Below are 144,179 nucleotides of genomic sequence, written 5' to 3' on the forward strand. Positions count from 1 at the left end.
GCAAGAAGACAAAGTGATGGCTTCTTCCAGTTTGGCTCACTGCCCAGATGGCCACCTCCAACCTGCTGTGACTGCCCCACCATGCCCTCATCCCTAATGCCAATCTGGGAGCCTCTGAGTTCCCAATAGACTGGGAGAGGCCGACTGCAGGGAGCTAAGTCCCCTCCGGGCCGAGTCTTCAGAAGCCTCCCAGGATTCCTCAGGGAGACCAAGTGCCACGTGGGCTCTGGGGCTCCACAGGGATCACCTGCCGGTGCATCCCTTGGGCACAGCTGGATGTGCCTGCCAGGCGTGAGCATGGCATGTCTTCAGGCGGCCATGGGCAGCCGAGGGCCGCCTGGACTGCGCTGGGTGGGCTCGCGTCATGGTCTTGGCACCCGCACAGGACGCGGCATGTGCGTTCACTACAAACTCACTGAACAAATAAAGCCTTAAACTCCCTGCAGAGAGCCCGCCAGAGCTGGGTGCCACCCTGCACACGTTCCTGGCCCCACGCACCGCGCCAGGCATAGCAGAGCTCGGTTGGCAGAAGCAGAGTCCCTGCTTCACTGTCAACTGAGAAGCCCCCACCAAGTCCTCGTGGGAACTGCTTGCCTGGAGGGCGCCCCTCTCCTTCTCTGTACATGTTCTATCCCTGGGGCACAGCGGGACCGCAGCTCCAAGCCAGGCCCTGAGAAAGAGGAAGCTCTACCTCCTGCGCCCGGCTCTCAGGAAGCCACGTGGAGGGGCTCTGGCCCAGGGTGCCAGCTGAGGTCTTGGCTGACAGCCACACCACCCCCAGGTGTGAGTGAGGGTGCCTCTGAGACCATCTGCCCATCACCATCTGACTGCTGTCGCTCGGGGACCCCTCAGGCACCACCTCATGGAGCCCACGTCTCCCTAAAGGAGCAGGAGGAAGTGGGGAGGCAATAACGTAAATAAATATAATGATAAAATAACTAAAGAAAAAAATGAAGTTTGGGATGACTAGATATTCAGCAACAGTGATGGGAACAAATGGAAGACTAACGGGGGCTGTCAGCCCTCCATGGGAGTTCAACACCTGGCCGTCTTCTGATTAGCCTGCTCAGAATTCTCCCTGAAACCACCCACTCCTTGTTACTAAATCATTTTGAACGCCTTTTGAGAGATAACACCTGACATCCCGACAGCGACATCGTGTGCTAGAGCAGAAAGAAGGGAGGTCATTTAAAGGATCATTAAATTTTAAAATGTCCATTTGCAAAGCATGCCCTAAGGGCCACTCACTAATACCTGAGCAAGTCTATCCAGTTCGTTCATTAATATCGTGTTTTCTGTCAGGTTCTTTCTTTGTTCACTGTAAAACTGTTTGCTCAAAGACCCAATATTTGAACTTGAACAGGGTTGTTTTAATAATTGATCATTAAATAACTTCCACATAGAATATAAGTCAGAGTGAAACACTAGATAATGGATGAATAAAAATCAACTGGGTTAATAGTATCATTGAAAAAGATCTTCTGATGTCAATCAAGCAGGCTAATGTTTGCATGACAAGAAAAGTCAGTCACCTCAGAGCTCTTTAAAGGGTGTCGACTGTCAGCCACCAGCAGGGAACAGGTGGGGGCAATGGTAGTTTTAAGGGAAGGAAGTTCTTGGCAGGGCAGCAGGGAAATCCTCAAACCAGGTGTTTGCAAAGCATGGACTCTGGGCCTCAGCTGTACCAGTCCCTTGGGGTTGCGAGGTTCCTGCATGCTCTCAGAAGGACAGAAAAAAATCAAAACCGTTTCACAGAAGTTTTTGACAGTTGCAAGATGGTTCCATCCAGACTCTGTCTCTAAATTCAAGACTAGCATGGGAAAAAAAAGGTACACCACTTTTGTGGGAATAATCAAGATTGTTGGAAAGACTTCATTGCACTATATTTCAAGACCTTTAAATTTTTTCACAGTATGCCCTAGAATCAAGAGTGGCTGTCAATAACCGTCCACCATTCAACCCGAGCACATACCAGGGGACTCTCCCTCCAGCTCTCAGTCTCTGCTCCCAGAGGCATCTCCCATCTGGAATTCGGGACTCATTGTGCCTTTGCTTCTTTTTTAAGTATTAGGACGTACATAACTGTGTTTAAACATATTTTGTTTAACCATGTGGTTTAAACGACTTACATCCTAGCCAGAACACTGAAGCGAGACAAAGAAAGAAAAGACATCAAAAGCAGAAAAGGAGAAGCAGAATTCTCTCTTTTTGCAAATGACATTATCTCATTTGTAAAAAAAAAAAAAAAAAACCTAAAAACATTTGCACAAAAACACTTCTAGAGTCAAGGTCCTTCCACTACAGCCCACCTCCCAAAGCTTCCACCCCATCCCAGCAGTGCCCAAGCTAGGGACCAAGTCTCCAACTCACAGGCCTTTGGGGACCTTCCAGAGGCATCCTGTAGCATCAGGTCAGAAACAGTCACTGTTGAGCCTAGCTTAAAATGAAAGTTTTATGTTTTATTAGGAATGGGTAATTTAAGCTGCTTCTCTACATTTACTCTTTCAAAATGATGCTTTTTTCTTCTTTTTCTCACATTACATTTGTTGGGTTTCTGGGAATAAATCATCCTTGGCTTCCTAGGCAGTTGTGAAGTATCAGTTATTATCATTTTAACACCATAGGGTACAACTTGCTGATACTTTGTTAGGCTCCTTGAACCCATCTCCCTAAGGGAGATGGGCCTGCAATTTGACTTTCTTATACTGATCGTGTTTAATTTAGGTGTAAAGGTCAGACCTGGTTCATGATACAAGCAAGGGATAGGACCTCAAATAATTTTTTCTGTCTCAGTTTTTTGGTACCATAAATTAACCCTCCATCCCATTGAGAAGATGGGAAAAAATTTAAAACAAGAGAGGCATTTTGCAAATTATCAATATATGAACAAACACCTGCTTCTATATGAGCCCGTGTTCTTCAACTTCAGCTGAAAATCAGAATTGCTTGGGGAATTCTTTTAAAAACACTTATGTGGCTGGGGTGTAGCTCAGTGCTAGGGTGCTCTTGCCTAGCACACAGGAGGCCCTGGATTGGATTTCCAGCACCACAAAATTTGACAAAAATTTTTAAAAGTGTTCATGAGGCCACCTAGACCACTTAAATTCGAATCTCAGGGTTGAGCCCAGCCATTGTAGTTAGCCACCACACCCCACGTAAATCTAATCTGCAATCAGGATTAACAATATGGGTCAGAAAAATCCAAATTTTTCTTCCTTGTAGTGCCCTCACAGATTCCTCATCCTATAATGAACCCTTTCATGGATTTGATGAGCACTTGCAACTCTGGAATATTTCTGGAAATGCTTAAGGCACACAGGGAATAGGGTCTGGGTCTTCTTGTGCAGGCTCACTAGGCGGGAAAGGCTCCTAAGCTCCAGAGAACAAAGAACTGAAAACTCAGATGGTTACAATGATTCTGGTCACAGCACAGACTTCACAATACCCTGGAATAAATTAGGCTGATACAGTCAATGAAATCTGTACAGTCACAGAAAGAAAGTTACACCAAGATGTTCATGATCTGGTGTTCCTGCAGACTCCAGAACTCTGGGAGCCAATAGTCACATAACATTTTGATACAGGAGAAAAAGTAAAAGGAATAAGAAACAAATAGCATGTTAATTGTTTTGTGTTGAAAAAAAAATGATACAGTGTCAGACAGGAAATAGAAATTTTAGTGATCAATTGCACAGCATAGTAACAATAGTTAATAACAATCCCTTGTGTATTTCAAAATTGCTAAAGAAAGGATTTTAAATGTTCTCATCAAGAAGGAATGATAAGTATGCAAGGTGACAGACACATAAATCAGCTTGATTTAATCATTCTACAACGTATGCCCTGTCCTACTATCACATTGCACCACATAAATATATGCAATGATTATTTGTCGATTCAAAACAAAACAAAATAATAAGAACAGTTCTAAATTGTGTTTGTTTTTTCCTCTTTGCAATTGGAATTTGCATTGGAATTTCTTATGCCAGAAGGAAAAAAATAGATGAAAAATATAATAAGAGACAGTAATCTGGTAGTTGATTTTGTTTAAGGTGTTTATTACAAGAAAAAAAATTACCTATTTCAACTCTAGGGTAGAAAGTTGTGGGGAGGGGTGTAGAATTTTTGCAGACATTAGGAACAACTAGAGCCAAGGTGTAGAACCAGGACTCTGAAATTCAGGGAGGCCCCATCTCTGGGCAACTTTCTCCTTCCTCAATCTCTTCCAGAAGTCATTTGCTCAAGGCTGTGCCTTGCCATGAAGTGACAGACTTCAGCCATGACAATGTGACCTTTCGATCCCAGGGCCCACACTTCGGGGCAAGTTGCAAAGTTCTGCAAACCTTCATTTGTCATGTGTAAGTGAAACAGAATAGAATGACCTCAAATGCATGTCATTCAGAGACCAGGGCCCCAAGGGTTTTGTGAGAGGCAGTGGACTTTCAGAGTCCCATCTGGTATGAAGGGCAGGCAGGCCTGGAAGAGTCCAAGACCAAAGGCAGAGGGGGGGTCTAGGCTCCATCCTGGGGCTGAACATCCCCCCGCCTCCCCCCATCTCACACTAGATTAACTCAAAGTGAGTTCCTGAGGAGCCTAGCAGGGGCATGGCCTCCTGTCCCATTCCTGGCTCTGTCTGGGAATCTTGGAGCCATCTCAGAACATGGTGGCCCACACATTAGAGGATTTACCCTGGAACAACCAAGCGAGGACGGCCAGGGGCTGAAGTCCTCAGCTTGGTTTTTAGGGCCTGGGGGAAGAGTTTGCTGTGAGATGCTGAAGGAATAGAAATGCATCCTTTCTGGTGGGCCCAGCCTGTTTTTAAGAACCAGGGAGCCTCGCTGATAAGACACGGGCGATTGGAGGGTCCAGCTCGAGCCCCTCCATCTCCCTGGAAAGGGCCCCTTGTGGTTTTCAATTAGGCTGCGCTGGCTGCTTAGTAGTCAGGCGCCAGCTGCTGCCTGTTCTTGAAAGACATAAAACTGGGTCAAGCACATGATTGCAGCGTGCACAGCAGTGACTCTGTTGGCCAGTCTCTCTGTCTCTGGGCGCCGGCAGTGCTGTGAGGCCGGGGTGGGCACCGTTTCTCGGTGGTCACCTATCAGGACCTCTGGAGATCCCCCACCCAACCCTATCATGAGGATTCTCCAGGTGGGGCCCAGGGTGTTCTCGGACACTCCCGTGATCCGAATGGGCAGCCAGGGTGAGGAACCACTGGGTTGGATACTCAATTGGGGAACAATTTCTCATCAGATAAACATTAGAAGACGAGTTGATTTCAGTGAAGGAGTATTCGGTTTATTAGAGCAAGAAGTGCAGCCCTGCAGGGAGCGGAAACGTTCTGGAAAGGAATGAACTCAGTGCAGCAGGGGCGGGAATGGCCTGTTCCGGACTTCCAGGCTCATCTGACGAGCACTTCCGGGTGCTTCCAAGCACAGGGTGCCTCGTGCACCAGATGGACGGGCCCTGCCTCCCGGAACCTGTGGTCTCCTAGAAATGCGCTCGAAGCGTCCTGAAAGACGCTAGCAGCCCGGGTGTCTTTCTAACTGGCGCCTAACAGGATTCACCCCTCCCGCCTGGCCCTTTGTTTCAGGTGCAAAAATCACATCAAGGTTGCGTTAAGTCGAAACACGTCCTGGTCCCCTTTCTCCTGGAACTTATGAATGGAATGACAGAGGTGTTGGGTGAGCGGGGGAGATCTCCACGGACATGAGGGACATGAGGGGATGGTGCCAAGCCGCTGCTCCTGGGAGCTGGGTCGATACGCCCTTCCCCCCACTTGCCTATGTTTGAAATTTTCCATAAGTAAAAATGTCAATGAAATTAAATTTAATTAATGAGTCAAGAGACAAAAGAAAGTCTTTAAAATGTTAAAGGTAAATTAATAGAAAAAGGCCAAGAATTCAAAATGACGCAGAGGAAGTGGCGCAGAGGCTCTCTGCAGTTGGAGTCCGTGTGCATCACGCCTGGCCCCAGGTGAAGTGAGGAGAGCAGGCTGCCGAGAACGCCCGCTCAGCCGGTGCTGCCAGACCTGCTGGCTCGTGGCACAGAGATGGCCCGTCCCGGTGTGCTTCTCCCTCTTAAACGGGTGCTCCTGGGGCTCAGCATTGGGACCCCACGTGTCCCCAGCACTCAGCACTCAGCAGGCAGCACAGAGAAGTGCTGGGGACATCAGTGGAGATCACAGAACTGAAATTCAGTGACGTGAGCACTCGCTTCTTCTACCAGGTCCTCCAGGCTCTTGTGGAAAACGCTTCTGATTTGGGGAACCACATGTTGGGAGGACGTAAGCATCCTGGAGAGGGTCGAGAGAGAAAGGCCTCAGCCACAGGAGAGCACAGGCCTGCGCAGGGAGGAGTGCAGCGGGCCCCCCATGGAGCAGCACAGAGGCGAGGTGGGTTGTCTTCTGGAAACAGAGCTGAGCCTCTTCAGAGACCGGGCCCTGTGCATGGGGCACACTCCAGGCAGAAAAGGCACCTGTTTCTTTCAGCCTTCCCAGGCGCGCGACAACAGGGTGGGCACAGGGGAGCGGGCTGTGGAAGGAGGGAGGCAGGGAGGGAGGGAAGTCCGAGGACTCCTGAAGAGGACGAAAAGCCTTTCAGGCCAGGTGCAGCTGGCACGCCCTGTAATCCCAGCAGCTCTGGAGGCCAGGGCAGGAGGATGGTAAGTTCAAAGCCAGCCTCAGCAACTTGGTGAGATGCTGTCTCAAAATTAAAAACGAATAAATGTGCTGGGAATGAGGCTCAGTGGTTAAGAAACCCTGGCTTCAATCCCTGGTACCAAAAAAAAAGGCTTTGGGGGTTTGGACCCCTGCGTTACAATACTAAAAACGTAGGACTCCAGTCAGTCCAGGAAGACAGATTCAAGAAGAGACTGAAGAAACACGCAGGACACCTTGATGCAAAAACCACAGGTGGCAGCTCCAGGCACAGGAAGCTGGGGTCGCGACATCAATTGTCACACCTGTCTACAGGGGGACGTCAGAGCCCCAGGTGAGAGCAAGACAGTCCCTGGGGTGGCTTCCTGATGGCGGACTTGGTGGGCTGAACTACATCTCCCCAGCCTCCTTTCCCCATGGCCTTGTGGGGTGGACAGCGAAGGACACTGTCCTCTGAGGCCTGGCGGGGACAGGAGGCAGAGCCTGTTTGTGACTCACCTGCCTTGCCAGTCTGCCAACTCACCTGGTGGCCCAAGCAGCAGCAGGGGTGCCCTGGGTCTACCCTGGGTCTACCCCACGGCCCTGCCTTCTACTTGAGCTCCTTCACCTCCTGAACCAGGCGCGTGTTCACTCTGGGACAGGGGCCCAGGCTCTGCAGCACGGCTGTCCACTGACAGTGTGGTCACTACCGAGGTCCTGGCGGGAAGAGCTCAGGTCCCCGCACCGGCTGTATGACCCCTGCCCTCCCCAGGGTCTACCGTCAGTCAAGCTGCTCCGCGGGCTCTGGGGGCTGCACGGGGCTCTCCTTGGAGAAACCTCGCCGTCCTGTCTTGCTGCCGTGGCTCCTGCTCACAGGCCCTGAGAGGCCGCTCTGACTGACTCCTCACTCTGGCTGGGGCCCCTCGGCAGGCGACTTCTGCTCTCCAAGGCCTCCTCCGCACTGGGCGGCCAGCTCGCGGGGTCAGGGTGACCCACCACGTGGCCACTGCCCAGCCTCACTCGTCTGCACCTCTCACCTCTGCCCCAGAAGGCGCCGGCACCTGTCTTCCCCACCCTCTCCGGCTGAGCGTCCATCTCTGGTGCTGGCCAGCTCCAGGGTAACAGGCGGCTCCCGGGGTCTCGCCCTGGCAGGCTTGTCACACGCCTGTGGCCCTGCTGGCTCGGCTCCAGAAGCCTGGGGACTTGCCTGCTTCGTTCCGTCAGGTCCCCGTCCTGACAGGTGTCCAAGGGCCTGTGTTGAACTAGCGAGGGAACAAATGGGAGGGCGTTTTCCTCCCTGGGCCCGGGTGCTTGTCCGGACCCCTCCCTCAGTAGGAGCAGATAAAACCAAGAGTGAAGCTCGTCCTCGGGTCCCGAGGGAACCCAGTGCTTGTAGGGCGGGTGCCATGAATAGTCCAGTGAATGAATGACTGGTCGGACACAGACTTGGAGGACATGAGAGCTGGACCACAAGACCTTAAACATCCAGTGTGGGCCTGGGGCTCAGGGAGGGACAGGCCTCCACCCTGCTCTCTAGTGAGAGGCCCGAGTTCCTGGGGGCCGGGTTCTCCGGCCACACAAGTCACCAGGAGTGCTGTCCTCATCTCACTGGTGAAGCGGCCCAGAGGTGACATTGGGGAGGTGAACCCATCCCTTTGGGGCAGGAATCTGGAAAGTTCCAAAGCCCTTGGAGCACTGGTTAGGACAGCATGTTTGGAGATGGGCCAGAGATGGAAGCTGGGCTTCCCACTTCCCGGCCCAAGGGGAGGCAGGACGTGGCCTTCCTGCAGATTCCTCGCCCTGAATGCTTCTGTGGGGCATTGAGGGCCCTCTCAGCCTTCACCTCCAGAATACCAGCAGCAGATAGTACAGTGCTTCTGGGTGCAACCACACCCCTGGGGCAAAACCACCCCAGACGTGGCCTAGCAGAGACAGCAGCACTTCACCCTGCAGCCTTGAGGGTCCGTTCATTCTCTCGCGAGACCACAGTGAGGATGCAGAGAAGCCAGAAGGGAGCAGATGGCATTCCTTCCCGGGTGCCCACAGCACAGAGTGGCAGCACAGCGCATCTGCTCGTGCGCCAGGTCCACGCCTCCTCTGCGGACTCTTCCGACCGGCCTGGCTCTGTACCGCCTGCTCTGACCTCATCTGCACCCTGCACCCTGCCAGCCTCGCCTTGACGCCACTGGCCCCTCGGCATCACCTCGGAACTGACTCCTCAGTGGACCCAGAGACATGGAAGTTACACAAAGATCATGCTGGACCCCATACGAGAACCACTGGGGCCTGCCTGCTGCAATAAGCAAGCCCGGGCTCCAGGTGGCTCTCTGCAGGCACCACATCCAGGTTGCTAAACAACTCCTGTGACTCAAGGCCTCAAAGGGCGGGACTCGATGAGTGACTGACAGTTCCTCTGGGTTTTGTTGTTGCTGCTTCAACTCAGGATCAACCAGAGGAAGTCAAATATGGTTCCCTGACCCACCCCATAGGACACCAGGTGGACCGTACGCAGCTCCCACTCTACCCCGCTGCTTCGAGCACACCTGGACCTGTGCCTTCCTCGGCCTCTGTCTGCCTTTGGGTCTGCCAGGCCAGTTGACGGGCTAAATCCCTTCCTGTAGCAACCCCTGGGTAAACAGCCCGGGCTTGTCTCCTGTGATTAATCTTCCCTTCTTCTTACAACCCTTCACCCCAGACTGTTTCTTCCCACTGTGCAACCACGCGTGCCAGCCCTGGCCTCCTGCTCCTCCTTGGCTGCCTCTCGACAGGCTGCACTGTCCTTCGATGGTTTGCCCCACACTGAGCCCTGGAAAGCCTGAACGAAGCACCCCATCCCTTCTTCCCTCCCTCTCTGGTTCTGTTCTTCCTGCTTTTACTGATCCCAAGGTCAGGGGTGCAGAGAGAACACAGGATGAGAGTTAATCCGAACATCAGATAAGCCACAGACACATTGCTAGTGTAAGTATAGCCCAAGTGTTTCATGGCACATACTTGTGCTCAACAGATCCAGCAGCGTAATCTATCTGACAGTCAAACTGAACGGGGGAGCCTCTATTTTCACTCAAGAAACGTGGCAACTGACCCTGGGCTTCCCCGGCTGGGTTTTCCGTCAGATGCCTCGCGCTGGCCCAACGCCAGTGTCTCCACATCTCCATCTCAGCAGAGCCTCCCTCCTGCCTTGGGCCTCTTCAGTGTGCGAGGGGGTTACTTCCTCAACCCAGTGATGACTTGGGACAAGAAGGAATAGCTTCCGACAAGGGGGCCGCCGTTCCAAGAATTCTCGGCTCAGACGGACGTCAGGATGTCAAAGCACATCCTACGTGGCGCAGAGGGAGGTGTCCCTTGGGAAGAGCCAGCCAGACAAGCCGACGGGAGTCATCGGCCCTGTGGGTGCTCTTCGGGAGCCCTGCCCGCCGCGTAAGTCACTGTGCCTCTCAGAAACAGATCCTCCTGTGAGGGCTGGGTGGTCACACTGCCATGTTCAGAAGAGGAAACCAAGGCCACTCTGCAGGTCTTGACCCACTCTCCCTGCATTCTGCTGGCTGCTCCCTTGTCCGAAAGGCTGAGTAGACTGAGGATAGCAAGCTCTCCACTGCCTCCCAATGCACGAGGGCTGTGTTTGAGCAGGCGGTGAAGGCAGCGAGGCTGTCAAGAACAGCTCCCAGCTTGGAAACGCAGCATTCACACGCCCGCCGAGGGCCACCCTTTGTGAGCAGGGGGAGCTGCACTGTGTGATGCCCGCCATCAGCTGAATAAATGCAGATGACGCTGCCTGGCAGAGAAGGCGACCCATGAGGCCACGACACTGTTGCCCGATTTTGCATCCGCACAGCAAGTGCGCCCCAGCACTTCTCCCGTGGGCTGAATGGATCTGTTCCTCAAGTGCTCATGAAGTCAACTGGACCATCCTGCCACTTGGCTCATCGTGGGATAAAATGAATCTTCAAAGTATCACTGACACACACTCACTAGACCCTTCTCTGAGAACGGCATTTTGAAAAATTTCAATGATACTTGGGCCCCATGTGGCATATGTCTTAGTCTGTTTTCTGTTGCTATACCAAAATACCTGAATCTGGATAATTTCACAAAGAAAAGAGGTTTATGTAGCTCACATATGGAGGCTGAAAGTCCCACACTGGGTGGGCTCATTGGTTTGACCTCTGGTGAGAGCCTCACAGATGCATGACAACGTGGCGGACAGCATCAAGGGAACGTGTACAAGAAGGTGTGATCACATGGTGCCAGGAGGCAAGAGATTCAGGGCGTAGGCTGTTCTTTATACAACTCACTCTCAAGGGATCCAACAGAGAACTGTTGACCCCTTCCTTCTGAAGGCACTGCCCCCAAAGGCCATCACCTTCCACCAGGCCCGCCACTCCGCCATGCTGGAGACCTGGCTTCCAGCACATGGACTTTTGGGGCACTCTCAAACCGTATCCAAACCAGAGCAGCATGCCTGCGCTTACCAGGTGTTAAATACACCGAAAATCAAGCTGAGCTTAAAAACCAAAACCAAAACCAAAAATCCCCTACATTCTCAGTACAGGCCTCACATCACGCTTCATCGGTAGTCTGATATTTGTCTCGTCCTCAAATACCCACCTTTTTAAAGGCATAAGCTCACCACGACCTGGAGCAAAAGGCAGCAGAGCTTGCAGCTGCCTCTGATAGGAAGGTTGCCCACGGGATTTGGTGTCACCCCCTAGTGTCACCGCCGGGTTAGTCAGGCCCATGGCTCACACTTCATTCTCTGCTGCTGAGAGCAGACATACCATTTCCACGTCTGCAGAACCCGGAAGCCAGAGCTCTTCCAAGGGGCAATCATTACAAAACGTCTCCCCGGGTAAGCTAATCAGAATGGTAGGGAAGCGGCCACAGGGGTGCCTGCCGCTCAGGAGACCTGGGCCCAGGGGGCTGGGAGCCCTCAGACCCAAGCATGGGGGAGAGTCCATTTCAGAACCTAGAAGCAAAGTTGTGTCATCCCTCGAAACTGTTAGTCAAAGTAAAAAGCCCAACGGCGCTCCAAGGAGCTCTGGTTTGTCACAGGCCTTGGTCGCACACTAAAAGGTGGGTTTCCTCTCAAAGCCTCTCCTTTCTTTCCACCCAGCAGTACCCCAATTATCCCAATTATCCCATGACATGATTCCACTCCTCTCCAGTCACTTCTTCCTCAGACAAATTTTTTATGATTTACAGCAATAAGAAAAATCATTTCCCCTTCCCGTACCTTTCTCCTCCTAGGTGATGCCAAATGTGACACAGAGTGGGCAGACCCGTAAGAAAGAACAGCGTGTGCCTTGAATGACCAGTGACAGCCTAGGCTGCCCGTTTGGGAGCGCTGTCTCCCAGGGCTCCAGCAGGGAAATGGGTGAAACCCAGAAGCTCACACAGCAGGCACATCAGTCTACAACAGCCCCACAGGCCAGGCGGGTCCCACGGGTTATAATGCTCCTATCACCCAGTGACACTGCAGGCGTCACAGTGTCACGGTGCCGGGCGTCAGTCCCTGTGAGCTTGATGCTGGTGGTAACAAACCTCCTGCGTGGCTGGTCACATAAAGCACATAAAGGAGGGCGCCGGGGCTCACGCCTGCCTGTGACCCCAGTGACTCGGGAGGCTACGGCAAGAGGATCGCAAGTTTGAGGCCAGCCTCAGCAACTCAGCAAGACTCTCTCAAAATAAAAAATAAAGAAGGCTAAGGGTGTAGCTCCATGGTAAAGTGCCCCTGGGTTGAATCTCCAGTACCAAAATAAAAAAAAGGAAAAAAATAAAAGTACAGCAGACAGGATCGTGCACTGCTGTGCGTCACCCATGACCATAGCGACTGCGCTGCTGATACCATGCTTCACTTTCATCTGTATTTCAGGACCTTTTCTTGCTACTTACTGGGGGACAGTGGACCGTGAAGCAGTCTGCCATCACGCCAGCGGCAGCCTCCTCCATCTCACGCCCCCTGCTCTCTTGATAGCATCATTTCCCTTGGGCTTGATGTAGTTGGCCTCTTCTTAAGGTCATCATGGCCCCAAAGAAGACAAAGTCCACAGCTGTGTTGCCAGCAGGGGGCCACAGTAAGTGAGTGAGCCAGAGGAGACACGGAAGGTGACAGAGAAGGAGGCTAGTGGGTGGGGGTCACTGTCCACCGTTCCTCCATAGCACTGTCCAGCACCCCCACAGCGAGGCTCTCGAAGGACCAGAACAAGGGTGAAAGGAGTTAAAGGGTGAGCTTCACCACCACCGGTGAGAGTAACGAAGATTCGAGAAGGACTGACATCCAACATGGAGAAGCTGCTTCGGGCTGGCTCCGCAGCGTTTCCCTCTCTGCACCATGACCAGCAGGGCGGGGGGAGTCTGTCGTGCTGAACGGGAAGGTGGCTCCCGACTCTGAAGCTGAACTGACTGCCAGCTCTGGGCCTCGTTCCTCCTCAGGAACGTGACCGCAAGCAGCGTCTGCAAGCGCTGGGGAGGGCGCAGCTGAAGAACCGTGGGACTCTGGACAGCGGGACCGTGGAGGAAATCGGCTCCCACAGCACGACGTCACTGCAGATGAAGCCCGTACCCTGGAAGCGGGGGCCAGAGCGGACGTGCCACGAACAGCCCAGCCGCTCCAGGTTCCAAGGCGTTTAGGACAGGATGACCATCTTGCTGGGGGCAAGGGGGGTGATGTTACAGCCTACAAATGGAAGGTTTGTGACCAGGGACAGCGAGAGCCCAGGTCCTTCAGCATGTCAGTAACGACACACGGCCAGTGTACCGCAGGGACCATTAGAAGTCACAGGTGGCCCAGCTCCTCCAAGGTGCCCTCCTGAAGGGCTAAGCCAGCGCGTGGAGAGGCGCTGTTTGTAGAGTCACACGCCTGTGGAGGCTTCCCGTGGCCAGGGTTGTGTCAGCAGGCCGGGACGGGTGCGCAACAGACACCAAAGACACGCTTCTCGGGATGCATCCTGTCACTAAGGGACACTCGACTGTATGTACGACAGAGAGACGAGAAAGCTCTATTTAAAGGAATTGAACAAAAAGGAGACCCTGGTCTTCCAAACACCACCCAAAGCAAGGGACCACAGGGACAGAACTCAAAACTATTTCCACTTCTTCTCTTCCCTGCCCAACACCTGCCAAATAGCTGAAAACCTGAGGCCTTCGAGGGAGGCCAGGGAGTGCCAGGGACAGAGCCTGTATTAGTTAGGGTTCTCTAGAGGAACAGAATCGACAGGAAGTGTGATTATAAGAGGGGATTTATTAGATGAGCTTACACGACCAGAAGCTGGATAGTCCACAATGGCCGTTTGCAGGCTAGAGAGCTAGAGGGACCGGCAGCTACCAGTCCAAGACGCAGAAACCCCAGAACAAGAGGGATCAGTGGTGCTACCCCAGTCTGAGACTGAAGGCTTCTGGAAACTCTGGAGAATCACTGGCAGAGTCTACTCTGGAAGAGTGAAGGAGCAAGAGTCTGATAGCCTCAGGAGGTTGCAATGGCAACCAAGAACCTATTCAAGAAGAGTCCAGCTTGCATCTGCATCTGCTTCCTGTTCTTCCAACTTTTATTTCATCCAAGCCACCATCCTACTGGACTGTGCTGTCCATTTCAAATCCCTGTCCCACATGCCAATCATTCCTAGACATACCCCCCACTGACACATCCAGAAGCCTCTTAATCATGAGCATCTATTGATCCAATCAAGTGGACAATTCAAATTAACGGTTACAGCCCAGATATCAGGCCCAGGTAACGAAGGCTGTCTGGGAACCCTGGTGAGCCTTTGAGTGCTACAGGTGTCAGCCATCAGTTCCTCTCTGCCCTGAACAAGTCTGAAGGAACAACAGTTATCCAAGAAATTCCCCAACTTCCCTCAGCTCAAAATCCTTCTACAGCCAAAACGTAAGAAAAATCATCAGGTCAGTGTTTTTAGTTTTTATAGAAAGGACACAGATTCCAGACCAGCTGGGACTGCGGTCCTCACGGACGGTCCTTCCACCTTCAGCAGGCACAGGGTGTGCGCCTGGGGCCACTTTCCCTCAGGAACCAGGACCACACAGAAACTTCTGCCTCAAAAGAGGAAGACTTGCATGTGGCCTGGCCAGCAGCCCCTGCTCCGTGGCAGGACAAATGCCCTTCGGGGTCTAAGTGCCACCGCCTCCCCTCTAAGCCAGGAGCATGGAAGCTCTGCTTCCTCCTGATCATAGAAACTCGCCGCTGCAGTTTTGTTTTCGTGACTTGTTTTGGTTTCAGCCATGACTTGGTGCCCCGTCCTTGCAATGGCAGGACCCCCATCATTCTATGCCATCTATTATTCCCCTGGTTCCTTTGGGGAGGGCTGCCTGCTTTCCAAAGCAGCTTACAGAAATGTATTACTGCAAAGCGCCTCCAGAGTTTGTGCCTCATCTGTCTGTCCCTGTCACCTGGTAAGAGCTTTTGCTAAGTCAGGAGGATCCATCTGAGAGCGCTCTGCTGTTCCAGGCTCCCTAAAACAATGGAGGTGCAGAGGAATGGAAGGGTTGGAGGGGAAAAGGCCCCGAGGTTACAGCACCTCAGAGTCACCTCCATGTCATTGGGATGCCACGGTGGAATGTTTGAAAGCACTTCTCAAAACCACGCTTACTTTCAAAGCAGTCAGGTCTTTAGGGGGTTCGCAGTGTCTTGGAAGATGTTGGAATGTCAGCAAGTTGCAGTACAACACCAAGTTATCTTGCACCAAATAGAGGAAAGTCTCTGACCCATGGCACACACTGGACCTGGTGTGGGCAGGACCACATGGGTATGTGGCATTGCTGATTAGGACTGAGCCAGGCTGTGACAGAGGTCAGAAGTCTGGGTTCCGACCACTCCTCAGATGCCCATCATGCTTTCCATTCTGGACTGTTGCCACCCTGCCAGTGTGTGGGAGCCACAGGTGAGTCCTGATGCCTGTGGTTGCCAGGCAACCCTGTCCAGGCCAGGCTCAGGTGGCCCGGACATTGCTCCTCTGGCCAGCTTGGTGAAGCTCAAATGGCATTGGAAACACACAACACAAATATGCCATGTGCATTCATTGTCCCTCTAAAAGCACGAGCACCGGGGGCTGGGGGCTGGGGCTGTGGCTCAGTGGTAGAGCACTCACCTAGTGTGTGAGAGGCACTGGGTTCCATCTTCAGCACCACATAAAAAAATAATAACAATTAATAAATAAAGGTCTCGTGTCCACAAATAACTAAAAAAATATTTTAAAAAAAGCGTGAGAGCCAGCTCACCAAAGCAGGCAATTTCAGTCACCCTGCTGCTGGGAGCGGCACCAGGCAGCACTGGAGCCAGGCAGGAGAGGCTGGGCTGTATTTGTCATGGGCAGTCGTCGCTCCCATCCAGAGCTTGAGACGTGTTTCCTCAACCCCGGGCATGTTCTTCCTCCAGGGCTCAAGTGAAGGAGGGGTCTGTTCAACGCTTGTGCAAAAGCTCCCACGAGACCTTCTTCATTGGGCCACAGGAAATGTTTTGCCATATGAATTATTCCAATTAAATGCTCTGTTATGTTTAAGAATACATGAGCATAGAACAAAATCTGAAAGTAAACAACGCATCCTCTGAATTCCAGGGCACCAGCAGCCGGCCTCCTTCCCAGACCAGCTGCACCCAGATCCTGCACGCACGGGGCAGGGGCCAAGGCCACGGCTCCTTGTGCCAGTGTGCACCTCGCTGTTCTGCACTCGCCCATCCTACCAGAGACACATATCAGTCAACAGCGCTGCCCCGCCTTGCAACCGCACAGTGTGGCTCCATTGTGTGGATGCGGGAGAACAGACTCAACCAACTGCCTCTTAGCATTGCCGTTCTTTGCTCTTTGCACGCAGCGGTGATTAGCTCTGCACATTTGCCCTCTCACACTCACCAGAATGTGTGTTGGGTAAGTCCCTAGAAGGATAATTCCTGACTCAAGGCATGAGCGTGTTAAACTTGACAGGCATTGTCAAGCTGCCGTCCAGAGAGGCTTATCAGCGTGCGCCCCATTGCAAATGCTCCGGGTTACCAGTCAATACAGTGTGACAGGGACAAGAGCTAATTGTTTAAATTTGCATTCTCTAATGAGATTGAGCATAGTTCCACCTGGTTATGGGCTGATAATATTTATACATTTTGCTATTTCTCTGTTTGGTGATCTTTTTCTGTTTGATTGGGAGGCAGTCTTTATTTATTAAAGAAATTAGCCTTTTGATAGAGCATGCTTTTCAATTTGTCTTTTATCTTGACAATTTTATGGGCCATTTTCCAAACAGGAAATTATGATGTAGTTGAATATATTAATCTTTTCTTTCATGTTTCTGGGTTTGGGGTCGTATTTTTAACAATCTTCACCACACCACTTCACTTCACTGACTGTAAAAATCAGTAGACTTTAAATCCCCAGCTCCCCACCCGCATGTATAAAATATAACAACTGCAGTGAAGTTGCCTAGTCCCACCCACAGAGTTGGTGATCTGAACTGGAAAGGGTATATAAGATCAGTAGGTCCCTTCCCCTGACTTAGCAGTTAGAGAAGGAGACCCCATGGGGTGACTGTGGTGGTCCAGGCAGCACAGGCAATGCAGGTCCACCCTGTGCCTTCCCCAAAGTTTGTACAACTTCACAGCCCCTCCTTGATCCTCTGGGAAGCCCAGGAGAACCAAGGAGCAGCTCTGCTTGGTGACATTCACAATACTAGCTGAAATTCAATTGATTTTTAAATGATGCAATGCCTCACATCCTGAGCTTCGGCAGGAATGCCTAGATACTGGTAAAGTTCCTGGAGCACAAGGAAGATAGAGGGTTCCTGTCAATCCTAGAAACGCTCGCCCTGGTTTGGCTCCCAGGGGACTAGTAAGCATGTCCTTGGAAAAGTTTGCCCTGGTTTGGCTCTGCCTGAGAGGGTGCCGCATATAACAAACAGCATGGGGCTAGGAGCTTAGAAAGGAGCAGGGCCACACTGTGCCACTCACACATGGATCCCAGCCCAAGGTGCCTGGGTGCCACACCAGCCATGGGGGATGGCACAGGGGAAGATGACCCTTAAACTCTTTTCCGGACACTGGCAGTTACTTTCTGCTGCAGCTCCGTGGTGGCCGTTCTGCGGATCCCATAACTGGTCCAAGGGAAGCCCCCAGACTGGAGTTGGAAGGTCACTACTTGGCTGGTGGCTTTCCTTTGCTCCTCTGTAAGGCGGAGCCATCCACCCCGGCCCCACCCTTGGGGCGGGGTCTGTGACTTGCCTCTCAGTATGAGGCACTGGGTTGGAGCCACAGCACCACATCAAAATAAAAGTAAATAAAATGTTTAAAAAAAGCAACGTGCTCTAGCCCCTTGGTGCATGATCTGAAAGAGACCACCCCTCTCCTGATTCGGAGCTCCGCGGCCCCCGGACTCCCCGGCGAGCACACAAGGGAGGACAAACCAGCTGCGCGTGGGCGGCTGGGTCAGCGAGTTGGTGCGCAGACCGTGGGGGGCGGTTTGCTCTGTTGGAATCACGAACCCTGTCGGTCTAATCTCGGGGTTCACCGTGTTAAAGCTAAGGTGCCGGGTCTGTGGCGGACTAGACGAAGATCAGGATACCTGTGTGGCCTCTCAGGGTCCAGCTGAGTCCTCGCTACCCCTGCGGAAGCCTCCGCGTCCGGGTCGTCCCCTCGGCGTGCTCCCCAGAGGGAGCCCACCTTCCCGGGGGCTAGAGGCTGCGCACGGGCCCCGCGCAAGCCCGCGAGGGCTGCCCGGAGCGCGCGGGGAAGGGTGGCCGCGGCGGGGACGCGGGGCGCCGCTGGCCGCCGACGGGCGCCCTGGCTGCGGGCGTCCTTTGTGCAGCTCCCGGGACTGGTGCTGTGTGCCCGTCAGGAGCGGTTAGGGTACGGGACGTGAGGGCGAGGCAGGGTCTCGGTGCTGGTGTACTCGCTGCGCAGCCGCACACTTCCCGGAGCGCACTCCCGCCGCACGCCCGACCGCCCGGGGCTCACCTCCCCACGCGTCTTAGGCGGGCTTCGCTGGGATTCCCTCCGACCCGGAGGGCGCGTGGAGATTTCACCGCATGCGGGAAGCGGAGGCTGGCGGCATCTCCTCGGCTCAGCTTGCCCAGGGTCTCAGCGCTCTGGTGACATCTGGTGACCTCTGGTGTTCTCTAACGTCCAGTCCGGCCTAAGCCACTCTGGGGGAGAGCTGCATTTACTGATGCTGCAAATGTTCAGGACAGTCTGCCACAGCCCAGGCTGTGGAGGACAAGAGAGGGAGGCAGAAGGAAAGGAGGAGGGGAGACATTCCAAAACAGTGAATAAACCAGGCTCTGCCCCAGTCACCCTTGATCGTGGGCCCCCAGATATGGCCCCTCATCTCCAGGCCCGGACCAAAGGTACCTCGGTCTCCACGTTGCTGCCAGAACTCAGCGTGCGGCCCAGAGCCTGCCCTGCAGGGAGCAGTGGTGGTGGGAATGATCCTTACGTCATCATGATCAGGGATTTCTGCTCTAGGGTGATGCTTCAAAATGGGAGAAGACTGAGCGACTGGGAGCCAAGCAAAATGATTCTGGGCTGTAGGATGCGGTAAGGGAGGAGCTGGACTAGGCACAGAACCACATGTACAAAGTGTGTGGCTCAGAGGCAGAAGGTCCCCAGTATGGCTGAATTAGGGATGAGACACCAAAGGAGTGGGTGGAGCCAGCCAGTGGTGGGGGCCTTTGTGGCCACAGCAAGGCGTTTTCACATGCTTGGAATGTACTCATTACCACCTCCTTCAACTTTCTTCTAATGGCTTCTTCATTTGGGTAGAAAAATCTGTACCCAAGAATCAGGAGATTATGATTTCCCCTTCGGCTCCTCAAGTCTGCCCACTATAGTGGCTGATTTCCTCCTGGAAGTTGGAAGCATCTCACAGCCCTCTGGAAGCTTCTAGCATCCAAGAAGAGTGGGGCCAAGCCCCACCCCATGTGGTCTCCCTGCATGTGTGGACCCTGAGAAGCCCAGAGGCCCAGAGGCCCTAGTCCAATCCTTCAGCAAACCCTCTGCTTCCTACCCATCCTCTGATGTGCCAGGAAGTGATGCTGCTTGGGTCTGGGTGTTTGTGTCCCTCAAATGCAACATGGAAACCTCCAAGGTGGAACTCTCAGGTGGGGCTTTGAGAGGTTTAGGTCACAAGGTGCAGTGCAGCCGTCGTGGATCAGATTAGTCACATACAAAAGAGACCCAGAACTGCTGTGGTCCTTCCACCACTGAGATCTCAGTGAGAAGTCACCACCGATCACCAAGCAGAATCTACTGGTGCCTTGATCTCACTTCCAGCCTCCAAGAACTGTGAGAAATGATTGTTGTGTATAAGCCACTGGTTTATGGTGTTTTGTTAAAACAACCGAAATGGACTAAGGAATTTGTCAGAGCAAATTTCCACGTTGAAACGAGACATTAAGCAGATGTTCAGGGAAATCCAAGACGGAGCCTCCCCCCAGCTGGAAGGCACAGTTGACAAGCACCATCTGATCAAAGCTGACGACTCTGACTGTCAGTGTTCCTGCTGGTGCTTTTCTCTTCTTTTTGGAGCAAAACTCAGGTTTACCTGGGTATTTTTACTCCCCCCACACCTTCAGATCCACCAGTGTAGAAGCAGATTTAGAATGTTCTTGCAAGCCCCACTGAGAAGTTACCAAAGACTTCATCTTTTTTTTAGTTTTTATTTGTTTGTTTGGTTTTGTTTCTTAGTTGTAGATGGACACAGTATCTTTATTTTCATGTGGTGCTGAGGACCACACCTAGTGCCTCACATGTGCCAGCTAACTCTCTACCACTGAGCTACAACCCAAGCAAAAGTTGATCATTTATCGGTCTTTTCAAAGAATGAGCTTTTGAATTACTGATGACCCCTAAGGGCATGTATTCTATTTCATGAGTTGGTGTTTACTGAAGCTTGCTAATTGGTACCCACATTCCTACATTCTAATTTACTTGTCATTTTCTGATAGACTCTAAGTTTCTTAATATCACTGGATTTGCCATTTTCTTCTTGTATTGTTAGTATCATTTTCAGTATTTCAATATTTCATTTCATTTCATTTTAAGGTTAAAGGCAGGTACATGTTTTTGGTGGGTTATTCCTTTTATAAACATAAAAGGCATAGGGTTTCCCTGTTTTTCCCATTTACTGTGGCTGCCATGAATTCTATTTTATATTAATAGACACACCCAATACCCACCAAAATCTACCACACACTCCCTGTTCATTCCAACCTACACGTGTGTTACTTCTGAAATGAGAGGTACAGCGTTATCCACACAGGCTTTTGGAGAAATAACCTAAGCCTGCAAACAGCCCCAATGTGCACCACAGGGGTCTGGTAAAGTGGGGGATCCTCTGCCACCCCAAGAATGAAGCTCCTCTGTACTGACAGGAAATGATCTGAGATCTCTCACTGAATAATTAAAAAAAAAAATGTCTAGAACAGAACATTCTGTATAAATGTCAACAGTGGTAGGAAAGGGGGAAATCATACCTACCCCTCTATCCACCCAGCCTATCTATGGAAGGACAGGCAGGAAACTGCTGATGGGGGAGGGCGACAGGGCATGGAGCAGAGGCAGTGGCTGACTGGAACCTCTCAGACAGTGAACTGAAAACGTTCAGTCATGCAAAAGTAATTAAAATGCTGTATCTGCACCTGACCTTGCAATACCAAGTTGAAGTTTTGCATTTTGTCTAGTTCTCTTGCATTTCTACCCTTCTCCCCTTGTTCCTTCCTTGGACTGAAGTAATTTGGCTACTTTTCTTCAGTGGTTTGGAATTAAGCTTCCTGTTTCTAATAATTATCATCCCACTCTACAAAGGGACATGCTGAGCAGTGAGTGAGGCGGTGGTGTTGGAGCTCAGAGCTGCCCTCTTCAAGCGGGGGCCCATGGTGGTCACCCCGGGGGTGCTGCCCTAAGCAGAAGGGTCTCCTTGCCCCAGGGCAGCTCCCCGCTCAGGGCTGGCTGCCGGTGAGATAGGAAGGCCCTGCTCCCTCACTCCAGCTCTGCAAAGACATCCAGCTCCAGAGCTCCCCATGGGACCCACTGAGGCTTTGTCAAACTGTGACAGCCCCTCTCTCCCTGAGCCCTTCCACTCCGACCCCAGTCCCAGGTTTGGATCCAAACTTCCTCCGTGCCAATTCCCAGCAGGCAGGTTCCTGGGAGCCTGACTTCTCCAAAGATTAACTTCCCTAACAAATTCTAACACAGGCAAATGGAACAAGGCTGGTCATGAGAGATGCTCCTTCATGAACAGGCACGTCCATCTCTGTGAGTTCTGATATATCCTCAGTAGCACTCAGGGCCTTCATACAGCTTTACAGTTGTCACTACTTAAAACTGGTTGGGATATGTAGAGATCTTGTTATTGGGAAACACTTTGTTATAACCAAAATCTACCCAGAAAAAAGAAAAAAGAAAAAACAAAAACCCACAGGTATTGTTAAAAGTGGTCCTTCTCCTGACACCACCAATTTTATAAATAACCTAAACTGAACATGAATTTGCATGATGGTACTTTCAATGCAGGGTCAATGGTTTCTAGTTTTTGGTAGTTTTTCTTTAACTACTTTAGAATAATTGACAATATGGAGGTTTAGCTTTAAGGATGGAAGAGGTAGGTGGTGGAAATCAGTGTTGAAATTCAGAAATGGCTGTTAGGTAATTTTATAGTCCCTGCTGCACCCAGCTCAGGAAATGTCCCAAAACATCCCCTCCCCAGAAGATAAGAAAAAAATAGATTCTAAGGGCTTTGGTCCAAACACTACCTCAGTCGCTGCTGGGACTGAGAACTTTGTGGTGGGAGAATGTGAGCAAAGATGGCAATCTAAGCTCTGTACAGTTCTCCTAATCAGAAGGTTTTGTTCACTGGCAAAAGAAGCCAGTGATTATGGATGTGCAGCGTCTCAGCAAGTCCTCTCCCTCAAATCAGCTTTGGCTTCGGAACACTTGCTGCCGGGTGCTGGCCTCTGTGCTGCACGCATCTGCTAACCCAGGCTACGTCACGGGGATGAACACGACATCCACTCCACAGTCGAGGAAATGGAGGCCTGCAAACTTGCCCAGGGCCACTTAATCAGGAAGTGGGTAACTGTATCTATTAGCTATGTGCTTTAATGAATTACGTCAGCATCTCCTGGCGTGAAACATGACATTTCTGTGGTCAGGAAAGCCTGCGTGACTTAGATGGTCTTCTGCTTTGAGGTCCCTCGGCAGGGTGTAGCTATCCCAGACTCACCTAGGCCAGGATATGCTTCCAACGGCTTTACAGAGGTGCCAGCAGGACTCAGCACCAAGGGGTGTCCTTGGACTAAGGGCCTCAGGTCCTTTCTTCTCCAACGGGGCACCTTGCTGTCACCTGGGGACTAGGATCTCAGGAGTGCTCCCACAAGCCGTTTAGGGGCCTTATGCTGAACTCCTGCTTTCCTCCTCCTGGTCTGGGATTTCTGATGTGCCATGCAGGAGCCCGTAACTCCAGCAGAAACCCTGGCACTCTACAGAGCCTCCCGAGGAGACATTTGCAGACGTCGTCACCACCCCCCCCCCCCCCCCCCCGAGAGAGGACTTCAGGATGCTCACCCTGGTCTGGGCTTTCGCTGCACCTCAGGTCTTACAGCAGTCAGTCACAACTGCAAGGATGACTAGGCTGAGTCCTGCAGGCCCTCCGGGAGCACAGCCCACAGGGGTGGTCATAGGGACCCCCACAGAGGAAGGAGAGTACTGTAAGGTGGGAACCAGTCTTCTGTGACCATCCCTGCACTAGAAGCCAGTCACTAGGTACAGCCCACACACCAGAAGGCACAGGCGCACGAACCCCTGCCTCTCCACACCAGCTACTTGGCTCACTTACCCAAAGTGAGCAAGAAGAGATGACAGCCCAGAGTTCCATATGCTAATGCGCGATACACTCATACATTCCAGAGGTCGTGGATGCCGCGAGAGTTCTGTCCTCTGGACTCACGTGCACATCACGCATCCATCATTCACTTACCGATTTACTGGACAGGCCGAAGATACCCACAGTTCAGCTTTTAAAACCACTTTCCTCACCTGGGTATCGGCCTAGGCAGACCCCTCACCGGAGACCAACCAGTACCGTCAGCTTCCGTCTTTCAAAGGCCACCATGTGTTCTCAAGACCTCTTCCCCTGCAAGGGCAGCAGAGTGGAGACATGCTCTGCATCCTGCCCTTCTCCGCAGTCACCACTCGAGAACAGTGAGCTGCTTCTCCTCCCTGGGCTGCAGCGCTCCACCCAGTGACCAGGTCAGACTGCGGACACCAAGGGTTTCCCGGTTTTCTGTTGTTATAAAGATGCTGCATCAAACGCCTTTGCTGACAGATCATTTTGCACATTTGCTGGTCTGGTTCAAGTTATGCATATTCGTCATTCTATTATTCATTTTCTCGATGTCTTCCCAAGTTCGATGGGAGAAGAGGTTGCAAGTGAAGTGTGCCTCCCTCAGTGCCCCCCGGAGGATCCTTCAGTGACACCCCTGCCAACCACCCCCCTCCTTCGGCTGGATGTCCTTCCTCCTGCAGCAGGCCCTCTGCGATCAGAAGACTCTCACCAAAACCTTAACTCCTGGGAGAGGAAAAGCCTCCTCTGAGTACATGTTAAGAATATCCTTTTCTTGTTTTATAAGCTGCCCTACACGTGCTGGCAGCCAAGGGAAGCGTGGCCTGAGGATAACCACTGACTCCCTCCCACCTCGGTGGCCCCAGGCCTTCCACCTCACCAACAGATGCATCTTACTAAAAACAGAGGCCTTGACTGCTGAGTTTCAAAGTATTTCAAAGGAGAGATTCAGAAGACATAAGCCAAGCGATACGTGAGGCCTGTGTAACCATCAGTAAGAGACTGGGTTGACGGGCAGATTCGGGAGGTAAGTTCCTGGCCCGGAAGAGCTGGTCCTCTCTTGGTGTGAGGTTACGCGGGAAGACTTGTCCTCTTTGCAAGTGTTCAGAGGGAAGACTGTGAAGTGGGGACAGGGGCAGGTACTGGTAAAGGAAGACTATTGCTACAACTGCTGAGGCCAGGTGACAAGGACAGTCTGCATACCCAGACCTACTTTGGTATTTACCACCTTGATGAGCAGTGTCCTGCGACCATTCCAAACAGGAAGCTAGCTCCCGTTAAACCAGCATCAGCGACAGGTTCCCTGTCTAGGCCTACGGAGGCCTTGCACACGTGTCCCAGCTTCTTGCTGAGCTGTGCAGACAGTGAGCAGCACAGCCATGGCCCGGTGGCTCGGGAGACACCTTCTGACCACCTGCACAGCAGCTTCATGGTGACATTTCCTTCACCAGGTGAGATGAGGGCTTTGAGTCCAACACTGCCATTAGCCAAAAATAAGTTCTGCCACCTCACAAGGGCAAAAAATGAGTCACATGCATATATGCATCATCATTAATAGCTTTTTATTTAAACATCCCAAGGATTCATTTAAAATAAAAAAGACCCCAATCCCATTTAGAAATAAAAACTGAATAAAAGCACATAAAAGGCCCCATAATTAGTATCCCAGTTCACAACAGAGTGCTTACTCTGAAAAGCTAGTCACCTTTGTTACAAAGGCACAGCAGTCACCTGAGGTCCAGATTCCAACCCCACCGCACATCAGCGCCACACTGCTGATGTGCACCTCGACATGCTAGGAGAGTTATGGAAGTTCCCAAGACTTCCTAAGGAGCTATAAATTCTTCCTATAAATAATTTAAAGAGACCAGAACTTAAGACCAATATAGGCTTAACGAAAGGGACCAGAACATTCTGCAGGGGCAACTTTCTTGAGGAAGATGATTTTAAGGTGAAAGTCTGTCACAGTGACAGACAAGCCAACTATGAAATGAGCAACTCCTAGGTGCTAAAAAATACTTTCTCACGAGCTCCACACAGAAGCAGGACCAATCCTCCCAGACCACTCCATCAATCTTCCCATCAGTTTTCAGTTTTTAAAAATATAGACTTTACAGCTCAGAAGACATTCTGTATTTGGTTTGTCACCAAGGGCCAATGGAGACCAGGCCAGTGTGTGGGGTGTCCTCACCGGGGTGTATCAGGTGCTGTGGGGTTGCAGCCTGGGGTGGCTTCAGGAAGGCCAGCTTCCTCTGCCCTCAGCTCCTCACCCAGCCCGTCCTCTGGCAGCTCAGGGGTGGCTGTGCTGTCACTGGTGAGAGCAAGCCCCTCTTTCTTCTTTTCTCCAGACACCTCCAGCCCCATCATCCTGAGATAATGAAGCCGTTCATTCTTGGGCACGAAAGTTCGAATTGAGGCCTTTCCCCGCCAGCCACACAGCACAATGGGGCACTGCAGGGCATCGGGATTCCTACAAGGAAGACGGCTTCATGTAACATCAGCTGTGTTCATAATGCTTCTAAGAGACATTAACACGCAGACTACTAAACCCTCAAGGAGGTGGAAGGGCATTTGTCTGATGCAACTGCAGGTCTTCTTGAAAGAGATCAAGGTCTCCTCCTCCTCCTCCCTTGAAGGAGCTCACCTGGGCAGGCAACGCAATGACCTGTCCCTGCAGACTGCATGCTAATGAGGCTGTGCTGGAAAGCCACTCTCCTCCAGAGCCCTCCTGCCCCCCTCAGGGTGGCGTCAGTGAACAAGCTGCGGTCTTCAGAGCCTGGGTGACTCCTCAGTTAGCATGTGGCAGAACCCAGACAGGGACCAGGGTGCACATTCTTTCCTACTCAAGGTTTCCCATGACACGGCCTCTAGAGAGCCCGTCATGACCTGAGCCTCCTGGACACTGCACACTTCTGCTGTGTCACCACCTCCCTGTCCCACCACACAGCCCCCACTCCCGCCCCCTTCCTCCCTGGCCCAGAGAGGTGCCTCCCAGCCAGGGCTGCAACGTCCTTCTTCCGCTTCTTTTCCACATGACTGCAGAGTCCATGTTTTGGGCTCTGTTTAAACACAGAGGAGGAGGGGATGCAGAGGACTGACCGCATTTTAAAAAACAAACCAGAAAAGGAGAAAAGAAGGACCCAAACAAGAAAAAGAAAAAAAACACTAAAAAGAGTAAGAACCACATCACCCTTCCATTTTTCCAAAAGCACAGACCGTAAAGGTTTATACAAGTTGGAGAAAAATGCAAAAAATTCCCAACCTCCCATCTTCTTAACCACAAAAACACACAAGCAAACAAAAAATATCTAATAATTCCTGAGCTGTCATTACCTGTGTGAACACGTACTTACATGTGGAAAAGTGCATCTGCATCTTAAAACATCCCAATGTTTTCTACTGGGGTCATATGTCACCGCTATTTGTAAAGAGCATTTCTGGGTCCCTATTAAACGTGTTAAGAAAATTGCCTCATTCAGAATACACTGGCCAGCCTGGCTTTGTTCTTCGGGGTGCCACCCGCCTACGAGCACACCTCACAGTTCCCCTTTTAAATCTTCTCCTGACCCCACAAAGCCCTCCCTATTACGCACAGCAGACTACCAGCTGCCCACACCAGCTCTGTACTGCTCTGCCCCTTCCCCAACTGTCCATGTCACTCATCCACCCAGTGCCTTCTGGCTATCACAGACCAGGTGGCTGCTCTGCAGGGACACCCTGAAGTCTGGCTCTACAATGGCCACATGTGGCTCTGTTCCTGCCTCCCTGACATCCCCCCTAAAGACCCAGCTCCTCTCATGTCTAAGTCATTTCACCAAGGGCCAGGACTTGAAAGAGAATTACAAGCTCAGGCCTGGGACCTGAGCAGCCTGCCCTAAGGTCTACCTGCAGTGCACTCCAGCATCTTGAAATGAGTTACTTTCTCCCCTTGCTTCCAGTTCTGGGGATGGTAACTGCTCGGCTGTGACCTCCAAATGCCACTGCCCTGCTCTGCCCACACTCACCCATCTCAATCACACCCGGGCTACCCGCAGTGCTCCCGGCAGCGACCCCAGGCAGCCGCACACCTTCCAGCACTTCAGTTCCTCACCCCCTACACCCTCCCCTTCCGCTCCTCAACTCCCACGTGAACTCCTCTGTGCCCCAACAGTGCACGTGCCAAACAGCAGCCTGAAACCTCGGAACACATGGCACCTCAGCCCGTGCAGGGGGCTCAGGTCTCAGCTGCCCATCGATCCTCTCTCCCCGCCTCCGTCCCCTGTGGCTGGGCCCCAACCACACAGCCCTCCACAATTGTCTGCGCCTGCTTCACAATCCGGGCTTCAGTGGTTTGTCCTTGCCCTGCATAACCCTGGTCCATGCTTACCTCCCACAGAAACCTGCACTGTAGCCCTACAGAGCTACTCCCCCAGATCAACTCAGCTCTGGGTCCCACTGTATTCCTTCTCTTGGAAATGGTCTCCTAATCACAAAGAGGTAGTGCCAGAGGTGAGGTGGGATATTGTCACTTACTCGGAGGCCACCTAACTCTTCATCCCAATTTCCTCATTGGCAACTGCTGCCAAAGAGTCCTGTGAGGCTCCAGGGTGAGTAGGTGCAAGCCAGTTGTCAGTCAACTTCAAGGTGAGCGACAGAAGGGCTCAGCCTCTCTTAACCAGCCTCCTTGGAACAACGTCTGAATGTGACGGGACCCACACACCAGCTGAACCATCAACTCGACCTCTTTGCAACAGCACACTTTTCCACGTAAGTCAGAAATCAACCAATTCCTAAGGCCTGGAGAGTACTGTGCATTTTGTTCTCCATAACTATGCACGTGTCACACCTGCCTCCCAGCAGACTGTCCCATATAGTACCTTCATAATAATCTACAAGGAGAATGCTTTAGTTCTGTGGTGTTCATAGTCCCACTTTGGGTGGAATTCTCTTATAAGGCTTCCAAGGGCCCCGAAGTCCCCACCATCCCTTAACATTTCCCCGCCTGGGAGAACACAGCACAACCAATGGCCCAAGGCACGCTGACTTACGCAGAATCCGGCTCATACTTCAGTACGACACTTCCTTTTGCTGGAAGAGAAAGAGACATACATTTGCCAAGTTCCCAAGTCAGCAGACACAACTGATCATGTGTCTGTGTTGTGTTGTTTTGAGGGAATAACAAATAATCTCTTGATTAAGAATTGGACAGAGGGACTGGGGTTGTGTCTCAGTGGTACAGCACTTGCCTCGCATGCCTGGGGCACTGGGTTCAATCCTTAGCACCACATAAACTAAATAAAATAAAGGTATTGTGTTTTAACTAAAGGTATTTAGTAAAAAACTAAACAAAAGAAAAAAAAGATTCTAGATGGAATCTTATGTGCATATATAATTACAGGACCAATGTAATTCTACACCACATATTACCAGAAAAATGAGATATTATATTCCATATATGTATATGTCAAAATACATTCTATCACGTGTAACCAAAACAAATAAAAATTTATCTTCTGAAATAACAAAAAAAAAAAGAAAGAAAAAGAATCTGGATGGAGAGAAGTCCTTCACACACAGCTGAGCCTGTGAACACAGCAAGGACAAGGGGGCAGAGGCCCAAGACACAACCACTGAGCAAATCCTTCTCAGGAACAGGGAGGATGGGGATTGACTGCTGGTTAATTCTCAAAATTCAAAACTGAAAGAATGGATAAAGAAAACATGGTACATATATACAACAGAGTATTACTCGGTCACAAAGAAGAATGACGTTGACATTTGCTAGTAAATGGATGGATCTGGAGACTATCATGCTAAATGAAATAAGCCAATCCCCCAAAAACCCAAAGGTCATATGTTTTTTGTGATATGTGTAATCTACTGATTCATAATAGGGTGAGGAGAGAATAGAAATTCAGAGGATTAGACAAAGGGGAATGAAGGAGTGGGGTGGGGGACAGGAATAGGAAAGGTAGTGGAAGGAATGTAACTTTCTGGTGTACATTTGCATCCACTACCATTATGAATGTTCACAAGACTAGGGTCTGTCCTAATAAGAATAAGATACATTTCATGCTTCTAAAATTATATCAAAATGAACCCTATGGTCATGTACAACTAAAAAGAACTCATCAAAAAATTATAATTAAAAAAAAGACTGAATCTAAACTGAAGCTTCAGTTGTTACAAAGAGCATGAAATAAGATAGTCAAAAATGGTACTATGGTCATCTAAATATAGGATTAAAAGGAAAAAGGCCAGTATAAACTAATCTCTCCTTTAAACCAAGGCCTGTGGCAACTCCATGTGGGGCTTCCAGCTCTGCAGCCCCAGCTGACACCAAGAGAGGGCTGCGCAGCAACAAGGGCTGACTGCTTAATCAAACGGAGCCGGGCATGCTCAACCGTGAAAACAGGCACACGTGAAACAAAGGAAAAAGGGTTAGAGGAGCTTGGCAAAATTTTTATGCCCAGGGGAAAATGCCACCAGAATGATCTGAAGTGGGAGTTTATGAAATACAAAAGCAACAACATAACCAAAAATCTATCCTGACTGGTTAGCAGAGTAGTGGACTGCTGGACAGATGAAAGTATTTTGCTTTAACAAGGTTGGCAGACACCAGGTGAACCAGACACCCCGTTAGCTGGTCCCGTGTGCCTTACAGCACAGGGGCACCCAAGCACCAGAGCCCGGCCCCTGGCTACCTGCTGACTAGTCCTGGCTGGTGGCATGGCCCAGGACTCGAGCTCAGCAAGCTCCCCTGAGGGCTAGTTCAAGAGGCCAGCCTCCAATGCCTGACAGACTCCCACAGGTTGTGGGCTGCCAGGGCCTTCAGCAGGGATGAGTGAACAGAACAGCACTCCTAAAGATGACGCTGAACGTTTGAAGATGTCAGATTTCTCCAAAGCCCTCTGGAAACTGAGTAGAGAGTAGTCAGTAGACAGTGCCATGATGCACAGTCTCCTATGCATGTGGATGACGGGTTCTAGGACTGCAGCAGACACCAAATGCAGGGACGCAAAGGCCTCCATATAACACGGCTCACAGTCCACATAGAAACCACACACTCCTCCCTCATCCTTTAAGTTGGCTCTAGGCTACTGATGACTACAAAATGCTAAGTGAAGACTTTTGTTTTGGTACCGGGGATTGAACCCAGGGCTGCCTAACCACTGAGCCACATTCCCAGTCTTTCAAAAATGTTTTAGTAGAGACAGGGTCTCAACAAGTTGCCCAGGCTGGCTTTGAACTTGTGATCCTCCTGCCTCAGCCTCCTGAGCAGCTGTTATTACAGGCATACGCCACCACACCTGATAAGTGAAAAGTTTGTGTGTTTATCCATGACTGGATGAATCGGAGGAAGTGAAGCACAGGTATGGAGGAATACCCTGAAATATGTGATTGAGAAATATGACAGAAAAGAAGAAACACCTGGAGTTCTGCATCCTTACAGAGACAACACAAGTTGTGCCTCTATGTGGTCCAAATCTCTTACCCAGGTCCTTGGCTTGACTGTATGTCTCGTTGCTGAGTTTTCTAAAAAAAGGATTTTCCTGGGTCAACAATGTCTTCACATCTTCCATTGATATTGTGATAATTCTTGAATTAATAAATGGATACAATGTATAGATTCCCTGTGGAAAGAGATCACCGTGGTGCCATCTATGAATGACACCATCACCCACTCAGGCCTATTTATGGTGTGCCCTCAATACAGCCTTTGGGGTAGGTGCCCCAAGGCAGGAGCCCAAGCCCTCGAGGAATTCAACTATCCCCAAAGGTAAACAGCAGGCGGTAGGGGCTGGCTGTCCCTGCTGCCTGGCCAGAGTCCTGCCTCACACCCACATGCCTTGTCTATGCAATGGCTTTGGAGTTTGTGTCAGAATTACCTCCTGTGCCAACCGGAAGGCACAATCAAATTCTTCACCACTGTTATTTCGACACCAGACTTTTATCCCTGTGTTAATAACCTGTAAGAAATAAAAAATTAATGAAACAGATAAAATCAGGATAATCAAAACAGTCCCTTCTACTACGAGATGAGCTCTATGTGAACAGCTCCAGGGGAGGGGGAGGGAATGGCCATCAACGCCACAATGGGTTTTCAAGAACCCACCAAGAGTTGCAAATAGCCCGAATCACGGGCTCATGACAAATAATTAGAGATGAAAACTGGACATTCTGAGGATGCCAGAATAGGTCAGCATGTGTTCTGATGACTATTTAAGGCAAGGAGCTGTCACATCATGTGGTCCTTGACAAACCAGCAGAACCCCTGGAAAGAAACGTGAACAAGGCAGATCACGTCTTAACACTGCTATGAAAATGTATGATCTGTCAGACTCAAAAGCAGGAAAGCAAATGACAACAGGTCTACACATGGCAATCAAAGGAAAACATCCGACAGGACAAGGTGAATGGGTACCCCTGTGCATGGCCAGAGCATCCATGCCCTCACCCAGGAGGCCAGCTCCCGGCGGATGTAGCAGGGACCCAGTCTTGGTCCTGCACAGCTCAGAAGCCACAGGCCAGGTGCAGGGCCTCTGCCACTGCTGCCTGTGGGCAAGCTGGTGCCAAGATCCTGCAAGCCCCAAATCAATCACAAGCCTGCGGTTCTCACCTTCATCCTTTCACTGTTGTTCAGAAGCACATTCCTCAGCTCCTTAGAAACCATGTAGAGTTGCCTTTTCTTCCCTTCTGTAGTTCGAGTTAGCAAATTCATTCTTGGGAATGACGGATCCAAGGCATAAAACTTCCTGTTAACAAAATAAAGCTGTTTATGCAAGTTTAGTTCAAAATGCAGTCAGCTGTCTCTAAACATCTTACTTTCCCCAATAGAATTCAGCTTCTACAATTGCAGTAGGTTAAAAGCATCCAAAGAGCATCCAAAGTGGGTTAAGAGCATTGGTTCTGGGCTCCTACCTGCTGAACTTATCTACCTTTGCCTAGAACAGCCAGGCAGTATTTGAGGCACAAGGTCAAGGCCCTGCAGTAATTAGGGCAGCTTCTCTCCTTCAAGTGCTACTCCAGTGACCAGGACCTGAGGCACCTACACTACATGGGAGCTTCTCAAGAGACTTTAACAAATATATGCAAAGGACCAGGATTCCAAAAGACAGTAGGAGTGACCACCTAGCAAATATTGTTCTAGTGAATGTACATGTGAGCAGTGGTGTATCTATCACTTTAGGTATATTTCTTCAAAAGAATTAAACAGGCTGAATCAATCCTTACTCAATAGGTGGAAATAATGGGTCATCCTCGGGAATGAACACAAAAGGGTCTTCTTTAAATCCAAATAACTTCATTTTCTTTGACGGAGGAGGACTAAGAAGGAAATAAGGATGAGATAAATAATGGCACCCTGCACAGTAACCAAAAGCACAGGGTTCCTTTCCCACTCAACGCTCGCCCCGGTTCCATGTGATGGGTGTTTGCACAGGGGCCTGAGCTGGAAGGCACCTAACTGCCTAGTTGAGCACAAGCGCTCACGGTGCACGTCCGCCACGCTCTCACCCGCACCCGTGCAAAGACACCACAGCAAAGGCCCTGGGCCCAGTGACTCCTAGGAGACCGTAAACAGAGTGGATGGTCGGGATCAGTTAACAACTTACCCACACACACCATCTTTCTTATTTTCATTATTCTCTAGATTCTCAGGTGTCTGAGTTATTTCTGAGTCACCAGTTCCCGTGGTCAGCTGGCTTTCTGGCTCCACAGTGTCCACAGGTTTCCCCTCTGCACAAGTTGCAGGGCTCAACTGTGTGGCTTCTCTGGTCTCTGAAGATTTACCCTGTACCTGTGTGGGGGAAAAATCTGTTTAGAAACAGCTGCAAGCTTCTCGCTGCTACAAGAAAACTAAAGCTGCCCAAGTTCACAAAATCAATCAGCTGTAATTTTCCACAGCAACGTAAAAAACAATTTTAAAGAAGTAGTGCTTTCAGCCTGTCTGCTCTCATAAATGGAATGCCCAGGCAACGTGCCCTCAGGGTTTAGGCTGCTTCTCCCATGAATCCTACAGAGCACACAGCCTGACCCTCGGTGAGGCCTGCAGCACCAGCTCTTTCCTCACTTGTAAATGCGCCCTGTGCATCAGCTCCATGCAAGGAACAGCCAAGAACAGGATAGGTCAAACAATTCCTGAACTACTAGGCAGAGGCAAAAAGACACGAAAGAGAGAAGCGAGAGGGCAGAGAGGACAGATCCAGGGCGCCTGGAATGAGAAGGTGGAGCTCAGCTCAGGGACTGGGAGACACCTGATAAGGAGCACACTGCTGATTTAAGGCAACAGGAAAATTTAAATTTGGTTTTGAGCATTGAGAAAATGTTTTACTTATACTAAACTCTTTTAGGGCTGGGGCATAGCTCAGTGGGAGAGCACTTGCCTAACAGGCATGAGGCCCTGGTTCAATCCTCAGCACTCAGGGGAAAAAATTTAAAAAAAAAAAAAAAAAAGCGCACCTTTAGTCTTTGTGAAGTAAGTTTACAAATTAGGATACTTTTAGGCAGACAAATTCCATTTCCCCAGGGTCACAAAGCTATGAAGCAGAGAAGCCAAGACCTGACTTCGGCCTGAGTCCAAGCTTTTAACACTGCTTGCCACGGCCTCTCAAGAGAACCTTCCACTTCAGCATTAAAAAGGCATAAAACAAACCCCAGGCCCTGGACAGCTATCTGTCGAATCTCAAAAAGTGCCTTCTGTCAGCCCATCTGAGAGCCTGTTCTCCACAATGCTTCCTCTGTTCCACAACCTTCCACATTTCTAGAAATACTGACTGCTGGAGTGAATTCCAACAGGTGACTTCAACTAGACTGTAAGACCCTACCTCATCACCAGTGCAGACCACGCCAGCACACGCTATGCTTGCACAGCCAAAACTACTGCCGAACTGAGTAAGAAACAGATGAAACAGCAGAAATGCAAGAAGTGCGTTAACATTTACCCGAGCAAGTACACTGACATGTTCTAAAGAGCAAGACAGCACACACAGCAGAGGCAAAATGAAGGAAAAGTCAAAACCCAAGTACACAGGCTGGAATGTGAAAAGACATCAAGGCAGCCCCCAAAGCAAGTCAATCTAAACCCTGAACACAAGCAGGCTCCAAGCCTCTGGTGGGCACTGTGAAAGTCACTAGCCAGTTGAGGATACTGACCACATAAAATATACTAATGCAAAGTCACATGAACCATTAGGCCTAAAACATGCTGCCTGGGCTGGGCATGCAACTGTGTGGTACATCAGGTGCTCAGCACGTGTGGGTCCTGGGGTCAATCCTATCACCCAAGAAATAAATAATAAAATACGTGTCACTGTTAAAACGGTATGGAAGAAGGAAAAGTCATCTCAATACTAATTTCCTGGGGCTGGGGTTCTAGCTCTGGTGGAGCCCCTGCCTGGCATGTGTGAGACACTGGGTTCAATTCTCAGAACCACACATAAATAAATGAATAAAAATAAAGATCCAGCAACAACTTAAAAAAAAAATCAAAAAATAATAAAATATACTAGAACAAGTAATATACATTAGCAAAATTAACCTGGCTTTTTTTTCATGTGGCTGCTAGAAAACAAGACTACGCACGTGGTTGGTGGACTTCTACTAGAAGTACACACCTCTGAGCACCCAGGGCTCGATTCCTCAAAGGAGGGCGGGGACACCCCAGCATGAAGATCCCATACAAGGCTGAATCAGAAAAGGTGCCCTGGGTCAGCTGTGCCCAGGAATGTGGCTGCCTCTAGGGAAAGAAAGCACTTCCTCTGTTTCTCCAAAGCCTATGTGTTGCCTGCCCTAATTTTTAAGCCTGAGCCTTGAAGAAACAGGCTTCACCCTGATTCCAGGCCACGCTCTATAATCGTGGAAGGCTGACTTGTGAGCTATCCAGTGAACCAATGGCAGCGCTGATGAAGACGGGAACAGACTTGTCAAGTGGCACCTCAGGTGGAGATGAGGGAGGGTGGCATCTAATCTTCCTGCCTCCTGGCCTCCCGGAGGAGGGTACCAGCAGGCAGTGCCGACTCTGAAAAATAGACGAGGCTGTTCCCAGTATGCCAAGAAGCCTCCACAACTCCTCAGTTAGAAGAGCTGCCCTAAGGTCAGCTGGGTGCCACAGATGGGCAGCAGGCTGGGATGAACTACTCACAGGGAGCTGGAGCAGAACCCGGGGGCTTCAGGCTTGGGGCACAGAGCAGCCTTCCTGTTTTGTCCTTTCAATTATTATTAAATACCTCCACTTAGGCTGTAGATGGAATGTGTTCCCCCAGCGGAGCCTTTTCCACTATCTCCAGGGAGAAACATCTGCCTTCTGGAAAACTCAGACTGCAGTGAACTCTCCTCCTGCAGGCCCAGGGCCTCTCAACCCCCAACACCCCTGCCGTCGCTAACCTTCCCTTTGCCTCTGCACTTCTGGCACTGGACTCCTGTTAGATTTTGTCCTAAGTGTACAAAAAGATCAAACGCGCTTACCTTTGGCTGACGTTTATTCCATGGCATGGAAGATTTTTTCACTAATACTGCCACAAAGAACCCTCCAGTATTTTGATGATGTGGTAATATTCTAAGGCTGAAAAACAGAAAATTCATGTTTTATAAACGATCCAAAATACATTCTCTTAGTATGAAAACAAAGATGAATGGCCAAAATGCAGTCTCCAAGAGTGCAGGAGGCTCCAGGGCACTGGTGCTGCAGCTCCAGTCAATCCCACTAAAAAAAAGCTCCAAGCCAACCAGGAGACAACGGGAACACCTTCCTTGCTGTAAACTTCCCACATGAGGACGGCCACACTGCAGCGTCACCCGCTGCCTCCAATTCTCTTAACACAGCCCACAACTCTCCAGGAGAGCATGCCCCCTCTTCTCCAGGCCCTGGGGCCCTCACACCTACCACCGCTCCAAGTGCATCGCCCGTAACTTTTCCGGGTCCTTTGGTGGGAACATGGTAGGTCGAATCTGGGTATGCCTGCTATGGGGAACGTCGGCCCAATCTGCAAACCACTGCCCATCCCTGGTCATAACCTGCAAGAGAGGGCAGCTTTCTTGACTAGAAGCACAAACAATGCGAAGAAAACCTCGGATGCAGGAAAACACCCCTCACACAAAAAGGGCGGCTCAGTCTGTCCAAAGGACATTTTCCATGTACGTTTCTTTTTATTTTTAAAACAAGTCTGATTGTTTCTGACCTAAAACTGTAAAGTGAAATTATTTCATACTGAAAACGGGCTTGAATCCCAGACCATCAAGAAATAAAGGCAAGGAAAGTTTTCCTGCTAAAGAAACATGGAAAATACCATTTGTTGTGTGATTAACTGATGCCAAACCATTCTACCACATGTAGGACTGCTCACATTATCCAAACACAAACACTTTCCAACTGTGAGGGCTCTAAGTCTGAGGAGCTATCCCTGCTGCTCTGAGTTAAGGTCCTTGTCACAGGAGTACCTTCCACTGCGTAACTCCTGGCATCCACTTCAGTCCTGGCAATTCTGCAGATACGTCAGCAAGTTCAAGAGCACCTTCATAGCAAAAAAGAAAAACAAAAGTTTCCAAAAAGGCAAGGCACAATTGTGCCCAGTGAAAGAAGCCAGACACAAAACATCAGACACTGTATGACTCCACTTATAGGTAATCCAAAGCAAGTTCACTGGCAAAGTAGTGTTCAGTTAAATGATCTGTAGTAAGCTTACCAAGCTAAGGACCCCTCACAGTTTTAGATCATTTTTGCCACCCACAAGGTTTCTTTTGCTGATTAGTGTGTATTTCCTGACCCACCTCTGCCCCTACCTACTTTGTCAGCCAGCAGGAAGGTTAAGAGCTGCCCACACTGGCCCAGTGGGTAGTCTACACTGTACTGGCTGCTTTCCTCCAGATGAAGTCTCAAGCAGTGTCGGTTGGAGGCCAGTGACCACTGAGATGGAAGCTCTGCTCTCTCAGAGGAAGTCCCCACTGTGCACAATGCCTCCGGTGGAGGATCAAGACAGAGTACCAGGGTGTGAACTGAACCACACAAAACAACAGTGGTGACACCACACTGCACCAGGCACATGTGAGAAACTCACCTTCCTAACAAGAAAACACCTAAGGAACAGGAGGCTCAAGTGACCAACAAGGAAGAACTCTGTTCCGACCTTTGCTAACTGGAAGAAAAACTAGGACTACATACCAGGGAAGTGAAAAAGCACGGCATAAAATTAAATATACATAATCTAAACTTCAACACAGTAAAGATTAGAAGAAAATGTTGCAAAAATCAACCAAGTTACTCTAAGAACACACACACACCCACACACACATTTTCCACCCTCTAAATCAGAAAGCCCTCAAACATACAATCAGCTGGGTCACCAGCAATGCCTGATCTCAGAAAAGTCCTCCCAGGAGGAGGGGGTTTTCAAAAGAAGGATGCTTCCCCACTGCGCTTTAGAGAGAAACCTGTGGGAAGAACCAGAACTGAAACTCTACTTTCAGAGAACACCTTCTCACCTAGGCTGGTCCTGCAAAGGCTGGTGCACTGGGAAACAATGATGGCAGGGCACGTGGAGCTCAAGGTAAGAACCTGTCCCTATAAAACAGGCAGCTATGGAGCAAGTAGGTCTGTTCAGAGAGGGGACAATTTTATAAGACATGTAAACAGCAAATGTCTGAACTGTGTGGACAGGAGTAGAACAGCAAGTACTGCATGTGAAGAATGCCACCCACTGGGAGTGAAGGCAGATTTGATGCTACAAGAGCTTTTTCCTCCTGTAACCGGGACCCGGCTTTTGATCTCAGCCATGAGCTTAAAACAGAAAAAGGAATAACCGTAATGACATGAAGTACTCAGGCAACAAAAGACTTAGCAGAAAACATCAAATACTGAAGAAGAATCTACAAAAAATTACATTAAGCACAGGATGGGGACATGACCACCCATTCCAAGTCAAGAAAATGCTCACAAAGAAGCCAGAGAAAGTCGTTTTTACACAAAGACACCAAGCAAAGGAAGCAATCTGAGCCCTCGCACACTGGAACTAGCCCTCAGGTTTAAACGGCGAACCGCAGCTAAGCAAGCAATCAGTGAGTGCAGCCCATCTTTTAGTTCTCAGATCTGGGACCAGACTATGGCAAAGGACTTGTGAGGAGTTTGTGTTATTCAAGCAAACTAGACCCACATTTTTCCAAAAGTCCTGGCTAAAGCAGACATAAATCCAAGCAGGTTCAAGACTTCTGACACCTCACCCACAATGCTTCTAAGTGTGATTTTACAATAGTGAAACTACTACATTATATTCCCCATAGTCCTTTTCATACACCTTTTGAAGTAAAGTACTACCCAAAACATGGTGTGACCATGCAAAAATCACTGTTCAGAAATCTTTTCCAAAAACAATATGTAAGCACACAAAATGGACACAGCATATTAAATCCCAGCCTAAAGAACACAGCAGAGGACTGACTGCACAGTCAAACCAGCCAGAAGAGAAAACTCAACCAAATGTGTGACAACTGGTGGATGCTGCTTCAGGAAACACACACGTAAGAGTTCACCTTGCTTCACACCTGTGACTGTAGGAAACTGCTAGCATTCTATTCTGGAAACAGGACAAGTTGGAAATTTCTTATAATTTGCTCTTCAGAAAATATGACAGGGAAAGTGAATGTAAAAAGATGTCACTGCTACAGAAAACAATATGGAGGGTCCAGGGAAAAAATTACCATCCAAGTGCACACCTAAAAGAACTGAAACCATGGTCTCTAAGAGGTACTTATAAACCATGTTCACACAGCATGTTTCACAACAACCAAAAGGTGGAAGAAACCCAAATGTCCATCCACAGATAACCGGGTAAACAAAATGTGGTCTGTACATAAATTACTACTCAGCTTTAAAGAGGAGTGGGGTTCTGACACAGACGAACATTGGATACTGGGTTAGTAAGTAAAGAAGTCAGTTACAGAAAGACAAACATGATTCTACTTCTAGGAGGTGGGCACAGTAGAAAAACTACCACAGACAGAAATCAGAACGATGGCTACTGCGGTGTGAGAGGGGCTTGTTTAATGGGCCCAGAGTTCATTTTGCAAGATAAAGAATTCCATAGATAATGTGGAGATGGCTGCACAACAAAATGCACCTAGCTAACACTACTCAACACTTACAACACTGAAGAGTGAAGACGATAAACTCTCTTCTGTGCCTATTACCACAATAAAAATTAAAATATATACCAGTGTGATAAGGATCTAACGATTTTTACAATTTACACAAAAACAAGAAAAGCTTGTTTTCAAGCCCCATATTTCATAACATATGACAAATTCATTAAGGAAGTGCTTCAACTATGGACAAATCGTTTTAGGAGTAATAGCTGTAGGTTAAACATATAAGCGAAGGCCCAAGAAAAGACCTGTAGGACATAAAACATAGCAAAAAAATCCAGTGCACCTACCTTCGCTTTTCTCCAGAAGAGATGCTATGACAGCTTCGTCCTCTATGGGGTTCAGGGAGCACGTGGAATACACCATCCTGCCACCCTCGGCCAGTTGCTCAGCTCCTCGTGTGGCGATTCGCAGCTGTAAGCTAAAGGTTGACACTAGGTCACCGTGAAACTGAACATGCCCACAGGGCAAGGCGTTACAAGCACACATTTACGACAGCAGCTACAGGTTTTTACAACATCATTAGTGATTTTAAAAAGGGGTTGGGGGTGAAGCTCAATTGTATAGCACTTACCTAGCATGCATGAGGCCCTGGGATCTATCTGCACCATGAAAAAATAAAAAGAAACCAAAAGCAAAAACCAAAAAAACCCCCAAATAAAAAACTCCCCAAGGTTATTAGTTAGCATAAACTTACACATGCTGCTTGTTAGTTAAAAAAAAAAAAAAAAAAAAAAGTACAAAACACCTATTTATATGTTTTTCTGTTCTATTAACCTTTCCCACCATGTCAATAAGCAAAGAATAAAGGTGATTAATACTGGAATTCAGCACTTCAGATGAATTCCACTGTTTTTTAAAAAAGCTTCCACATTTGAAGAAATATGTGGTTTTTTAAGTGTAAAAATTGTATTCCTTCATTGAGTTTAATCCAAACACTTGCTTCCATTACACACACACACACACACACACACAGAGTAATAAGTATTTGATAGAGAAACAAAATCACCTATTAAAGTCATTTGTGGTGAATTTTCATTAGTACACTTTAGATCACACAGTTCTGCTTAAAAATGTGTAATTTTTCATGTTAAATGAAAAAAGAATATAAAGCTCTACAGATAACAGCTGTTCTAAACAGTAGCTATTCTAAACAGGTATTTTGAAAATCCCTATGCAGAGAAACCAAGTTATCATTTCAGTATGACATCTCCTTTTTACTTAAGAATTTTTCAAGTTTGAGTATTTTCTATTTCTAAAAAGTCACAATATTAAGCAAACTAATAATTCAACATGAAAAAAGAAAGTGAAGAGAAAAAGGATAGTAAAACCATGAAGATAGAAAATGTCGTTTCACGAAAAAAACACATATGTTTGAAATGTTCTGGGAAAATGTTACAAAAATCACACACAACTTTCACCTACTCTTGAAAGGTTTTAGACAAGCACAATTTCTAACATATAAGCAAAATCGCAAGAGGCAGCCATCAAATCTCACTCGCCAATGCTGAGCTCTGTACTAAAGATCTGGGTGCTCAGTCACATCATTTAAACAATCTGTCACTGAGTGCAACTAGTTAGTCTCACTTACCCATGCAGCTGCAAGCTGTTTAAGGTGGTCCACTTCTTCCAAACATCAATGTTTTTTCTCATAGTGCCATCTCCACTGGAAAGAAGACATTTAAGAACTTGACACTGCACAAGTAAATGAAGTGTAATGGCATGCATACTCAAGATGGTTAACAAACAGGCATTACTATGAATACCAATTAGAAAATAATCTGAGTTCTCACCAGGACAACCAACTTTCCACGTCTGTTTTAGGGATACTCTAAAAGCATCATACTTTCTCATTAAACTTCAATTTTTAATCCAAAAAGGAAGTAACAGACTAGAACAAGAAACCTCTTTCAACTCCTAGAGCAATTCATTTTCTTTCATCTGGGAGAAATACAGGTTAGGTTACCCTTCAATGAACTGCTTAGAACCAGAAGGGTTTGGGATTTCTTTGGACTTTTAAATATGGGTTTTCTGGCCTCTTAATAACTTTACTACCTGCAAGGGACATCACACAGAACTCGGTCATAGAAGAGAACCTCTTTCCTTCCGTCCACATCTATGGTGAGTCTAGGTATGCTGGATGCATCGTGGTTGACCACCATGATACAGGGACTGCTCAACCTTTTGGCTTGATGAACAAGCAGATAGCAACGCTTGTTGTCCACATCATTAGCGATCACAAATCCCTCTGGGAACACAAAATTGCAGTTGTCAAGTTAGATGCAACAGAAGTTGAAAACTTCCTTGAAACACATCATCGGCAGGTAAGAGGCAGGGATCCATCAACCTAAGATCCAAACTCAAGACTTTCTAGCAACATTTAAGGGGTCCCAAAAAGGAAGCCAAGTGGTTGTGCATGGATTTTATGGACCCATGAAATTTCAAAATCTCAAGATTAATTTGTTAAAAAAATTATTTGCTTTGTACCAATTATTATGCCAACAATGTCTTTTCTGTGATAGGCAATTATTAATTATAAAAGAAGAAGAAAGAGTATATAGGAACCACATAACAAGTGTTAAAATACTGCACACATGCCAGGGCTTTGCTAGACTGACAAACAGGCTCCTGGGTGGGGTATAAATTTCTGAATGCATAAACTGTTCCTGGGGCACTCGACTGGTCATCAGGGTAAGAGCCACTGCTTGGAAGCTTACTAGGTGCAGCCACTGCTCATATCTGATTCCTCTCAAACCCCCAGCAAAAAGGCAAACAGGACTAATAACATTTATCATCAGGATCATTCTTTAAAACAACATGAGGCCAGTTGCAGTGGTGCATGCCTATAATCCCAGCAGCTCGTGAGGCTGAGGCAGGAGGATCTGGAATTCAAAGCCAGCCTCAGCAAAAGTGAAGTGCTAAGCAACTCAGGGAGACTCTGTCTCTTAATTAAATACAATATAGGGCTAGGGATGTGGCTCAGTGGCCAAATGTCCCTAAGTTCAATCCCTCATACCAAAAAAGAAAAAAAAAAAAATGAAATGCAAAACATCAATAATACAAAGAAGAGAGACTGCTCCTGCTAGCACCATCAAGGCTCTTTATGACTGATTAGGAGAAAACAAAATCAGGGAGGTAAATAAGACTTAGCGAAAACATTACTTTGAGCGATGTAAGAAAAGGGGACATAAGAAAAAAACCACGTATATGCAACTAGGTATGCTCACTGAAACTGAAATGGGACAGCTGGCTTAAAGAGATGGAGCAGGAGACAAAGGTGGCTGACAAGCACTATGGACAGCGTTTTGTTCTGGGCGTCTATAAAGAACTCTGGTAAAGGGGCACCAGCGACACTACCAGCTGCCGCTTCCCGAGTATTCTGCAGTCTTAAAACACCCCTGCAAGGTGAACACTGACTTTCCACTGCAAATGTGACATCTACACCGCCAAACTTGCCAGTGGGAAGTGAAGAATCTGCACCTAGAGAGCCTGGCAGCAGCTCTGACCACATCCCACAGTCGCTCACACACGAGTCAACAGGCAAGGAGGGGATGTTACCACTGAAATTTCAAACCATGCAGGCCTGACCAAAAAGACATCATTTGCTTTAAAGAAAACACACAGAATCCTAAAAGAAAGCCCTACCCACCCCGCCCCACAAGGCATAAATGTGTGGGACTGAGAACTCTTGACACAGTGCAAAAATGTCCAGCTCTACCACACCAACTAGAAAACTTACCTTTTTGTCAGAAGAATTCAAGGCCCACTAAGCAGGCAATGCTACCTCTCTTCCTCAGCTACAAACCAAGGGAGCTTTCCTACCCCGTCTAAACTAGCCCAGAGAGTACCTGGAAAGGGAACGCTCATGTCCGCATGCAGCATTTCAATCAACTGCGTGGTCTTCGATCCAGGTGCTGCACACATATCTAAGATCTGTTGACAAAGCAAGAAGATGATGATGGATTTTTCAAAAAATTGAATATTCTACAATTAAAATAAATTTTGTTATTCTAGTATTTTGATTTCTATTTCAAGAACACACTTTTTTATTGAATGAGTCTGCAGTATGTCTTATGTTACTTATAAGGATCCAATAATATCTAATGCCTGATTGCCACCCGCCACCACCAATTCCAGAATGATAAAGGTGCAGTCTCCACAGGGGACAGGAATAGAATTGCACCAGAAACCTATGAAAGCAATTAGTTAGAGATGAACAGCGAGAATCATTAGAGCACAATGCTACAAGGACAGGGCACCCTAGACTCAAATCTCAGACCAATCACTTGTTAGCTCTGTAACCCTGGGCCAGTGTACTTGGTTTCTTCCTCCTTTATTTTCCTCATCTGGGAAATAGTGATGGCATCTACCTTCACAGGACTGTGGGTGATAAAAGGAATTAATTTATGCCAAGAGCACTGTACAATGTTTGGCATATGAACTCACTGTGATTTTTAATGTGACTTGACTATCAAGACCACTGAAGATAATTTGTATAGTAAATAAATGAATAAACTTTAAAATGGGAGAAAACAATTATGTGACTTTGTGCAGATTAAATAGGACTTAAAAGCACAAAAAAGAACCTAGAATACATGCCATTCTCTATCCAAAGGGGGGGGGGGATAAGATTACACATTTTCAACGAAACAAACATGACAGAATGACAGGCTATTTACCCCTTCTGTTCAGGTACACTACCTTATGATGCGGCTGAACATTAAGCAGCAGCGGAGGGATCATGCTGACGGCTTCCTGTCGGCTGATGTTTCCCTCGAGGGAGAAAAATCAGCAACCATAATAAAAATGCAGTTTCAATACTGGGCTTTGTCAAATTCAACAAGAAAAAGATCATGTAATTTTATACAGAAAAGAAATCATACCATCACACAGGATATTAAAGGAGAACAGATTTTTATACTAGTAGATAAGTGGTTGTTGATAGCTAATTAAGGATGAATCTTAGAAATTCAACTATAATGCTGATTTTATTATTACAGTCCAACTTCTCTTCGTCAGAAAGCACAGAGGGGTTGGGTGAGCAGTTCTCAAAGGTGGACCTGCTGTGTGATACCTTCAAGCACCAACTTAGCACAGGACAGAACACTACTGTCAGGTGCTCTCTCCTCTTGGCTAAAGTCTAACCTCTATTTCTTGATCCTGCTATTTTCAGTAACCATCCATGTTAACTTTCTATTCCTCACAACTACTTACAAAGAGAAAAAGACACCAGTCTTCATTTTTTGACACCCAATATCCAAAATTCCTCTAGTTACAGTCCTTACCCTTCTCAAGGGGGTCAGGCATGTGACAGGCAGATGACGTTCTGATGCACAGTTCTGCTGCTGGAGGTCAGCACTGCCTCCACCACAGACCAACAGCCTGGAAGCCACACTGGCCGCGGGTGGTGCCTGCTGCACACAACCCCTTCTGTGCCTGGACTGCAGCCCAGCAGCCAGCACTCACCTCACGCTCAGGAACCCACCAGCCAAAGCCTCCTCTCAGACTTGTACCTGCTACTTCACCTCTGGGTTTATGACTAGCAGTGAGTGGAGACTTCCTGAATCTTGATTTATTCAGCCAAGCTTTTGGGTTACCCATGTGATTCTGATAAGCCTGTCTTCTCCTTCTATTCAAGTTTTCAATTAAAGCACTAAGTAGAATGGGGACATCAGGCCTTCACGACAGACATCCAGCAGTTAGCCACCTGATCATCAACACTGAGAAGGTTCTGCAGCCAGCTCCGAGTAACCCGGAGGGTACCGCTGTTTAGCCTGAGAGCTCTCATCACAATGGCTCCTGATCAGAAGTAGACTGGGCCCTCACCACAGTGCCACACTGACTTCTCATCTCTTCCACCTCCCCAAGCTGCCAAAACCTGGCTGTTCAAACTTACCCGTGTAACCCAGTGGTCCTGACAAACCCTCTGCTCTATTAAAAGTGTACACCTGGACTGTTCCCTAACAATTTGCTTATCCTTATTGGATCTTCCCTCTAAATTAAAAGCTGATCACGTACAGATGGGGTATATGGCAGCACTTAGTTTTTGATACTATTCAGGGAGGAAAAGCCAGGCAAACATGAGCCCAGTTTAACAGTGGAAAGGTTGCATTAGTAAGAAACAGCTGAGAGTCAAGTAGAAATAAGAACTGAATGAGGTGATCGGCATTCCAATTGGTTAAGGCTTCCAGGGAAGAGAGCTGGAAAGCACCCTAAGCTCATGGTGACTCACCAAGTTGACTTGGTTATAAGGAAATAGACTGGAAAAGGAGACACCAGGGTCCTGACTTTAAAATTTGAAACTAAGAATTTCAAACCAATAAAAAGGAAATGGCAAAGTTTACCCAAACCATATGGGCACTTACTTATTGCATGAGGGAACAGCTATTCTGTTGATAGTTGCTGAAGAAAAAAAAGAGAGTGAACTGAACTCAAGGAATGTGGAGTAGCAAAAAAACTGAGAATAGCATCTCATGAGAACCAAGTTGTACTCAGGTGTTTATACCTTTTGAAAAAGGTGGAGTAGGAACTATGTGTGGGAAGAAAAAATAGAGATGATTAAAAGTGAAATTAAGCCTTATTTTTAATAAAAAACCCAGATTTTTTTTTAAAAAAAGCCTACATTCGCCAGGTGTGGTGGCACACACCTGAAATCCCAGGAGCTCGGGAGGCTGAGGCAGGAGGATCACGAGTTCAAAGCCAGCTTCAGCAACTTAGCAAGACCCTGTCTCAAAATAAAAAACATAAAAAGGGCTGGGGATGTGGGTCAGTGGTTAAGCATTCCTGGGTTCGATCCCTGGTACAAAAAAAAATAAAATAAACCCTACTAATATGGCAAAAAAGTCCTATTACTTTACATGTACAGGAAAATAGAAGGTGCTAGGAGTGGACTAAGCAGTGGTCTCTTAAGTGACACCATGTCAAGCAAAGTGTTACCTTTGTCCAAGTTCTACAAGCCCACAAGAGGAGACAATAAATTAAAATGACACCTTTGACTCACATCCTTACTAAATTTCATGATCCAACGATCCACACAAGGTGAACGGTCAGAAACTAAGGCTGGGCACACACTGATGGATGTCCTTATGTGCACATTATCTACCCATGGCTCCCAGTGACAGGTATAGTACAAACATGACATGATCCATCTCTGGACTGAATGCTGTAAGGAAACCAACGAACTCGAAGAGATCTACTTACAGATTCAGTTTCGCTAACCAGGAACTGATGAAACCTTTCCAACTGTGGAGACTTTCTCAAGATTTTCCGACTTAAATTTGTGTGCCAGGCAAGTTCTTCAGGATACCTGCATATTAAGAAAGCAAAACATCCATAGACTACACACTGACATGCTCTCCTGACAACCGCTTGCTTCTACAGACCCCACACCTAAGGAAGATTGCCAGTTTTGTTCTACTTGCTTGATCATATCCACCCTGCTCTCTCAAATGCAGTTGGGAACACTCGCTCATGTCCCTGGGCATGAGGAGTGTAGTTTAATGAGACCACAGCCCAGTAAGAAAGCAGAGCATCGTGGGTGGTGTACGGAACACATGTATGATGCTATTACAAAATCACAAGGATAAGGATGAGCCCGGGGAGCCTTTCCACTCCTGCTGCTCACGATGGCACATTAAGGACAATGTGGGGTCAGAAATAAGAAGGCATAATGAGGATAAATTACCTAAAGAAATACAGGTAACACACAGAATCAAGGCACAGTCGAGCAAGTCTGGTCTGACAGAGAGCTGCATGCTTGACATCAGACCTTTTATTTGTTTGCAATACTGAGGATTAAAATGAGGGCCTTGCACATTCTGGACAAAATTCTAGACAAATTCTTACCTCTGAGTTATATCCCCAGCCCTGATTAGGTTTTTTTAAAAATATGATCTTTGTTATTTAGAAAACAAACTAGTTCAAGATGTACTGAAATGTTTTACAGGCAAAAAACAAAAAACAAAACCAACAACAAAACTTTCCACCAAACCCCCCAACAATGCATGAATTTGAATTCCTAGGTTTACTTAATCACATAGCTCTAAGAACAAAGCATCTGCCAATTCTGGGAATATATCTGTACTTTCTATAAATGATGATGTCACTGATTAGGAAAGGTATACTCTTTAAACTTGGCCTTTACCTAGCCCCTAATCTATACTACACAAATGAGTTTGCTGGGGTGACACACAGTGCCACTCAATCTAATGCCAAGTTAAGCATAACATGTCACCTAGCAATAAATCTTCCTGTGGCTTTAACACTCATTGTTAAGTCTGTGGTATACTAATAATGCGCTCAATTTAACAATGCAGGGTCACAATGGCCAGGGTAACAATGCATCAAATTGCAACCAGAGTGGCCGCCATAAAAATGAAATGAAAAGCTGGCAAACATAAATACATGTGACTAATAGGAAACTGACTATGTAAGAGAAACAATCTAGGCCTCAAGAGTTTAAGACACTGTTCAGGAATCATAATATTATAAGATACATGTGAAAAGTATTTTATACCAAACAATGAAATTTAAACTGGCTGAATCTCTTTACAGTCATTTTCCAAACATCACTAGTGCTTTAAATCTATTTCCTATGCCTGGTTCCCTCTTCAATGTTTACTTTGTTTCAAGCACATAAAGTCAAAATAAAATCATTATTTATCAGACAATTAAACAAAACTAATATTCTTTCAGTCTCGCTAGAGGCAAAGTAGTAGGAATGTACTTGAATTTGGTTTCTGCTGTAGCATTTGGCAATATCTACTATACCAGTGTAATCTGTCATACCAAGTACCAAATGCCCACTTTTTAATTTCTGGCAATCCTCAACTGTTTGTGACCAATGACAAGATGTTTATGTAAGTCATAACGTACTAAAACACCAAAACATCAATATGCACACCACATGTCATTTACATTTATTGTAAATAGTTGAGTTTTCACTGTCAAATACAGATATGCAATCCACTTGTAACTTGAGCAAACATCATCTAATGGACCCCACAGGTTACATCTCTAACAATTTTAATTAATTGTTAAATTTCTAACAATTAATATTACAAGCTCAAATTCTTCTGAGTTGAAAGCCATTAACCATTATGAATAGAAATGTTTTAAGGATGTTTAAATAGTTAGAACTTAAAATGAATAAAAAGCATGTTTGTCATATAGCTTTAGAATTTCATGTTTGAGCCAACATATTTAAAAAAATCTTTGTAGGTTTTAGCATCAAATATTTAATTTTCAGTTATTTAATGAGTCTTTTTTTTTTAAAAAAAGCTCTATTTAGATGTTTTTGGGGAGAAGTTAAAAGCACCACTACCACCTTTGTACATCAAAAATTTTCAAGAGGAAAATAGTTCTGTTGTACACAACCTCTATGACAAATCATCTTCAACCCAGACATTAAAAAGCACATGAACACCTGGGCCTGGTGGTACATGCCTATGATCTCAGCAACTCAGGAGGCTGAGGCAGGATTCCAAGTTCAACATCAGTCTCTGGGAGATTGTCTCAAAATTTTTAAAAAAGACTGGGGATGTAGCTCAATTGTAAAGTACCCCTTGGTTCAATCCCTAGTACCAAAAAAAAAAACAAAAAACAAAATACAAAAAACCAAAAACCCACACATATTCACACAAACCCAAAAACCCACACACATTAACATGACAATTAGAAGGTGGATTGTCAACAAAAGACTGGCAAAATAAAACCTTAATAATTCTTTACTATTCTGAGTCTACAGAAAGGAAAAAATGAAATCTGCCAAACTGAGTTCTGCCAAATATTCCTTCTCAATAGCCTATTTCTGAAAGACATTTTTCCAAATTATACTCCATTACATACCAAAAGATTAGGAAGAATATTTTATGATATATTTCTGCATTTTGAAAAATACAGAAAGCCACCAGAAGTCTGGAAAGTTTCTACTTTACTTGCTGGGATATTTAAGAGTACACCAAAAGTACCAAGCAAATTTGATTAAATAAATGTTTATAGAACAGTGTAAAGAAACTGTCAATGATAACGAAAAAAGTGGCGTAATCAGGAACCCCAAATCTTTTGATTTTTTTGTTTATATCCTTCAAGCATGTGTTCAGAAAATTAAAAGAAAAAATAACCTCAGAGTTACTGGCTACTGACAGAATGACTCTCCCTCAACTACGGCCCCAGCGTAGCGCCTTCCCCGGAGGCATTGGAATTGCCTTTTCCTATGTGATGTTCAACAAACAAGGTGAGATGAGGGCTGGTAAATGTTAAAAGGGCTGAAAAACAAGTTTGACTGTGGCTTGCAGGAAAACTTATGTACAATCCTTGTTTTCTCAGTTTTTCAGAACCTGCAACAGAAAATGACCACAATGATGGGTCCTGAGAACAAACCTGTCCCTACAGAGGCAAGCTGAACTGTCCTAATGGCCAAGATGAGAAGACAAAGATGCTGAAATCTTCAAAATCTCCCCTACCCCTTCACTCCACTTCTGGACACAAGGCTGAAGGAATAAATGTTTTCAGGTGATACTATGAAGTGGCAAAACCATGCAAAACTAAAAATGTCAGAGAGTTTCCATTTGAAGAAATGCACAAGTATCACCATCATCAATCACATCTTCAAACCAAGGGAAGAGAAGTCTATTACCTAGTTACCAGAAGGAGAAAAGCTGGGTACCATGAAGGCCATCTGACTAAGCAAAGCCATAACCACAGCAGATGAAAAACATCTTTCTTTTCCACCGACCTCACCACAGTTGAACGTGCAATTACTGACCAACAGCAGTCCAACACCTGAGTTATCTACTGCACTGTACCCTTCAAATCTTAACTGAAAATCTAAAATTTGTAATAAAAAAATTGATTTTTTGGTATAAAATTGAAGATTTATTTTTGTATTGCAGAAATGCATTCTATAATGGTGATATTTCATTTTGAGCTTGACTGCATGCTTTATTTTAGTGTGACCATTTGGCATTCATTCAAAATGTATATGCTCTGCACATCTGTGGTACCAATGGTGAAAATCTAAATGGCTAGTGAAGAAAAGCAAGCAAAGCTACACTCCATGATTAATGAAAACCTGACACTGGTTTATGATCACCAAAGCTTATCTAAAAGTGATTGGTACATGCCTGTAATCCCAGCAACTCAGGAGGCTAAGGCAGGAAGATCCCAAGTCTGAGGTCGGCCTCAGCAATTTATCAAGGGCCCTAAGCAACTGCAAGACCCTGTCTCAAAACAAAAAATCAAAGGGCATGGTGTGTGGCTCAGTGGTGAAGTGCTTCCTCTGGGTTCAAGGGCCAGTACCAAAACAGCACCACCACTTCACTTTGATATTCAAAGCCCCAAAAGTTACCAGAACACACTTGTTAAATTCATCCTCATGCAGCAATTACTTAAAATATCTGTGGGTTTGTTAGTTTGTTTTTTGGGGGGTAAGAATTCTCAATACTTCAAACTTAACCTGAAATATACAATTATCATAATCTGCTTTAACAACTTTTGAAAGTTAACCAAGGGCTAGGCATGTCCAGTTTGTGCTCAAGTACCCCAGACTTATCAGAAGGCAGGCTGTGCTGTGGACACAGGGATCACCTTCACACGACTGAGATCAGGAACAGGTAACCTAGAACATTCCCGAACAGACAAAGAAGGACCTGGCACTGGGAGCGGGAATATGAGTACTGAGAAACACTGGGACATGATCTACAGCAGGCCATGGCGATCCTTTGTCAGACAGAGTCTGTCCTTTCTCTGAAGGTGGTGAAGCCACTCTGCAATAATTCTGAGGTGAGAAAACAAAGGCTGCATATGGAAATAGCAGGAGCAGTGGTGTTAAGGAAGGAAAGATAGTGGACCTGCTAAAACAAACGAACTGAACTTAGTGACTGAAACAGAAAGCCGCCAACCATTTACAAATACCTGCATGCTAATGTTCTGTCGAGGAAAGCACTCAGAGAGCACTAGGATGTCTACGGTCACTTGTCATAACAGCAAACACACTCCCAAAATCACGTTCAGAGAACAAAAATTAAAATCTCAAAGAATTATACAACATGACTAAGTATTGTGGTACTTACCAACTTAGTGGCTGTGGAACTTCAACTTTCTGACCATCTACCTCCAGGTCTTCCAATTCCTTGAAATACTTGTTCTTCAAGCAATGCAGGATCTCTTTTGCATGGCTATTAGAAAGAGAGCAAACTTCAAACTGATCAAAAAAGCTAATTTAACACATTGTGTTTCTGAACACCGCAAGTGTTTTAAAACTGAAACCAACTGCATGGCGAGATGTTCCTCAGCCACTGCCTTTTTATCATATTCCTTAAAAATTCATGAACTGTCCTTATGGATCACTAAGTGCATTCCTTGCAACGTAAATATACTCACGGCTTCAATTTTACTTGCATCTCGGAGAACCTTAGAAATCTCTCAATGCAGTGAATGGAAAAGAAAAACCACCCAGATATTTCAGGCAGATCCGATGTCACAAGTTCTCTTGTTTTCCAAAGGCAGGATGCTCAGCCCACCGACCCTCACCACCCCGTCCTCGGGCCCCCGGCTCGCTCTCCCCCGGCCACCCTGCGACGCCTCCCTGACCGACCCCGCGCGGCACTTCCCGGACGCGGGTCCCCTCCGGCACCGCCCGCACTCCCCGGAGCCCCGCCGGCCGCAGCCCCTACCTCTTGTAGCCAGTGATTCTCAGAGTGGCCGGGAGGGGCTCCCGGAGAGCCTGCATGAACTGGTCCCACTCGCCCTCGGGCACGATCTTCAGCTCCTGGTAGTAGTGCTCGAAAAGCTTGTTCTCCTTGACGATCTCGGGGTACCCGCCTTCCCAGCCCTAGGGGGAGAGGGGCGTCTCAGCAGCGCGCCCGCGGGCCCGGGGGTCGGCAGGCCCGTGCGGCGCCCCCCGGCCCGGCTTCTACCGCGTCGCTGCGCTTCCCGCCGCCCTCGGCGCCGTCCTCCGCGCCCTCGGGCCGCGGCTGCTGCTGCTGCTGGAGCCGCCGGCCCCGCGCCCGCCGCCCCATGGCCCACGCGGCCGCGCACGCTGCGCGCAGACACCGTCCCGCCACGGCCGCGACGCGGGACTTCCGGGCCCTGCCGAGGCCCCCGCGAGGGCGGGCCTGGTCCTTTCAGGGGCCATCAAGAAATGTGCCCAAAGCGCCACGACCCGTCCTCCCGGAAAACGAGCGCGAGAGAAACGCGGCACGTCGCAGGGCGGAGAGGCTCTCGAGAGCCGCTCCAAAGACGTCCTTACGCGAAGCACGCCGCCTTCGCCCGGGCTCAGGCACCTCCGCGGACGCCTGAGGACGGCGCGTGCGCAGAGCACGCGGGACGCCACGCAGGGCACCCGCTTCCCTGGAGTGGGCGGGAGAGGAGGGCTACGAGTGCCGGGGCGGGGCTCCGATCGCGTAGGGGCGCGGTCGTCCATGTGGGCGGGGTTTCGGCGAGGGACCGTGGGGCAGCGTGGGCCGAAGGCGGGGGCGGAGGGTGGGACTCCGCCTGTGGGCGGGGCTCCAGGTGTGTGGGCGTGGCGGGTTGCGCCGCACCGCCTGGTCCGCAGGGCCCGCGGGTCTTGTTTGCCAAGCGGGTGGCGGAGCCGGGCGCGTCTCACTCGGGGACCATTGTCTCCAGCCGGGGCCGGGAGGAGGCCGAGTTGTGGGCGGTGCTCGGGCTTTGCGTAACCCAGCTTCCCGCCCCCTTCTGCTGCCCTATATGGCACCGGCGGCCAGCTCCTGGCATGGAGCGTGCAGCCGCCCGCCGGGATGGAGCTGGCCGAGCCGCGCCTGCTGGACGCGCTCGCCTGCCTGGAGTGCTTCCTGGGCGTCCTGGCCTTCCTGGGCATCTGGATGGTGGGCTCGCCCTACGGCCGCTACTCGCCGCAGTTGCCCGGCCGCCGCTTACCCGCGCGGGCCGCCTGGGCCCTGCAGGAGCTGCCCTCGCTGGTTTGGCCGCTCTGTGAGTGCGTTCGCGCGTCCTCGGAGCGCCTCGGCAGCTGGCCCAACCGCATTCTCCTGGCCATGTTCATCATCCACTACGTGCACCGGTAACGTCCCGTCGCGGGCGGCGCAGGTGTCTCCCTGTATCCCTTGACTCGGGAGTTAATTTAGAAATACTGGATTAGTCTGTAACGTTTAGAAAGGACAGAAAGGGAGCGATGGAAAAATGAGTTGAGGTTTTGACCTGCAAAGTGATAGTCTCACTTCGACCCTGGATTGTGTTCCCGTAGAGGTAGTCTGCAGTTTCTGACCCCATGGTATGACGCTGGTTGCCTGAAAGCACCTGTGCAGTTGTGTATTCCCGCTTTCCTCCTGTTTACCTTTGGGATGTTTGTACCTGGTGGAACTTTTCTCCCAGCCAGGTGACCCCGCTGCAACTAGGAGACCTGTTCTAAAAGTACTTTGGACACCCCTGCACTCACACCAATGCGCACTTATCGTTTCAGACTTTCTTCTCCACCTTATTCAAGGACTGTGGGGATAGCTTTCCAGGCAGAGGCCTTAAACATAAGTACATCCTAAAAGGGACTTCTAGATTTCTTTGGGGGAGGGGGATTGGGGAGATTTTTTAAAAATGATTATCTGAAGTTTTTAGGTCTAATAAGTTGGGGCTCTGGTTCTTAAACTTTGGCTTTTAAACAGTTTAAGTGACTGACCAAAATTGTAAAATCAAAATGTAAATGTTTTCATTCAGGCTCTGAAAAACTGAACAGTTATAAACAATGTGTCTGCATCTGAGAAGGTTGCGGTCAGTGACTGTTGGAGAATAGGCAGGTTAGGCAATCTCTGATTTTTGGAACCCATCTTAAAACATTCACATCTTAGAAAGGTTGGGAGAATTCAACCTGTGTACATTTACAAGCCGTTTTTCTCTGCTGGTGTCTTATATTCTACTGGGAAAGGGACAGACTTTCAGATCTAGTGCCCAGAACAGGTGGCTGGGACCCAGAGGGCTCTCTGTATAGGAGTTAACTGGAGACAGGCTCAATACACCTGACCAGAAATGCCTCTAAGCTTTCATTGCAGGCCCTTTAAACCAGGCCAGAGTTCAACGAAGGCTCAGTGAGTACTGTGTAATTTACACTCTTTAAAGAGTATTCTGGGGGCTGGGGTTGTGACTCAGTGGTAGAGTGCTTCCCTAGCATGTGTGAGGTACTGGGTTTGATCCTTAGCACAACATAAAAATAAATAAATAAAGTAAAAATGTTAAGAACAAAAAAAAAAAGAATGCTTGAAAAAAAGGGTATTCTATTAAGCAAAGTTATTGTCTGACTACTTGATCTATTTTTTTTGTTATGTGATGGAGCTTTACTGCAATTTGAATCAGTCAGACTCCTGTCTAAATATACTTCTCCATAAATACATCATAACTTGTGTTTCTCTACTGGATAAAAGCAAACTCTGGAGTCAGACTACTGACCTAAATAACAGATAATCTCCAAAGATTAATAAATTGGTGAATAGCAGTGCATTGCAATGAAGTCTGTGTGCCATAGAGCACTACATGCATATCCAAAGAGGTTCCCCAGGGAAAGTTTTCAAGACAAAATGAGGAGATTATGTGAAATACTTTGAAAGGATGGTGCTTGGCTACAAGGGTCACTAACAAGAGTAGTATCAGTCCAAGATTAAATAACTAGGACAGACATCCTTGCAGAAGTTATTTTTTGGGTAAGGTTGTGGCGGCCATTGTTCAAGGTTGTAGCTCTGGCAGTCTTTTTGCTGGTTCTTGTTACTGGGCACATATCCATGAGATCTCCTCCCTCAAAGCCTCTCAGCTGTATATCTTTTGTTGGTGGTATTAGGACATGACAGAAGTGACTCCTTGCTGATTTAATAACTTCCACATTTCTCCCTTTGGGTCAGGCTCTTTCTCTGAGAGCAGTGCTATTCGATCATGGTGGAGTTGGGTTTGTTTCTAGGTACCAGGGCTAGCCTGTCCTAATTGCTGGTCTGGTCTAGTCTGGTCTAGTCTGGTCAACACTAGGGAAAGGGTCGATGTGAAATCTGTCAACAATGTTTTATCCACATTTGAGCTATAAAGAGGTTTAGGAAGAGTGAATCTCAGATTGTTTAACTGCAGTCCACTATTAAGTTTAATTATTTTCCCCTTTTCCTATTTTGTAGACATTGGCTATCATCAAAGTCCTGGGCTAGCATTATTTTCTTGTGGTTCTATAGAAAGTTGTCAAGCAATAGGTACAAATTCAAAGTGAAATACTACAGAACAAATCCAACAAGGTAGAACAAATCCAGCTTACATAATAATTTGGGACCATGAACCAAGGCTTGTGCAAGGCCCTGGATTCAATTAATGTCTAATGGGAACTGGAACTAGGTGAAACGTTGTAACCATTGAGCCTACTATCTGATTTCCCTTATGTTCTTTGGCCTCAGTTTTCACAAAAGGATTTATCCAGATAAAACATGCGGGTGTTTGTATTGACACAGACATTTCCCAATTTGAGTGTAACAGAAATCAGTCAGTATCCTGTGACTAGGTTGAATTAAGAGAGTGTTATAAAAATGACCATTAGAATTATTTGAACAAAAGGTTGAGTTGGGGATATTGCCAGAGCGCCTTCTAGGTGAACTGAAGGATTCCTTAGTTTCTGTCAGGTCACTTGCAGTAGTCAGGACTGTGAAATTTTAACTATACCAGTATCCTATTGTGTGATAGCAACAAGGAAATATTCAGAGGGCAAGAACTGCATTGTGATTAAGAGTATTGCTCCACCCTCTTGGGAGAAGCTGTCCCCAGCCTGAAGATGCCAAACTTCTCATCTTGATTTGCAAGGAGCCTCTGGTTAAGGTGGTTTGATAAACCTTCTGTGTAGCCCATACATCAAACACAAGGCTTATTTCTTGAAATTTGTACCAAGCTATACCACTTCAGTTTTTAGCCCTTTAGAAAAGAGCAGTTCCCATTCTTAATTGGAGAGCTGTAGCCAAATATTAGGGAAAAAAACTAGAGGAATTTAGGATGTAGTCCCATCTAGAGGTAAAGAGGAGGAATCTGAGAACAGTGAAGAACAAAGACGCAGTCTGATAGCGACTGTATTGTAACTTTCTTCTGAAACAATTTCATCCTTGCAGTCATACCAATTTTGAGCAAAAGTAATCAAGGAAAAACCAATTATTTTGCAAAATGAGCTTAGTCTTACCAGTTTGGATTGATTATTTTCATTAGCTCAGCAGGAAATGTGATTTGCCATATTGTAATATCAGATTTAGAACCTTCCACAGGCAGATTTCAGATTTCACATGTAGCACCATAATATCTTGGAGTCCCAGGCTGCAGATGAGTGACAGTTTTTACTCACTCACTGTAAGGTTGGGAACCCCTGAAGCCAGGAATTTGACACGTTTTCAAATATGGCATCCCGGTTGAAAGCCATTGTTTCCAGTGTATATTATTATAAAGAGAACAGATTCTTATTAAACTTACACAAATAACCATATTGACATAAAAAATGAAAGTATGATTGGTTTCTTAATGTTTAAAGTACCAAGTAGGGAGGCAAAAAGTGTTTCTGTGTTCACAAAAGCATACTTTACCAAATTGCTATAAACTATAGTGAAAGAAAGGTGTTTTCTTAATTCAAGAAGACAAAAACATATAAGTAAAAAAAAAAAAACAACTATTTAAATAAAGACGTAAAAACACATGCATTGTATTAGTTCAGTCCTTTTCACATGAGGAATCTGATTCAGTTTGATTTTATGTAGCGGTTTCCTGAGCCCCTTGGTTTCTTCATTGAGTCCTGGAAATTCCTATTGACTACACTGACCTTCAGGAGTGCTTGTTAGAGTCTTTCCCATGAATCTCTGCTTGCAAGTATGTTTAGGAAAGAATAGAATAGCCTGCTTAGCGTTCTGAAGAGAGGCGTTCTGCTTAGAGGATGAGGAAGTGCAGTGATTTTCCTTACACACAGGAGGTCAAGCTACAACCGTGACTGGCAGCATCACCAGGAATCTCAGACACTTAGAAATCTTACATCCGTAATCTGTCCCCACAAATATAACTTCAAACAGATTTAGCATCACTTTATTATTTAACAGTGTTTCCCATACAATCCAACATTCCAGATAAGTGCAGTTGGTTTATTACAAAACAAGGTATGTGTCCCTGTGAGGGTGTATAGTGGCCTGTGTTAGTCAGTTTTCTATCACTGGAACAAAATACCTAATGTAAGCATTTCACAAGGAGAACAGGTTTATTTTGATTCATCGTTTCAGAGATTTCAGTTCTTGGCCAATTGGCTGGACACAAAGCTTTGAGTCTGTGGTAAGTCAGAATACCACGTAGAAGCACGTGAAGGAGGAAGCAGAGAAAGAGAGAGAACAAAGAGCCAGGGTCACACTCCGCCTTCAAGAGCATGCTGCCAGTGACCTTCCTTCCTTCCACTAGGCCCCCCCGTCTAAAGGTCCCAGCACCATCAGCCAGGGGCCACGTCTTTAGCACATGGACCATCAGGGGACCCTCAAGATCCACAGCCCAGATGGAAAATCTGAGTTAACTCTACATCTTTTGAACTGTAGAACTTTGATTCTGGGTGGAATGCTCCAGATGGCAATATTTTGGAAACATTCAATCAAAAATAGGGGTAATAGCAATATCAAATAAGTCACTTATTTAACCAGAGCGATAATTAAAAGAATTTAAGAGCAAATAGATGTTAAAAAAAAGAGAGTCAGTTTTCCTAAGTAATCAAAAACCTAATAAAGACACCATGAAGCACGGGAAATTATCTTGATACAGTATCTTTGTTTCTCACGTTGGTTACCAAAAGTAAGAAACAGATCCTCCTGTGGTGTGCTTGCTTCTCATGGTAAGCCCGTAGAGGTAACCTGGAAGTCAAGCTGGTGAGTAGGTGCTAGGAGCTAACTAGCGGCTGGAGGAGCCTGTGTCCCAGGTTAAGAGTGCATGTCAGAGTGACAAAGGAGAAAACCAGCACTGCGTGCAGGGAGCGCACCTCTTGGCACCAGTGGAGGCACGTGAAGTTGTCTGGTTTCGGGACAGCACATCAGGAAAACATGTGATTAGCATCAAGGCCACCTTGGCCAGGACTGGGGAGGAAATTAGAATCCCACAGGAGCTGACTCAAAGCTGAGAGGTGCAAAATCAGAGACCATAAGACGGGAAAGCTGTCCTGCAGGAGATGGTTGGAATTTCAAAGAAACCAATTTCAGAATTAAAAATCAAAACCTAGTGCAGGTGGCAGTAGCTCAGTGATCGAGAACTTGCCTGGAAGGGCCTGGGTTGAATCCCAGCACTGGAAAGGAAGCAAAAAAGAAAAGAACCTCCTGTGCATCTTCACTGAGAGCCGATGGGCGTTTCCAGAAAACCTATTGCTTTAAACAGAGAACTAGATTCTGGTTTCATTTCAGTGTGTTAGTGCTCAAGTTTTAGAAAAACTGTGAACGCTTTCCTCTACTTAGAGTCAACTTGATCACACACACAAAGTTTCACAGACCTCCCACCCCCCATCTGTCCCAGGCCCTCTGTGACCCGCTTTATCTTTAGGTTTGCCCTCTATTTATTTCTTCCCATTCTGGAACAATCCACTTGATACCAAAAGCTTGGTCCATGACCCAGTGTTTAGGACCAAATTTTAAGAAACAGAAAAAAAAAAAAAAAAAGTTTAACTGCTTTGCTAGCAAAGGGGGAGGCAAGGGACTCGCGTCACAGGCCACCATTATCGCTGCCAGGGCACAGAGGGCTTAGTAAGGGTCGCAAGGGCTGTTCTCAGCAGATCTCGCCAATGGGTAACAGATCCAGAGGAGCTGTGTTCCACTCGCTAGGTCTAGAGCGTCTTCAATATCATGGACAATGAGCGGACTCACGTTAGGATAGAAGAAGGGGTACCCCGGCTTCCCTGTGACTGGGGAGGGCTTGAAGGAGAATAAACCTGCAGTTTCAAAATAAGCCCCCAGGGGCTGTGCAGCAAGGTTCACAGGGTATTCAGAGCATGAAGTGGGCCCTGTGACCTGACAGGAACCTGTGTACAGCATTCTGCTTGGACAGAAATTTCATTCTCCCACATAATTCCCTCCCCCCACCCCCCTCTTCTCTCTCTCTCTCTCCCTCTCTCTTTCTCTCTCTCTTTCTCTCTCTCTCACACACACACACAATCCATTTCTCATTTTTTTTATCAAAAATGCATTCTGAAGCCTATCCCTGTTTTATGTCTCTAACTTGTAAGTTCCTGTCTCATTTTTATTTCCTTCTTTAAATTTACATTTTGAAAAGGATTTTTTAAAAAAAATACTCCCATTTAGACAACATTACTCTTTCCTCCATAAAAGAACTTACTTTATGTCTTCGTTTTGTCATCTAAATCCATCTTAATTTCCTTACATTCTTTGCACATGACTTGCATTTTTCATTCTTACTAGCCTTCGTTTCCAGTGAAGACCCAGAAGGAAAGCAGTCAGTCTGGACTCCTTTGTTGCTGACCGATGATTTATGTCTAGAAACACCTGCTCCCTCACAGGGCACTTGTTCAGAGTGATCGGATCAGGGAGAAAGGCTTCTCCGCAGAGACAGGTTTAGACGTTTCACGAGTATCTTCATTTTACATAACAACTTCAGCATTTCAAGTTACATGAAAGTTCACTTGTAAACATTTATCCCATTTATATTCTCCTAATACGCCTAGACTGCTTATGAAAACTCGGGTATTAGGAAAATTCTCTTGGTGGAGTTGCACCCGATACACGGAACCCGGCTGCTGCTCTGTGCTCCCCCAGATCTTAAGCATCTACCAAAAAAAAAAAAAAAACCAGCAAAGATGGGTGTCAGGGACCATTCGGAAGCCACTCTCATTTTCACTGCTCATGTTCCAAGCTGTAATTTCCCCGCGGCTGACAGAAGGGACTCCGTTTTGATTCTGACGACCTTCTCGACCCCTCACTTGTGATCTGGGATAAGTGACTCAGCCGTGCGCACCAGGCTTTCCCACCTGCAGGACAGGCTCAGCCATGGCGCTGCGCGGCCTGCGCATTCCACCGAGGCGCGGCCCGGGACTGGCCGCGTGGGAAGGGCCTCCGGGCTCAGGCTTGGCTCAGCGCGGTTGGGCCGGGAGGTGTGGCACTCCCCGCGCGCGAGGCTCGGCGAGGCTGCTGCGCGCTCTGCCAGCCGGAGCGCAGTAGAGGCCTCCGAAGGCGTGGTGTTGGCAACCCGGGAGCCCCTCGCAGAGCCTCGCGGGGTGGAGGCCATGGGACGGGAGGCCTCGCTCAAGAGGAGAGCGGTCGCTGCTTGGCAAAGACCCAGAGCGCCCCCGGAGTGGTCGAAGGTGAATGGACCCTTGGGCGCTGGCGAGACTGAGATCCAGGGCTGCAGAATGAGGGACCGCTGGTATTTAAGCCTCTGGTTCCTGGACTAGTGGTTTAAAAAGCCGTTCTAAGGATTCGCAGGGCAGTCTTCAGAGTGCTGTCCAGGTTGCTATGCACAGAGCCCACGTGGTTCAGGGACATTGATGTTTTCCAGAAAGAAAAGGACATTTTCCATCCTACCCAAGCAACTAATTTATTAAATAGTTATTTGACCTGAGTCAGCGAGACCTTGGAAGAGACCTGGGTGGAAACAGCCTTCAGCCCTGATGATAAGCCATCTTAGCTGGCCCCGCAGATTTAGAGAGCCCTTCAGCTGTACAGAGTGCCACAGATGACACAGGACCCAGCACAGAAGCCAGAGAAAGCCAAGCCTGGGTGGACGGCAGCGAGGCTGAGTCTGAAGCCAGGTCCTGGGGCTGGCCACGGTCCAGGGTGCCTGATGGTGGCTGCAGAATGACAGCTCCTCCCAGAGCAAGTGAGAGTGCTTGGATCTAGGGAGGCAGGACCATTATCCCAGGGAGGATAAGCAAAGGGCGGTGCGTTGGCTTCTAGGATAGGGGCACTGCTTGTTCGTGTGTGCGCTCAGCCGTGTGCCGGGGCTGGTTTGCAGGCTGGCACTGTGCTGGGAGTGCAGACAAGAGGCTCCGGAGGAGTGGAAGGCAGGTCTTTGACGGGGATGCAAGGAAATAAAGGGCAGCCTGCCTGGAAGAGGAGAGGGACAGCTGTGATGAGGGGTGACCTGTGGAGGTCCTGTCTAGTCCCCCAAGGACAACAAGGGATGTTTTGGGGAATATCTTTAATCTGTGATGTGCAGGGCCCTCAGTCGTGAGCTGTCCCCTGCATTCTACCTGTGCTGAGGTGTCTATCTCCCGCCCCTAGGGTGTCTGGCACTGAGGGCAGGCACAGCTTCCTCCCCTTCTGTCCTTGGTCTTTCTGAGCAAGGAGCAGTGTCTGATGGGCTGCCAGCTACCTGAGACAGGTGCTTCCTCGTGGCCTCTCAGATGGCCTCCCATGTTTTAATGTAGGTGAGTGAATAGATGACACGAGAGTGACCTTGACCCCAAGCATTAGTAATGGGGGTGGTATCTGCCCAAGATAAAGCATCTGCTTGTGGGCAGGCGTCGTGCACAAGCGTTTCCTGTGTGGGATGGAGGTCTGCTGAGTCAGCCCTGCCTGGGAGGCCATCCCGCAGTTGGACAGTGGGCAGGCAGAGCCCTCCCCATGCCGTGTTTTGTCAGCTCCCCGTGTGTCTACCACATCCCTCTGCTCTCCTTGTTTAGGAAAAAGTAATAGCATTGTCAAAATTAATTTCCGTCAGCTTTAAACCTTAAAATTAGTTAAATCTAGGCTGTGGTGGTGGTTTAGTGGTAGAGCATTTGCCAGCCATGCATGAGGCCATGGGTTCTATCCCCAGCACAGCCAAAAAAAAAAAAAAAAAAAAAAGGATGGGTCAGAATATGGCGGATGAGAGGGAGGAAGCACTTCCCAGCAGTCCTCTGCACCAGACTTAAAGAGCATGAAGCCTGCTCCTCAATGAAATGGGTAACAGGGAACCCACTGAAATTTAATACTGGGCAGTGAAAGCATCCATAGAGACACAGAAACTTGGAAACATTGAACATAGTACAAGAAATAATCCATTAGAGACGGGCCAGCTTAGCTTAGTGGAGGGGAGTGTAGGAAGAGAGAGACAACAGTAGCAGGAAAAAAAATTGGTCTGGGGGAGCCTGTGGAATACAGAGGGAGCTGATCTCAATGGGCCCACAGTTGGTGGGGGAAGTCCTTGAGTGGAAAGCAACAAAAACTGCTCAGCCCACAGGCAAATAGTTGGGCAAGAACCAGGGTCACTGGTTGCTGTGATTATTAGTACAGTGAACAATGTAGTAGACACCTATTTAACACCTGATCTGGTTCATGGTTTTTTATTGTTGGTGCTGATGTTAAATGCTGGCCCTAACATTCCTACATAGGTGGAAATTAGTATTATAAATAGACACTGGACGTTTATCCTAAGGCTGTGCATCTGTTGCTGACATGAGTGCTATCCCTGGCTCCCGCTCCATCTAACAGGGGATAAAAGTGATTGGGGACATTTCAGGCTTCACAGAGTGGAGATTCTGCTGCTGAGCAGTATTCACAGCTCAGCCAAATAACAGGGAATCTAATACAAGACCTAGCTTCACCTGAACCTCAAAAATACTTCAACACATAGAACTAGGGGAAAAAAAAAAAAAAAAAAAAAAACCCAAACCAACAACAAGGCCTCATGTAGGAACAACCAGAGGGGAACCTCAGATCCCACTCCTGGCCATCTCTTTGTACATTAGAAACAGAGAAGTTCCAAAAGAAAACAGCTAACCACACATAAAAGGACACATGTAAAAAAAGAGTATGGGGAGTCCATCTCACATGATGTGCAAGTCCAAGACCTCTGCAAACTTGAGGAAACAGGCAAACAAATCTCCCCCCAAAATTCACTATCCCCCAATAAAGGATCCCACAGATATGAAAGTGGATGAAATTCCAGGAAAACTATAAAAAGCTGATTATTAAAATGTTCAATGAACTAGAAGAAGAGCTGAAGAATGAATTAAGAGAGCAAATACAGAAGATTAAGACCATTTCAATAAAGAAATTGAGACAATGAAAAGAAACCAAGCAGAACTCCTGGAAATAAAAGACACAATGAATCAAATTTAAATTTTACTTGGAAGCATCACCAATAGATTAGACTGTGTAGAAAATAGAACTTCAGGCCTTGAGCAGAACTTCAGGTCTTGAAGATGGGGCATATGATCTTGAATATACAGTATGTAATAAAGGAAAAAAATAAAAGACCATGATCAGAATATTCAAGACCTCTGGGTCAGCACCAGGAAAACAAACTTGAGAGTCATTGAGATAAAAGAAAACGTGGAGACACAGGCTTAAAGGCATTAGGAACATTTTCAATGAGATAGTGACAAAAAAACTTTCCTAAATTAGAAATGGGCTAGGGCCCGCATATAGGACCTGTAGATAGACAAGATCATAACAGAACCTTCCAAAGACATCATAATCAAAATGCCTACTATAGAAAATAAGGAAAGAATATTAAATCTGCAAGAGAAAATCATCAGGTCACATTTAGAGGCAAACCAATAAGACTTACCACTGAATTCTTATCTCAAATCCTAAAATCAAGGAGGACCTAGAATGACATATTCCAAACTCTTAAAATAAAACAATTGCCAGTGAAGATTGCTACGTCCAGAAAAGGTGTCTTTCAAATTTAATGGAAAAATAAAAACTTTCCATGACAAGGATAAACTAAAAGAATTTGTGACCACTAAGCCATACTTACAAAGTATACTCAAAGATACACAGCAAACAGAGGAATCAAACACCAAAGCTACCAAATAGATGAAGATCACTAGAAGAGCAATTAACCAATGAAAATAAAGACAGACTTGGATATAGTAAACAACAAAAAGGCAGGAAACCAAAGGAAGAATGATATCGCTAATAAGTGGATGAGGACACATAATGGGGGGTGGGAAGAGTTAGGGTTAGAGTTAGGTTTAGGGAGGGGGGCAAGAATGGAGGAAGGAAGGACTGTATAGAGGGAAAAGAGGGGTGGGAGGGGTGGGGGGAAGGGAAAAAAAAATAACAGAATGAATCAAACATTACCCTATGTAAATTTATGATTACACAAATGGTATGCCTTTACGCCATGTACAAACAGAGAAACAACATGTATCCCATTTGTGTACAATAAAAAAAAAAGGCAGGAAACAACAAACACATAATCATGGTAATACTGAATGAAATGGTCTCAACTCCTTGATTAAAAGGTATAGATTAGCAGAATGTATTAACAAAATAAGATCCAACTGTATGCTGTTTACAGGAGATTCATCTCATAGGCACATACCCACAGACAAAAAGAAGGAAAAAAATATTCAATTCAAATGGAGTCAGAAAACAAGCAGGAATAGCTGCTGTTCTCATCTCTGACAAAGCAGATTTCAAGCAAAAATTAAAGAGACCAGGCCAGTAAAGGGAACAATCCAACATGAAGATTTAACAACAATAAATATCAGTGTACCTCATTACATTTAGAAAATGCTTCTTGACATTTAATCCCATATAAACCTCAATATGATAATTCAGGGCCATGTCAGCATACCCTTATCACCAGTAGATAGGTCATCCAAACAAAACAAATCAATAAAGCTATTGGCTAGATTGATTCCCAAGTAAAATACTAACGAGGTGAAAGACCTCTATAATGAGAAAAACAGAACACTAAAGAAAGAAATTAAAGAAAACCTTAGAAGATGGAAAGATCTCCCGTGTTCTTGAATAGGCAGAATCAATATTGTCAAAATGGCCATACTACCAAAAGTGCTATACAAATTCAATGCAATTCCAATGAAAATCCCAATGATGTACCTCACAGAAATAGAGCAAGCAATCATGAAATTTATTTGGAGTAATAAAAGATCCAGAATAGCTAAAGTAATCCTTAGCAGGAAGAGTGAAGCAGGTGGTATCACAATACTAGACCTTCAACTGTACTACAGAGCAATAGTAACAAAAACAGCATGGTATTGGGACCAAAACAGACAGGTAGGCCAATGGTACAGAATAGAGGACAAAGAGACAAACCCACGTGAATACTGTTATCTCATACTAGACAAAGGCACCAAAAACATATAATGGAGAAAAGATAGCCTCTTCAACAAATGGTGCTGGGGAAGCTGGAAATCCATATGCAGCAAAATGAAACTAAATCCCTATCTCTCACCCTGCACAAAACTCAGCTCAAAATGAATCAAGGACCTCGGAATTAGACCAGAGACCCTGTACCTAATAGAAGAAAAAGTAGGTCCAAATATTCAACATGTCAGCTTAGGACCAGACTTCCTTAATATGACTTCCAAAGCACAATAAATAAAAGCAGGAATCAATAATTGGGATAGAGTCAAACTAACAAACTTCTTCTCAGCAAAGGAAATAATCAACAATGTGAAGAGAGAGCCTACAGAGTGGGAGAAAATCTTTGCCACACACACTTCAGATAGAGCACTAATCTCCAGAATCTATAAAGAACTCAAAAAACACCAAAAATACAAAAATAAATGGGCTAAGGAACTGAGCAGACACTTCACAGATCTACAAGCAATCAACAGATATTTGAAAAAATATTCAACATCTCTAGTAATAAGAGAAATGCAGATCAAAACTACCCTAAGATTTCATCTCACTCTATTAGAATGGCTATTATCAAGAATACAAGCAACAATAGGTGTTGGCAAGAATGTGGGGAAAAAGGTACACTCATACATTGCTGGTGGGGTTGTAAATTGGTGGAGCCACTCTGGAAAGCAGTATGGAGATTCCTTAGAAAACTTGAAATGGACCCACCATTTGACCCAGCTATCCCACTCCTTGGCCTATACCCAAAGGACTTAAAGTCAGCATACTACAGTGACACAACCACATCAATGTTTGTAGCAGCGCAATTCACAATAGTTAGATTGTGGAACCAACCTAGGTGTCCTTCAATAGAGGAATGGATAAAGAAACTGTGATACACACACACACACACACACACACACACACACACACACAATGGAATATTACTCGGCCATAAAGAAGAATAACATTATGGCATTTGCAGATAAATGAATGGAATTGGAGACTATCATGCTAAGTGAAATAAGCCAATCCCCCCCCCAAAAAAAAAAAAAAAAACAAAGGCCAAATGTTTTCCCTGATAAGTGGATAATGACATATAATGGGGTGGAGTTGGGGGGTGAAAGAAGAATGGAGGAACTTTAGATTATGTAGAGGGAACTGGGAAATCTTCTCTCTGAACCTTGCACCCAGAAATTCCCAAGACAGGTATCACCTCTGACTCTGGGCAGTTCAAGACCCATAATTCATTCACTCCCAACAGGCACTCAGTGCTATAAATTTTCCTTTTAGAACTGCTTTCATACTTTCAGACACTCTGTTCAAAGGGCAATTCTGTGCCAGTCACAGAATTTATCAGTTCATGACCTAAGTTTCAAACACCAGCTGCGGGGGGTTGGGGAGGTAGAGAATTATGGGTACAAACTGATTACTGTAATTGACCTGTTCGTACCTTTGACCTCGGTTCTGTTTGTTTTAAAGTAACCTCACAATAAATCCCTTTGATGTTAAAACCTATATGAGAAAACTGCTGAGCTTGCTCATACTCAGTCTTCCTCCATCAGAGGTTGACTGAACCACCGGACCCCAGCTTTTTCTCTACTATTGTGTCTGTCTGTCTTTTCTCAGTCACTTCACTGAGTGAATGCCCACGCAGGACACAGCAAGTGTCTACATTTAAAAAAATAATCCCAAGTAAGTAAAGTAAGTTTATGCTCCACCTGAAGGACATACAAAAGCCCAGCTCCCCCCAAAAATAAAATAATTAAAAGGACATACAAAAGGAAGACCAAACTAATTCCAAAATCAGTAGAAGATAGAAAATAATTAAGATCATAGCTAAAATTAATGAAAATGAGAATGAAAATATACATGGGATCAGTGCAACTAAGAATTGGTTCTTTAAAAACATAAATAAGATTGATAAACCCTTAGCCAAACTAACCAAAAGAAAGAGGGACAAGATCCAAATAAACAAAATTAGAGAGGAAAAGGAAAAAGGAAATATCACCACAGATACCTCTGAAATCCAGAAGACCTTCAGAAGTTCTTTTGAAAATTTATACTCCAATAAACTGGAAAATCTAGAAGATATTGACAAATTTATTATAGACACATACGACCTTCCCAGATTGAACCAGGAAGATACAGAAAACCTAAACAGACCAATATCAAGTGGTGAAACTGAAATAGCAGTGAAGAGCCCTCCAACAAAGAAAAGCCCAGGACAAGACAGGTTCTCAGCTGAGTTTTACCAGACCTTTAAAGGACTAACATCAGTCTTTCTCAAATTATTCCAAATTGAAAATTTGAGGAAGTAAATTGAAGGGAACAGAACCCTTACAAATACATGATGTGAAGACAATATAACCCCAGTACCAAAACCAGACAAAGACACATCAAGGGAAGAAAACTACAGACATAACCCTGATGAACATAAATGCAAAAATTCCTAATAAAACATTAGCAAAACAATCCAGAAACACATCAGGAAGAAAATATACCCGATCAAGTGGGTTTCCTCCCAGGGCTGCAAAGTTGGTTCAACATATGCAGATCAGTAACTGTAATCCACCATTTAAATACAATTAAGGTCCAGAGTCATGTGGTCATCTCAATCCAAGCAGAACAGCCCTTTGATAGTCCAGCAGCCACTCATGTTACAAATACTGGAGAAACTACGGAAAAAAGAGACTTTCCTCAACATTATAGAGGCAATACCTGACAGACTGAGTAGAGGAGAAACTGAAAGTATTTTCTCTAAAATCAAGAACAAGACAATGATGTCCATTCTCACCACATCTATTCAATATCATTTTAGAAACTCTATCCCGAGCAATCAGGCTACAGAAAGAAATTAAATGGGTACAAATAGGAAATGAAGAAGTCAAACCATCTGTTAGCTGATGACATGACCCTATGGTCCTGTAATACAGAACTCCACCAGAAGACTTCTAGAGTTGGTAAATGAATTCGGCAAAGCAGAAGGAGATGAGATCGACACTCATAAATCTGTAGTTTTCTTATACTCCAACAGTGATTCTGCTGGGAAAGAAATCAGAAAAATCATCCCTTTCAAAATGACCTCAAAAAATAAGATAAAATAAAATAAAATACTTGGAAATTAATCTACCCAAGGAAGTGAAAGATCTCTACAACTAACATTATAGAACACCAGAGAAAGGAATTAAAGATCTTAGACCATGAAAAGACCTCCCATGTGCTTGAACAGGCAAGATTAAAATCGCCAAAATGGCTGTGCTAGCAAAAGCAATATACAGATTCAAGGCATCCCCATCATAATACCAAGGACATTCTTCACAAAAGTAGGAAAATACAAAATACACTCCCTAAATTCATTTGGAAGAATAATAGACCTAGAATAGCCAAAGCAATTCTGAGCAAGAGGAGTGATGCTAGAGGCCTCACCACACCTGATCTCAAATTGTACTACCAGGCTATAGTTAAAAAGCCAGCGTCTTACAGGCCTGAAAACAGATACGAAGACCAGTGCAGCAGAGTAGAAGACACAGAGGAAAACCCCCCACAGCCATCCGATGCTTGACAAAGGTACAAAAATATATGTTGGAGAAAAGATAGCCTTTTTACAAATGGTGCTGGGGAAGCTGGATATCCATATGTAGAAAAATAAAACTAGACCCCTGTCTCTCACCCTGCACAAAACTCAGATCAAAATGGATCAAAGATTTGGGAATTAGATCAGAAACCGCAACTACTAGAAGAAGCACAGGGCCAACACTCCATCATAGAGAGGCAGGCACCGGCTTCCTCCATCATAGAGAGGCAGGCACCCGCTTCCTCCATCATAGAGAGGCAGGCACCGGCTTCCTCCATCATAGAGAGGCAGGCACCCGCTTCCTCCATCATAGAGAGGCAGGCACCCGCTTCCTCCATCATAGAGAGGCAGGCACCGGCTTCCTCCATCATAGAGAGGCAGGCACCCGCTTCCTCCATCATAGAGAGGCAGGCACCGGCTTCCTCCATCATAGAGAGGCAGGCACCCGCTTCCTCCATCATAGAGAGGCAGGCACCCGCTTCCTCCATCATAGAGAGGCAGGCACCCGCTTCCTCCATCATAGAGAGGCAGGCACCAGCTTCCTCAACAAGACCCCTAAAGCCCAGGAAATGAAACCAAGAATCAATACGTGGGATGCCATCAAATTCAAAGCTTCTGCACAGCAAAGAAAACAAGAAAATGAAGAGAGACTGTAAAATGGGAGGAAACCTTTGGCAGCCACTCCTCTGACAAGGGATCAATATCCAAAATGTACAAACAACTCAAAAAGTCTAACACCAAAATAAATAAATAAATAAATAACCCAACCAACAAATGGGCGAAAGAACTAAAAAGACATTTCTCAAAAAAGAAACACAAAGATCCAATGTTAATATTCATTAATTAATATTAATGACAAATTAATAATTATATATATATAATTATATATATATATACACACCACTTTTTTTTTATCAATTCATCTGTTAAAGGGTGCCTAGGTTGGTTCCATACAGCTATTGTGAATTGAGCTGCTATAAACATCTATATGGCAGGTGTGGGGATAGGAACGATAGTAGAATGAATCAGACGTTATTACCCTGTTTACGTATGTAACTATATGACTGGTGGGATTCTACATCATCTATCACCAGAAGAATGAGAAATTGTACTCCATTATGTATGCTGTATCAAAGTGCACTCTACTGTCATGTATAACTAATTAAAACAAATAAAAAATCTTAAATGAACGAATGAGTGAAAGGAAAACCTATAGAGGAGAGGAAGGAGAACCCGGGAAGGAGGAGGGAGAGAAGCAGGGGAATGGGCCTGAAAGGCTAAATCAAATTGCAGCCAAGCATGTGTGACTCTGCCAAAGTGAACCCACTGCTACGTTGAACTATAGTGCTCAAATAAATAAATAAATAAAAATGATTAAATCTGCCCTGGCCTGAATTAGTGCCCAATCATGAGATATCTGATATTTCCTAAGCTCAAGCTTGCAATGTTTCAAGTAGGGCTTGAAACTGCCTTTTATTTCAAGAGTCAAAGCATTTGGTAAATGAAAGCCTTGTTTGTCATTGCAGGAGATCTGGGGCATTATTCCAGTTTGTGGGGGAAATACTTTAAGAGATGATTCCTTAGTTCATGCTGTGACTTCAGCAGGCATGGAACTTGCCTCCCAGATTACAAACCCCCCAAAATCTCACGTTAAGTTTTCAAAGAGCAGCCATTGCGTGTGGGTGCTTGGAGCCTTCCCGTGGCCTTCCCCCCTGGAGCAGAGCTCCTGCAGCAGAGGAACACAGGCGTCACCCACCAGTGGGTCCCAGTGGTGGGAACAGTCCAAGACTGTAGGAGATGCTCAGAGCTCCCCATCCCGCGGGACCCCTGTGGCCCTCAAGGAGCACAACATGAACACGTAGGAGCTCTGGTGATGTGCCTTTTACTGATCCGCTTTTCTTCCTGGGCATTCGTAGGGTATTTTTATTTTTCTGAGATTTGGAAACTTTTCCTCAGAGGCACTGAGCCCTTGTTTGTTGGTTTTCCCTGATTGTCTCTGAGCCTTGTCAATCAACAGTGGCAGATCTTCATCCCAGGACATATAACTTCCCTAGCTCACTGATCTAGTCTGTTCTAACTCACTAGACACTAGGTCCTCAGATAGGTGCCTGTATTGCATGTGAATGAACTGCAGTTGAGATACACGCTAATTGTGCAAAACTTATAAAATGCAGAGGAATCCAAGGAAGAAAATCAACCATAATCCCATGACTTAGAGAAAAAGAAATATAACTTTTTTCAATCTCTTTCATTGTTCTTAATGAGTTTTATCATCTTTTTTAAGCAGTAATGGTACACACACAGAAATACACTCAAATCATGTAACCTACTTTTGACACTCAATAAGGGTATTTCTGACAATATAAATATTTAACAAAAACAACTTCTGGTGCCCTCCTACCGTGATAGGGTTCTTCCCTCTCTCTCCTCCCTTGTCCTTGTAACAGAGTAGATGTGCCTCCCAGCTCTGCCCCTGCCTAGCATGAAATCCCCACTGGCACACGACTGGTGTTTTAGTCAACTGTTCCACTCCTGTGACCAAAAGCCCTGATGAACAATTTTAGGAGAAGTTCATGTTAGGGCTCATGGCTTCCGAGGTCTCCGTTCACAGTGAGCTCCATTCCTTAGGTCTCAAGGTGAGGCAGAGCAGCAGAAGCGTGTGGCGAGGAAAGCAGGGCAGGAAGCAAAGAACTCCACTCAATAAAGACAAAATATAAACCACAGAGGCCAGTCCCCAGGGACCCTCCTCCGCCACACCCTATCTCCTTCCAGGTACCACCCGTTAATCCCCTTTAGGTTAAGATTCTTGTGTAACCCAATCATTTTACCTCTGAACTTTCTTGCATTGTTTCACACATGAGCTTTTGGGGGACACCGATATTTAAATCATAACATATCACCCCTGGCCTCAAAAAGCTTTTTCCCATCTTACAATGCAAAATATATTTAGCCCATTTCCAAGAGTCCTAGTAATCTTAACAGTTTTAGCATTGTCCAAAAGTTGAAGTCCAAAGTCTCCTCTGAGACTCAAGGCATACTCTCAGCCTGAGCCCCTATAAAGATCAAGAGCAAGTTATATATGTCCAATATATAAAGACAGAGTAAACATTCCCATTCCACAAGGGAGAGATGGGGGCACAGAAAGAAGGGATGGGACCACAGCAAGACTGAACCTGAGCTGGGCGAACAAGTCCTGGAGCTCCACGTCCAGCATCTGGAGCACATGGCATGTTGGGTTACCAGAATCTTAACCTAAAGGGGATTAACTGGGTGGTAACTGGAAGTAGATAGGGTGTGGCTGGAGGAGGTGGGTCCCTGGCATCTCTCCAAAGTGCTTGTGCAGCTCTGCCCCTGTGGCTTTGCTGGTTGCAGCCCACATGGCCTCTCTCTAGCCTTGTTTCTGCTCAGTTCCTGCAGCTTTCCTTGGCAGGCCTTCACAGCTCTGGCATTTATTAATCTCAGGGGTCTCCACTGCAGTGTTGGCTTCCTCCGCACATCTGCACACATCACCCTCTCAAGGGCTGCCCACGGGGACTCCAACTCTACAATACGTTGCCTGGCCTCCCAGGCCTTCCTTTGACATCTTGATGGAAGCCTCCACGACCCCCTAATTCCAGCTGGTTCCTTCAGAACCAGCACCCCTACCATCGACCACCACCACAATACCAGGATTGATGCCAGGGTCTACCACCACCTGGAGCAGTAGCTAGCCTCTTGAGATGGTGGCTGCCACCATGCCTGGTGACTGAGCATGGTGGCCACCCTTTGCAAGCAGGGTGTCCCATTGGTCTCTTCTCAAAAGGCTTTTTACTTTTATACCCTTGAGCCAGAGATGCCAATTTGTGAGATGCCCTGGAGCCATCTTTCCTATTGTCTCTGGGCAAAGTCTTTAGTGATTTTTTAGTGGCTGTAATGTCTTTAACAACCACACATTCCTTAGCCTCAATTTTACCCCATTTTCCAGCAGAATTCCCAAGTTTTTCAAATCTTTCTGCTTTGCTTTCCTCTCCTGATTAACACAATAAACTTGGCCAAAAGTCACCACTCCCTGAATACTATGCTGCCTAGAAATTTCTTTGGCCCTAAATTCGGCCTCAGAAAGTCTCAGGACACAGGCAAAATGTAGACAACTTCTTAGCCAGAATGTAACATGAATGGCCTCTAGTCCAATTTCCAGTAGAGTCCTCCTGCTCTGAAATCTTACTAACCTGTTGAAATTCTGGTCGTCTGAACTTCCCTTAGAATTGCCCATTAATTTCCACTCACAACAATCTAAAGCTTTTCCAGCTTCCATCTCTAAATGTCTCAAAATTCCTCCCACAAATTCAAATAAGCTCCAAAAACTTCTAAGCCACATGGTCAGGTTAGTCATAGCAATGACCCAACTTCTGAGTACCAATTTGTGTTTTAATTAGCTTTTTTACTGCTTAACCAAAAGGCCTGACAAGAACAATTAGAGGAGGAAAGGTTTATTTGGGGGCTCACAGTTTCAGAGGTCTTAATCCATAGACGGCTGATCCCATTCTTCGGGACCCAAGGTGAGGCAGAACATCATAGCGGAAGTGTGGTAGAGGAAAACAGCTCAAGACATGGTACCAGGAAGCAGAGAGAGCTCTGCTCAACACAGCCCCAGGTTCCCATCTCCTCCAGCCATACCCTACCTGTCTACAGTTACCACCCAGTTAATCCCTAGGAGGATTAGTGTGCTGATTAGGTCACGATTCTCATAACCCAACAACTGGAGTGATGCCTCTGAGCCTGTGTCCTGGTCTGTAAAATAGTGATGATAGTAACGGCTTTGAAGTGTGAAAAACAGCAGTTAGTGTAAGATTCAGAGCCACTAGAAAAAACTTACTAGGGACTGTTGGAAGCACTTCTGTGTTGTGTCTACACTGTTAAACTTAGCCTGCGAGGAGACGGATCACAGGTTTTCCTGATCACTAAAGCATCAAAGAACTTCTGACTTCTTAAAGTGCTTGGCTCAGCACCCAAGTTGTGGACACAAAGATTTACAGATTCCATGGAGAATAAAAGCAAGGCCATGAAATTTGATCCTTGTTTCTTTAGGTGGGAAGGAGAGAAAATAGAAATGTAACAGAGAAAAGTGTCACATTTTTGTAATTTTTTTATCTGTTCTAATTAGTTGTACATGACACTAGAATGCATTTATGCATTTTGATAGATCATACATAAGTGGAATGTAATCTCTCCTTTTTCTATTATACATGTTATAGGATCACATGGGTCATGCAGTCAGTCATACATGTACATGAGGTAATAATGTGTTTACTCTATTATCTTTCCTAACCCCATACCCCTTCCCCTCCCTTCATTCCCCTCTACCTAATCTAAAGTAATTCTACTCTTCTCTGCCCACCCCCCTTATAGTGAATTAGCATCCACATATCAGAGAAAATATTTGACCTTTGGTTTTTAGGGTTTGGCTTATTTCACTTAGCATTATATTCTCTAACTCCATCCGTTTACCAGCAAATGCCAGAATCTCATTTTTCTTTAAAGCTGAGTAATATCCATCTGATATATATAATCACATTTTCTTTATCTATTCATCTGTTGAAGGACCTCTAGGTTGGTTCCATTGTTTAGTTATTGTGAATAGAGCTGCTATAAACATTGATGTGGCTGTGTTACTATAGTATGTTGATTTTAAGTTCTTCGGGTATAAACTGAGGGGTTGGGTAACTGGGTCAAATGGTGGTTCCATTTCAAGTTTTCTGAGGACTCTCCATACTGCTTTCCATAATGGTTGCACCATTTTGCATTCCCACCAGCAATGTATGAGTGTACCTTTTCCCCCACATCCTTGCCAACATTGTTGCTGGTATTCTTGATAATTGCCATTCTGATTGGAGTGAGGTGAAATCTTAGACCAAATAAAGTGTCGCATTTAATCTTATACTTAAATCTGATTACTTGGAAAATAGAGTTCTTTTGTAAAAACCTGGGAACTGAATTTTTTATATCTTTGGCTCACTATCAGAGCAGAAAATAGGTTTATAACATTGCCTGAATAAAGTACTTGTTAGTCCAAGTACTTCAGAGTTTCCCTTAAAAATGGTTTCCAACCTAAGGGATTTTGAACTTCTTAGTTAATCTTTCTTTTCCCAAAGAGTGATAGTAGTCCTTTCCCACAGTTCCATGGGGAAGGATGACTGAGCATAAAGACATTTTTAGTGATTGAATTTAAAATGCATCTTAGTGTCCAGCATGCACAAGGAAGGTCCTGGGTTCAATGCCCATAACTGCAATAAAAATGTGTGCATGCACTTTCTGTGTGTGGCACATAGATGTGTGTGTATGTGTGTAATACATCCGTGCAGTTGGCAGGCCTCGTGAGAAGAACGGTAAGCAGGAGGAGTGTGGAGATGGAGAGAGAGGTCTGGACCCCACCGGTACCAGGTACAGCCCGCGTTTGCCGTCTGTTCAGATCTCAGCCTGGACCTGGAGCCCTGCTGCAACAAAGTGACCAATAGTTTGTGGTCCACAGCTCTCCTCTCCCGGCGGGAGGGTTGCATCACACAGAACCTTTCCCGATCCCTTTGCACTTCATTCATCGATTATTTAGAGTCTGTGGCGTCCAGCCCAGAAGTCTTTGTTAGATGGTTTTTAGGATCTGTACTGTATGTTTCAAACCTGCAGTTCCTTTGCTCCCTCTTTCTGCTTGGTCTTCCTGTTACCTGGTATTGGATTAGAATGGCCTTTGTCCAATCAGCACCTCATCTTACAATTCAGCCCTCATCTCCTCCTCTTGGCAAGCAAGTTCCACACCTGGGTCAGCCCATTCGCAGTTTGAAAGTAGTCAAAAGCATTCTGTCTGCTCTGAGTGTGTAGTGAGTTTTTTCTTGTCATTGTTTCTCAAACATTACAATATGGCAATGATTTATATGGTTGAGTGTTCTAAAGAATTTAAAAATGGCTTGAAGAATACAGGAGGGTGGACACAGGTTAGATGCAGATACTGTGCCATTTTAAATAAGGGAATTAGATATCCGGATTTTGTTATGCAGGGAAGGTTGTGCTGGAACCATCCCCCATGGGTACTCGGAGACCCCTGTACTCTGTTTGAACAGGAATTTTTAAGTCAAAGCCAAGGTCTGTATCGCCTACAATTCTTATTGCCTCCTCTTTTCTGTATTTCTACAAACAGAATTCTAACACTTTCTCAGCATGATTCTGCTGTTTTCCTACTGTGAAATTTCTTGAGACCATGATTCCTGGGAAAGTTTTCTCTCAACTTTCTCATACCAATGTCACTTTTCCCCCTGACCATATGGGGAAACCTAAGCTGACTCCAGAAGTGTGGTGCCGGCTCTCAGAGAGAAACCCACTCTGTCTTCTGCACTGGATTCTTTCTCCTGGGTCTGACACGTGGCCTCTGCCCTAGCTGGGAAGCAGCACTAGAGCACAAGACACCATCTCTACCTGCTTTGGGGGAGCCTATACTGGTCCAGGAAATGCACGGCCACCCTGCTGAGGGCAAATCCTAGCTATTCCCCAGGAATAGAGCCCCCATTGTCAAGTGCAGCTACTATGCCCACTCTGACCTCGTCCACATCACAGTCCCAGGATGCCAATTGGAACGGTGGGACTCCCTGCTGTTTGTCAGGTGCTAGCCAGTGCTGCAACTTCCAGGGGAATAACTGCCTCACCCCCAATTTGCAGTCCTAATGGACCCCAAATTCACAGCGAATGCTTACTCTGAACCTGTAGGAAGTCATCTTTGGAGACTGACCAGCAGAAGATGACAACCTGGATAGAGGGCCACTCTTGATTCATGTGCATGTTGTCCCAAGGGACTGGGTCATTCAGCCAGCCTCACATTACTATTCTCATGCTATTGCTATAACTGCAAGTAACTTAGGATTAATTATGGCTTCATCTTGGAGCAGAGGGCTAGAATGGAAACAATGTGATTTTAGATTTTTTCCTGTTCCATTAATAACCAACTTATAAAACATAAAATTCACTCATTAAGTCTTCCAGTTTGATGAATTTTGGAGTTTGTGTTCAGTTGTGTAGTCACCACCAAAGTCAAAATGTGCAACCACTATAGCCCTCTGAACCCTGTCCTCACATCTCTCTGTGCCCGGTCCCTCCCCTGCCCATAGCTTTGTTTTTTCTAGATTTTCTAAGTCTAGCCGGTTTCACAGTTGAGGCTTAGTGTGGTGATGTTCCCCTAAGTTTCCCTCAGAGCTCTTGGCAGCGAATGCCGTTCACTAATTTTGCCTTTTCTGGGATTTTGTAAGTCTAAATTCATTTTCTCCCATTGACAGTGCACAATCCAAGAGTATTCCTCTTGGGTCGGTTTTGTTCCTCTTTGTCTTTCAGGGATCTCAACAGCTGCATCAGGCCTAAAGTCTTCTTTACAGTCCCTTGCTGTCTACTCCTCAGGCCCGTGAGATTTGTAGTGATGTGCCTCTTTGAATGTATTACAGGTTGACATTTAAGAGAAAATGCAAACACAAAATACATTGTGCGTCCTCTTTTCTTCATGGGTTTCGAATTCCTGATCCTTTTGTTCCCCTCCTTAACCCTTTAGTAGGGTGCTCCCAGGCCAGTGTGCTACAACAGGAGAACCCTAACCTTCTTCGGATCAGCCAGATTGGCACTGGAACTCAGCCTCTCACGAGCCGTGACCTGGAACAGGTCATGTCGCACTGGGTCTTCCTTCCTTCTGCTTACACGTGACACCTCCTCCTACCAGGCAGCAGGGAAGCCTTACCAGTGCTTAGTGCTCGGCGGGGGGAGCCCTGGGAGCAGGGGTGGATGATGCAACAGTGTTGCCCAGACTAGAACCATCCGTGGTTTTAGGATAGTGGAAAACTACAGAGCCTCCTGAGGCCTCCAGTCCTCTCCACTCCTGCGCGTCTGTTTCGCACGCTCCATGCTAGGGTCTTGAACATCACCGAAGCACGGCCAGTTCCTTCAGTGGACCTTTCAGATACCATGGTGTACTCCAGGCCTCTAGCGTGGTGTGTATCCATGCGTGTGGACCAAGGGTGACGGGTGAGCCAGAAGGCAAGATAAAAACCCAAGGCATTTAAACAGAATTGCAGAATGTCTTTTTCAGTTCTTTCTCAATTTGTTTCTGTTTCTTGTTTCCTAAGCACCTTGATTTTCCCATACCTGATCCGAGGAGGAAAACCCACGATGCTGTATTCATGGGCGTTGGCGTTTGTTTTCTGTGCCTATAACGGCTACTTGCAAAGCAGATACTTGAGCCAATATGCAGTGTATGCGGACGACTGGGTCACCCAGCCCCGTTTTCTAATAGGTGAGCATCCAGGAGATCGGCTCCCCCTCCGTTTCTATCAGTGAACCCCCAAAGGAGAGGGCAGCAGGGGTCCAAAGCAGCCAGAGGGCAAGTCAGGCTGCCCCAGAGCCACTCGGGGGCTGGGAGAGGACATGCATATGGGACACCTGCACCCACAGGCGCTGAGACACAGGTGCTGTGCAGAGCGAGTAGCAACTACTCCACAGGGAGTAGCAAGCTCAGGCCGTGAGCAACAGACCAGGACAGGGGACCTTGAGCTGGCCTCGGGCTGGCCTCGGGCTGGCTTCGGGTTGGCTGGCTGTGTAACCTCAGACAGCCTTGACCTCCCACTGTTCCTACTGTCACATGAGCAGTCAGTCTGGGTCACCTTCCAACAATGCAGGTAGACGTTTATGATTACACTAGCGTAAAGAAACCTTTAGGTTGTGAAGTTTTTGAATTTTTAAAAATATATGCCCATTAATATGAATTAATATGCATTTTCAGTTGCTTATTTTAGCCTTATAAGTCCTGAGCAAAAGTGAAAATAAAGCATTAGTATTCAAAAATATTTGCAGGAGACTGGGAAATGCTTAATCACAAGGGTATTGCAGGGAAGGAAAGCTCCTCCAGTGCTCACGCGCATGCATGTCCCGTGGCGTTCAGAAGTGGTGACAGGCCACTGCCGCTCAGCCCACGGTGCTGCCACAGCCGTCACTCAGCCCAGCGCATTTTCAGATGTGGCGCTTCACCGGCCTGCATTTTGGTTTTCTCTATATGTGAGTGTGTAATAATAGGAAAACTAACACATGGCTCTTTGTTGCCAACAAAGCACCTGAACATTTCTCAGTCATATTCTTTCACAGAATTAAAATCTATCCAAGGGCAGTGTCCTCCTAACACTGAGAATTGCACAAGGAGAAGCCCGTATCCTCCTTCCTCAGGTGAAGGTCAGACGAGAAGCTGCGGGATCCTCTACCACCCGGGGATAGGGGCCTCTGGGAGAGGCCGGACCTCACCACATGAGTCGGATGGCTCTGCGAATTTCCCATCCCTCTGCTTCTTGATTCCCTTATTTTCTTCTGTCCCAACGGTCAGAAGAAGAGGAAGAACAAGCTTTTGAGATCTGTGGGGACCACACTTGGTGCCTCCCACGCTGCCCCGAGGCTGACGTGCAGGTCAGAGGTTAGCAGCTGGTCCCAGGCCCCTGTCTGGTACCTGGCTGAGCGGTGACTTCAGCCACCCACCATGCAGGGGCCTGAGAATGGACAAGAAAGAATAAGAGGAAGGGGAATTTTTTCTTTTCTTAACTGGAAAACATGTTTTAAATGCTTAGTTGAGATTCTTGTAGGAATCCTTTTAACGATGAATTGTTTGGGTACTTTTGACCAACAACAACAGCAAAAGAATCCTTCTGGTCTGTGAATCTGAGGATCATTTAAAGTAGCTCTGCATACAGATCAGGTCACCTGAAGGTGCCTCTGAGGCTGGTCTACAAGCTGAGATACTGATCTCAAGGGATCTTACACAAACCCCTTGACTTCTCTACCATTAAACAGAAGGATTTGAAAATATTTTTTAAAATGTGTCAGTTGGGAAATAAACTAGGTTACCTTCTTTTATTTGTATATTTCATAAAATTTGTTATTTTGTGAGTAGCATCACATGAAATTACATATAATTAATTACACTCGATAGTTAAAATCAAGAGCTAAGCCAATAATAAAAATTCTAACAAGTTTTCTGTAACAGTAAGAGTGTTTATTAACCTGAAGAATTTGTCACCTAAGTGCACTCAGAGATTCTTGGAAGAGCACTGACATGTACTCGGGGATAGGATAGCACTGCATTGGGAACACATGTGCCATCAGAGACCATGGGCACATTCAGGGAGGCTGAGGCAGGGGGACATTTTCAGGGAAAAATGAGGAGGAGTGCAGAAGATGTTTTGAAACAGGTCATTCAGAAGTCAGTAACAGGGCCGGCATCTGTCCACACTCCAGCAGACAGTTTGGGGCCAGACTTCCTTACTTAAAGTACTTCCTGGGTAAGGTGAGCTGGCCACTGCATGAGACTGTGTCTGTGAGTCTTTTAGTTCTTGCTACTGGGCACGCGTGCATGAGGCTCCCCCCTCATGACCTCGGGACTACTTTCTACTTGTCTTTGTTAAGGCTTGACAACACTCCACTCTGACTTATACAACTTTCTCAGATTTTATACAAAGATTTTTAAGATCCCTACAAATGGAAATAAATGTTTAGATGCACATAAACTTCTTTCGATCTAAGCAACAGAGAGATAAAATAATCATGTCATTGAGACAACATGATTCTTTCTAGACCCTTGTGTTGGAAGCCACATCACCTAGGGTGACATATTGAAATTCCAAAGAAGTAGTGAATCCCCTGCAAACTGTGAGTCCAAACAGAGACTTGGAGAACCTATCCCATGTCAGGAAGGAACCACTTAGAGAAGCAAGCTACTGACAGAGGCAAAATCAGGAGGAAGAAATCCTGAACCCTGTCTGTGGGCCAGAAGGCTTTCCAGGTCCTCGCTCTGCCTACGAGGACATGTCCCAGGTCACTGCAGTCAGGCCTGAGAGACAGTGATGCTGCCCCACGTGCACGTCGCTTTGATATCTAATTGAAGCATTATATGGCATTCACATGTTTTAATATCTTAGGAAAGTCAAATTAACTTTTTAAAAATAAGTCATTCCTTTTACAAAATGGTATTTTGGCATTTCACCTTTTATTGCTGCCATTAATTGGTGTGATACTAATTCTCCTAGAAGTGATGAAACCCCTGAACATTTGAGGAAAGGGCAGAAGGCCCTAGGGCACTGGGGGATTCTGGGGAGAGCCACACAGCTGCCAGCAGTAAGGCTGAGGAGGGAGAGTGACCGAATGCTGACTGACAAGCTAGCAGGGAAGTCGCAGTGGGGAGGCCAGGTTGTGCACTGAATGTTCAAGTGGAATTGTAAAGACAGGAGAGAAGAAGCCAGGTACAGTGGCACAGGCCTATAATCCCAGGAGCTCGGGAGGCTGAGGCAGGAGGATCACAAGTTCAAAGCCAGCCTCAGCAACCTAGCCAGGCTCTGAGCAAACTAGTGAGACCCTGTCTCAAAATAAAAAAATGAAAAAGGGCTGGGGATGTTGCTCAATGGTTAAGTACCCCTGGGTTCAATCCCCAGTACTGGGAAAAAAAAAGAGAGAGAGAGAGGAGTGCAGAGCTGGCTTCCGGGAACTTCCTCCCCTCCGGGCCCAAGTCTGGCTAGCAACGATCAGCAGGTGCGGATCCTTCAGCTCCCCTTGCCAGTAGCTGGAGAGGGTGGGCACTGCTTGCCTCATGCCCTGTTCCTGAGGAAAAGGTGAGGTAAGGATACCTGTGGGCCAGTCCACGATGCTCTTAACACCTGTGCCCAGGCTGTAAGTCCTAGCTCTGATTCTCTCATCCTAAAAACTTGGACGGAAGCCATCAGCCAGGGCATTTGGGCTACATTACATTAGGTAAGTCACCAGCCTCGGAAGCAGCCCTCCTGTCACGGCGGGTGGCAGCTCATCATCTGACTGCCAGCAGGCTGTCTCACACTAACGGAGGCCATGGGAAGGGTCACAGCACTCTCCCCAGCCGGCCCTGGGTTCTTAAGTCTTGCAGTTCATTCATGGTAAGGATCTTGTGGGTTTTCTCTGTAGGTTTTGTCTTGTGGTTGTTGGGCATGCTGATCAACATCCATTCAGATCACATCCTGAGGAACCTCAGAAAGCCAGGGGAGACTGGATACCAGATACCCAGGGGTGAGTACCGAGGGCAGATGCCTTTGGGAAGTCATGTCGCACAGGGCCAAGCTGTTGGTCTCCTCTGCTCCTGTAAGTTGGGGACTCGGAGTGTGTTAGCTGCACATGTTCATGCCTGTCCCTGTTCTGATCGCTGCATTAGAATAGTGAGAGAGGTGCCTCTGGCCAAGGCCATGGTTATTAAGTAAAAGGAAAGAACTGTGTTTGAGACAGGATGAGGAAGAACTTACAGCTCATAGGAGCACCTGATGCTTCTGTATCCAGCAATGTGAAGAAATTGTTCCTTGACAGACTCTCTTCCTGAAAAAGACTTAGAATTTTGGGTGATGTTTTTAAGAAATCTTTTGAAATACATCAATGTAATATCAAAAAAAAAAAAAATAAGAAAGAAAGAATGTAATGAGAAGACAAAGTCTAAGTAGATGCCAGAGTCCATATAGCAGCACAGAAGACTGTGTAAGAACAGCCAGGCGCAGTGGCGCACACCTGTAATTCCAGAAGCTCAGTAGGCTGAGGCAGGAGGATCACAAGTTCAAAGCCAACCTCAGCAACTTGGTGGGGGCCTAAGCAACTTAGTGACACTCTATCTCTAAATAAAAAACAGAAAGGGCTGGGGAATGTAGCTCAGTGGTAAAGCACCCCTGGGTTTAATCTTCAGTACCATGAAGGAAAAAAAAGAGTGTGTAAGAACACTGAGAACACGTGAGAATGTGTGACCAGCAGGCAGTCTTCCTACCAGCCCAGACGCACAGCCCTACAACAGTCTGAGAGCCTCAAGCCTTGAATTAAGGTCCATTTTGTCCTGGGGGAGTGGTACACTCACATGCCTGACCAGTGAGAACCTCCATCCCCCAAGGAACCTGCCTTCAACTCAGGCCTCAAGAAACCAACAGACCATCTTCCCCAGATCAAAGGGCACACACCTCAGAAGCTGCAGTACCATGAGGAAATGCAGCACAGTGAGGAAGAGCCAACAGGCCTGCAAGGATTCCCATCTTAGAATTAGTATGTGCAGATTCTAAAGCGAGTACTTTAAATGTTCTGGGAAGGGGTAGTACGAATGTGTGAAGGAGTGAACTACTGTGGAAAAAGCTAAGCAGATACAAAGAAGCCAGTAGAGCTAAAAAGGGAAAGGAAAAAAGTAGGTAAATGTTACTTAAACTGTGGCCCAGACAGCCTGGAATAGGCAGGACCCACCTCCAGAAACTGCAGTCTTGTGACAAGGGAGGCAGAGAAGGAGACCCACAGGATCCTCGACCAGCTGCTGATAGCCCATGCAGCCCTGGCAGAGGGAAGAGCCCCTTCTTGGATGCTGGGCGTGGGAGCAGCATGTGCCCTCATGTGACTCTCTGAAGGAGTTCACTCCCTGGGAGCTACAGAGCACACTGGCCAGTACCCCTCCCTCCTCACCTTGCACCCTATGTGCTAAACCCTTGATCCCAAATTCTCAGGTGGTTCACATCCCCAGGAGGAGGTGCTGTGGATCGGACTGAGGTGGGACATGTCACAAGCACCAGAGTCAAAATGAAAAGACGAGAAAGCACCAGAAGCCATGCAAGTGACAGATTTGAGAAACACGATGTCCGAGAGAGGTCAGTGAAGGCAGGATCCCAGGGGAGATCCTGCCCAGCTAGGCCGGCGGCAGAGAGGCCCAGAGTTACCCTGCGTGTAGGAACCTGCCCACTGCACAGCTGCAGAGGTGCCCCTGAAACTTCTCTGGCCCCTCCCTCTGTTTCCTGCTGCCAGCGGCCGATCGTGTTCTAATCAGACATATTCAGACCTGGAGAACAGGAAAGTTAGAATCACACCACCTTGGTAAACATTCTTTTAGTGAACACAGTTTCCAATGTGATTTCAAAATGCAAATGAAGCAATTATAGAGTGATAACTGTTGAGCACAGCCCAGCAGAACCTGTTGCCCCAGACAAAGCTCATGACCTCTGTGGCTCAGTCCCCACAGCCCAGCCTTCCTGGGCTGCAGCTCATCCTGGCCAACACTTTCTGGGTATCCACTGAGCACAGACCAGGCAGAGATGCAGAGACTGGGCTGCCTCTGACAGCAGGAGTTGTGCAGGTCAGCAGGGAAGCACTCGGTGGACCCCATAAATCTTACGGAAGAAATCATTGAAGATTCCTAATTTCTCATCCTTAAATTAAAAGGCATATGAAAAAAGTAGAACAACGAAAGTAACAAAACCCAGATACTACAGAAAGGACGTAGAAGATAGAAATGAAGATACAGAGTAAAATGTGAGATGTGTTTCAGTGACGGCTGCAAAGCAGGGGGAAGAGGGATCTGACCTGTGCGTGCTAGAGCAAGAGGGAAGCCCAAGCATCGGACAGGACGCACATGTTTAAAACTAGCTCAAGGAAGCTTTTACAAAGCAAACCAAGACTCAGGTGCACCTTTTGGAAGAGCCCACAGAGTGCCAGGGAGGCTTATGCCAGGAGAACTCCCCGGAGCAGGGGACAGAGCCCCTGTGCTCTGGAGCTCCGAGAAGGGGCTTCATAACTGAGCGCCTCCTGGCACACGGAACTTCAGGAGGCTTCACCAAGTGGCATGGTCGTGATTTCTAACAGGCAGGTGTGCCATCTCCACCCAGCAGCTGCTCTCAGAAACACTTTCCAGACCCTGTTAAGGATGGTGGTATCACTGAGGCCAAAGGAGGAGGGTCCAGCATGAACAGATGAGGGTTCAGAGCAGATGCACAGGTAGGATGCCTGAGTGTCCCGTCATCAGGACACACAGACCACACTAAGGCAGAGGACAAGTGTCCTGGGGCGTGCTTGGCAGCTACAGCTGTCTTTAAGCTGCCTGTGTCTGAAGGACACATCTTTTAGCAGATTGGCATCTGTGGGATTTTTAAAATATTTTCAATGGACTTTATTTTATTTACTTATTTGTAGGTGGTGCTGAGAATCGAACCCAGTGCCTCACACATGCTAGGCAAGCGCCCCACCGCTGAGCTGCTCCCCAGCCCCCTCCATGGGTTTTTTAGCTAGTTATATGCTCACCCCACCCCCATGCGATTCCACCAGTAATGTGCTGTCTGCACTGGACACTTGCAGGGAGAGGTCACTGATGAAGATGTGGACAGAGGTGTCTTGTCCCAGTCTCCCCTGTATTCCTGGCTGGGCTGTCTGCCTTGGGGTGACATAGCTTTTACAGAGGGAGTGCCAAGGCCCTGCCACATCTGGGGTTCAGACGCCCAGGATCCTGATGAGAGACAAACAGTATGACAAAACTATGTAAAAAATAAAGGTAGTTACAGAAACAGGTAAATAAAAAAGTGTGACTGGGGCTGGGGATATAGCTCAGTTGGTAGAGTGCTTGCCTAGCATTTTTAGGGTCCTGGGTTCAATCCCCAGCACCACCAAAAAAAAAAAAAAAAAAAAAAAAAAACAAAGTGTAACTACCCTGAAGTCCATAGCTTAGAGGGAAAACCGCTCTCGTTTGGGGGGATGCCCCTGCAGATACCCCTGCAGACAACATGCCACCCGGGTTTTAGAGAAGCCATGTCAGATTCTTAATGCATTCTGTTTGATAAGTTTACATTTTAATTATCACAAAAGGTTAACTTGTGAATAGGCAGTGGCATTATTTTTAAATTATGAATTCAAGCTTACAGAAAGGTACAGAGTACAGTTTTATAAACTTACTCCCCACTGTCCTCAAGTAAAAATCATAAAGGCATTTTGCTATCTCGGGCTCAGCAAAGCCCATTCCTCATTGTAAGGAGTGACTGTCCCTGGCCAGGCCCGTGCATTCAGTTGTTGTGAGCCCAGAGATGGTGGCTCCCCAGGGCACTGGAGTTTTTGTTGAAACTGGTTTTATGACTTTGAGGTGGGATCACATCTTTTAAGATTTTTATGCATTTGTGTTGGTGCTTGTAGATGTACATAATGACGGGATCTGTTGTTACATACCCGAACATGCACACTAAGTAACAATGTGATTTAGCAAGATCACCCCCAGCACGTCCCGTCCCTCCCTGCCTCCCACCCCTTGGGCCCTTTCCTCTACTGATGTCCCTTTGACTTCCTTGAGATCGTACCCCGCCTTTCTTGTCCTTTTTCCTCTCTGGCTTCCACATATGAGAGAAAACATACGACCTTGACCTTCTGGGTTTGACTTATTTTGCTTAACATCATGGTTTCTAGTCCCATCCATTTTCCAGCAAATGCCTTAATTTTGTTTTTATTTATAGTTGAATCAAGCTCCATTGGTTTTCCCATTTTTTACAAGGAATTCTACCCATGGCAGCTTCTCAGTCTGGCAGACAGTGATAAGTGAGAGCCCAGAGCAGGTCAGCGGGCCTGTGTGAAATCGTGTCACCGGCCACAGCCACGCGCTCCTCCCGCCCCCAGCAGCCCCGTGGGCTGGGCACCCTCCTCCCTCCCCATCCTGGAGCGGAGGGCAGCGTCGCTCTCCAGCCTCGGGCCTTTCTGCGGCCCCTCCAGGACCTCAGCTGCTCCTGCGCTCTTGCTCCTGTGCACGCTGGCCCGGCCCTCACCTGCAACCTTCCCGTGAGCCTCTTCCCTGCCAGTCTGCCCGGGACTGACCTCCCTGCACCCCAGCGTCCCCTTGCCCTCTCTGCTGCGGGTCCTCCTGTTTGTCGCACTAGGGTGTGTGGGTCTGACGGGGCAGCGTCTGCTGAGCACCCGCAGCAGGACCACTGATGGAGATCAAGTGTGCACGAGGATTCAGTGAGTGAAGCCGCAGAACGTCTTCTTCACCCTCGGCTGGGGGTTCACCTGCCTTGTTAAGCTGGGCCATTGCTGATTTTTATTCTCTGTCCCTATGCTGCCCAGCTGTTGCCAGCCTGACCGTGAGCTGGTCAGGTGGTGTGCTGGAGTCTAGCTGTGGATCAAGAGATAGGCATTGACAGTGTGCCGTTGTTCTGAGTCAGCGTTCACTGGCGTCCCTGAAGGCGGCATTGGAGTAGGTATCCTGTGGTGGTGAACGCGCTCTTTCGGTCTGTTTTGTCCAGGAGGCTTATTTGAATATGTGACTGGAGCCAACTACTTTGGAGAAACCGTGGAGTGGTGTGGCTTCGCACTTGCAGGCTGGTCCCTCCAAGGCGGGGCGTTTGCTCTGTTCACATTTTGTGTTTTACTGGCCAGAGCACACCAGCATCACCAGTAAGTTTTAAAACATGTTTACCATCTTTTGTTTGTTCTTTAACCTTAGTATGGCAATTTCAGGTGAGATTTTTGAAATGTTAGTGCTCAATCGCCTTGCCAAGTCCCAGTGTATGCCCTGTTTTAGCTGACCACGGACGAAGGCACGCGACACCCCAGAACCACATCTGCCACGGGCCTCGCCGTGAGCAGTTATCAGATCCCCATCCACAAACTCTTTACTACACTCATAGCCTCTTGGAGCTTGTGGTGCTGGAATCCATGGCCAAGTTCAGTCCCAAGCATGTGATTCAGGGATCGGAAGGGGAAACACAGATTAAAACCAAGAATGCAGGCAGAGCAACAGCAGGAAGCCGGGAGGTGGGGACCCCTAGGGGGCTTGCACCACTCACATGGCCCCTTCTCCTCACAGCCACCAGAGCCACTGGTGTTGTCCTAGGTCACAGAGTTCAGCATCTCTTTTTAGAAAAAGGTCAATGGTAAAATGCTGAAAGGAGAATGGATTGATATCATGGTATCACCAAACAAGTACAGACCTTTTGGTGGAATCAAAATACCTGGGTGTCCTTCCCAGCTTTTTCATGTATTTAAAGATTCAAAGGATTCTCGTTGGAGACAGTCAAGGGAAAGCCAGAGCTGATGGGTCTACATTCTGACATTTGAAGAAATTGTGCCTAAGCATGAAAGTTGCTGGGATTCCAAAGAGAGGCACCTGCATTTTTTTTGAGACACTCCACTGTGCCAGCAGGCTTGGCGTCTTCACAGAGGACAGAGAGGAGAGAAAGAGATGGGACAACCACGACCTATAAATCCCAGAACTGCTGAGAAAGGGGAGAAAAAAAGATGGGCAAGTGCATAGAACAAAGTTTCAGGAAAGGAACTACAGTGTCAAGAGGACCCGAAGCAGGGCGACCAGGAGTCCCTGTGGCTGGACTGTGCCAGAAGGACCCGCTCCAGTGCTGGTGCCCACGCCTCTGCACGTGCCCTTAGTGGAGGGGTTGCCGCAGAGGCGGTGAGTTGGACGAGGCTGTACCATGGCAGAATGGACCCAGTCCACCCTGGTGTCCTCACAGAAGGGAAGCTGAGCACAGATTCACACCCAGAGGAGGATGGCCTGTGGAGGCAGAGGCAGGTGAGATTGGAGGGGTACGGCCACAGGTCCAGGGAGGCTGGGCCACCACAAGCTGGAGGAGGCGAGGAAGGACCAGACCTCTGGGAGGAACCCCTTGCTGTCACTCCAGGATGTCCAGGTGTGGTGCTTCATCACAGGGGCCACTGAAGCTGACCTGCCTCCCTGTCACCCTCTGACATTGGCTGAGAGCAAGACACTGAAGGCAGCGAGTTTGATTTTTGAAGACCTCATTCTCTCCTCTGATGGTGACCTTGTAGAAGGCGTGGTCCAATGTTACGACTCTAAGTATACATAGCAAAGTCTTAGTGAATAAAACACATCAGTGACAGGGAGCCAGCTAACCTTGGTCGGCCTGGAGCCCCTATTCCTGGTGCCCATCCTGCAGCTCCAGGGTGCCCAGGGCACAGGGACTTACCAGGACCCTGCTTGTGGCTGTCATCACCTTCAGGAGAAGATGCTGTTCTTTACATTTGCAATATTCGGTATGAAAAAGCAAATAAAAGTTTGTTTCTGATACTGAAAACAAATGAAATAACACTGACATTTTTTTAAAATTGGATCGGGGAAGACTGAACAAGAGCCTGCCAAGTCCGTCATAAGGAAGTTTTCTCAAATGGAGATGGAGCAGGAGAATCCCTCTCTACATCTGAATATAGAAATGGAAAATAAATAATCCCACTTCCCAGATGAAAATCTCTCTTAATAAAAACCCAAAGGTCTTTGCAGGAGTCATGTGCTGCAGAAAGATCTTTGTCATTTATTTGCTATTTAAATTCCTATCAGTATAAAATCAGTTTTTTCATGTTCAGAAATGTTGGGCTCATGAACTAAGGACAAAATAAAAGCTATATCATTTTTAAAATAATCTGGTAAGCCCAACTAATTAAACCATCAAATTTATTTTAAAAGAAAACACTCCATTGAGCTATTTTATTGTAATGTCCTAGTAACAATATTGAACAACAATGAAATTTTGACTGTAACAACTAGTATTTAAATTCATAAATGATTGTGTTGACAGTCAGTCTGTAGGTCTGGAACATTGGATCAGCTATTGTGAGTTGCTGACAGTACTCTCACTTACAAATGAACCTTCAAGGAACTCTAAGGAGGTGGTGGTCTCTTTCCCCAGCCTGGAGGAGCTATGCTTAGCAGAGGCCGCCATCTGCAGCTCTCTGTGAAGCGATGGGCATGGTACAGGCATGTCCTTTTGCCTGAACTTGAGGCCAGCCAAGAGCAAACCCTACTGAAGTTAAAAAAAAAAAAAAAAAATGCTGGCCAGGTGTGGTGGCGCACGCCTGTAATTCCAACAGCGTGCGAGGCTGAATCTCAAGTTCAAAACCAACCTTAGCAACAGCGAGGCAATAAGCAACTCAGTGAGACCCTGTCTCTCAATAAAATATAAAATAGGGCCGGGAATGTGGCTCAGTGGTTGAGTGCTCTGAGTTCAATCCCTAATACCCCCAAGCCCCCCAAAAGAAGCTAATCTATTTGTTACATTTAATGTCACTTTAAAAAACTAATTCAGTACATCTTTGAGACACTCTGGATGATGGGGTGATGCTTTAGGAGAAAACAAGGACAGACAACAGATTTATGAAAGACTCACCTATTCCCACACTGTCCGTTCACCAGACTCGATGCAGGAAGATGCACTTCCTAATCACTCAGTGACCTCAGAGCTGAGCCCACCCAGGGAGACATGCTGGAGAAATTGGGAGCACTGAACTGGGCATCATGAAAACAGGAACTGCTCTCAAGAATAATCTGAAGGATAACCTCAGGTTTAGCATCATCCAAATGTAATGAAGCGGCAGGCAGCCCATGTTAGGTGACCTATTTGGGTTTCCATGCAAAGGCCACGGACCATTAGCTCAGACTAAGCAGTAATGAAATCAAGGCAGAGATCAAAGTCAACCCTGTTCAGAGTCACATAAGTGACCACTTTAATGCTAGGGAAAGAAAAAGAATAGAAAGCATGCTGTTTGCCACTTTAAGAAAATCTCTGCATCATCATGTATTTTATAAGCCTTAAAATGTAATTTCTTGAGGTAGATTTGTGGTTTCAATTTGTGATTGCATGAGAAAATTTAATCATCTAACAAAGTTTATGTTTTTCCTCTTTAATGGTTTCTGTGAAATAAATTCAAGCTGTGTGGCTGCAAAGCCGCCCTGACCTCTCAGAGGCCCCTTCCACCTCTGGAGGAGCCTGGGCTGCTGGGCAGCACCCTGGGGCGTCCTCAAAGCTTGCTGCTGCATGCAGGGATGCTGGCCTCCTTGGCGTGCTGCTTGTCTCTGCTGATGCACGCTGTCCCGTTTGCTCCATCTTTGCCCCCTGGACACCACTGTCACCTCCGCACACCCCCCCAGGAGAGGAGCGCGCCTGTCTTTTCTGGAGCGCCCTGTGCAGGCATCTGCGGGGCAGCTCTTAGGGATGTGAATGGCCGAACCCCCTGCAGTAAAGGACTTTCGGTAAAGGACAGGTGGATTGTCGATGATGTGCCTCCACACAGTCGCCGCCTGGTGACCACGGCCTCCTTGAGAAGTGGACACCTCATTATCACAGTTCATCGTGACCTACATAGCTAGAAAGGCCACTGTCACGGGGCCTCCTGCCAAGGGGGCAACGCTCATTCCAGTGGGTACTGATCAGCTTCTCCGAATTTTTATCATCTTGTGCTTTTGTGGATACATAGACCAGCACGGGAAGTACGTGTGTCAGTCAGACACGCTGAAGTCTGTCTTTGTGGATCACAGAGTTCAGTTTGGATGAATTGGCAGGATTCTGCTGGCTCGCTTCCTGGCACTGTCTTTGTTTGTTTCTGCCACATTAACAAAAAGCCAAATGCTTCCTGTTAGTAGGTGGCGGAGAGACCTGAGTGGGAGACGTGAGGTTGGGGGTGGTCCTGTGGCCTGGGCCTCCTGTGCAGTTTCTGAAGGGCCACTTGCCTGAGACCCCTCTGGCCCTGCCTGGCTCCGGTGGAATATGCCACATTCCTCAGCAAGCAGCCTGCTGTGCAGGAGGCACCTGGCCCTAGGATTCCTCCCTGACAATGAGAAGAGCACTTTACCCTGGCGGGGACTTCGTGACCCTTACACAGACCAGATTCCGGAACTCAGAAGCACAGCCCCTCAGCCTCAAAATCTATAGCAATTCCGGTTAGGACCCACTGACGGGGGCCACCGTGCCTCCGGGTCTTCAGCACGCCATTATGATACTAAATCTGCCTGCTGTGGGGGAAGACCTCACACAGTGACTTGGACTTCCGGGGTAGTCTGCTGTCAGTCAAAAGTCAAGGGGCGAGCTCAGGTGGAGCTCTCTGGAAGCTTCCTGGGACCCCCAATAGAACTGGAGTCAGGAGAGGTGCCTCATCCCTCCGCTGGAGCCCCCTCGCCCTCTCTCCCTTGAGTGTTCCTTCTCTCCTTTTCCTTTCGCTGCTGATGAACTGCCTGCAACTCTGTGCAACCCAGCAACACCATCATGATTTTCAGTCTTTTGGCTATCCTTTCTGCTTGTGGAAACTCCTTTCTCTGATGGTTTCTCCATTTTGTCAGAAAAAAAGAACATATTTTTAGATGAGGGTCTTGCTGTGTTGCCTTAGGCTGGGCCCAGACTCCTGCACTCAGGTGGTCCTCCAGCCTCAGCCTCCCAAGTGCCTGGGACAATGAGCACACAGCACCACATTCAGCCTGGAATCCTGTTTCATCCTTAGTCCATCTGTTTAGCTGCCAGCCATCCCAACTGTCTTACCCCCAAATGAATGAGTATGCCTGTGTCAATATAATTTATGTCAAAACTGGAAATATTGTTTGTTTTGAGCACAGAGTTAAGCTACCGACCACACTAATTCCATTTTCCAAGTCTTTCCAGAGCTGCCCAAGGGCCCTGGCACTGGCTGGTTGCCCTCTCTATAGACTTGGGTCAGGCAGTAGCTCTACACTGTCAAAGTCACCAGAAGGTCCTGAAGGGACAGCCGTGCATCTGCCCCCTGCCCCAGTCCACGCACCGCCCCTGGGAGCAGACAGGCAGCACCCCGCTTCTCAGTACTTCTACCACAGGCCAACAGTTTTCCTCCCCCGTGGAAAGATGGACTACATGAGTCACTACATGAGTCACCTCAGATAGCTGTGATTTTTCATGTCGATAAAACTAAACTCACCTTGAAATGCCAAAGTCCTTATTCCAATTTTTTAAAATTTCAGTATTCCTTAATAATGAAAAATATCACTTTTGCTAGTTGTGAAACATTTCAGTGACCAAATGATTTTCTTCTTAATTTTTTTCTTATTTTAGGTGGTATCATGAGAAGTTTGAAGATTATCCAAAGTTCAGGAAGATTATAATTCCATTTTTGCTTTAAGTATGTTGTTAATGGAATCATCCTCAACTGGAAGGCTCTCAGTGATGTTTTTCTGGGGCCCATATAAATGAAATCTCCTTAGTTTTCCCGCTTTTTGTTGTTTTTAAGATGTGCTTTTTTTCCCCCTCATACCCTTGTGAGCTGCCTAATTGTAAGTGAATCAAACTGAGATCCAAGTTGAGGGACCGTCCGGGCTCCAGGTCAGGAGTTCTGAACTGCTGCTGCTGTGACCACTTTCCCTCTTTGGCTAAGGTGTAAGACCAGAGTGTACAGCTGTCTTTGATGACATCTCAGGGGCAGCAGGTTTCACTGGCCCTTCTCCAGCTCCCTGCAGTGATGGGTTCAAGGTCAGGGCAGTGTGGACTCTTCTCCCTGTTAGTGCGAATATGCACGCTTAGGCCAGAGTGGCCCGGTTCCACGGGCACAGTCACTGCTGGTGGGGACCGGGCCCAGCGGCAGTTCAGGGCAGGTGCCACTGGCAGTGGGGAGCCGCGAGGCCCCCTGAGGCTGTGCTCTGGCATCCGCGCTTCTTCCAGCCCAGCTCGCCGGGTGGGGTGCGCAGCACCCGGCGGGTGCAGGTGGCTGCTTTGGAAGAGCGCATTCAGGCGGAGGGGCGAAGGCGCGCGGGATCCGGCCGCCAGCTTGGGTCCAGCCCCTGCACGCTGCGCAGGAGCCATCAGCGTGCTGCATGGCCCTTTTCTTCCTTAAGGAAGAGCTGGAATTTTCCAAGGCACTTCTGTTTTTCATGTATCTCTTATTACACAACAGAATCTTGAAATGATTTAATTTTCATGCTCTCAAGGATACATGGAGATAAATGACGGTAGTAAGACGGATTAATTGCCCAAATAATTAATAGCTTCAGTGTTCCTCCATAAATCACACCCTCAGTGCGGTGGGTGGTAGTCTCTCATGGTTTTAGAATTGACAGAAAGCATCATGGTGTGGCTGTCTTACTTTAACAAAAAAAGCATTGTTTTTTGCAGGGGAATTCTTTTGTTAAGTAAACTTTTGCCCTTTTTCTGACCAAATAATTGCATGAAACCCTAAAGCAATAAATACTTTAGATATTCTCAGGAAAACTCCCAAGTGTGAGCTACCGTGATTGATCTGGGCAGGTGGGTTCTGGAAGGCATAGCTGGTGGGCAGAGGTGCTTGTCTGAGACCCAGAGGTGCTCACTGTAATTCTGTTGGTGCTTCCCCGCCCCCTGGAGACCCGGATTGAACCCAGGGGCCATCTACCATTGAGCCACATCCCCAGCCCTTTTGGCTTTTTATTTGGAGATGGGAGCTTGCAAAGTGCCCCAGGCTGGCCTGGAACTTACAGTCCTCCTTTCTCAGCCTCCTGAGTACTTGGGTTGACAGGTGGGCGCCAGGGATGCCTCTTTTTTATTGAGTGACTTGTGTGTACCCCACAGTATGGGTTAGCTATAGATTTGATGCCCGCTGCTCCCTTACCCAGACCCACTGGGTGAGTGATGAAGGCAGGAAGAAGTCCTGCCCAATCTGTCCTGAAAATTGAAGCTCAGATCATTAAGGAGACTAGTAAAATGACAGCGCAAAGCCCAGCTGTATTTGTTAGACTTCGTTGGAGGATTCCTTCTTTTCAGCCCCGAAGCCCGTCTGCTCTGCTTCTTGTTGCCGGTGATCTTCTACGTCTCTTAGTAAAGCTGTGTAACAGTCATCCAGCAAAAGCACATCCTCGCATGTTCTTGTTAAGTTTTTATTCTTACTGTTTGATATTTGTTTGTGTGAATGAGATTGTTAGTAGTTCATTTTTTAGGATGAACCAAAACTATCTAGTACTAGTGCACTAGTATATTTGTCAGCTCTGCTACTGAAATTATAGAGTCCAACTTTTTCCTATCACCTTCCTCAGGATTTCCAGTGTTGCCATCCTAATCATTCACAGATATCTTAATCGTGTTTTGCAACATGTGAAGCTGTTAGTTTTACTTTCATTCGCTTCTGCTCCTGAAAACTTGAAGAACAATATTGAGTGTTAGACAAATTATCAGGATTCTTGTGTAATTTCATCAGGAGTTACATTTTGAGATTATTGTTTTGAACACTTTTATTTTGGGGATGATTAGAGCCTTATTTCTACTTTAACCTTTAGTATTTTTTCTTTGCCTTTTTTTTTTTAATAAAAAATGTTTATTTCCTTTGAGATTTTCAAATGCCCTCCATGCAGATCAGAAATGAGGCAGAGAGCTTCACAGTAGTCATTTTGTTTATCTAATCGATTTTGTCATCTAATCTAATGGATTATTTTCTTCATTCAGTTTTCGCAGAGTTGCTCTTTCCTTTGAATTTAAGCTAACTGTGTTATGGTAGTTGTCTCCGCACTTCTTGATTTTTTTATCTTTATCTTCTCACTGTTCTAATTTTGGGTGGGTGCTTCTGTTCCACCTTAATTGCTTGGAAAGAGTACTGCATTTGTTTTTGTTTTGTTTTTCTTTTCTTAGCAATCACATTTTTTGTTTTGGGACTGTTTGTTTTTCTTATAAGTACACTATTTCCTGAAGTTCCATCATGTTCTTATGGTTCTTACCCTAAATAATCTCCAGTTTTACATCTTAAATGTTGTTTGATGCATAAGTTTTCTTAGGAAAATAATTTTAGAGTGTTTTTGTTTGTTTGTTTGTTTACTTTTTATTCATCTGGGGGATTTTATTTAAGTTTGTTGTTGTTGTTGTCTTTCTCATGTGTGAATGGAGTAAGATTATTTTCTGTAAATTTTTTTCTTTGTGGGTTTTGAGTTTTTCTTTATAGTTTAAAGAATAGTCACATTTTATTGAACCTATTTTCAAATGTGGGCTCAAGTAACTACTAAGTTATTACTCTAGGAAAATTTAATTTCTCTGAAGAAGTATATCAATTTTTATGTGATAAGAAAAATAATACCTCTGAACAGTTTTAATGTTTAATGTCTTTAGACTAATGCCTAACATACCATAAAATCCTAAATGCTCATTTTTTTCTGTGTAAAACCATTCATATTAATCATAGTGTTTCACCAAACTTGGACTTAGCCGTGCCTGTGACTTATTTATGCCATAGTGTAATCTAGCTGCAAGGGTAATGGATAATAAAAAATAAAGTGTCTACTATTAAAAGAAAAGAACGGTCACATTTCATAACAGTGACACAACCTACTTTTTAATTGTGTACTGTTTGTTCTTGTTTATTAATCCAGACATATTTTTAAAATTCTCTCCTGCCTTATATTTCTTCCAGATCTGATTTCCTTTGCATTTCTAATGCTTTTTATTTTATGATTTGAAACTGTTGCTTTGCAAACCTTCCTACCTGATAGCTGTTCCTCTTATCAACTTCAAATCATCTTCCTGTTGAATACTTCACTGCTTGAATTCTACGTTGATAAGAACACTGCCATACTTCATTTTTTGATAGACGAAGTCAGCTGGCATTCATCTGGTATTTTCTTACTTGTCTTGGAAGTTTTTAAATGTCATTTGTTTTAGTTGTCTCTAACAACATAACAGATGGACTTCGCAATGTAATAAGTTAGTTCAAATTCTTTGACTCATCCCTACACTAACCTTTCGCTTATCATGTTTTCTGGTTTTTAATGTTTGAAACTCCTTTTGTTTCCTGTTGGAAAGGAGACTTCCTTAAAGAGAGAAACCCCATTGGCTCATTAGTACTGGCTTTTATATTTTTGGAGGTACTCTGAGAGCTTCCAGTTCCATAGGATGGCCTGAACCTATGCTTCTCCCCTCTCCTTGTTCTGACCCCTGTTAAAATCACTATGAAGGAATTACAGAGCAGGCAGACAGCCCCCCAAAGAGAAGGAGCGTGCACACTGCCGTGGAGCCTCGGGGCAGGTGGGACAGGACGGATGGAGCTGGTAGAGGGGCAGGGCGGCTGCAGTGCCCTGCCAGGTGGGAGGTCCTACCTGGACTGGCACGGATGGGAGTGAAATGGCCTCCCAGAACAAGGACCAACCAGGTGTCAGTGTGTAGGGTAGACACAGCGTCCCCTGCATCCTACCTTCCACACAGGACACGCTGTCGGGGTGAACACTGGTCAGTGCCTGGCAAAGCCCCTAGTTCCAGACCCTAAAGAATGTGTTAAGGAAGGAAGTGGGGAGGGAGCTGGCCACTCCCCTCACCTCCAGTCTTCAGGTGGGGATGGTGGCAGCCTGGCCTTGGCTGTAAAGTAAAGCAGTGCATTCCTAGGACATCTGGAGAGGGCTGCGTCCTGGCTCGGTGGGACAGCCCTGGCCTAGGTTCAACCCTCAGCACAGGTAAAAATAAATAAAGTAAAGGTATCGTGTCCATCTACAACAACAAAAAGAGTTTAAAAACAAAAAAACACATCCACAGAGCTCCCCCTGTGCAGTGGGCAGGTAACCCAGCCCAGCTCCCCTGCTTGGAGGCCCAGGTGACCCTGCACTGCACCCTGGCCTGCCACCCGCAGGAGCACACGAGGAAGAAGACATCCAAACCCTCTCACTGAGTCCTCCAAGTTCTCTTCTGGGGACTGGAGAACAGTAGGCTGGGACCTTTGCACCCTGGGGTTGAACACACATGGAGCCCAGAAATTAGCTATGACCTCATTCCCAGGAGAAAGCAAGGAGGGCAGAAGCCAGCGAGTCTTTCCTAGCAAGAACTAGATGTTGGCATCCCAGGGAAAAATAGCCTCTGCACTGGTCTTCAGGGATCACGCTCCATAAGGTCAGGTTACCTTCTGCCTCACACTTCAGGGAAGCCTGGGGTCACATGGTCCCCTGCTCTCCTTTTCTAGTGAATTGTGACCGGGAATCACTGGATACTTCAAAAGTTGGCCTCAAGAAAGAAAAATGAGTGGAAAAAAACATCACCTCAAGAACAAAAGGAATGATTTTAAATCCTAAGTTCAGAGAGATTTAGCATCAATAGATGAGTGGCAAATTGTCACAAACCGTGGGACATCATGCACTGGAATACTACTCAGAATTGTGAAGGAATGTACTATGGATATATATCTATAAAACACCTGATAAAGGTTTTGCATCCACAACATGCAAAGAACCCTCAAAATTCAATAATAAAATGTTTGAAAACAATTCTTTAAAATGCCAAAAAATCTGAACAGATACTTCACCAAAGGGTAGATACAAATGGCAAATAAGCCCTTGCCAAGATGTTTTAAGTTCTTAGGGAAATGCCAATCAAACTATGAGATGGCACCACCCACCCAGTAACCTTTCACAAAACTCTTGATTCTAAAAACTTGAAATCTACAAACTTTCATGCTAAAATGTAAACTGAGGCACAGTAGAATTTTTGAAGAGTTTTTAAACAGTTTGCAAATTGGGCAGCACCAAACCAGAAGTGGATATGAGCTACGTGGAGGGAATAGGGTGAAGGTGTAGGACTGACAGACGGAGATGATCGGCCACAGCTGTGCCTCGCTGGCTGCTTCTGAGCTGCCGAGCTAAAATTCCTTTCCTGCTTGACATGGGCATTCACAGGAAAGAGCTCAGGTAAGTTTCACTTAGTTTGCAAATCCAGCAGGGCTGAGGTCCCTGCCGGTGGTCCGGCTGGCTTTGTCTGTTCAGGGGTTCCTCAACTCTGGTCTCCACTTTAACTTACTTTACAATTGTAGATGTAATAGCCACCCAAATATGAACATTTCCCCCATAATACTCATGCCAAAACTTACTTCACTTACCTCTGAAATAGTTGACTTCACACCCCGTCACACTCAAAGTGGGTCTACTCAAAGCGGTGGTGGTTCTCCAGGAAGGTTCGTACCTGACTCACCAAAGAGGAGCAGCCACCGCTGACTAACCACACAACCTTTCCTTGTAGAAGTTTAACCTTACAGGGATGTCCCTTGTGCACAGGTTTGCTTTCAGCAGTTCCAGTCACCCTGGTCAACCACGACTTGAAAATATTAAGGGGAAAATTACAGAAATGAGTCCTACGTTTCAAATTGCATGTAATGAAGTCTTGACCTGTCTCACCCAGGATGCTAATCATCGATTGTCCAGTGTATCCACACTGTGTACCCTACCAGGCTGGCTGTCACTCAGTAACTGGCTCAGTTATCTGATTGTCAGGGTATGGCATTTCTTACTTGTGTCCAGCAAACCTTTATTTGACTTGACATTGGCCCCCAAGTGCAAGATCAGTGATGCTGGCAATGCCATTGTAGTTATTGTATTACATATTGATTGTTGTTATTAATCTATTTCTGTGCTTAATCCATAAATGAAGCTTTGCCCTAGGTATGTATGTATAGGAGGAAACACAGAGGCATGCCCTTGGGCTCTTGTAAGACACCTCCTTAGAAAAGAGGAGATGACTGTCTTTTTCTAATTTTCTTTTTAAAAGCTAGTCCAAAAACTAGTCTCATTTTATAAAGACGCTTCTTTCCCAAATTAAAGTGAAAGTGACTCAAGCAGTTTTCAATTTGATTTTCTGCCACATGCTTTAGCATTCCTTCAGAATCACTCACGGACTCGAGGACAGTGTTTGCCAGGTGTGTGGAGGTGATCCCGCTCTGAGGCCGATGGTCAGGTACATATGCAGCAGAAGCAAGAAGCTGGAGCCAGCATGTTAAATGGTTCCACACTAAGTATCTAGGACACCGATTCATTAACGTGAAAAGTGGTGGTCTGGAGGCTATTCACTCCATGTGCAAAGGGTTATCTATTCCCATTTTCTCCGAGCAAATTCTTTTGTAAAATTTACGTTAAACTCTGGCATTTTCCCAAGGTGTGGCCTGAACAGCAAGCGCCGCCCCAGGGAGGCTCGGCCTGGCCTTTGGGGCTCATGCTGCATTTCTCCTGGACCTTGCTGTCCCCAACCATGGCCTACCAAGGGCAGCTGCATACTGGGGCCACCTGTCCACCACAGCCCAGCCCAAGACCTGGTAGGGAGCCTGGGACATAGGCAGGGCTCCAAACAAAAGTCCCGCATTGCTTCTCGCTCAGCTGAGGAAACGAGGTAAAAAGGCAGCCGGGCGCTGCGCTGAAGGCCCCACGGGGAGATGGAACCGGGGCCTGGGCCCCAGACCCCGAGAAGATGCCTGCATCAGTGTCCCTAGGGAGGAGGGCTGAGGGCACTTGACTGTCGCTGCCCCTGGCTAACGGTCACTCACATCTGCCCACCCGAACACAGCTCCCTGACCGTCTGTCTCCTTAAAAGGGGAATCGTGAGTGTGCAAGGTGGCCTGTGGAGGTGGCCCCCTGCGGCAGGAGGGCAAGGGTGCCAGGCAAATCACAGCTCCAGATCCCCATCTTGGGTCCCTCCAGCCTCCTCTGCCCCCACAAGCGCCCTGTCTTAGTCCAGGCGTGTGCTGAAACAGGAACCCAAAGCGGGGCTTATTAAGGACAAACACAGTTCTCCTGGCTCCAGATGTGGGAAGTCCAAGACCAAGCCACTGGCCCATCAGTGTCTGCTGAAGGTCTTCCCAGGTGATGGTGGTGCCTCCTCACTGCGTCCTCATGCAGTAGAAGGGAGGAGTCTCCCCGGGCCTTTTATGAGGACACTAGTGCCACCCGTGAGGACCCAGCCCCCCTGATCCAGTCTCCTCCCAAAGGCACCACCCCTGATGCTCTTGCCGTGGGGGCTGTTTTACCATGTGCATTTGGGGACATACATATACTGGAGCAGCAGGACAGCTGTCCTTTTTCCCAGCTGAACATGTGTCCCCCAGGCCTACCATGGCCAGCTCTTTCCTAAGAAATGAGCTCGGAAACTCTGGCCAATCCACCACTGCCTGCCTCTGGACAGGCAGCTGCTGCACACCCTGACAGCCCTGCAGGGGCCCCAGGGCTTGACAGCTCCGAGTGGTCAGGCGTAGCCCCTCTGCGCCCCTCCTTGGTCCACTGCTTCCAGGAGCCGAGCCCACAGAGTGTGCCTCCTGTCTGCACCTTGACTTCTCATACAGTCTCCCCACGCATCTGCAGGCCCCTGTGGCTGCTGCTTCCTCACACTGGGTCCTCCCTCAGCCTGTCCAGGCTGGAGACAGAATTGCCCTCAGGGGCTGCCTGCCCGGCTGGGCTATCAGCCATGCCCCTGCCACATGGTCCCCTCCACTCTCTCCCCTCTTCCCCACCAGGGCCAGAGAGGCCAGGGCAAAGTCTCACCCCTCTGCCTGCCTTCACCCCACTGTACCCCACGGCTCCCAGGGACAGGCTTCTCTGTCCTCTCAAGCCTTGCTGGACTTCTTTCTGATGTCCTCTGGCCCAACCTTGTGTTGGACAGGCTACAGGAGAGAGGGATGGCCTAGCAGGCAAGGGTTTAAAACAGACAGTGCTTCAGAAATTGTAATCCTGCTGCAATTACTAGATGCCTCATTCCCTTTAAACAGAGGCACTTTCCCAAGGCCCAGCGTCCCCCTTTACTGACTCAAAATTCCCTTCAGCACCTGCTGGGGATCAGTGCTCAGCCTCTGCCACTTGACTGGGTGGCTGTTGGCCCTCTCCTTGCACAGACTTCCAAGATGCCCGGCGCTGCTTTCTCCCTGCGTTGAGCCTATTCTCTCTCACACCCCTCCTTCCCAGCTGCTCCCTCGGAGAGCCCCTGCACAGACCTCTGTCACCCAATATCTGCGGAACTCGGAACCTGGCAGACCATTCCTCCCCTTCCCTCCAGAACTGCGTCTGCAGGAAGACTGTGGCCAGTGGCTGCCTTGGCCAGAGCTCAGATCCAAAAGAACTTGGTATTGGACCTGTCTCCTTGCAGTAAGAGTCTCCACGGCCAATGGCACATGTGTCTGCCATTGCTCAGCGTCTGTGAACTCTGTGTGTTTCCAAGCACAGTGCTGGTCCACAAACGGTCCTGCCCAGGTTAGGTGACAGGCAAAAGACTACTAAAAAAGTGATCCAAACCCAAATGAGGCCAAGAGAGGGGATGTGCTCCTCACTGGTGTCTGGTCCAACCATCATCTCCACCCTGGCCACTGCTGTGACCAAGCCTCCCCCACCTTTCCCTGATATCCATCGCATGGGTTCCAGGCCCTGTCTACACCACCAGCCTCTGGGACATAAGACGCTCCTGCACATCCCCTTCCCTCCTGTGTGCAGCAAGCAGGGCACCCCTTCTCAACTCCTCCAGCAACTTCCAGCTCCAGTGGATCCGGGCTGGGATTCTGTCCTGGATCCCAAGGTCCCACAGCTTGATACGTGTTAGCTTTTCGTTACTGTAACAAACGAGACCACCAGCTTATAAAGAGAAAGGGTTTGTTTTGGCTCACAGTTTTAGAGGTGTTAGCCCATGACAAGAGGACCCATTGCTTTTAGGCCTCTGGTGGGCTGGGGAGCAGCTCCGCAGGAGCACGTGGCATAGCAGAACTCTACCTTGTGACCAGGGAGAAGGGGCCAGGCCACCCTCCCCTTCAAGGGCACACCCAGTGACCAGATCTTCCACCACACCCACCTCTTAAAGTCTCCACCACCTCCCAATAGCACCAAGCTGGGGACCAAACCTGAACACATGGGCCCCTGGGGGACATTTAAGATAACAGATGGTCGCGCAAACCGAGCCCATCCCGAGGCCCCTGCCCTGTTGGGTGGGCCCCTCTCGGCATTACCGACCAGAGAAGAGAAAGGCCGCAGGGACTGGATGTGGAATGGGTCTGCTCATCCTGAGCAGCTGTGGTCAGCAGGCAGCGGACCTCTCCCCTGGTCACCTAGAGAGTGGCTCTTGCTAACAGAGCCCTCCATGATGCCTGCTTGCATCCTGTGCTCTGAGACCTCAGTCACTGCTGGGAGCCAGAGAAGGGACTTTGGGGAAAGACACTTGAACCAAGCCTTTGCTAAATTCAGATTCTAACAGCAATGAAACCCAATGGTTCAGAAGTCCAGGTTGCTTTGAGAACTACTGGGGACGGGGGAAAGAAGACAGGTGCGGTGCAGTCAGAGGGCGAATTCTGAAGGGGCAAACTCATCTCTTGGGAGGTGTTGGGGGCTGTTTCGAAGGGTCCTCTGAGGCCCAATCATCACCAGACCAGGTGCCCTGCTGCCCGACCTGGCCACTCTGCTGCGGCTGCCCGTGACCAAGCCCTCTGATGACAGGCGCCTCCACCCTGCGGGAGCACAACCCTCTCCCGGTCCTGGAGCGGCTCAGCCTCCAGTACCCAGCCTCCTGATGGGCTGCTCACTTAGCCCCAGCACTGGCTGCAGCCCTGCACTCTGCTCCTCACTGGGGCGCACGAGCACTTCTGCCACCAGGCAAAGCCTCGTTCTTCCCTCACGTCCCGGGCTGCCCAGGGACCTAAGTTTCAGGGGGCACCTATGAACCATAAATGAGAGGAGTCTTCTCCCCACCTCCCCACCCCCAGCCTCAGCCCCCGACTTAGTGCAGAGCACCGGCCCAAATGCTAGCATGTCGGTGCAACATGAACGAGTCACCTAAATGTTCTGTGCCTCACTCTCGTCTGCAAAACAATAATAGCATGAACCACTGGGAGCAGTTGTGAACCGTAGATGAACGACGTTTGGAAAGTTCTCTGACACCGTCAGGCACACGGATGTACATAACACGTGTCAACATGCTGTTTGCATATTGGTGTATTCAGCCCTCCTGTTGAGGGAGTCGGTTTAGTGCACTATGTAGCCATGGCCTTTTGAATTCACCCGCCTGTGAGAAAGATGCTCTGCTCTCTCACAGATTCCTTTTTAGGGCCAGGAGCACTTTGAACTCCATCTCTGTGTTAATGTTCTTCTGCGTAAGTAAAAGATCGACCAGCTTTGTAAGAAGCGTTGTTGTAGCAGACTGAACCTACAGTGGCCCTTGCGCCCTGGCTTACCCCTCCTGGTAAAGGTGATGGGGTCATGTGACCTCAGTTCCTGTGATCATAATAGCTGCCCTGCGGAGATGCTCCCTCTCTGGCTTTGCAGAAGCAGCAGATGTACTGCACACTTCCCCACAGAGTGCACAGGGAGGGAGAGGCTGAGGACGGGCTCCAGGGACACCCACAAGAAACCGAGGTCCTCGCTCCTGACCACAGGAGCTCAATGCCACCCACAACCTCATGAGTGAGGAAGTAGGTCCTTGCCCAGGTGAGCCCGAGGAAATCCAGCTCGGCTCACTTGACTGAAACCTGGCAAGACCCGAGCAGAGGGCCCAGCAGAGCACTGCCCAAACTCTGGACCTGGGCACCAGGAGAGGACAAACCCGGGCTGTTCGCACTTCTAGGCAGGGGTACTACTGTTTTGCAGCCACAGATAACGAATGCAGTGAAAGAGTGTGATGGCTTGCTTCCTGACCAGGGGTAGGAAGCTTTCCAGAACAGCCAAGGCAAATACCCCTGTGTCAGGGCACCCTGTCAACGCTGGAAGAACCAGCTCACTTCCTTACGAGACCGCATCCTGTCTGTCTGCTCTAACTCTGGTGGCAGGACAGTCTGGCGTGTTGTCCTAGCTGTTTTAGGTCATTTCAAAACCTGACTATTCACAAGAAAATTAATGGAACTGCTAAGTCAGCATAATAGTTGATCTGAATTTCTAGTTCTTCAGAGAGATGGAATCGAATTAGCACCATCAGTCCGTTGCAAACATGTTTAGGAACTGTGGGAAGCAAACCACTTCCTACTTTCATTTTTTTTAATGACATTTTCCACTTTTCTCTGAAGGAAAGAACTGAAAAGTCATATCTATGTCACTGCTGACTAGTGGGGTTCCAGGGTAATCTTCCAGAACACTTGCCTTTCATTGCAAAAGCCTCACCTCTGTCAAAAACAATGCAGATGAAATATTGTACTTTACTTCTTCAAGTCCTGGTTCTCTTAAAGCAGTCAATTTTTATGTAACATGAAAATATATCTAATGCAGAAAGAGAAATACTTCTCAGCATTGGGTATTCTCTCTAGAAGTCTGTTGGCATGGGGACAGGTGTCCCTGCCAGCAGAGATATGAAGTCAGTTCCTTTCTCCTGCGTTCCTCAGTTCCTTCTTCAGGACAGCGCTCCTCAGAGCAGACAATTCTAGTGGTCAATGTCAAGCTAGAGATTGAGGCAGCTCAAGTACCGTGGTCAAGCTGGCTGTGGTAGCTCCTGGCTGTTGCACTGTTATTTGTGGCTGCTGCCAGTCCCTGCCACCGTCCACATCAGTCCTTCTTTACCAATGTGGCTGTAAGCTCCTCAAGGTGAGGCATAAGCCACCGGTCTTTGCATCCCTCACTGAGGGGTCACCTTAAGACACATATTAATTCCTATGTCTTAATGCATGTTGTACAAAAACTAAATTTAACCTCTGCAGTTTAAGAGATTTAAAGCAAGTTGGTTCTCTCAATGAGATACTAATTCCCTTGCTTTCTTAAAATTTAGCTGATCTGCTCTAAAGTACATTTGAGAGGCAGGTCTGAAAAATATCTCAAACTAATTAGTGTCTAGCTCACTGCAAAGTATTCAACAGTTGGAGCTGGTTACTTCCCCCATTTCAAAACTGTAAAGTCCGCTCTCAAATGCTGCATGTAGCCTGGGAAATGCTGTTCCCAACTCAGATCCTCTGGGAGAGCATCAATTACTCCTATTATTCTAACACCGATGTGCTGCCTCATTTGAAAGCATCTAAAAAAGGAAATGATGCTTGCCATTAGTCTCTTTCCCTGTCAGTTTTGAAAGATGTGTGAAGGGAATGTTTGGCCCAATCAGTCTAGAAAAGTATTTCTCCCATAAAAATAAGCCAGTTCTTTTTACTTGGAATAAGAAATGTCTTCATTAAGCCCATGGGGGGAAATAAACAGAACTGAGAGGCAAACACATGAAAGATACAATGTCAGAAGTCACTGAGAACCCCAAACTGAAGCAACAAGGAGATTCCACAACGCACCTTTTAAAATGGCCAAAATCGAAAACAGCAACCACACAGGCTGCTGGTGAGGATGTAGAGCAGTGGGACTTCCATCTACAACTATTGGGCTGTGCAATGGTAGAGCTACAAGGGAGGACATTCTGGCAATTTCTAAATTACAAAACTAAACAGTCTTACCATTTGATCCAGCAGTAGGCTTTTAGATTTATACAAAGGAGTCAAAAACATGTTCACACAAAAACCTGCAAATACTATACTCAAAATTGGCAACAAGGGGAAGCAATAGGAGCGTCCTCCAAATGACACAGGTGGGTGACAGACTGTGATATGTCCATACAACAGAACAGTAGTCAGAAGTGATTTCAAGAGGAGATACTAAGCTAGGAAAAGACAAGGAAGAACTCGGTGCATACTGCTAAGTGAAGGAAACCAATATGCAGAGGCTGCCTACTGCGCATATGATCAGAACTGGGCGAACTTCTTGGGGAGTCACCAGCAGGGATGCAGGACAAAGACCAGTGGTTGCCCGAGGTTTGGATAGGGGAGGGTGAGCAGGTGGAGCACAGAGGCAGAGAAATTATCCCGTATGATACTGGAGTAGTGGGTACCTGTCATTACACAGAATTCATCAAAACCCACAGAATGTACAACACCCAGAGGGGAACCTAATGGAAGCCGTGAATTTTAGTTAATTATAATGTATATTATCAAAGTTATTTTACTTAATTTTAATTATTATTTAAAATAATGATTTTAATCATAATAATTGATTTTAATTACCATTTAAAAGTGTATTAGTCAGGGTTCTCTAGAAAAACAGAACCAAACAGAGGTACAGTTATAAAAAGGGGATTTATTAGATTGGCTTCCATGTCCACAGTAGCCGTCTGCAGGCTGGAGTAGCTGCACAGTCCAAGATGCTGAAGCCTCAGAGTGAGAGAGCTCAAGGATGCTACCCCAGTCCAAAACTGAAGACTTGTGGAAACGCCCTGGAGAATCACTGGCAGAGTCCACTTTGGGAGAGTGAAGGAGCAAGAGTCTGCAGGCGACTGCAGCAGCAAAGAACCCATTGAAGAAGAATCCAACTGGGGGTTTTCAAGATGGTGGAATAGAGGATGTTGCTCTCCTGGCTGCTCTGTGGTGTGAAACCAAGAAAGCAGACAGGCAGCTTCTCAGCAAGGTGGGTGAACAAAAAAAAAAAAAAAGAAAGGGAGGGAACTTTACTAGAATTTAAAGTTGGACATTCCAAGCAGACCTGGGACACAGGAGGTTGGATATAATAAAATAAAGAAGAAATCCCCAGTGGCAGAGCCACTGCCACGACTGGGTCAGAAGCACCAGCCAGAATGGTTCCTCCATGAATGAAGTGCGGGATCATGAATTACAGGAACCCGCATTTTTACGAGGGCTGAGGTGTTTTGGGGTACAGAGCATTTAGCAATCAAGGACATTACCCAAGTTAACTAAAGACACGCTGCTCAATACTCTTGTACAGGTAAGAAGCCACCATCTCTCCAGGCAGCATGCAGAGGATAAAGGAAGCCACCATTTTGCAGCCACAGTGTGGGGACCAGCAGCTGAGGGAAACGATTCCTGGAAAACCTAAGTTTGGCCTGAACTACAGGCTAGTGAACACACATTGCATAATATAGAATGTGCTTAAGTGACCAGGAGAAAATTAAACTTGGAAAGAAGTTTACTCAGGGGACAATTGGTTGTGGAAACCCCCAGGACTCTCCTGCTCCCCCTTCAATCTGGCTTCTTGCAGGACTGGCTGGGAGAGATGCCTGTGGACAGGAATTTGGAAGGGCAGGAGCAGGAGAGATTGAGTTTGAAGACTGAACCCAAGACCAGGAAATGAGAGTTACACAGATGACACAGGGGACTAAGAATTGGCTCCTCCATCACATGAGTGGAACCCGGGGAGATCCCTGGGGTAATGTCTTCCAGCACGGACTGGCAGTTACTAGGCCCTGGAGGTGCAATGATTTAAAATCTCCAGACCAATTGGCATTCAGCAAAGAGCCTGGAGCCCCGCTGAGCCTAAACCCTGCTTCCAGGAATTCCGCCTGTGGGATCACCTCTACCACTCCAGCAATCCGGAGGACCCCACCTAAAACTGCTCAGAGGAGAAGCTGAGAATTTTTTGAACTCCAATGAAAAAAAATTCTTTAACTTTTCATCAAGATTTTTTTCTCTTTTATCCTCTCCTTTACTTCTTCTTTTTTTTTTTTCCTTTTCTCTTTTTAATTGTGGCCTTAATGGCCTACATGGACATTTATACATATTCATATTTGTCTTTTTTCTCATTTCTATCATTTTTGAAGCCAGTTATTTTTCATGGGTCAGTTTCTTGAAAAATAGGATGCTTGATTAGTATATTTTAGTTTTGTTTTGTATTCTTTTATTTTTATTTTTACAAAATTTTTACTTTATAAATTTTGGTGATAAGTGCTCTATCTGAAGTGTGTGGAAAAGATTTTCTCCCACTCTGTAGGCTCTTTTTTCACATTATTGATTTAATCCTTTGCTGAGAAAAATTTTTAACTTGAGTCCATCCCATTTATTGATTCTTGCTTTGATTTCTTGTGCTTTGGGAGTCTTGTTAAGGAAGTCTGATCCTAAGCCAACATGATGAAGATTTGGGTCTACTTTGTCTTCTATTTCATGCAGGGTCTCTGGTCTAATTCCTAAGTCCTTGATCCATATTGAGTTGAGTTTTCTGCAGAGTGAGACATAGAGGTTTAATTTCATTTTATGGCATATGGATTTCCAGTTTTCCCAGCACCATTTGTTGAACAGGCTATCTTTTCTCCATTGTATGTTTTTGGCTCCTTTGTCTAGTATGGGTTTGTCTCTGTGTCCTCTATTCTGTACCATTGGTCTGCCTGTCTGTTTTGGTGCCAATACCATGCCATTTTTTGTTACTATACTATGCTCTGCAGTATAGTTTAGGGTCTGGTATTGTGATACCTCCCGCTTTACTTTTTCTGCTCAGGATTGTTTTGGCTATTCAAGGTTTCTTATTCTTCCAGATAAAGTTCATGATTGCTTTCTCTATTTCTATGAGGAATGTCACTAGAATTTTAATTGGAATTGCATTGAATCTGTATAGCGTCTTTGGTAGAATGGCCATTTGACAATATTAATTCTGCCTATCCAAGAACATGGGAGATCTTTCCATCTTCTAAGGTTTTCTTCAATTTCTTGCTTTAGCATTCTGTAGTTTTCATTGTAGAGGTCTTTCAACTGTTTTGTTAGATTGATTCCTAAGTATTTTTTTTTGAGGCTATTGTGAATAGAGTTGTTTTCCTAATTTTGTTTCAGAGGATTCATCACTTACAAAACTCTACACCAAAAATACAAAGAACCCAATCAATAAATGGGTCAAGAAACTGGATAGACACTTTACAGAAGAAGATATACAGGTGATTAATAAATATATGAAAAAGTGTTCAACATCTCTAGTAATTAGAGAAAGGCAAATTAAACCAACACTAAGATTTCATTTTACTCCAATTAGAATGTCTGTTATCAAGAACTCAAACAATAATAGATGTTGGTGTGAATGTGGAGAAAAAAGCACACTTTTACATTGCTGGTGGAGTTGCAGATTGGTGCAGCTACTCTGGAAAGCAGTGTGGAGAATCCTCAGAAAACTTGGAATGGACCCACCTTTTGACCCAGTTATACCACTCCTCAGTTTATACCCAAAGGACTTAAAATCAGCACACTACAGTAACACAGCCACATCAATGTTTATAGCAGCTCAATTCACAATAGCTAGATTGTGGAACCAATCTAGATGCCCTTCAACAGATGAGTGGATAAAGAAACTGTTGTATATATACACAATGTAATATTATTCAGTCATAAAGAAGAATATTATTATGTCAATTGCAGATAAATGGATGGAATTGGAGAATATAATGCTAAGTAAAATAAGCCAATCCTGAAAAAACCAAAGGCCAAATGTTTTCCCTGATAAGTGCATGATGATATATAATGGGGATGGGGAGTTGGGGAGTGAGAGAAGAATGGAGGAACTTTAGATTACATAGAGGGAAATGAGAGGGGGGTATGAAAATAGTGGAATGAGACAGACATCATTACCCTATGTACATGTATGATTACATGAGTGGTATGAATCTACATTGTGTACAACCATAGAAATGAAATGATGTACCCCATTTGTGTACAATGACTCACAATGCAGTTTGTAAAAAATAAAAAAATAATTAAATACATAATTTTTACTTCATATATATATGTTTTATCTCTTACCTGTTTCCCTTGATTCTCTTTCTCTTTTCTTCCACTAACAGCCAATCTCTATTGTTCTCTCTTTTACTCCTCCTTTAATTTTTTACTTCTATCTTCTCTCCTCCTCTCTCATAATCATCACATCCTATATCACTTCTGTTCCTCTCCCTGTCCACCCTTTGAAACTATAAACCCTTTTGCAAACTTGCTGTCTTTCTTATAGGCAATAAGTGATCATATCATTTCTATTTATTGTGATAATTAACATTATAGACATCATAGCAGAAACTATTTGGTTTAATGCTGTAGATTGTTTGTATCATTGATTATTATTTGTCTCCTAAGCAGTAAGGTACTATAAACCTTCAGGAACACTCTAAGTACACAGGGCAGAAACTCTTCTGTCTCAAATCCATGCTGTTAGGTGGGAAGACACACAAAAAACATGAAAAATCAAGAGAACAAATAACCCTAAGCAAACCAAGGTACTCCAATAACAGAAACCATCAACACCATAGTAGAAAAAGATGTCAGAGAAGTTTAGAATAAACATAGTTAAACTGATCTGCAAAGTAGAGGACAGTATAAGGAGTGAATCAGAGAGAAAATACAAGAAATGATAGATCACTTCAATAAAGAGAGAGATTCTGGAAAACAAAACAAGCAGAAATCTTCAAACTTAAGGAATCAATAAACCAAATTAAAAATTCAATCAAAAGCATCACCAACAGACTAGATCATTGGAAGACAGAGTTTCAGGCAATAAAGACAATATATATAACTTTGAAAACAAAGTTGACCATGGAGAAAAGATATTAAGAGACCATGAACAGAAATTCCAAGAAATAGGGGACATCCTAAAAAGACCAAACTTACAATTTATTGGGATAGATGAAGGCTCAGATATAGAAACAAAAGGAATGCACAATCTTTTCAATGAAATTATATCAGAAAATTTCCCAAACCTGAAGAATGAAATGAAAAATCAAATACAGGAGACTTATAGGACCCCAAATATACAAAATTACTACAAAGCCACACCAAGTCATATTATGAAAATGCTTATCATACAGAATGATAGTATTTTAAAGGCTGCCAGAGAAAAACAACAGGTAACATTTAGAGGGGAAACCAATCTGGATCTCACTGACCCTCAAAGCCAGGAGGTCTTAGAATAATATATACCAAGCTGTGAAAGAAAATGGATGCCAGCCAAGAAAATTATACCCAGCAAAATTAAGCTTCAGAATTGATGATGAAATAAAAACCTTCCAAGATAAACAAAAGTTAAAAGAATTCACAACTAGAAAGCTTGCATTATAAAACACACTCAATAAGATATTTCATGAAGAAGAAATGAAAAATAAAAGTGAAAACCAGCAAAGGGAGGAACTACACTAGAAGATCAGTGAATCCATGGGAAAAAAATTCAAATTAAAAATCAGAAATAAATAAAAATGATAGGGAATAAAAATCATATCAATAATTGAATGTAAATGGCCTGAACTCATCAATCAAGAGATATACATTGGCAGATTGCATTAAAAAACAAGACCCAACAATATGCTATCTCCAAGAGGTTCATGTTGTAGGCAAAGACGTCCACAGACTGAATGTAAAAGGATGGGAAAAAACATAACATTCACATAATTCTCATAAACAAGAAGAAATTTCTATGTTCATATCAGATCAAGTAGAGTTCAAGTCAAAGTTAATCAGAAGGTATAAAGAAGGTCATTTCATACTGCTTATGGGAATTATACATCAATAGGATTTAACAATCATACATATTTATTCCCCAAACAATGGAGCATCTATGTACATCAAACAAATACTTCTCAATTTCGAGAAGCAAATAGACCACAACACAATAACACTGGGTGGTTTTAACACACCTCTCTCGCCACTGGATAGAGCCTCCAAAGAAAAACTAAATAAAAAAACTATAGAACTAAAAAATACAATTAATAATTTTGACTTAACAGACATACATAGAACATTTCATCCATCAATGACTGAATACATAACAATTATGACTGAATATATACTGAATCTCAGCAATACATAGATCCTTCTCTAAAGTAGATCATTTCTTAGACCTCAAAGCAACTTCCAGCAAATACAAATAAATAAATAAATAAATAAAGATAGTACCTTGCATCCTATCAGATCATAATGGAATAAAATTAGAAATCAACAATAAAATAAAAAATAGAAACTACTCTGACACTAAATAATATGCTATTGAAATGACACATGGATAGAGAAATTAGGAATGAAATTTTTAAAAACTTAGAGGTAAATGAGATTAGCTATACAACATATCTAAATCTCCTGGGACACTATGAAGGCAGTTGTTTTAGTCAATTTTCTCACTTTTGTAACTAAGGGAGCTGACCAGCACAATTTTAGAGGAGGAAAAGTTTATTTAGGGGCTCATGATTTCAGAGTTCTCAATCCATAGAAGGCTGGCTCCAATCCTTGGGGCTCAAGGTGAGACGGAACATCATGGCAGAAGAATGTGGCAGAGAGAAGCAGCTCACATGGTGATCAGAAAGCAGAGAGAGATTCCACTCTTCAGATAAAAAATATATACCCATAACCACGTCCCCAATGCACCACTTCCTCCAACCACAACCCACCTGCCTCCAGTTACCCCTCAATTAATCCTGTCAGGGATTAATCCACTAATTAGTTTAAAGCTATAACCCAATCATTTCTTCTCTGAACCTTCTGGCACTGTCTCCCACGTGAGCTGTTAGGGGACACCTCACATCCAAACCATAACAGTAGTGCTAAGAGGAAAGTTCAGGGCATTGAGTTCATTCATTAAAAGAATAGAAAGTCAGCAAATAAATAACCTAACATTACATCTCAAATCCCTAGAAAAAGAAAAACAAATCAACACCAAAAACAGCAGACAGGAAATAATTAAAATCAGGGCTGAAATCAATGAAATTGAAACAAAGGAGACAATCCAAAAAATTGTCAAAATGGCCATACTACCAAAAGCACTATATAGATTTAAAGCAGTTCCTGTTAAGGTTCCAATGATGTTCTTCATAATAATAGAAAAAGCAGTCATGAACTTCATTTGGAAAAATAAGAGGCCCAGAATAATCAAAGGAATCCTCAGCAGGAAAAGTAAAGCAAGAGGCATCACAGTACCAGACCTTAAATTATACTACAGAGCTGTGCTAACAAAAATGGCATGGCATTAGCACCAAAACAGACATTAAGACCAACGGTACAGAATAGAAAACACAGAGACAAACTCACATGAATACAGTTACCTCATACTAGATAAAGGTGCCATAAATACACATTGGAGAAAAAATAACCTCTTCAACAAATGGTGCTGGGAAAATTCAAAATCCATATGTAGCAAAATGAAATTAGACCCTATCTCTCACTCTCCACAAAACTCAACTCAAAATGGATCAAGGTCCTAGACATTAGACCAGAGATCCTGCACTTATTAGGAGAAAAAGTAGGTCAAACTCTATCATGTCAGCTTAGGAAAAGAATTTCTCAACAAGACTCCCAAAGTCCAAGAAGTAAAATCAAGAATCAGTAAATAGGGTGGATTCAAACTAAAAAGCTTCCTACAGCAAAGGAAACAATCAAGAATATGAAGAGAGAGCCTACAGAATGGGAGACAATCTGCCACATGCACCTCAGAGGATTAATTTCCAGGATATATAAAGAACTTCAAAAACTTAACACCAAAAAAGAAAATAACCCAATCAATAAATGGGCTAAGGAACTGAACAGACACTTCACAGAAGAAGATATACACATGGTCAACAAAGATATGAAAAAATATTCAACATCTCTAGCAATTAGAGAAATGCAAATTAAAAGTACTCTAAGATTTCATCTCACTCCATTCAGAATAGCAATTATCAATACAAGCAACAGTATCTGTTGGCGAGGATGTGGGGAAAAAGGCACACTCATACATTGCTGGTGGGACTGCAAATTGGTGCAACCACTCCAGGAAACAGTATGGAGATTCCTCAAAAAACTTGAAATGGAGCCACCATTTGACCCAGCTATCCCATTTCTTGGCATATACCCAGAGGACTTAAAATCAGCAAACTGTAGTGACATGGCTACATCAATGTTCATAGCAGCTCAATTCACAATAGCTAAGGTATGGAACCAACCTAGATGTCCTTCAACAGATGAATGGATAAAGAGAACATGGTACATATGCACAATGGAATATTACTCATTACTAGTAAATGAATGGAACTGGAGGCTATCATCCTAAGTGGAATAAGCCAATCCCAAAAAACCAAAGGCCAAATATTCTCTCTGATATGTGGATGCTTACTCACAATAGGCAGGGGAAAAGGGAGGAGTGGAAGTTCACCAGACTGGATGGAAAAGTCAGGGGAAGGGATGGGGTAGGAATGGGAAAGACAGTGGAATGAACTGGACATCACTTTCCTATGTTCATATGAATACCCAACCTATGTAACTCCACATTGTGTACAACCACAAGAACAGGAAGTTATACTCCATGTATGTATATGTCAAAATACATTCTACTATCTTGCGTAACTAAAAAGAACAAATTTTAAAAGAAGAATCAAGCTTGCATCTGCGGCTGCTTCCTTGTTCTTCCAAATTCATTCCATTGAAGCCTCCAACCTATTGGACAGTGCTGCCCACTCTTAGGGAGAGTCTCCACTCCAATTTTCTATCCCATATGCCTGTCATTCCTAGACACACCCTCATTTACACACCCAGAAGCCTCTTCATCTTAGGCATCTCAATCTAATCAAGCTGACACTTCAAATTAACCATTACAGTAAGTTAACTTTAATGATTAAATTTAAATATCATTGAGTTTTTACTTTAATTGTTACTATTTTGCTATGAATCAATTGTAACAAATGTACTACATGAATGCATGATACTAATGGTAGGGAAACCTGTTAGGGAAAGGGAGTTATATGAGAACTCTGTAGTTTCTGCTCAATTTTTCTGTAAAACGAAAACTCCAAAATACAAAATCTATTCATTAAGGAAATAATAGCTCAAGAGTGAAAAGAGAGAGCTTTGGCTCATTGGCAGGCTTTGGCTCACCACACGATGAGGCAGCTGGGCAGCAGAACCCGAGGAGGAAGGGGAAGCCCTGCTAGCCTGGTCCTGGAGACCATGCCCCTCCACCTGGTGCCCTGAGGCTGTGCTTCACTGCCTCCTGTCCAGGGTGTTCAACAACTCAAGGAGGTGCCTTGCAGAGCCTCTGGCCGAGCAATTTCTCTAAGCCAGGTGCATCAGCTGCAACCAGAGGTCATTTTCCAGGGGTCAGCTTTCAGTCCACAAGGACCTCCTCTGCACAATTCAGTCCCCTCCCCAAGCTGAGCCCCAAGAGGTATGAGGTTCGCCCCAGTGATGCAGCGAGCTCGGGTGGGGCCATGGGGCAGGTCACAAAAGGCGCCCTTCTTCAAGACACTCCACGCAACCTAACAGAAAATTGACACAACGTTCTGAGTCTCTATGGACAAAACACTTCCATGCAGATGAATACAAACCTGCAAAGTCTGTACCCCAGCAGCATCTCCCAGATTCAGTGGGCCTTGCCAGACAGGAGAGGACTCTGTCCTCCAGGCCGGGTCACCAGAAGCCTCTTTCCATGCCCACACACACCATCCTTGAGAGCCAGAGACACCTCAGAAAACCTTCAGAATCCCTTCAGGCAGATTCATCTCCAGTCTTTGTTTCTTAGAGTAATGGGGAACAAATGGGCTGTCGTTTCTCATTTCTATCAGTTAATTGGAAGTGGTTCTGCCTGAATGGGAAGGTTTCCTACCTTGGGTTCCTTGAACAGAGAAGCCCTGGTGCACAATCCTGAACCTTCAGGGTGCAGACAACCTCCACCACCTTCCAGTATTAAATGGCCACTTGGATCCTGAAAATTTCCAATGCTCATCCTTTGGGGGAATTTTATTCTATTAAAAGTAATAATTCCATTTCAGGCAAGAGGCGTTATTCAAAGAAAACATAAAATAGTCTCTACTGAGAACTTTCATTGTGTTGAGCATAATGCACTGGGAAACGCTAAGCCACCAAGTGAGTGCCAAGTATGGGGATTGGGAAAGGAAAACTCTTCCCACTTGAAGAGCTGAAAGAGATCATGATGAGGCTTTCATTTTTATTAGGAAACATGTCATACACGACCCCCCTGAGCATCCTTCCTGCTGAGGACAGACTCTCCAGGACACTAGCTTGGCCTCCCTCCGGTTCAGGCACATGCCAGGCACTCACCGGTACAGTGCCTGGCAGTGAGCTGCAGAGGAAGGAGTCTGGTGGCTGAGTCACTGCCTGGAGGAGGGTGACCTAAGTCAACAACCTCACTGGACGTCAGATGGGTAAGAAATAACCTTTTATTTTCTCGAGTCACTGAAATCTAGGGGTTGTTTGCAACAACCAGAATGATTGACGTAGTACTATGGACATTGGTGTTCTGAAACAGGGTTTCACTGTAACAAAATATATGGCCATTTTCTTAGCAATTGGGCAAGAGGTGGGGAGGACAGCATGTTGGGGCTGGTCGTCTATTATGTTGTGTCAAAACAGTTGGCAAATGTTCCCCTGCAGAGACTTGGGAGGTAGACACCATTGCTACAGGCTCACGAGGGTGTCATTGGAAAAGGGAATTTTAGAAGTGTGTTTTAGCTGGACTTGATAATGTTCAGAAAGGTGAGAAACACGTGAAAAAAATGAGCTCAGGAAATGATCAGCCCTGGGCTTGAGCAGCATGCCGTGACTAGACAGGGGCCTATGTTCTCTTCTCTGGAGAAAAGGTGAGCAGTTTCATGATGTGCAAAGACAAATAAAGCAACATGGTGACCAGAAGTGTGGCCAGCAGCCAAAGCAATCCTATGCCTACGTGGGATGCTTTCATTTCTCTCCCAGAGCATGGGAGGCAAACACCAGGAAGCCTCAGGGGCTCCCCATGAATACATTCCTGGGTGCCAAGTGGCCTGAGGCACATCCAGATAATCTTCTGGAGAAGTCTCTGCATGTTTTTCCACCTGCAACTAGAGGGATGCTCAACACTCAGGGGTCCCGAGCACGCCAGAGGCTGCTACTCAGGCTCCATGGCTGGAACTCCCCTCAGTGGCTGGGTGCCCTCTGACCTTCGGCCCCCGCCTCAGCACTTCATCACCAGGGCCGCCTCTACTCAGCTGGCATGCAGCACAGTGACTGCAGGAGTGGCCCTGCTGAGTGACACCCGCTGCTCTGGCTCCTCCTTTCCAGGGCCACCTGGAGCGTCCTCCTTCCTGGTTCTCTGAGGCATGTGTGGTGTGTGATGTGTCTGCAGTATTTGTGTCTGTGTGTCTGTGTGGGGTGTGATCTGGTGTGTGTGGGTGTGTATGGGTGGGGCGTGTGTGGTGTGTGATGTGTCTGTGGTATTTGTGTCTGTGTGTCTGTGTGGGGTGTGATCTGGTGTGTGTGGGTGTGTATGGGTGGGGCGTGTGTGTGGTTTGTGATGTGTCTGCAGTATGTGTGTCTATGTGTCTGTGTGGGGTGTGATCTGGTGTGTGTGGGTGTGTATGGGTGGGGCATGTGTGTGGTGTGTCATGTGTCTGTGGTATATATGTCTGTGTATGTGGTGTGATCTGGTGTTTGTGGGTGTGTATGGGTGGGATGTGTGTGTGGTTTGTGATGTGTGTGTGGTATATGTGTCTGTGTGGAGTGTGATCTGATGTGTGTGGGTGTGGTGTGTGATGTGTGTGTCTGTGTGGTGTGTGATCTGGTGTGTGTGACTGTGTGTGCTTGGGGCGTGTGTGTGGTATGTGATGTGTCTGTGGTATGTGTCTGTGTCTGTGTGTGGTGTGATCTGGTGTGTGTGGTGTGTATGCGTGGGGTGTGTGTGTGGTGTGTGTGATGTGTAGGGGTTGTGTCTCTGTATGGTATTATGCACTTGTGTGTTGTGGGGTGCCCGCATGTGCACAGTCGGCAAGGCTGGCTACTGTACACGTGGAGGAATCAGTCTCTCTAAGATGAAAAGCCCTGAAGTGTGCATTAGGTGGGGCCACACAAGGCCCAGAAGCCAAACTCAGGAGCTTGGTGGGCGCCAGGTGGCTCTGGGGAGTGTGGCTCAGAGCAGCACGCCGGGACTCGGAAGGCGGGCAGATGGGTGCAAAGACCCTGAGCAGGCAGTGCCCAGTCCAGGGCCCTCTGCTTCCCAGACCAGACCTTGGTGTGTTGCTGGTGGCAGATTTGGGACAGGCGTGGGTGAGCTCAGTGGCGTCTCAGCTCTAACGACAGGGTTGAGACACTGGGAGCCTCCAGGACGAGGGGGCGGAAGGCTGGGTGTCGGCCGGGGCTGGAGGGGACAAGATGCACATGTGACCTTTGCCCCTCTGGCTTCAGTCCGTCATGCTGTTACCAGCTTTCTCAATGGATTTCCTACTATTTCCAGCAAGACTGTGGCAGTGCAGACTTTATTTTGAAATTCATATGATGTTCTACTTATAACTAGCCAAAAGATGAGCATTGTTAGGCAAAGAAGAAAATAATTAATGAAGTATTTTGTTTTAATTTTTTGAGAAGAGTGTCTATCTTACACTGTATAAAGAAGTGAGTTTTCCATGCAACTTAGGATGAATTTAGAAAAAAATGCAAAGGTTTTTGCAGTTCATGTTTGTGTTCAGTGAGAAAACTTATCAAATCCCATAGGAATGAAATGTGGTCTTTCACAAGATTGCCTATTCAATAAACACAAGAACATTCTTGACAAGGTGGGTAGAACAATGTTCCTTAAGAATAATCAACAAGTACTGGAAAGCAGGTCCCTAACTTTTTGCCCTACATGATGCCCGCTATGCAGCATATATGTCCCTATCTGCACCCAGCTCTTCCTTGGGTGCTGTTCTGTAAGAGGCGCGAGTGAACTGCACTTCTCTTTCTTGCTATTGGCAATTATTTTTATTTCAGAAAGTTAGTACAACACCTTCCTTTCTTCCCTTTTGCCTTCTGGTTCACAGGGTAAATGATACAGTGGCCTCTGGCTTGGATTGCGGCTAGTTCCCGACTGACCACTTCAGGGGCAAGCTTGCATCAAAGTCCACAGTGCAGCCCACTTGACCAATAGCCATCTGTACTGTCCCACGGGCACCTGTGGCCAGAGGGTAGGAAGGCACTCTCAACTCTGGAGATGGACTCATGGCGGGGCTCCACCCCAACGTAGACTCCAGCATGGAGGCTGGTCCTGGGCTTTATCACTGCTTCCCCTAAGTGACTGGGATAGATCTTCCTGACCCAGGAGACTTGGTGGCTCCATCCCAGGGTGAGTGACTGCTCTCATGATAGGGCCACGCCTCCTGACATCATGGTGTCTGCGGGCAGGAGCCTAATGAATTGCCAGTGGGCCGCCCTCCGTGCCTTCATGGATGGGGGTGGGTGTGACATTTCAAAGTCACAGGTGTGCTTACAGGATGCACGGGGGCCACCCCTATGGGAGACAGTGCGTTTATAGAAGTACAGAAAGGTCAGGTGCCGGTCATACTCCTGTAATCCTGGCAGCTTGGGAGGCTGAGGCAGGAGAATCTCAAGTTCAAAGCCAGCCTCAACAACTTAGTGAGGCCCTAAGCAACCTAGCAAGACCCTGACTCAAAATGAAAAACAAAAAAGGTCTGGGGATGTGGCTCAGTAGTAAAGCACCCCTGGGTTCGATCCCTGGTGTGTGTGTGTGTGTGTGTGTGTGTGTGTGTGTGTGTATATATATATATATTTTTTTTTTTTTTAGTACTGAGGGACTTTCAATGTGGGTCCATCTGCCTCATGGCCAGAATGCAAGGCATACCCTCCTGGTCCCTGGGTGATTTCACCATGGTCAGAATGTCCCATGTTTGAGCATGAATTAGGAGGAGATAATCTCAAAGGAGACGCCTCTCAGCCCTGGAGCAGCCGACCCACCCAGGTGGCTTCCTGTTCGTCTCCACCAACCCCAGTGTCCCCTTGGACTCCCTCTCTGACCTCTCCTGCACTGGCCCAGTCAAAGCTTTCTTGCTCAGACTCCAGTTGTAGGAAAGGCCAGGAGTTGCCCAAGTCCCCAAGTCCCTCAGCCCCTCCCCAGGAGCAAGGAACTTTATTCATGCTTCATGTTTTTCAATCAACAGATATTTAATGTGCACCTACCACATGCAGGCACCAGGTATTTTCCAGATGCTGAGAAACATCTGTGAACAAAGCTTCGATGCTAGTGGGAGAAAACAAATTGACACATACCACACATCAGTGAATTCTGCAGCCTGACAGAAGGCCGTCCTTGCCAAGGAAATAGGGGAAAGTCACACTGAGGCAGGACTTGGGGGCAGGGAGCCGGGGAGGAGAGACGAGTGTCAACTGGCCATCAAGAAGGTGATGAGAAGGTGATAAGTGAGTGGACTAACGGAGGTGAGAGAATCGGCCGCAGGGGTGGTCGGGGGAGGAGAGCCCTGCAAAGACTGGCCGAGGGGCGGGGCATGCTGGCGGGCCTGCGGGGTGGCAGGACCTCAGGGTAGTGTGAACCAGGCAGAGGACGGAGGGCCTTGGAGGATGTGGGAGCCCTGAGGTCCATAGCTCTACTCAGCGAGGAACCCCTGGTGACTTGGAGCCAAGAAGCGCTTGGATCTGGCGCAGGGTTAGGGATCCCTCTGGCTTCTGCATGGAGGGTAGACAGGGAGGGAGTGGGGTCAGAAGCAGGAAGACGCACTGGGAGGCTTTCAGTGACAGGGACGGTTGACGGTGCGGGACCCACGTGCTAGCCGGGTGAGGGATGGTTCTGAGAGGGGCGGCTGGGCCCGGGCATGGTGAAGGTGGAGAGCAGAGAGTGCAAAGCACGGCTCCAGGGCGCTTGGTCTGTAAACTGGGAGGCTGGATGAGGCGCCAATGCCACGGAGCCAGGGAGCCCGCAGGGCCGGGGCTCCAGGGAGAGCAGCCCAGGTGCAGCCCGAGTTGAGGCACCTGCGGCCGCTCTTGTGCCTGGATTCGCTCTCAGAGGAGAACCTCATCCCCAGTCTGTAAACCCTTCCCCAATAACAACAGCACGATATGAATTCCCCCATAGAATTGCATTATTACAGAGATAAAAGTAGTGACCAGGTTTTTATGCATAAAATCTGTTGAACTTATCTATCAGTACTGTGGCATGCCAATGGCTTATCATTGATCAAATCACATTTGTAACATTCAGCTAAGGAACACTAATCACACAACAGTGAGTTCACTTATTTCAACCAGGTTTCTGAAGTATAAGAAAAGCAGAAAGGAAAGCAATTTTCCAAAGGATATTATTTGATTGATTCAGAAAGTGAACCAGGTACTCCTATCAAAAACTCTGTTCCTCATACAGGTGCATTAATCAGTTCCTAATTGAGGTGTTTTTATATCTGCACTGTATTTTGCATTTGTACATGCATCAGTGTTTTTCAGAGACACAGAGTCAATAGGATGGATGGATGGATAGATGGATGGATGGATGGACAGAGATGGACAGAGGGATGGATGAGATTTATTTTAATCAGTTAGCTCACTTGATTGTGAGAGTCAAGGACCAGTGAGCAGGCTGGAAACTCAGCAGGATTTCTATGTACCTGGCTTGAGTCAGAATGCTGTCTTCTCTGGGAAACTAGTTTTGCTCTGAAGGTCTTCAACTGTTAGGACAAGGCCCACCTGCATTATCAGGGGTAATCTTTTTTACTTAAAGTCAACTGATTATAAATGTCGATGACCCGACAAACTTTCCTAGCAGCACCTGATGAGCGTTTCACCCAACAACTGGGTACAGACGCCTAGCCAAAATGCCCATAAAAGTATCCCAGTAACCCTTACAAGTGTGTCCCATCCTCTTCGGAAAATTCAGGACTTGGAAATATCATGATATTCAGAAAGCATTCACTAATTTGTGATCAGAGAACTCACCCTAAGAGTTTACGGCCCTCTGTGCAAGTGGATGCAAGGACGTGTGCAGAGGCTCAGCTAAGGACCCCGGCGGGCAGACATGCTTCCCCTGCAGAAGGGACCGTGCCCACGCGGTCCACTGTGCTCAGAACACAGTCTGGGAGCCTGGTGCAAGGGGGCCACACAGGCCTCCTTGGGTTTCTGCCCAGTGCCATGCTCCTGGGGTCAGAGGGGAAAGGAGCCAACAGGTAGCGTTCTGCCCCTGTCAACCTTCCTCTTTGTCCTCTATGTTCAGTGAACACCTGCTGGACACCAGCTCAGCAGGGGCCCCGCAGATGCGAAGGTGAGGAGGCCACAGATTCCACCCACAGCACCCACGGTCACAGGGCGAAGCTGCCAGAAACCCACCAGCACCTGGGGCGGTTCTGGGAGGGTGAGCTTCGCTGCGACCTCTGAGGCTGGAAGGGGCAGGCAGGGGCCTTCCTGCTGCTCAGGGAAGTTGGGAAGGGCCTTGGGAGGACGGGCCCCAGGTCACCTTGAGAGCTCTTGGGCACGCGTCCTGAGGCTGCTGGTGGCAGACCAAAGTGACGGTAGGAGTGTGAGGTCTGAAGACCGACTCTGGGTCCTCCCTGTGGGGTGGGTGACGGACCAGTCCAAGCCGAGCATGAGCCCTAGACCCTGAGGCCTCCCTCTCGCCCTTTCCTGTGTTCTCTCCAGGAGTGTTATGTAAACTCTTAAAAACCATTAAGCACCAGGCACAAGGGCACCCGCCTGAAATCCCAGTGACTCCAGAGGCTGATGCAGGAGGATTGCCAAGTTTGAGGTCAGCTTGGGCAAGTTAGTGAGACCCTGTCTTAAAATTTAAAACTTTTAAAAAGGCCTGAGGATTTAGCTCAGTGGTAAAAGCACCCTTGGATTTAATCCCCAGTACCCACTCCCCTCGAAAAGAAAAATAAGACAAGACAAAAAACCAATTAAGCACATTTAATATTTGGTATGATAAGGCAGGTTAAAGTTGAGCTAATCAGAGGAAAGTAATTAAAAATCAAGCAACCACGGCATTTACCATTTCCAAACAGGAAGAGCATGAAGCCAGGGGGATACCAGATGAATGAGCTCAGTGCCTTGAGGAGCCAACCAGGGCGAGTCCCAGATGCTGGCCGGGCCAGGAGGGTACGTCTGCGCACACAGTGAGAGTTTGGACCATCACACGTGAGGGGAATTAATGACCTCATTATCATGCTGTGGTTATTTATCGAGTGACTTCTCTGCTGAGTAAGCCCTGGGGGCCCTGGGAAGCCACAAGCCAGTGTACACAACAGATGGGACTTACAGGGCACAGAGGCTGGGATGGTAGGGAGGACTTACTCTGAAGGCCTCTCCAAGATGGCGGCACGGCAGGTGGGACAGGAGGGGAGGCACTGACCACGGCAGGTTTCCAGAAAGGAGATGAGGCTCCAAAGTGGACAGCTGGAGAGGGAGCTGGCAGGAAAATACCAAAGGCTTTGGGCCTGATGGGGTTCAAGGAAGGTCACCTGAAAATACAGTGCCCTGGAAGGCCGATTATTTTAAATTGAAGACACTTGGGGATCAGCAGATGCTGAAAGAGGCCTTCCCAAGTTCCTTCACCTACCTGAGGCCAGATCCACCAAAGAAAAGCACAATCGCCTTCCATCTCCTCTCTGAAAGGTCATTAACCGAGGAAGGCTAAACAGATCACAGAGGAAGAGACACCTAGAACCGGGAAATTCATGCCCCCCAACAAGCATGGACTAGCCCTCTAGGTTGCCGCTGCCGCCTCCTCTCTCCCAGGCAGGAGGCTCTGAGTCCACTGGGTTGCTGGGTGCTCTACTTCCTGGAAGCCCTGGCGTGGTAATAAATCTGTAGGCTTTTCCTCCTGTTAATCTACTGCCAGTTTGTTTCAGTGGAACTTCAGAAGGCAGAAGGAGGGTCCCCTCACCCCTTAGGTCAAGCTTGATGGCAATTAAGGGAAGACCTGATAGAGTTCCAACCCAGCAAGGGTTCCACTTTCCTGGTGGATATTTGCCAATGCGTTTGGCAGGGCTGGACTCTGGGAGGCTTTGTCGGCCAAATGATTTCAAGAGCTCGCCTGGAGGTCCCAGTGGGGAGCACAGCTACCTTTTACCCTCACCTGAAGAACGGGCCTCTGGTCCCCTTTGAGCGTGCAGCTTCCAGAGGGAGGTACAGGGAACTGTGAGGGAGGAAGGGGACACCTATGTCACAGCCAGCTCCCTGAGCCAACCTTGGTGATCAAGGGGGTGACATACGTCACAGTCAGACCACCCTCACATCCACAGGAAATTTTGACGGGAATGCCTTCCTGTCCTCAAAGCCAGCCAGCTACGCCTCCCTCTCCACTTACCCCATGACCAGTTCACCAGACAAGCGGGCTCAACCTGCTGGGTCCAACTCTTCTCACTGCATTAAACCTCTAGCCCGTGCTGGCCACATTGCCTCCCAGGTGCTTCCGTATCTCGCTGTCAGTCAGGGGGATAGCCAGTCCTGCCGTTGGAGGGAAGAGAAATGGGTCCTGGGGCCCAGTGGTCCTTGAGACCAGCTCTGCAGCAGAACAGCAGTGGGCACCCCAATGTTTCTGTGCAGGACTGGGCCCCACCCAGTCCTTGCTTTCTGGGCTGTCCTGGCTCCAACTGTCCTGCTCAGGTCCTTGGACATCCAGAGAGAAGAGCCAGGATCGACCAAAGTTTATGCCAGCAAATGGCCAGATTTCTTCAAGGACAGTAAACAATCTTCCCTTCCTTTCTTCCTTTCTTTCCTCCTTCCCTCCCTCCTTCCTTTTGTGAGTCCCAGATTCTAAGCTGGAAGCTGCCTGTACTGTTGCACCGCACCGCCGTGGAAAGCAGTGTTCTTGCAAGCGTGCGGGTGTCCAGGTGTCAGCCACCACGGACAGCGCCCGGGTCTGCCACAGGACTGGGCTGCCCAGTGAAGCAGCATGACAGATGTCCACAACGTTTCAGCAAGACGGGTTCCACAACCAAGTTCAAGTTAGTGTTATATGTGACTAGATTTAAAAGTGGACCACGCAGCTGAATGTCGGGCATGCGGAGGAGAGACCAAGCGTGTCTGCAGGAGGTCACTCACGTCCTCTGGCTGGCACTCACCTGTGCATCGGCCCAGCTCACCGCCCCGAGCACACACCGAGGACGGAGGAGGGAGCCTGGCCCAGGGCTCAGGAGCCGCCAGCCAGCAGGGGCCTGGGCTGCTGAGTGGCAGGAGGCTGACTGGGCTCAGGGCGGGCCGAGAGCGTGGGAAGAGTCCCAGGTTTGACTCCCAGGGTTCCTGCCTGTGATGAGGGAGTCCCAGAGGACCAGAGGCACTGCTCGCTGACTCAGAACCGCTGACATGGCTGCTCTCCTTCCCTCCCCCTTTTTTTCTTAATTGTTTAATTAGTTTCTTAATTGTTTAATTAGTTTTAATTAGTTATACATGACAGTAGAATGTGCTTTGATGCATCATATGTAATGGAGAATAATGTCTCATTCTTCTGGTTACACATGATGTAGAATCCCACCAATGGTGTAGTTATGTATGTTCCCGGGGAATAATGTCTGATTCATTCTGCCGTCCTTCCTACCCCCCACCCCCGTCTCTTCACTCCCCTCTACCTAATCTACAGTAACTCCATTCTTCCCTAGCACCCCACCCCACGTGCATTAGCATCCTCATATCAGAGAACACACTTGGCCTTTGTTTTTTTGGGATTGGCTTATTTCACTCAGCATAACACCCAAGCTCCATCCATCAATTTACTGGCAAATGCCTTAATTTCATTCTTCTTTAAGGCTGAGTAATCATATATATATGTGTGTGTGTGTGTGTGTGTGTGTCTGTGTATATATATATGATAGAATATATTATTATTTTATATTATATATATACATATATATATATATATATATATATACCAAATTTTATTTATCCATTCATCTGTTGAAGGGCACCTAGGTTGGTTCCATAGTTTAGCTATTGTGAATTGAACCGCTATAAACGTTGATGTGGCTGCATCACTGTAATATGCTGATTTTAAGTTTTTTGGGTATAAACCGAAAAGTGGGATAACTGCTTCAAATGGTGGTTCCATTCCAGGTTCTTTAACTTTTTAAAAAAATAAGATGCTTTCTGCTAGGTGCGGTGGCACATGGCTGTAATCCCAGCAGCTCAGGAGGCTGAGGCAGGAGAATCACGAGTTCAAAGTCAGCCTCAGCAAAAGAGAGGCACTAAGCAACTCGGTGAGACCCTGTCTCTAAATAAAATACACAATAGGGCTGGGGATGTGGCTCAGTGGTTGAGTGCCCCTGAGTTCAATCCCTGGTACCCAGAAATAATAAAAAAATAAGATGCTTCTTAAATGAAGCTCTTTCCTCCTCCTCTGCACACACAGCCTCCACCCCTACAACACACTCACAATCACATCCACACTCAAGCATTCGCACACACACTCACATACAGCAGACCAGTGAATATCACTGTCCCTCCACCCTCCTGCCTCTCGGGAACAAACCCAGGGTTTCTGCAACAATGGCAGGAGAATCCGAGAGATCTCTGCTCCTGGTCACATTATCATTTTCTATCCCTTTTTATATTTTCCTAATTGTGGCCAATTGAATAATGCTCTTGTTCTAATCTTTGGAACCTGCAAATGGCAAAAGAGGCTCCATAGATGTGATTAAGGATCATAGGAGGGGAGATGATCCTGAGTTATCCAGCCCTGCCCAACGTGGTCACAAGGGTCCTGGTAAGAGGGTAAGAGGGAGGCAGTGGGGTCAGAGCTGGAGGAGAGGGTTGGGTGGCGATGGCAGCAGAGGATGGAGTGATGCCCTCAAAGAGGGAGGAGGGGACCACAAGCCAAGGCCCGAAGCTTGCATTTCTCAGTCACCAGAAACTGAAAAGGAAAAGGAAAGGGACTCTCTCCTCAGAGTCACCAGCAGAAAGCAGTGAATTGATGCCCTGATTTTAGCCAGCAAACCTGAGTTTGGAGTCCTGACCTCCAGAAATCTAATATAATGCATTTATGTGGTTTTAAGTTAACTCAGTCTGTGGTAAACTTATTACAGCAGCAATAGGAAATTAAAATGCCGTTCTATGCCACATGTGTGTATGTAAATCCCTTTTTCTGGCCAAATGGAATCATACAGAACAGATTGTTTTCTATCTTATTGTCGATTCCTATACCTTTCCCCTACTTTCTACAAGGGTGTTTTGGTATTCATTTGCATGTGTGAATATACTGTATTTAATGTATTCTAAATACATGCATACTCAATTCTGTTTGCATTTCCACTATTAGAAATGATGTTGTTGAGAAGTGGGATAGCTGGGTCGAATGGTGGTTTCATTCCTAGTTTTTTGAGGAATCTCTACACTGCTTTCTAGAATGGTTGCACCAATTTGCAGTCCCCCAGCAATGGGGGACAATTGCAGTATCCAGCAATGTAGGAGTGTACCTTTTTCCCCACATCCTCATCCCTTTTGTTGTTACTTGTATTCTTGATAGTTGCCATTCTGATTGGAATGGGATGGAATCTCAGTGTAGTTTTAATTTACATTTCTCTAACTGCTACAGATGTTGAACATGTTTTCGTAGATTTGTTGAGCACTCGTATTTCTTCTTTTGAGAAGGGTCTGTTTGGTTCCTTTCCCCATTTACTGATTGGGTTATTTGGGTTTTTGGTGTTAAGCTTCTTTTTTGTCAGTTCTTTGTATATCCTGGAGAGGAATGCCCTATCTGAGGTGCAGGTGGCAAAGATTTTTTCCCATTCTGTAGTTTCTCTCTTCACACTCTTGGTTGTTTCTTTTGCTGTGAAGAAGTTTAGATTTAAAATCGGCATACTACAGTGACACAGTCACATCAGTGTTTAGAGCAGCACAATTCACAAAACTAAGTTATGGAACCAACCTAGGTGCCCGTCAACAGATGAATGGATAAAGAAATTGTGTTTCATACACAGAAGGGGCTGTTACTCAGCTATGAAGAGGAATGGCTTTATGACACTTGCCAGTAAATGGATGAATCTGGAGACTATCATGCTAAATGAAATAAGCCAATTCCAAAAAACTAAAGGTGAATGTTTTCAGTGTTTTCACTGATACGTGGAAGCTAAATCACAATAAAGTGTGGGGCAGTAAGAGAAGTTCAGTAGATTATACAAAGGGGAGCAAAAGGAAGGGAAGGGGACATGAGTAAGATAGACAGTAGAATAAATCTAACAATTGTCCTTTGTACACATGTGAAATCACCTAAGTGAACCTCACCATCATGCCCACTCACAAGAATGGAGTCTTCTTTTAAATATATTTTTTAGTTGTAGGCAGACAAAATATCTTTATTTTACTTATTCATTTTTATGTGATGTCGAGGATCAAACCCAATGCCTCACACGTGCTAGGTGAGCAATCCACCTGAGCCACAACCCCAGCCCAAGAATGAGGTCTTAATCAGAATAAGATATATCCTATGCTTTTATAATTTTATCAACATGGAATCTTCTGTCATGGACAACTAAGAAGAACCAATAAAATAAATTTAAAAAAAAAAGAAATGAGGCTGCAATGAACATCCATATCCGCATCACTTTGGCCTTCAGCTGGGTTTCTGCAGGATGGGCCCTAGCAACAGAAGGATGCTTAGGTTGGGCAGACGCCATCAAATGCCTTCCACCCTCGGTTATCACACGCACCTTACAACACGGGCTGATCATCCTTTATCCATTTCCTCTACTGGAAATATTCACTCATTTTCCTTCATTCATATTCACCCATTTTTCTGAATGACTTGACATATCTTTATATATTAAGTACATTACTCAAGTCAGATTAGTGGCAAATATTTTCCCCTCTTTATCTTCGTCTTTTAGTTTCTCATAGTGTCTTTTGCTCAGAAAATGTGTTCAGTTTTTGTGTTTTAGAGGTAGGAAAGGCCTCTCAGTAAAAATTTAGTATATTAATTCTAAGTATATTAATTCTTAGTATATTAATACTTAGTATATTAATTCAGGTTAATTAAAATTCAGAATTTTTACTTAAGATGGCACACTTTCCATTGTGCTTTAAAACCTATGAATTTTCATGACCGAAATAGTAAATCAGTAAAAATGCTATGTTGATTTTTCAAAACTGAAAAGTTGGTTAGATTTGAAGTAGCAAGTGTAGACTAACTGGCTAAACTAGCTTAGACAAGCGAGCCAGAGCTTCATGAATTTGAGTTGAATTGTGTTAAATGGCTAGTGCAATGTTAAGTGTTCTGCAAGTATGTCTTGTCCTTCATCCTGAGTACCCTTTGGGGCAGCAGTGTTCCAGTTCTTCCAAATCCCAGGGCTGCTCTTAGAGTTAAGAGGGTTAGGGAGACTCAGGAAACCACACTGCAGCCCCTCGCTCCCTCCTTCCCTCAGCCAGCCACTACATTTTCTTGTTTCTTTCAGGATTTTCTCATTTGGAAAAATAAATTTATATTATATTTTTTAAAAATAAAGATCTATATGAAAATGGTTGCCTAATAAATATTCTCCTATAATGATTTGTCTAACGTTGCATTTAATACTGAAATATTTTATACCCTGATATATCTGATATTTATGTACATTGCAAAATAGGAATGCAACTTTGCTTTTTCCTACAGAAAAGCCAATAGTCCATCTTCTCAGATATTTGAAATTCTGTCTTTAAGAGTTCCCATGTCTTGTGGGGTAGTTTTCAGTGTTTTTTTATTTTTTATATTTATTTGCCAAATATAAGATTCTTGAAATACTCTTATAATATTTTTTTGCTATCTGAAAGAAGTCTCTGCTAATTCTTTCCTTAATTTTTTTTTCTTTTGAAAACCTCTTGAATGCTTTCATAGGTTTTTTCCTGTTATTTTACATCATTTTAAACACATTCCACTTTGATTTTCAGTCAGTGAGGGTCCAAGAGAGTGCTCATAGTATGCCAGCGTGCAGCAAGTGCTCCGGCTGTCCTGATCCAGCGTCCCAGCATGGGTGAGGAGCAGAGGGCTCCACAGGCTGGGGACACTGCCAAAGGCCACTCCTGGGGTGACAAGGCTGTGGACGACAGGCGGGGACACAGGACTACTGAAACATTAGGAATGAGTTTATTCTCCAGAGAGAAGCTCCAGAGTGTAAAGCAGTGAGCTAGAGCCCGTGCACGTGAGAAGCCAGATTCCCTTCAACACACAGAGAAGTGGGTAGAGGATTAACATCTGTGGGGGGCGCCTGTGTGTGTGTGCACGTGTGTGCGTGTGTGCCACTGCCTGGGGTTGAGATGGGCCGCTGGTGGTAAGTCAAAAGCTGACATTTAATTCTTAACTCTGGAAATTAGGCAAGGCTATCCTATAAGCTTATGTTAAAAATCACCCACCTAACCATTTCTAGAATATGACGGCATGGCCGATGCGATCTGCAATATGTGTAATCAGAAAGATGAGAAATTATACTCCATCTATGGATGATCTACCAAAATGTATAACTGCATTCTACTGTCCTGTCCAACTACTAAGAACAAATAAAAAATCAACTTTAAAAAGTCAAAAGACATGACTTCAAAGAAGCAGAGTATATAAAATGCCTTCTCCAGGCCAGCGAGAAGAAAAAAATTCAAGGAGGGAGGAAACAACAAAGAAATGGAAAACAAATCCAAAGAGCAAGATAATAGAAGTACACATTTATCGACTAGAACTTAAAAATACAAACAGCGTGATATCCCATGGTAAGCAAGAGAAACTTTCAGAACATTCCTTAAAATAAAACACAAGTGTGGGCTATGTGTGACAGTCAAAGCTGGTTTCGACTGGTTAAAAGAACATACCAGGAGCGGAAGGACCTCCAACCTTGTTCTTCTGCTCCAAGCTTCTCTTGGTTAATTTTGTACTTTGTACACTCACATTTGCTTTAGAATCAGTGGCCAATTTCCACAATAATGAACATGACCAAATTTTGCCTGTAATTGAGTCTCGCCCACAAATCAGCTTGAGAGGACTTGCATCCTAGCAATGATGGTTTTTCCAGTCATTGGAGATGAGACACCTCTCCTCCTTTGTATTTTTCAGAGAAAAGATCATGCACATCCTTTCATATATCAGTTTCTAGTTATTTTATTTTGATGCTCTTGTAAATGATACATGTTTAAAATGTCATGTTTTATGTGTTTATTGGTATATGGAAATAAAATTGTTTCTGTATACTGACAGCATTCAAGATTCTATACTGCGTAGAGTTCTTTTGATTATCTATATACACATTTGTGTCATCGGCAAACAGTGAGTTCTATTTATTCTTGATTCTTTGACCTCATTTATTTATTTTTCTTGGCTTATCACACTGGAAGGGACCTCCAATATTAGGGTGAACCACAGTGTGATAAGAGGCAGACTTTCCTCCCTTGAAGGGGAAAGAGTTCAACTTCTTGTTTTTAAAATTACTTTCGTAGATGTTTTTATTAGATTATGGATGTACTATTTTATTTCTGACTTTCCAAGAGTTTTCTTAAAATTATGAATTGATGTTAAATTTTATATACTTTTCTTCCCTGCAAACATCCAGATGATCATATGATTTTTTTTTATGTTATGTGGAAAATGACATAGATTGACTTTCAAATGTTGAACCAATGTCACATTGTAATAAATCCAAATTAAACCTACATTATCATTTCTGTACATTGCTAGATTTAGCTTCTGTTTTACCTGGGATCGTTGCATCTGTATTCATATTGGAGATTGGCCCCTGGTTCTCCTTTTTATTACATCCTTGACATTTTGATACCAAGGCAATGCTGGCCTCTAAGTTCCTTCAGAGCTGTACTCCTTTTTAACCCCTGAAATTGTCTAGTGGAGATAAACTCTTGGGAGGCTATAATGGGTACAGTGTCCCCGTTACCATTTCTGATACGGGTCGCATATCCTTTCTTTTCCTTTTTCTTGATCAATTTTATTAAGATTTTCAAAGAATGGGCTTTTCATTGATTGATTATTCCCTATTGTATTTTATTTTTCATTTCACCAATTTCTGCCCTTGTTCTTGTTGCATTCTTCCTTCTATTTTGAAAATTTGCTCTTCTTTTTTCTATTTCTTGAGATTATTGTGAAAACTTAGGTTACTAACTTTTGATCTTTCTTCCTTTGTGGTATATGAATTTCAGGCTGTGAATGTTTTCTTTTGAACATAGATTTGGATATGTCACACCATCATTATCATTTAGTTCTAAATTGTCCTCAAGTCCTCCCTCTTTTCTTCTTTGCCCATGGGTTATTTATAACTATGTAACTTAATTTTCAAACAGCTGGGGATTTTACTGTTTCTTCTCCCCTAGCTGACTTCCCCTGTTGTCAGAGAGCATTCTTTCTTATTTTATTTTTTTTGAAATTTTTGAAGCTTGTTTTATTGCCCAGCCATAATCGATTTTGGAAAATGTTTCATATGCAATTAAAAAGAATGTGTATATGGGGGTTTAGAGCGTAACATTCTACAAATGCTAATTATGCCAAGTTTGCTAGCTGCTTTGTTAAAATTGTCTGCTGTTTCTATCTGCTTGGAGATAAATGTGTTGGAATTGCCCGTTATGATCAGGAACTCATCTATTTAGCCTCTGTGTTTTTGTCAAGTTTGCTTTGTGTGTATTTTGAAGTGTTGTTATTAGATGCATACAGATTAAGATTTCTAACATCTTCTTAGTGGACTGACCCTACATCATTTTCAAGTGTTTTTCCCTAGTAACATTTCCTGTCTTAAAGCTGCCTTGGTATGACTTTGATACTAATCTACTAGCTTTCTTTGTTTCGGGGTCCCTGGATTACCTTTCTGTATTCTTTTACATTTAACCTTCCTGTGTCCTAATATTTAAAGTCTGTCTCTTATAAAAAACATATAATCGATTTTCTAAAAAAAATAAAATAAAATAAACATCACGAAAATTTACAAAAGGCCGAAGAATGTAGCAAAAATTGTCAGCTTCTTTGGTAGTCAAAGAAACGCACTTTGAAGTAGGTTGTACCATCAGACTGGCTGGGTTCCACAGACTGACAACATCCACAGTTGGTAAGGGTAGGGAAAGCAAGCAGTCTAAAACGGTACAAGTCCGTGGTAGAGGGATCTCCAACAATTGTTTTTCTTGTATTTTTCAATATTTCATTTAAAATGATGAGCTTTTAACTTTACAGTGAGTCGATGTTGTCATCCGCGTCACACATCAACAGGAGCACATCTGTGTCTGTCTATATCCTCACAGACACATACATGCTCAGAATCAAATGCTCCTGCGCCTGCCCTAGTTTAGGGTCATGTGTTCTGCTGCCATCTTTCCTCTGTATTGAACAACAATCAGATCCTCCTAAAACTAAAGTTGATGTCATTTCCTTGCTTGAAATATTTCAGTGTTTCCCAGTATCACGAAGATGAAGTGCTAGCTCCCCAGCATCCTGCCAAAGCCTCCAAGATCTGAGCCTGCTCACCTTTGCCCACTGCCTGCCTCACACTTTAGTTTCAAGCTACACAATGGGCTTGTGGTAAATTGTACCTATGTGCTTTGCTTCTTCCACGATTAATTTGCCAGAAATATAATTGGGTTTTAAAAGCCTCAACTGACAGACCTCTATTTTTTTCTTGGCATATTCAAACCATTTCTACTTACTGTTATTACCCAGAGAGTTGTGTGTTTATATCTACCATGTTACTGTTTGTTTTCTATTTCAATCATCTATCTCAATTTTTTTCTTTTCATGACTTCTTATGACTTTCTCAAATATTCAGATCATTTTGTTCCCCAATATTAACATTCTTGCTACATATTTTTTTTGTACTTGTAGAGGTTATCTAAAGCATTTCTCATTTTATTTAATATTCGTAATCATAAGTTTAGGAAAAAAATATACTTAAATAGGTATCAAGATATGCTCCAATATATATTGGGAAAACATATCAAAATGAAAACAGCAGTTGTAAATTAATGCCAGGCAAGTTTAGATTTGATATGTTTTGGCACGTGCTGTATGCTTGGTGATGGCTGAGAGCTACATTCTCCAGAACACCTTTTGTCTCCAGATCTGCTGGAGTTGACCTAAGAAGGGCACACAGTCTGGAAGGTGGGGAATCACTAATGGTAGAAGCAGAAAATCACTAACTAGTCCACCAGGGTCGTCATGGTCAGGCATGCTAACAGACAACGGCAGAGACAACTGGTAGACAGCCTGTCTTTCTCTCCCCCTCCCTGGGATAAGATTCATCTGGCTTACTGGCCCCACTGAGCAGCCATGTCCCTGGGCCACCACCAGACACGTGGCTGTGGGCCTGCACAGGTGGCAGTTCTCAGAGGCAAAGGCAGTGGTCTCCCTGCCCCTGCCCAGGAGCTTGCCTTTGTGGCCCTGCCTCCCTGAGTGGTGAGGCAAACTCCTGCTGTCCATCCGTTCTGGTGCTCCAGGCAAGCAGGTGGCCACTGCACCTCTGAGCCTGCGCCTCTGTAGACCTTCACTTCCAGCTCTTCCCACCTCTGACAGCTCAGATTCCTAGAATAAGCCCTGTTCCTGCACAACACCAACAGCATCTGTGTTTCTGACAGAATACTAAGAATTGAATGAAGCAGATGACAGTTTACATTGTTAAATTGTATGGTTCAGAATTAATACATAATTATAATGAGTCTTCAGTGATCAAAAAGAGTGCTCCAAAACCAAAGGGAAAAATGATTTAAATTACAAAGAAAAATGGCAGAAATGCAACTTTATGCTGCATAAATTTGAAAACACTGATGAAATAGATGTTTTGTTAGAAAGATACAAAATAACTCAGATGGATTTGATAATAAATAGAACACCAGGAGAGAACTCTTGAAAATTTAAAATGTATCAGAAATTTGTCTTCCATGTTACTGTGACCAGAAGATTTTACAAATCATTATCCTAAAATCTTTAAGGAAATCATACCACTACTTAAGCTGTATGAGAGGGTCACAGATGTGAAAACTTTAATAAGATACTCATATATATCATCTACTAGTTCATTCCAATAATAATTCACCATGCCTAAGTAGATTTTTATTGCTGTACAGTGAGGATCATTGAACACAAATGAATTGGTTCTCTAATTCTTTAAAGAATAAATAGGTCAAGGGAGAAAGGGTATGGGATACTTTGATAAATATAAAGAAGGCATTTGATAATATTCATTTCTGAAATTTTAAAAAACTTCTAGGACTAGGAATAGAATGTTATTCCTATTCAAAACCAGCATAAAAGTAGGTTTAACAATGAAAAATACGGGTATTCCCTTTAAAATCAGGAAGAGAACATTCCCACCATCTCTGACTCATCACTGATTTGAAAATTTTAGATACTAGAATAAAATGAGAAAAACTTGAAACTGTGTACTTAAAGAAGGAGGTGATGTGTCTATTTTTAAAGGTGATTTAATTGTCTACCTGAAAGACACAAGGGAATCAACTAATTAAAGCAACTTGAACAACAAACTCTAGTTAGTCGTTGGTTACTGATCCAATACATAGAAATTAATAACTTTCTAACATAGCAGCAGTAACTAGTAAAGCTTAAAAAAAACCTAAATATATTCAATAAAAAGTATAAAAGTACTAGCAACATACCTAAGAAGAATGTACAGAATCACTCTGATGTAATAAACATTTTTAGTTCAGCTTGAAATTTTTGAATAAGTGCAGGGAGTCTTCTTTTGGGTAGGAGACTTGGGCTAATTCGTATATGTATTTATTTAATAAAATTTGATAAAGTCAATTTATAGAATCTAAAGCTGTAATATAATTTATTATATTTAACTTCTGCAACTTCATCAGGGTTTTGTTGTTGAACGTAGCAAAATTATTTTAAGATTTACCTGGAATAATACATTTGCTGGAATATATAATTTAAAAAATTCCGTCTGGAGGGAAGGACATCTCTATCAGATATTAAATGTACCAACATATAACTTAAAAATTAAAATGAATTTTTGTTGTCAGGGAGTAGATTGGCAAATGTCTGGAAGAGAATAGAAACTTCAGAATCATTCTGAGAGTTTGCAAGAATTTATTATGTCATAATCTCAATCACTGGAGAAAAAACAGCACGGGGAATGGACTGATTACTTAGAAAAAAAATAAAGATTTTTCTATCTCATGCTTTACACAAAATAACACATTAAAAAGGCATTAACATTTTCAGTGTAAAAAAACACAAAACAGATGTTGGGAATGAATATGCATATATTTGATTGGGTGAGGAAACGTAAGCGTGACTCAGTTAGGAAAACTAACTGAGGACAGTTTGTATCCTGTGACAGGACAGTCAACTTGGTCGATCATTTTCTGAAACTATTATACTGTAAAAGGCGCCAGAATCAAAATGGAGTCACTCGTGTCAACTTTAACAGAAAATAAAGTCAAGAGGTTACGAAGGAAAGTGTCCTCATGGTTGCCCAACAGTGACTGTCACAAAAGCCTCTGCCAGGGCCACAGAAATGACAAGACCACCGCAGCCCTGCATGGAGTATACCCGCCAGGATGCCCATCCAGCAATGGTCCAGTGACTGGCGCCACTCCTGTTCTTGATCCTTGGGATCAAGGAGCATCGCCCACAGGGCCTGGTGCGGTCCTCCGCGGTGCCCCTCGACAGCTTCTCCTTGCCTCGGCCCCTTTGATGTCAGCTCACTGTGGCGCCTGTGTTCCAGCTTCCATGCAACTCCCCATGAGCTTGACTCTCTTTGGAGACTCTCTCTGCCTGTCACTTAGTTCGACAATCCCGACCCGTGACCCACCAGTTGGAAACAGTGTTCACTATGCCCTTAAATCATTCTCTTGTAAGAAGAACTTACAAAATTAGAAGATTTTCCTTATAATGGGCTTGAATATACCATAAATATCATTTTTTCCTCCCATAAAATATGTCAAATTTTAGACATTGGGGGACAAGATTGAAACTTGAATTTAAAGTTGTCTGTTTTTTAAAAACTTTATCGGGATGTAGGTAATGAGTTCATGTCAGCATCACTGTTCACAGTTGTTTTGAAGATCTGAATTCTGGAAGTGCCTTTCGCTAGGCAGACTGTTTTGTTTCCTTTGGGCATTTTGCAAGTATGAGCTGTTGGAGCAGAGCTTTCCACCCGCTCCTGAAATAACCTGAGAACACCCCATGGTTTGCTCTTCCACTGTTTAGACTGGAAATGGATGCTCATCCCTGTCACTCCCTTGAGTCTTCACTGACTGACAGTGCTCACAGCATCTACGCGTACATCTCCTCTAACACTTAGAACCTCACAAACTCTAGGAATCCATGGCCAAGGACAGAGGTGAGAATTCCTCCCGTCCCCCTGCCACAGCCTGTGCCTTTGGCAAACGCATGCTCTATGACCCATGTCTCGGAAACAGGCCGAGAGCATTGTCCTGAAGAGTCATCTTCTCCAGAAAAACTCGGCCAAGTTCACTCTTTATAACTCAATGATAGCAAATAGCCTTTCAATTGAAACCCACCTGTTCCATAGCAAAAGGAACAGAAGTGGATTTTAGAATGATTATGTGATGGAGCTGAAGATGAAGACAAAATAAAATGAAAGTATCTGCTTTTATTTTAAGTGAAAGTTTCCTTCAGCTTTTTTTGTTTGTTTGTTTGTTTTTTGGATACAGGGGATTTAACTCAGGAGCACTTTACCACTGAGCTACACCCCCAGCCCCTTTTTGTTTTATTCTGAGACAGGATCTAAGTTGCTTAGGGCCTCACTAAGTTGCTGAGACTGGTCTTGAATTTGCGATCCTCCTGTCTCAGCCTCCCAAGTTGCTGGGATTACCGGCGTGCATCAGTGCGCCTGGCCCTTGACAGTTTGAAGCTCACGAGCATGACTTTCCCAACCGAGCTACCCATTTCACTCTTTTGATTCTTAATAACCCCCAAAACATGCCTCTTGTCCTCTCATTCTTCCTGGCATTGGGCTGGCTCAGAGCCTGGCACCCAGGCTTTGAGTGGTTACTCCTTAAATATTTACAGACTCGAATGCTTTTCTGGTCCTCAGTCTCAACCTTCTGCCATTTGGAGCATTTGGAAAGAAATAAGGTCTCTCTCATTCTAGTTTAGGACTTGCCTAGTTTTTTCAAAGGCCTAATTGCTGTTGGGAAACTTTCTCCTCTGGGAAAGTTGGGATGCCTGCTACAATCCCAGGAGACGCCCGCCCACCTCTGAATCACATAGGAGCCAAGAATCGCTGGGGCAAATCCAAGCCACACGAACCTGAGCTAATTGAGTACAGGCCACAAAACCAGGGCCAGCAAAGCCTTAGACTCCCAGAGCAAGGATCCTGGTGCGACTACTCCTCCAGTCTACTTGGGACATTGAACAAAAAAGTTAAACATTAGGGTCGTGATCCTATTACATTGTTAATTAAATCATTTATTTGCAGCAATAAGAGAACAAGTTAATGTAATTCAGTGCAATAAGCGAAGCCCTATCATTCATTTTCAAAATCACCGCAGACATTGTGACATTCACCGTAAATCTCTACCTCCTGACGTCATCCCTTTGAGTGGAGGTGGCCAAGAAAGATTTGCAAAGGCTTTGGTTGGACCTGGGTCTGGAAGTCTTGAGCTGTATCAGGAGAGGCAAAGACAATGTTAGGAAGCCTTCCAGAAAATGGAATAGCCTGAACCACAAGTCAGAGACAGGAAAGCCCATGGCTCCAGAGTGGAGGGAGCAAACACCAATGCCCGCAGATTTCAGGCTCCAGTAAGTGTGTGCATGGCTGAAGTGAGCCTGGTCCCGACTGAGGTCCTGTGGGGGGTCTCAGGGGCAGCCTCTCCACTCTGTCAACAGCCGTGTACTGGGCAGAGCTCTCCACCAGGGGCGCTGCAGAGCTGGGGCACACAGGAGTGTACAGGGTGGGCACCGTCCCTGTCCTCAGGTGCAGGCAGTCAGTGCAGAAACTGAAGGGAGTAACCCCCAACAAACTGACCATTTGTCAAAGAACCAGGACAAAGAAGAGGGCTTCCCCGAGGACGGCTGAGCCAGATCCCAGGGGCAAGAGAGAACTGGGGAGCTGAGCAGCTTGGGATGGCTTTGCCAGGCAGGGGCAAAGCTAAAGGAGTTCAAGGTGACCACAGCAGCGTGCCAGAGAGGTGGTGGCAAATCCAGAAGCTGGGGTGGAAGGCGGGAGGTGGGTGACCTTGACAAGTAGACCCACAGATGGGCTAGTCAGATGCTGGACAGCAGCAGCAAGGAAAGAGTTTGAAGACACACCCTTCCCCAAAGAAAACCCGGTTTACACAGCGCAAAGGACACTGTGGGTCTTCATTTGTTTGTGTGTTGCTATCTCTACTCTTTAGAAACTCATGCAGGGCAATTGGTGAAGAACAGGAAGTTCACGTCCTCCGAGATGGCTTCTATTCACTGTTCACGCTGTGGGCGACACTGAAACCTGTCACACAGAATATTTAACACCTGTTCTTCAAGATTCACCCTTGTGCCTGCTCACAGGTCCAGGAACGGTGCTGGCACCACTGTAGGCATCTGGCTTGAGTCCTCATGCTGACCCTCTGGTGGGAGGTGTCCCGGGGTGGACCTCTGTTCACTGCTGAGTATCCAGCACCCACCACATGAAAACTTCACGTGGATTTGTTGAGTGCATAATAAGTACAAGAATGGATGGATTTATCTAATAACCAAGAGGGCTGACCGCAACCACAGGCGACACTGTGACAGTTTTGACTTTTTTGGTCTACAGTTATCTTGAAGTCAGGACACCTACCAGACTTAACATTTTTATGATGAAAAGCAATATGTTTGTTCATGGCTCTTCTTAAAGTTAGCTAGACTGAGGCAAAAAACAGCACTCCCTGTACCAACTCAGGGGCTGTAACCTGGAGAACCAGCTCTGACCTCATGTGCAGACTGGGTCAGAGTGAGGGGCCCGAGTCGCCGGGACCGGGGCAGGGGAGAGGCGTCCTTAGCTCACAGGCCCTGTGGGAGAGGCGGTTCCCAGGGGCTCCCCTTCGGTCTCTGCCCTCTGCTGACAGAGGGCCACACTCCCCACCCTTTGCCACGCTGCTTGCCGTGCCACTCACAAGATGCCATCTGACGTGGCACAGCACACCCCAGCAGAGTCAGAGGGCCAGTGTGGGGGCTCCCCACGTCTTCCTTTCCCTGGCCGTGTGGCTGAGGTGGCTGCTACTGTAGCCCAGGTCCCCAGGAAAAGAAGGCAGATGTGGAGTGGTGTGAGGGGGAATCGCCCTCCGCAGGCACCGCGCCCTTTCCGTCGGCCGCTGAGATCCGGTGACGCTTGTTCCCCAGCATGACTGGGCAGAGCCTAACTTGTGCAGAGACTGGTATTTAGAGTGTTTTAGCAACACTGAGTGGCCGAACAAAGCGTGCCTCAGGCCAGGCATGTCTGTCAAATGTGCCAACCACCCTCCTCCCTCCTGGACTGGTAGGTGGGCTGCCTCAGGCCCCAAGAAGACAACGTCCCCCTTCCAGCTGTCTGTGCAGGGAGAGGCCAGCAGAACATGGAGGGCCCTGGCAGCCACGGTCTGCCTTCGGGCCCTTGTGAAGAGACCTGATTTTCCTGGCCACTGTCCTAGAACACTGAGATCTTGAAATGCACCTGCAGACCAGACTCAGACGTGGAGTTGAGGCCTTGAACTCCTCCCATGGAATCGTGGTGGCCCTGGGCTGTGCCAAGGCACGTCACAGCTGGTATCGAGCACTCCACCCATCAAGGCAGTGTGTGGAGAAGAGCAGCCCACAGTGCACGCTCGTGGTGCGGCCTGGGCATGGCACAGCGGTCGTTCCCTGCTCGCAGCGTGACTCAAGTCCTCAGGAGCACCATCTTGGGGTCCTCACTCATTGACAGAGTGCCGTCCATGTTCAGGATGTTACCTCCTGTGTTCTCCCACCCACCACTTGTTTGTCTTGTCGCTGTCCTTTGTAATGTGCAGTTTTAACCCTCATCTGTATAATGACTAAAATACTCAAGAGAGAAGGCGAAATTCAGAAAGAAAAATCCAGAAGGAGGTATTGCAGCAAGCTGCCCGCGGGTGGACTGGGGAGAGCGCCGTCGCCTGCTTCTGGCACACAATTCCCTGGAACGGCCTGGGCCCGAGGCTCCGTGTCCAGCCTCGTCAGTCTGCGTCTGCAGGGCCAGGCTGCCAGCGGGCGGCAGAGGGCGGAGGCTCCCAGTCAGGAGAAAAGAATCTGCAGGTCTGTGAACTTGCTATTTTTAGGCCCTGGCGTATTTGTGCCTGTTTCCCAGTGTAGTAATAGCCGTATATTTTATAGAGTAGCACCTCAAGAAATCATAACGCACGTTGGAAACCTGCTTGAAATTCGAACAGGCTTAGAATGTCATGCAACTAATGCGCAAAGACAAACGAAACCTCCCCAACCTGAGGCTGGTCCCCACCGCTCTGCCCACCTGGTCCACACCAGGCCCATGTGGTCAGCTCACGCAGGGCCACACCGTCCACTACCAGCCACGCAGCGTCGGCTCCCCGCCAGGCCTGTGCAGGCCAGCTGCTCTTCTGAAGGCGAGCCTTGCAGGTCAACTCCCTCCCAGGACCTCCTGGGGATGCCCAGTGCACACCTCACATGAGGGGTTGCTTCCTGCCCCACCTGGTGTCCCCCCAAACCAGGAAATGAGGCTGTCATCTGCTTAGTCTCTGCTTCAAAAGCTGCGGTGCCTCTGACCACTGCTCAGACCCCACCGCGGAGCTCACGGTAGGACTGCCTCTGCCTTGTGCCTGGTCCCTCTCTGTTCCACTTCCACAGGACACGGGGAATGGTGCTCCAGGTCTTCACCCTTCCCGTGGCGCAGAGAAGGCCTGGCCTGGGACGCAGACACACAGCCGTGGGTGGTCTCCCCACGGAGGCCCCAGAGATTGCTCTCAGCTGTGTCGATCAGCACCCTGGGTAGGAGCTAATGACTCATGTGAATGGTGCAGCAGTGACCGGGAATGGGAGGCTTCCAGCCCACTCCCAAGTCCCCACTTGAACAAAAGAACAAACAGACAAATGGGCTGGGCAGGGAACAGAGAGCAGTTAGGAAAAGAGAAAATGTGTGAGTTCCTCAGAGCCCGGCAGCAGAGCTTTCTCCTCCATTAATGGGGAAGCAGGAGCCCGAACCAGAGCGAAGAGCAGGGAGCAGATCCCGTGACTGCCTTTCCACTTCAATTAGAGGAAGGGACAGAGAGAAACGTGGAAGACGTGGGAGAAAATTCACTGTCTTAAAGAATCCCAGAGAAATCACAGGTGCTAACACGAGAGGACGCTACTGGGAGCCAGTCCCTTCGGTAAGCACTTCCGCCATGAATTCCATCAGTCCTCACTTAATCCTAAGATCACCCACCCTGCAGATGAGGAAAGGGAGGCTGTCAGTCACTGTCAGCAGGAAACGTCACAGTGATTAACATCAGACCAGTTGACTCCACAGTCCCCGTTCTTAACAGAAAAACAGGGCTGGGTTTGAGAATGTGCTGCCTGCCCTGTTTATTGACCTGAAAACAGGAGAGTTCTGCAGAACTCTTCCCTGAGATGGACGAGCTGGTTTGTGTGCCCAGCTCTGCTCACCTGTCACCTGTACAGAGCCGCAGCCTACTTACTGCCTGAGCGGCTGTGAGGCTGGGCCGGCCGTGGCACGATGGCCCCCGTCAGGGAGAAGAGCAAACTTGGCAGATTTTCCTGCAGGAAGCACCCGGGGACTGTGGTGTCTGCAGAGGTTGGGGCGCAGCCCAGTAATTACTTCCTGTTGTCACCTCAGACCAAAGCCAGAGAGCGGGGGCACATAAAGAAGGGAGGTGTCTTCACGAGATGAGGAAGAAATACTGAAAATAGGGATTTTCCTGTGTGTTTTCAAATTATTTTTACATTTATGTTGTACACTATATCCACTCTTAAACAATAAACAAAAGGAGGCATTTCTCCTACCAATGGTGAGCCCATCACACAGTGAAACTGACAAAGCCAAGTGTCCCACGGTGCTGTTACAGGGACCCGTGGCCCTGCTGGGGCGGTGGCTCCAGGGCTCACCCTGGGAGCCATCCAGTCCCGGCCTCTTGGGTGGAAACCCGGAAGTGCTCAGAATTCCCTCTCCTTCCACCACACTGAATCAATTACGGAGTGTGGATGATCTTACTTTCCCAAGCGTGGGGTGGCGAGTCAGAGCTGTGTGTTTGCCAAATCCAGTTCCCTTTTGTTCTGGGCTCTCGGCTGGACGACATTTTCCAGCCTTTCTCAGGTTGAATGGAGCCGATGCCTGAGTCCTGGGGGCACAGGATGTACTGGCCCCCGGGCCTGGCCCCTAAGCCTCCTGAAGGATCCCTCTTTCGACTCCTTCCATCCCCAGGAGGTCCTCTGCAGAGAACTAGCAGAGGACCCCAGGCCCTGGGGATGGCAGAAGCTCTCCCGAGGGCTGTGCTGAGGCGGCCTCCCTCCCCACACCCAGACCTCAGCACAGGCCTGCTCCAGACAGGGTGGGGATGGGAAATAGACTCTCAACGTGATGCGCCACTGTCACTTGGGATCAGCCTCCAGCCCTAATTCATCTTCTCCTGAATCCTTTTCACACCTAACACGGGCTTATCGGCCTCTGTCACCTTCCCTCCGTCACCTTCCCTCCTGCCTCTCACAACTCCAGCTGGGAAGGCAGAGTGCACTTCTTAAAACCCAGCCTCCCGTTCCTCTCCTCGGTGGGAACATTCTCGTGGGAGCCCCAGGGCGCCGTGAGGTGACACCTCGTCTCCCCGAGCCTGGCCCGTGGCACTCACCGTGTTAGATTTCTGCTGCTGTACACAAGGCCTGGCCACGAGAGCCCTGAGCCAGTCTGTCTTCACTCCTCTCACCTGGAGTTTCAGTTACCTGTTATGTCGCTGTGATCAAAATACCCAACAAGAACAACTCAGAGGAGGAAAAGTGTACTTGGGGATGCTGGTTTCAGGGGTCTCAGTCCCTAGATGGCCGACTCCATTGCTTTGGGCCTGAGGTGAGGCAGCATATCATGGGGGAAGGACCCAGCAGAGGAAAACTGCTCAGTTCATAGAGGCATCAGGAAGCAGGGTGGGGACGTAGGGGCTGCACGACAGATACACCCTTCCAGGCACACCCCAGTGATCCCCCCCTTCCAGCCACCCGCCACCTGCCTGCAGTTACCACCCGGTCAATCCATTTGAACTAGGACGGGTTGAGGAGGTTACGGCTGTCACTATCTAAAACTCCACTAGAGAATGATTCCTGCATTAAGGGGATCTTTTGTGGTGCATCTCATCAGACATCTCTATCAGACCCCTTCTCTGCATCTTCCAGGATCTGTCTGGCAACACCTGGTTCCCTTCTCTCTTGTCCCCCAAGTCACCACACATGTGCCCACAAA

The 144,179-nt window shown here is 46.4% G+C and overlaps 2 protein-coding genes across 3 annotated transcripts; one reads left to right on the forward strand and one right to left on the reverse strand.

Moving 5' to 3' along the window:
• Positions 1 to 25,002: 25,002 nt before the first annotated feature.
• On the reverse strand, positions 25,003 to 52,671 carry Nsun2 (NOP2/Sun RNA methyltransferase 2). Of its 2 annotated transcripts, XM_047556491.1 has the most exons (19): positions 52,494 to 52,670; positions 52,251 to 52,408; positions 51,648 to 51,752; positions 46,777 to 46,882; positions 44,278 to 44,349; positions 43,425 to 43,509; positions 41,632 to 41,824; positions 41,168 to 41,242; positions 39,867 to 39,997; positions 36,880 to 36,953; positions 36,326 to 36,456; positions 35,908 to 36,004; positions 33,057 to 33,241; positions 32,677 to 32,769; positions 32,063 to 32,198; positions 31,332 to 31,412; positions 30,938 to 31,076; positions 28,491 to 28,530; positions 25,003 to 25,933 (listed from the first exon to the last, which is right to left on the reverse strand). In XM_047556491.1, the coding sequence occupies exons 1-19, from the start codon at positions 52,593 to 52,595 to the stop codon at positions 25,651 to 25,653; spliced, it is 2,286 nt and encodes a 761-aa protein (XP_047412447.1). In that variant the 5' UTR covers positions 52,596 to 52,670; the 3' UTR covers positions 25,003 to 25,650. The 2 variants fall into 2 exon arrangements, with proteins under 2 accessions (XP_047412447.1, XP_047412448.1); XM_047556492.1 differs by lacking the exon at positions 32,677 to 32,769 and having other exon boundaries at positions 52,494 to 52,671.
• Positions 52,672 to 53,271: 600 nt separating this feature from the next.
• Positions 53,272 to 96,142, forward strand: Srd5a1 (steroid 5 alpha-reductase 1). The gene is made up of 5 exons (XM_047556634.1): positions 53,272 to 53,614; positions 78,291 to 78,457; positions 82,132 to 82,233; positions 87,225 to 87,375; positions 92,802 to 96,142. Exons 1-5 carry the CDS (start codon positions 53,334 to 53,336, stop codon positions 92,866 to 92,868), a joined length of 768 nt encoding a protein of 255 aa, XP_047412590.1. The 5' UTR covers positions 53,272 to 53,333; the 3' UTR covers positions 92,869 to 96,142.
• The last annotated feature ends 48,037 nt before the right edge of the window (positions 96,143 to 144,179 follow it).

This window comes from Sciurus carolinensis, chromosome 6, assembly GCF_902686445.1.
Source record: "Sciurus carolinensis chromosome 6, mSciCar1.2, whole genome shotgun sequence".
Lineage (NCBI taxonomy): Eukaryota > Metazoa > Chordata > Mammalia > Rodentia > Sciuridae > Sciurus > Sciurus carolinensis.

Bases quoted from the DNA above. Each gene is read 5' to 3' on its own strand.
- Nsun2 (XM_047556491.1), bottom strand. From the start codon at position 52,595: ATGGGGCGGCGGGCGCGGGGCCGGCGGCTCCAGCAGCAGCAGCAGCCG. The intron at 52,409-52,493 runs GTAGAAGCCGGG...CTCTCCCCCTAG, and splicing joins GCGGGAAGCGCAGCGACGCG to GGCTGGGAAGGCGGGTACCC. The intron at 46,883-51,647 runs GTAAGTACCACA...CTTAATATGCAG, and splicing joins GTTCCACAGCCACTAAGTTG to GTATCCTGAAGAACTTGCCT.
- Srd5a1 (XM_047556634.1), top strand. From the start codon at position 53,334: ATGGAGCTGGCCGAGCCGCGCCTGCTGGACGCGCTCGCCTGCCTGGAG. The intron at 53,615-78,290 runs GTAACGTCCCGT...TTGTTTCCTAAG, and splicing joins ATCATCCACTACGTGCACCG to CACCTTGATTTTCCCATACC. The intron at 82,234-87,224 runs GTGAGTACCGAG...TGTTTTGTCCAG, and splicing joins TGGATACCAGATACCCAGGG to GAGGCTTATTTGAATATGTG.